The sequence below is a fragment of the Lepisma saccharinum genome, chromosome 16 (assembly GCF_977018435.1).
Source record: "Lepisma saccharinum chromosome 16, izLepSacc3.1, whole genome shotgun sequence".
Lineage (NCBI taxonomy): Eukaryota > Metazoa > Arthropoda > Insecta > Zygentoma > Lepismatidae > Lepisma > Lepisma saccharinum.
This window is the reverse complement of record NC_139244.1, coordinates 30,393,967-30,515,862: the sequence shown is the minus strand read 5'-3', so window position 1 is coordinate 30,515,862 and position 121,896 is coordinate 30,393,967. Positions and strand designations below refer to the sequence as shown.

The 121,896-nt window shown below is 37.3% G+C and overlaps 3 protein-coding genes across 4 annotated transcripts; 1 reads left to right on the top strand and 2 right to left on the bottom strand.

Annotated features, from left to right (window-relative positions):
- Positions 1-328: 328 nt before the first annotated feature.
- On the bottom strand, positions 329-1,645 carry LOC146000362 (putative methyltransferase-like protein 15 homolog). The gene has a single exon (XM_083137917.1). The coding sequence runs from the start codon at positions 1,643-1,645 to the stop codon at positions 539-541; it is 1,107 nt and encodes a 368-aa protein (XP_082994043.1). The 3' UTR covers positions 329-538.
- A 6-nt stretch (positions 1,646-1,651) lies between these two features.
- Positions 1,652-10,248, bottom strand: LOC146000361 (ubiquinol-cytochrome-c reductase complex assembly factor 2). Of its 2 annotated transcripts, none has more exons than XM_083137916.1 (2): positions 10,024-10,248; positions 1,652-1,925 (listed from the first exon to the last, which is right to left on the bottom strand). In XM_083137916.1, the coding sequence occupies exons 1-2, from the start codon at positions 10,092-10,094 to the stop codon at positions 1,652-1,654; spliced, it is 345 nt and encodes a 114-aa protein (XP_082994042.1). In that variant the 5' UTR covers positions 10,095-10,248. The 2 variants fall into 2 exon arrangements, with proteins under 2 accessions (XP_082994042.1, XP_082994041.1); XM_083137915.1 differs by having other exon boundaries at positions 1,788-1,925; positions 6,642-10,248.
- A 655-nt stretch (positions 10,249-10,903) lies between these two features.
- Positions 10,904-62,914, top strand: LOC146000360 (dihydrolipoyllysine-residue succinyltransferase component of 2-oxoglutarate dehydrogenase complex, mitochondrial-like). Its single transcript, XM_083137914.1, has 11 exons — positions 10,904-11,084; positions 14,593-14,626; positions 16,084-16,138; positions 24,337-24,407; positions 27,705-27,776; positions 29,891-29,946; positions 36,851-36,959; positions 41,628-42,015; positions 44,788-44,986; positions 53,991-54,242; positions 61,679-62,914. The coding sequence occupies exons 1-11, from the start codon at positions 10,995-10,997 to the stop codon at positions 61,811-61,813; spliced, it is 1,461 nt and encodes a 486-aa protein (XP_082994040.1). The 5' UTR covers positions 10,904-10,994; the 3' UTR covers positions 61,814-62,914.
- The last annotated feature ends 58,982 nt before the right edge of the window (positions 62,915-121,896 follow it).

The following is a 121,896-nucleotide window of genomic DNA, read 5'->3' as shown; positions in this document are numbered from 1 at the left end:
AGTCATATTTGTTAGTCCTTTAGTTTTTGTAAAAAAAATCAAAATACATGTTTTGTATAATTCACAGAATTTTGAAGAAGAAGAAATGTATGTGAAATGTAATTTGTATTTTTGTCACATACATGATCATAAAAAAGCAATTTAAACAGTCAAACATTCAATGTAATCTATTCTCTGATATTATTTACTGTTACTAACATCCTAATTTATGCAATAGAATAGGTTTCATCTCAATACTTCATTTGTGAAGCAGAATACAATTTGAGTCGGTATGTGAAAGTATGTCACATATGTGACTGTGGAATGAGTCCACAGCAAGTTATATTTTGCAAACATTTATTACATCATAAGAAAGAATTAACAGGAAAATGTAACGGTACAAACTATTCCTTCAGGATACATTCTCGTCAATACTAGAATAATGTAACAATACTGTTTGATCTATTAACAACTAATATGGACAGCAGCTTTTTTTGCGAGTAATATCGCTACACAAATGGAACAAAAGAACTACATCAAGTGTGAAAAATTTAACAACTTATGCTAATTTCAAGGCAGCTCGAAGCTTAGCAGATCTGCTTCTAGGATTCAAATTCACTTCCTCCTCTGACGGAGTTAGGACATGTTTATTAATGAGCTGCCACGTGTTGGCTGCAACACCTTCGATTGTCTCCTTATCAAGCCAAAAGGAGGGATCGCAGAACTTTTGAGGGAGTGGGTTGATAGCATTCTCTATAATATTACCACACAAATGTCTCTTCACTACACGGTCTTCTAATGAATGGAACGACAGCGTAACTAATCGCCCGCCTACCTTTATGTACCTACTTGCAAGCAACATGCCATAGTTAAGCTCATTGATTTCGTTATTTACAAAAATTCTGAGAGCCTGAAAGGTTTTTGTAGCAACGTGCGCGTGTCGCTGCAACTTGTCCTGTCTTTCCTCATCTTCACACACAGAGGCTACCAGATCTGCCAGTTCTCCTGTCGTCTTGATTCTCTTGAATAAGTATCTTGCTTCTATCACGGCTCGGGCTATCTTCTTTGCCTTCTTCTCCTCACCGTATATCTTCAAAATCTTTGCTAGGTCTTCTTCTGTAACTCGAGCCAAAATGTCAGCAGCGGTAGGTGTATTGGGTACCCTATCCTGGTCCATCCTCATGTCCAATGGTCCATCTTTGCTCACAGAGAAGCCTCTCTCACTGAAATCAAACTGCATGGACGAACAGCCTAAGTCGAAGAGAATTCCGTCCACGGATTTAGGCTGGACGTTAAATGGCTCGAGAAGATAAGGTAAGTTGCTGAACTTTCCTAGCAGTGGAATCACTTGGTTAGGATACTTGTCTGAAAGCTCTTTCGCCAAAGTGTGTGATGCAGGATCCCGATCGAGACAGAACACTGTAACTCCAGGAGCAGATTCGAGAATGCTGCTAGTGTGTCCTCCAGCACCGAAAGTCATGTCGATAAAAACTTGACCGGATTTTGGCTTCAGAAAATCAACTACTTCTTTTACCATAACAGGTTCGTGCCATTTACAGCTTGCATTACCAATCTGTGCAATGGAAGCATTAGTATTGCAGAACCTAGGTTTAATTACAAAACACAAAGTGGAACGTACTACTTTACAAAGATTAATGTGGAACATGATGCTTTACTTTAGCCTACCAGTAAGAAGGGCAATAAATCCTTGCTTGTTCTTGTTCATATACTTAAGAGATTCTGTTGAAACTATGCTATTGCACTGTTTTTCGCTGAGGCCGGTAGCTGTAGAGTTGGTTGCTCGTGGGTACAGGTTCCCATAATGGTTTTCAGACAAACGCTTCAAACTGGCATGGATCCTCTCACACTCAGCCTCGTCAACCTTTGTTGCCTCCCCTTTGGTAAAAGCTGCTGAAACTCTCTCACGGATGTGTTCACCAAGATCTCTGAAGCGAGACAAATTTTACATGTATTAAAAGTATTGACAATGATGGTCAGTCTATATATGTAGAGGCATGATTTTTCACATGTTAAAATGAGATGTTCTTGTGATCCCCAATTTGCATCTTGCTTGCTTTGTTATTTCTAAACTGCTATAAAACCTTAGTAATTTCATCAATAAAATACAATTTCAAGCACATGCTAATTCGAACTGCCGTACTGATGAGGTTCATATGCTTTTGCACCCTGACCAAAGCTATCATTGGGTCTAACGCTGTCATTTTATTTTATCAATAAAATAAAGACATCAGCAAATTATGCATGATGAAACATAAACACTGCTTGTCTCAAGTTGCTCACCAAGGGAATTATTTGATATTAGTAAAAAGAAAAAGCACTTTCCAAGAAAGAGTGCTTATTTTCCTACTGGGAACTAGCTCTTGCCAACAAGTTGGTTTAAAAAATGTTTGAAACCTACATTTCACTGCGAAAAACTCGTGCCTCTACTGCTTGGATTATAAATCACTAATGTATAATATTTTTCAAGAGTGACTCTATGTGAAAATTACATGATTTACATTTGGCTGCCCTGCTTGACATTGGTAGTCTGAATAACCTTGGCTTTCATATACACAGTGCCAGGTTTACTTGCCCTATAGAGAGCTACATTCTGCATGGCCGAATTCGTGAGGCAAACTATGGAAACAACAAGAATATTAATATGGAACAGTCTTAGGTCTTCTTGCAAGAAACTGGAGCTACTGACACATATACAAATACATCCACTGACCATTTCACATGCGTGCATTTCTCCCATGATTGCCTAATGACATAATTGTGGGTTTCCAATTACACTCGGAAGTTGACGAAAGTGATTTTTAATTTAGTTAAATACATATTAGGATCCTGTCAACACATTGTCTTTGAAAATGTGTCAATTCAATGAATTGTGCTAATATTTGAAATTTTGGAAAGAAAAAAAAATGCTGAGGAATTACCCTCAAGTATTTAGCAGAATATCTGTGTGAATTGTTTTGCTGATTGTCTAGATATTTGTAATGTACATATGAGGGAGACGAAAGTGACCAGCATTTCCTGCAGCCGAATGGTTTGGTCCACTGACCCTGACATTTGTCTGTAGTTGATACATAGTCGAGAGGTAAGTTACTGTAAAAAGTGGTGGTTTAACATAGTTGACTGTAAAAAGTGGTGGTTTAACATAGTTGACTGTAAAAAGTGGTGGTTTAACATAGTTGAGAGGTAGGTTACTGTAAAAAGTGGTGGTTTACCATAGTTGAGAGGTAGGTTACTGTAAAAAGTGGTGGTTTAACATAGTTGAGAGGTAGGTTACTGTAAAAAGTGGTGGTTTAACATAGTTGACTGTAAAAAGTGGTGGTTTAACATAGTTGAGAAGTAGGTTACTGTAAAAAGTGGTGGTTTAATCCTAAAAAGCAAGAGAGCCATCTGGCAGACATGTGGTGCAGATTTCTTGTCTCACCTCCCTCCACTTAACTCTTCTGCTCCATGCCCCGTCTACCTTTATTTGGGCCCAAGAGACTGACGGGGAAGTATCGGCGTCCTTTTCCAAGCATTCCTTCAGTGTGCTTTTAATGTGTTTTCTCTGGTGGATGAAACATTAGTCTCTACATACAACAAACCTTCCACGACGTCGCCGCCAGTTTTTGCTAACATCCTGAATGTGGAAATTTCAACTAATGCAGTTGCTCAACAACATCAAGGAAGGAAGATATGTGCATTCTACACCTCAAACAAGAAGAAGTCCAGATTCTTCTGCTGCCGTTGCTCCAAAACTATGTATGGTGAACACCAGTGAAAGTATTGTTTCGAGTGCACACAAGACTTTAAAAATTTAATTTTGCATTCCTGTATGCTATTCATGTCTTTCTAAGTAAATACTAACTTTTTTAGAAAATCAAATGCGTTTTGCAAAATTTATACTGTCTTCTAATTCTGATGAAATTAGTAGTCCAGCAGACGAATGGTTAGCTTTAACGTTTGGCACATGACACATTAGCTTTCTAAGGCTAACATTGATCTGCACTGCAATGAGCACTCCAGTAAATAAGTGTAGTATGATTAGATTTCTGAGACAGTCTTCAACATCCATCCTACAGCCTGGATCTTTCACTTTGTGATTTTTAAGTTTTCAGTGACTTAAAGAATCACCTGAAGAGTCACACGTGAAATAGTAATTTGTGGTGACTTATTTTTAAAATACTTTGACAAAAATAACCTTGACTCACCCTCACATGCAGTAAGCCTAATGTATATAACATTTATTATTGCTGAGAAACTTTAAATATTGCATTTAGAAAAACTTATTACAATTAACTAAAACATATATTGTTAAGAAAGTAGATATGGGGCTGACTGATTGATACTCTTATCACACTATTGGCTGGTATTGATATATTGGTAAAATTCTTGATAATATGACTGTTGCAGTATATATTTTTAAATACTCTATTGCTACCTTTATATTCTGAGTGGTCATCATGGGAGTAACGTTAGATATTTTTCTCTATGTCGATAGTTCAAAGCATCGATGTGGATTTGATTAAAATGCAGCAGATTGTGTGAGTGTGTGTGTAGGTCATGCAGGCTGTTCCTGCAACTAACACACTGAAGTTGAATGGTGTTCCATCGCTATTTCTGAATGAAAAACTCCCATTTTGATGGATTGAACATGCAGGCATTTCCAGAAATTGCTACCCTCATTCCTTGACTTCAACATATGCAATTGCTTTACGTGGGATCACATGAAATATACGATGCATGGTGAATTTGTGTACAGGATGAACGTCTCCGTTATGTAAATTGTCAAAGCTTGTTTTGTGTCCATTTTGTACACAGATAGGCTAATTGGAACTAGACCTACACTTTAAGGTGGGATTGAACCTCCATGTGCCTCCACCAGGTATAGAACCTGGGAGCCCTTGTTACAAGGTGACAGCATTATTACTATGCTAATACTGTCTGATGCAAAAGAAGATCATTGCTGTTTAAATTGTACTTGAGTGCACTAACATTTTGGCTATTTTATCAGAAGATATGATTAAATTTCAGGCTTTAAAAACAAGCACCAATATGAAAAACAGTCAGAAAAGATAGCAAAGAAAGACATTATTATTTTGATTGTGATTCAGTCACCAGGGTCTCATTAACATTTAATTGTTATGATGGTGTTTAAATAACTCACCAGCTATAACAAAAGGATATCAAGTGTAAGAGAATGAAGTTCCAAAATATAATATTGAAACATCAGAATAATAGTTTTTCTTGTATGTACGCATTGCTTGCATTGTAGAATTATTTTCTTGTAGTTTACGCTTATTATTAAATGTCTGAAGAAGGGAGCGTGTGTTCTCCTTATGTTTGTAAACTAAAAGAAAATAACATCAGAATATTCCACGAAAATTAAAATACACGTCACATAAAACACACATGATTCAAAAGCTGAGCAATGCTAATCACTTCAAGTACTGAAAACTGCAAGCTATATTCACACAGCATACTTTGCATTAATCCATGGGAACAATGGAAGAAAGAAAAAAAAATGTCAATTTTGTCTAGGAATATCTGGAAATGGAGAAATAAAGAAAAGGAGAGAACATTTTTTTTAGTGGCGTAAATCAGTGTCTTGTGATGGGAACCATGCATTACTGTTGTTCAACTACTTAGATGATCTGGAATACAGTATTTTTCATGGCCCTTGTGCATACATTACACTGAATATCTCCGTTCTCCCCATATTCATTTTGCATTTAAGACTACTTTTGAAAATTGTAAATAGTTCAAATCATCTGTAAACTTCCCCCATAACTTACACATTCAACACAGCACACAGGCAAGAGCTTCAAATATGATGTATAAGTATGCCAAATTTCTAAGTAAAAAGGCCATAAAAGTTCACATTTATGTATTATGAAATGCATGTCTATATTCACATAACAACAACAAATAAAAAATATTTAATTTTTGAAATCAATATGGTGTGAACACTATCCAAGGCTAATAACTTTCATCTGTACATTCATACAATATAAAAGAAGATGAATACGAAATATCAATTGCAAAGGATACACATAAATAAGGAACATTTTTTAGAAGGCTAGAACCCTTGGTTTGAATTCTGAGTAAGGAATGATTTTGCCAGGTCATGGTACATTGTCAGCTATAATAGCAGAAAAACATGAAATAACAACAGTAAAGTTAACGATTTTTTTAGTCTTTCTGTTAAATCCACTTTATACACAGATAAGCTAATCAGGACTGGGCCTAAAGTGAGATCCAAAACACTATGTACCTCCGCCAGGTATCAAACCCGGGACCCCTGATTACAAGGTGACAATGTCATTGAGGAGGTACCAAAAGTTAATCATGATGATGAGAATGGATGAACAATTGAAGAAATACATGCAGCAACAGAAATGACATTCATGCCTTACTCAGGATTAGAACCTGGGACAAAGCATTATTCAATGTCATTAATAATGTAAAAATTAACATAAATATGCGTACGTGCTAGCCTTAGGCCTATCTTTGGTAGATATTTCATCAGACTGCAAAGATACTATATAAAGGAAGCTTCAACAATAAACAGCCAGTTCCTAGACTACATCTAAATTAAGCTCAAATACAATTTTGTCCCTACTTATAAAAAGCAGTAAGCTATGAGAAGACAATAATAATATATTCACCTTTGTTTTTTAATACTTGATGATCATTGTGGAAAACATTTGTGATGTGGGGAACGAAAGTAAATAGTGGTATTTGTTTTAGTTTTTTGCTGTTCGGAGCCACAAGCGATAAGCTGATCACATAAAATAAACCTGCACAAGCAGCACTTTCATTTGGAACAAATTGAGACACACACAGCCTCAGTCTGGTCCCTGAGCACTAAACAAATATCGTGATAAGGCCACCATTGTTAATGCACAGTGAACATACAAGGTTTCTGAACAAGAAGACAATGTACCCTGACACATCTGCGAGAAGACACAACATTCACATCTCACAACAAACAAAAACAATCTCCAGTAGTCCCAAATTGAAACCCTCGAATCTTAGGTTTCTCTGCTCACAAGCAGGCCGTTCTGGGTGTTGTTTTCCGGCACAAATCTATGCAAGGCAGCCGTGAGGACAAGCAACGAACCCTGAAGCCCCGCTGGAAGATGGCGCTCCAACCACGTTTCCCGATACTGCTCGATATGCGATAACAACTTATTTGCTATATCCGTTCTGAAGGTTGGGGGGAGATTACATATCCCTAAGTTTATCACTGCCAAGCCCATGTTGCTACTTGGATTCTGTCCGACGGTTATAAGCGAGCGTCCTATTCTGCAGGCTGTCAACATCAAGTCCGCAGTCAACTGGACTTCATGAATGACCATTGTAGAAAAAGCACATTCCAATTTAGCACGATACAAGTTGTTCTGGCACTTTTTAATGTGCTTTGTGACTCTATTGAAGGTATCCACAGACAAACATTCCAAATTCACATTGTCTGGATCACTTATAAGTTTATACAAAGTTGATCCATCTTGAGGAGGCAATTCCGAAACGTCACTTCTATCTTGTTCTCGACCTGACCTTAAAACAAATGTCTCTGCATATCCCAATTCCACAATAACCTGCCCAATAATGTTCTCAGAGTCTAGAAAAACATGCATATTTAACAGTTCAGCCAGCGAAGTGTGCAAGTAATCCCAGTGCGTCGAAGGGTTCCACGAAAGGCCGACCCCAACAATAAATCCTGGCCAACTAAACGGCTGAGGTGTCATGTGATAAGAACCGGACCAATGAGCCACAACAATACCTAAGCTTCCTTGTTCTCCGACAGTTTGAACTGCTCGGTATATATTACATATAGATGCTTCGGGGCAACCTGCAAGGCTGTTCCAGCTAGCTGTTCCTGGAGAAAGGCACATAGTGTAACCCTGCTGATAGAAATCCTTGGTCCAGTCCAAAAAGTCGTAATCTGCCTGAAACCCATACTCCACAAGCACAACATTTGATGGCACTGCAGGCAACTGTTGGTTTTCTTGACGTAAACTATTGCAGCACATCATCACAGTGACATTAAGAGGTATTGACAGAATCTGCCACAGTTCTTGAAGCCTTCTCTGATTTTCCGTATCTCCACATTCATTATTCAACAACAGGAAACTTAACCGTGGACCAAGATGAATGTACTTCATGTTTGGAAAGGCAGCAAAGATTTCCTGAAAAATGTGCCACATTTTTGTAACATCTTCAAAGGACACGTTATCTTCAATATCAATTACAGGGACAAGGCTCAAAAAACGATCTTGACAGTAACGATCAATTGCAACTGTTTCACTTCTTGAGTAACATAGTTGCCAATCTGTGGTTGAAGCCAGTCTAGTATACATGTGCAAATGGCTAACTTTTAGGGATGACCATATGTCAATCATATGCAGTAAATATTCCATTGCTGGCACTCGCCCCCGTGGGGAAATATCCAGGAGAATCCCTCGGTGTTGCATAGCTGGTTTATCTTGAATTAAAAGTGGAACAAGGCAGTCTCCAGAATGAGCACTTAAACAAAGAAGTTGAGTAAATGTGCACAGAGCATAATGCAAAGCTTGCAAACTTGCTGCAGATATCCGCACCTTTGTCGAACTTACATGAATCTGATATGAGTCTTTGCTGTTAAAAATATTCTCATTAACCATACACTCCACTTGACTGTCTGTTGAGCATCCACCACTTGGTTGAACATCACCTACTTTCACATCAAAACCAAGTGAAAGTAATCTTGGACGACATATGTTCCATACATCAAGTATCCTATGAATGGAAACACTCCCTTGCATTACAGAAATGTGCAATTCTTTGTGTGGAATGAAACAAGGTCCATCTAATTCCACTATTTTACATGGTTGAGGCCACAACAAATGTAGGCTGCTATGAGTTACTAAGGGCCGTACTGGAGTCCTGATATGTGTTCGTACCAAATTCTCTATTACCTGATCCAACCGTGGACTCAAATCCAAAGATACCTGCGAAGAGAATATTGGTGTAGAACGAGGTATCTTTTTGCCCATAAAAGATTCATCTGCAATGCTAGCAAAAGATTCAACTGATGTACTGTGTATTTTATTTATATGCTTCAATGAATTATCTGCATTGTTGGACGAAAACGAAGTAAACTTTTCCACAAGAGCCTGTAATTCTGGCTTTTTCTCAGCTAAATCTAGAGGAGTTTTACCACCAAATTTACCATTCAATGCTTGAATAAGTGGATTAGCACTATTGTGAAGCAGTTCCTCAACTATTCCTAAGTCACCCCTAAAAACAGCATCGTGCAGTGGTGTTGCTCCACATGAGTTCATTGCACTTACATCAGCCCCTCTATCAATAAGGCATGAAACCATATCTCTGTCCGCATAACATGCAGCCCAGTGCAATGGAGTGTTCTTACTCTCTTCACTATCATATGAATTTATGTTGATACCTGCTGCAATAAGTTGACAAACACGCCCAACTTCGGAATTTGCAGTTGCTCTAAGTAATTCTTCTACATATATTTTCCTCATATGATCAGAGTTTATAACATCTATGGCATTCTCTCCACGGTCATTCTGTACACCAGGATCAGCACCGGAACTTAGTAATGTTCGAACAACATCTCCTTGATTTAATTTTGTTGCCAAATAAAGAAAAGTACCATTACTCATTAGAGGGCTATTTAGAACTTTGTCTCTAATGTCACGGGCTTCTTCTTCTGCTTCATATTTTCCACACGCCTCTAGCAAAGATCTAACTACGTCTGAACGGCCTTGCTCAATGGCAGTTTTTATATTTTCGCAGATTTCCTCAAACATTACTTCGGTGGATTCCTCTCTTATCCATGTAACGTTATCAACCACTACGAAACCAAAACAGAGAAACGAACCACTTCAACACTGTAACTGGCCACCAAGATCTCAAGACGAATAAAAATAATAAATTAATATGCATTAAGCTTTGTTCCAAAAATTTACTAACATATTAGTTAGTACTGCACAGCTTATGTTCCCTACAATCTAAAATGTTATCAGCAAGTGTCCAGCTAACCTTCCTTTCTTGGTCGTGTCAATTGGCCAGTTCTCCAGGAGACGCAAAAATTTCTTATAACTTCCTGGCATTATCACTAATAATTACAATTCCATCCTGCATCTACAATAAACACGAACGCTATTTTAGCCACAAATTAGTTAAGAATTTTAACACGTTCCTGGTAAAACTAATCTTTAACAACACGCTTATTGTGTTTCAATTGTTCTGGACGTGTCGGTTGAGAACAGAACGAGCAGTCCAACCAGATGGTTGGTTGCATGCATTAACCCCCCCCCCTAAACGAACTTTATCCTCGTTTGTGTGGGAAATAATTTTTTTGGGGGGGGAGCGAATTGGTACGGGACATTTTAAAATCCCGACGTTAAGGACGGGATAATCATTCATTTATTGTCTAGAAATTTTGGGGACAGCAAATATTCGACATTTCCCAACACTTTAAAAATCTAGTATTGAAAATGACAGTTTTTGTTCTAGAAGTGTAAAAAACAATTTCTTCAGGTAAACCAGTGTGTAAATTTCGACATTCTCATTATGTCTGGAAATTTTTAACATTACCCGTCCCGACCAAAAATAATTTCCGTCCTTTTCAATTGGTGTTAGCGTTAGGTGGTAGATCAATATTTGCTGAACCTCTCCCAATAATAAAGAGAAATACTATTTAATTTAATTTAATTTATGTATTTCGGGGGAGGGCTGTCCTGTGAATTTGTCTCGATTTATCGATATATAGTTATTTTTCTTTATTTCAACACGCAAGAATAGATGTCACAATTTCTATAAAATCATTGGTCCATTTTAAGTATTGAGTTACTTGGAGTATGTTTTCGTGCTTCTTTCCTAACGATACAACAACATCGGGACTTGCATGTATCGATTGGATCTTTGCGAGAGATGGGTCTTTTCCCTTCTACGATAGGGTCTGCATTGGGGAGGGTTAAAAGTCGGCAGCAAGTGTAAAGTGGTAATTGATGGCTGTCATGCTGTTTTCAAGTACGCGCGGATTGCCGCGAAGCTTGTTAAGGTTACCTCATAAAGCAACAGAAGTATTTTATTTGCAGGTAAGGCTTATCTCCAAATATAAATTAGCTTTGAAGATGCAATTGATCCATTGCGTAACTACTGTTCCTTGAAGTCGTATCGGAAGAGATTTTGCGATTGTTCATTAATATTTGCATTTAATATTAACATTTTGTAACATAGATCACTGTATTATTATTTCGTTCTAGAAATACAAGGAGAGATTGGTACCAGTTCGTTCCAATAGCTCTCATCACCACTTTACGGGATCCACTATATTTAGCGCAGGTTTGGTTGTGTGCCAACCGATATGATTTTCTTGTTGATTCTTGTGTGGTGTTGTATTGTCTTCTAAATAAAGTTAATCATGTGAAATTGTCAAACTTGAATTTTTGTCTCCTATTCTGGGCAATTTTCAGAATCATACGGAATGTCGCAAAGTGCAGAAAGTTTGCCGTCAGTAGTGTTTGTGCCGGGTTCTTGTTTCAGTGCATTGTGCACAATAACAAGGAAAAACAAATTGACCACTGTGTGCAAATCCCTTTTTTGGTAATCATTATTATTTCCACCTAAAGCCAGATTGGGAAATCAATAGAATGTTCATTGGTGCAGTCGATTTAGGAACATAATCTTCCCTAAAACAATTTAGACCTGCCTCTAGACTAGTATGGTAATGTAGGTTTTGACTGAAATAAAATGCAACAATATTTTTTAAAATTATTTAATTTTTTGTGTGTGTTCCCGTTGATATGGTAGTTGGTTTGGGTAAATTTCCCGTATCCGGAGAACGTCTGAAACTCGCTATTTATGTCACTTTCCATATTTCTACTAGCATGTTCTACATTGAGAAACATTGCTGAAGGTGGCGTTTTGTTTTTTCACGGAAATAATCTATATTTTCGACATATGAAGTAAGTTTTATTAGCTTCTTGGTACTAGTTTACTATCCTTCGGACACATTTATTTATTTTTACAGTAGAAACTACTTACCGTAATAAGTTCCTGTAGCATTGTCGAACATCGGGAAGATGTTTTGTGTGATTTCATGTTGTTCGTTGAAAATTAATTCTCCGACGGAGATAGCGTTTGGCGCGTACATCTTCCGACACCATCATGTTCGTACACCATCACCTTCATACACTGTCGTGACTATCATGACGGGTCGTGATTGTGTTTTGTTGGTATGTTTCGAACTGTCTGCGTTTGCGACGAGCGTTAGAACGGTGAAACGGGAGGTAGAAGAATAGTTAAGGTGTAATTTAACAATACAGGGAATTTATCCAATTTGTTTGAAATTTGGGATAGTTAATAATTTGGGCCTCGTAATCACGAATCTGCACTTAAAATTTGGCGCTCACGTATAAATTTGGCGTTTATTTGGGGGCAGGTGAATCCGGCCAATTTCTAACATGCCCTTAACAGGGACTCTATAGATATAGGCGGGGAGCAGAGCGGAGGCAGGGTTCACGAAAGCGGTTTGGGGCGATAGGTCGATTACCCCAGGGGCGGACCCTGGAACCGGCAGGAAATTTGGAAATTGAGGGTGTGGAAATAAGAACTTAATTGAGATTATTTTGCTATTTCCACGTGTGAGTGCCAAATTTTAACTGCAGATACGTGATTACGGGGCCAAAATTAGTGAGTATACCGAATTTCAAACAAAATGAAGAAATTCCCGGTATTGTAAAATCGCTCCTTAAAATTTGTTGTTGGGCATTTCTTGGGTTCCGAAGGTTGAAACACTGCATAACAATTGAAAATCAGGAAAAGAGAAGGCCGATGCATCATCTCGACGCGTCATTATTTACGACGGTATCCGCGCCATATTGTGTGTGAGGCAAGTGGAAAGGTAGGAGAAAGAAGTACTCGTAATGTGAAAAATTGCTATTAGTTTGATCAAAGCAACATCAATAAACCTTCAGGAATGTTCCGCGAAGCACATACGTAAGTAAGAAAGTAAAAAATTGACGAAACGAAAAAAATAGGTGTGTCCGAAGGATAGTAAATTTTTACCGTACAGTAAAATGTAATGCAATACTGTACATACACGATACCCATATTATGATGTGCCGGATGGGTGCTCTTTTTTTTGGCCTTTTGCCTGTCCAGATTAATCGAAGTCCAGCTTATCTGGGTCTGGTTTAATGAGGTTTTACTGTACCTGGCCAAGACTCCACCCTGTCTAGCAATTTCAGCAGGGAGACTTGCATTGATGGTGTCAATTACGAGTGCAAAAGAGAATGCAAATTGAATATACAGGGTTATTCAAAGTTAGTTACCTAAACATAGAGCTGATTAACTCCAAAAGTATTATTCAGTATTCATTCAAATGTGGTTCTAAATACACACCTTACCATGAAGTTTCATTTCTAGGCTGCCGGAGGTAAGCCACTCTGTTACAGGTAACTATGTGACCAATATACCAGTTAACGTGGAGTCTTACAGCAGTGCAGAGCGTGCACAGTGTTGTCTGTGGTTCCACAAAACATCGTCCGTAGTTAGTATTGAACGACTTTTCAGAAAAAATTTCACCTGAAGCAAATACTATCAAATTCTTGTAGATCGTTTTATCAATGCAGGCTGTGTTGTACACAGAAAGTAAGGCCAAGGGCACCCTAGGTAGCAGATCATGTTGTGGAACCCATGAGGGAGACTTACATGTGAAGTCCAAGAAGGTCTACATCGAGAGAAGCAATATTGAATATTTATAAGAAACTTGGGTAAGAATTTACAGTACCGGACTCCTCCCCGATTTTTGTAATATTTCGCATACTCACTAATTGAGTCCTAATCACGAATTTGAAGTTAAAAATTGGGGTCACGTGTAGAAATTGCAAAATAAGCAAAATTGAGTGAGGAAATTTTGCCGTTACAGTGCTACAAAACTAACATTTTTTATCGGTCCATGATCGCAATTGGCCCACAAACTATTCATGGATAGCCCCATTAACCATTCTCGGTTAGGTTAGGTTAGGCAAACAGTTAAAATTTGGGGTCGTAGAACCATGCACGGTTAGCCCCACAAACCATTCACGATAAGGTTAGGTTAGGGAAGCATAGTTAAAATTAGGGGTCATAGTAATATCACAAATATATAAATTTCGTTCTAAAATGTAAAATATTGCAATAACCATTGTTTTCGTGGAGAAATCCAGGCTTTCTGTTCCAATCGCGGACCACTCAATGTAGCTTATTTTGTAATTTCTACATGTGACCCCCAAATTTTAACTTCAAATTCGTGAAGTTAGTGAAGGAGGCCTCAATTAGTGAGTATGCGAATATTAAAAAACTCGGGAAGGGGTCCGGTATTGTAAATTCGCTCCGAAACGTGAGGTAATGTAGATTTTAATGGAGTAAATATATTATACAAATGGAGTTATTTAATTTGAGGTTTACGTAACAAATTATGAACAACCCTGTATTGTGGAAAATAGATATTTGATTCACAAAAATTTTGGGTAATGAAAAATTTCAAAATAGTAAGTTATAACTCTTGTTCCCATTTTTTTAAGGTTTTTGAATTTAACAACTTCTTTCCATTTTTTGTAGGTTCCTAACAGAACACAGATTCACAATCATCAAGGTGAGTATCTTAAATATTTATTAATAGACCAGGAATTTCTATCCTGAGAGTATAGGTTCTAATTTTCAGTAAGATTTTTAAACAATATCCCTGCATAAGGCAGCTCTGAGGTTAACCCAGCCTCTAATAAATGGGGGAGAGGTAAAGGTGGTTGCAGAATAGTACTTACCACAACACCTCCACAGTGACAGGTTGACACTCTCCTATGTGCCTTCATGGCAAGGTGCAGTTAGTGGGGATAGCCTTGCCGTTTCTACCTTGCATATGCAAATTTGCCGAACTTGTGCAACAAGAAAAATTATCATTTACTAAATCGGTACTACTAACATACCAGAAATTCATTGTTAACTAACAGTGAGCATTCTATGACATTTGAAGGTCCAAGGCTAATGGCAAGAATGTTTCTTTTTGAGTGTGTGTTCGTCAATTTGTGTAATCATCATTCATCATTGTTGTGATTGGCCTAAAGAAGAAGAAAAGAGTGTAAAATAAGAAAAATACAAATAATATTCCAAGAATGAAACCTATTGGAAATTTCAAGTTTCAGATACCTAGTTGATTTGACATGGAATAATTCTGCTGTATTTTACTCATAATAAGAACTCCAAAGTTAAGAAAAACAGATCAGATATCAAGTAGATCAGTTATTTGAGCCAATACCACCTTGAACCAGTACCGATGCCGATACTATTACCGATTCCCACCGTTACCAATACTTGGAAATTGCAATAATACAAAGTTGTTCTAAATATTGATCAATATTGGTGTGTAAATACTCTTCTCCAATTATATGCATCCATTTACCACAAAATTTGCTCTATAATATTCAAGAATTACATCACAATATTAAAATAGATGTTACGTTTTTTTAAAAAATGCATTTTTTCGTGTAAAATTTTTGCAAAGTAAAAAAAGTTTGAATTTTTCATAATTGCCAGGATAATTGTACTCCTTGAAGTGTCGCGCGGCATTTTTGTGGACCCCGTGAAGACCAATATTCCAGAAAAGTATCAGCTGGTATCAGGAGATGAATTCCAACCGATACTTTCCGATACCGATACATCGGTATTGGCTCAACCCTAGTTATTTGTCATTTATCCATGCACTTTTGTAGCCCTGGGAAGTGAAGGCAGTATGAACGAACATAATTTGAATAGGGCATTGAACAAATTAGCATTCACTGCAACAGTAACACTATGACGTTATTTCCCTTGTAGTCGCACATAAACACAATTTTTGATGTAACGTTGTGGGAGAACACATGCTCCCTTCAGCAGACATTTACTCTTGTTTGATTAATGTTCCAGTCATAATGATGCAAGCAATAAGTACATACAAGAAAACTATTTAGTTAATTTGATGTACTAGTTATTAATTTAAATAATTTACTTGTTTAGCATTTTTCATATCTATGCAATTTTTAGTTGTGGGAAAATTGAATTTATTTCTTGTTTCAGGCAGAAAACTTTGCACCTGGATTCAAAGATGTAGTAATGTTCCACTTACGAGACAGTGAGTTACTTATTCATATTTTTTTAAACCTTCATATGTTTTTGTTTGTCAGTGGTTACGTTTTAGCGGGTGGAAGTATTGTGGCAAGTAAAGGGTGTGGCATAAAAATGGGCTTTTTTATAACTCAACTAAACTAATAGTACGTTTTATATTTTACAAAATACAAACACGTCAACTACATTCTTAAACATTGCAATTTGTGAAATATGCACAGTCACGTTCATCTTTTGAAAATTTCATAGTATAGGTGACCATCATTTCGTAGTTGACATTCATTCAATCTGCTATAGAAATCGTCCATGGCACGTTCCAACATCTGAAACCTATCGGTTTCTGCTTCAATGCACTTTCCGTTGCTTCGAAGTTATTCACCCACATCCTGATTGCATTCGCCGATGGAATAGGATCATGTCTCCCAAGATGAAAATAACTTTGATATTCTCATCTCGCAGAGGCAACAGTGTCACCATTTTTATGAAATGCCCTCCCACGTACAGCACAATGAGCTCCACTCCAGTGATCCATGTCTGAAAATGGCATACATTGCTGATGCGAATGGCAATTTATAAGTGTTTCCAACACCATTACAGAGACTCTCCCAACTAAAACAAGAAGACCCATTTTTATGCCACATCCTGTAGTAGCCAATGTCTTGTGTTTTAAGTAGTTTCTGGATATCTCTCTCTCTCTTTCTCGCTCTCTCTTTTTGTGTGTCTGTTTGTCTTTGTATAAACTTCTTTTATGACTATGATAAATTCAGAGGATAAAAAGGTGTCAGTGGTCAGAAGTAGCGAGCTACTTGTAGCGTCGCTACTGTAGCTAGCTACAAAATTTGTAGCTGTAGCTGTAGCAACGCTACATTTCGAAAATTGTAGTTGTAGAGGTAGCGAAGCTACAAAATTCCTGTAGTTGTAGCGAAAATTTCGCTACAGCTACATTTCTTCTCAGCATATTGAGGTGAATTTTGAATGTGGCAACAGCGTCAGAAAAAATAGACAATAACCTTTAATTTTGCAGAAGGTTCATAAAGACAGTCTATTACATGGAAGTACAGATTATCTAGATTGTAGATTATAGATATCTGCGTAAGTTATTTAATTAGTATCTGAATAATTCAAATATCCAGATAACTATCTGACATATATGAATATATTCCTGCTAACAGCTACGTATTTGTAGCTGCATCACTATTTTGAGGAGAAACATGCCTCATTTGCTGCACCACTGGAAAAAGTGCCTCGTTTGTGTCACCCCCAGAACAAATCCTGTGGATATTACTGGAACACAAAAAGTATGACCCCCCTCAGACTGGTTTTGGCTACACTTAAAACTAGGTCAAGATGCTTATATAAGCTTATTGCCTACAGTGTGCCAGAATTCAATCTTAAAACTCAAACTACATGATGATATTATGTATCCCAAATCAATAGCTCTTAGAGCATTCTACGGCATGTACTTGATCCCTAATATTACACACCATAACAACACAATCACAGTTGGGGATCAAAAAATTGTCATCACTCCAGGGCAGTATAATATATCTACTTTAAATGCTCAGTTACCTACTGGTGTGTCTTAACTCAAAATTCTGTCACTCACAGAGTAGAGATTGTGTCTGCTACAGAGACAGTAGATCTGGGTACTATAGCAGAGCTATTAGGCTTCCAGAACAACACAAAACTTGAACCAGCCATCAAACACACTGCTGTTAATATACCTAAATTCTTGGCCATCGAAACACTGAATATTCATTGTAATGTGGCCGAGGGCATGATCACCAAATCAGATGGCATAGGCACTCACAAACAAACTGGCATCATCGCAACATTCAAACATAACTCTGAATTCATGGAGCCAATCATCTACACTCCATCACCAACATTATATTTTCCTGTGTGCCATAATAGAATCGACTACATTGAGTTGGTGGTCACTAACTAAAAATAATAATTAGTTGATTTTGCGGGAGCCACAACAACCGCCATCATAGATATTAATATATAAATAAAATACGTACTAAAAATGGAGCATATTGAAAGCTACGAGCTACAGTCGTTCCCTCCGAACCGTAGGACCTTTGCCAATTTAAATCAGCCCAACACTGAGATTGAGGTTGACCTTGACGTAGGGGATGGCTTTATACACCCCCACAGAGCAGACCTATATATCAAGTTTGATGTTGTCAAGCTCGATGGCACAGATTATTCTGTTAACTCAAATATAAGACTAGTAGACAATTTTGTACTGCATCTGTTTTCTCAAATCGAGATCCGAAAGCATGGTGTTGTCAGAAACAGAGTAGACTATCCTGGTATTACCTCTACAGCTTTGGCCACACTGAATTTATCCAAGACCGAGGCCTCGTACTACAAAATCGGTGGATTTGAGGCTGGCGATAAAATAATAACTAAGAGCCACACTGTACTGTTTCCGATGCGCCTGTTACCTGGATTCTTCTCAGATTACAAAGACATTATGTGGAAGGGTGGTTTAAGAATCACATTTCGAAGAGCCGCCAATAATAATAATGCTTTGATGAGGTACAGTTCATTAAACTCTACTGGGGCAGCTCTGCCTAATACCTTACCTGACGAAGGCAGATGTGTTATTCAAACTATGGAGCTAAGAATCCCGGTTGTTGAATACGAAGCCAGTTATGCTCTTAATACAAAGCAGATATACTAAAAAATCCACAGGTGCCTTTACAATTTTATACATATCAATGTGTCCAGAAGCCTGCCACTGGTAGCTATTACAAATTCGATGCTACGAATTCATTTTCTAGTACAATATGACATGCCAGATTTTGTGGTGGTGCTGTTTCAGACTGGTCGAGACAACAACCAGCAACAAAATTCAAGTAAGTTCGATAACTGCAATATCAAGAACATAATCTTAAAAATGGCAGAAACGAGGTGTTTCCTAGATAAAATTATAATTTAGACATGTCCAAGGATGATTTTCTTAAATTAAACGATACCTACACAGCATACAAAAGAGTCACTACTGGCAATACCGACATGTATTACTCACCCGATGAATTCAAAGCACAGAGCCCGATGTGGGTCATCAACACCTCAAAACACAAGCAGGTTGTAGTTAATGACAGGACAAATATTAAAATAATCTGTGAATTCCATGATACACCACCTGCCGACACCATATGCAGTGTTATTCTTATAGGTCAGAAATCATATGTTTATGATATAAGAAATGAAAGAGTCACAGAGCAATTCTAGAAAGCCTCTGCATAATGCATTGTCTTAGTACTAGATATACAAGTTGAGCCTGGTGCCCAATTAAAATATGCAGGTTAACATATTAATACTCTGAACTGACTGTCAAGTATTTAAGCACACTTTACAGAGTATTACACTAAAAGCAATAAGCTCATATGAGCATCTTGGCCTAGTTTTAAGTGTGGCCAAAACAATGTCGAGAGGGGCATATTTTTTACGATGCTATGGACAACAATCTGACAGATGCAGCTTTTTGTACGTGTAGCCAAATCAATCTGAGGGGGTCATACTTTTTACGGGAAAACCCCCGAGGGCTTTTTACTAAAGTCTTGGATTAGACAGAGTAGCACACTGTAGGCAATAAGCTTATATAAGCATCTTGACCTAGTTTTAAGTGGAGGGGGGTCATACTTTTTGTGTTCCAGTAATAGGACCAATCATACTCCTTGTTAGTGCAGTGGAAAAATCCATCACTCGATTTTGCACTGCAAGTTGTGTCTTACACAGCAATTAATAACATTTTGGTGTCTCTTACACCATGAATATGGTGCCAGCAATAAATGGCTCAGTATGGTAACAGCATTGATCATTGTCAGTATATAGGATCTCACTAGCAGGAAATTATTGTTACAAGAATGATAGAGTTTCTGGAATTACAATTCTGGAATTTTAAAATTACAATACGTTTAGAATGTCAGGTTTACATGACAGTTTCCTCAATACTTTTATCATATTGCAAAAAGTATGTACGAGTTATGGACTTTCCTAGAGAAACTACAATTTTCTTTAGTTAATACGTATACATAGTTTTCAAATTTCTCCTACTTTTGCGTCACTTTTCTGTAACTTTTGCTAATCATGACATCATCATCATCCCTTGTAGTTTCCTGCCTCTGGCTGGGTCAGCATACAAGTCAAGCCTCTCCATTTTTCCTGGTCTTCCACCACTCCTCACTTTCCACCGACATCTTGGTCTCCCTTGACCTTATTCTCACTCTTTGTGCATTCTAAGCTCTTACTGGTAGTCTTTCTGCATCCATCCTCTTCATGTGTCCGAACCATCTCATCTGTTCCTTATCTATTGTGTCCCGAAGCTTCACCACCCCAACTGTCTGTCGGATCTCCTCATTCCTTATTCTATCCCTTCTAGTCTTTCCCAATATACTCCTTAAAAAAATTATCTCCACTGCCTGCATCTTTCTTTTGTCTCTCTCTGTCATTGTCCAAGTCTGCTCCTTACGTAATTATTGGCACATAGTATGTGTTTCATAGGTACATCCCTGTTCCATATTAATCTTTGAACGCTTTGATATAGTCCACCACCCATTTGTCCTATTCTGTTTACTTCCTCATCTATTCTTCCACTTCTCTCAATCATGACAATGAGGATGAATGGTTTATTTAAATATTCTATTATCGCTTTCTGCCACTTTCGGCTAATTGTGAGAACGAGGAAGAATGATGAATGATGAGCAGTGCGGGGAATGGAGGAACAGGAGGATCACGTCCTCCCAACTTGGCGTCTTTCCTAGTTTTTGTTTGAGTCCATTTTATGCATAGATAAGCTGATCGAGACTGGATCCGAACCACTATGTGCCTCCGCTGGGAATCGAACCTGGGGCTCTTTGTAGTCAAAGGGCTTCAGGTACTTTTAATTCAAAATGCTGTCTTCATATCAGTCTATAAAAAATGAATTCTTTATTCTCAAGAAAAATATGTTGATGTGAACATAAATACATAATCCTACCAAATTTGATTTGTGTTTTGTAGTAATCATTAATTTGGGTAACACCCTAATTGCAATATTCATATATCAAATTTGAATTGATATGTTCCTTGCATAGGTATCGTATTTTCAAAAACTATAGTAAAAATAAGTAACTGAAGTAACACTGCTATCAAAATTACTGAATGACCGGAATCATGATAATAAATAACAGAATCTATTTTTTTTTTTTTTATGCAGAAGTAGCGCAAAAAGTAGCGAAATAACGAGTAGCGAACAGGAATAGCGTAGCGAGCTACTTTTTGGTAAATGTAGCTGTAGCTGTAGCGAAGCTACATTTTGGAAGAGTAGCTGTAGCTGTAGCGAAGCTACTTTTTAAATGTAGCTTTCTGATCACTGAAATGTGTCAATATACATTACAGTTTAGGTCCTAAGGAACTGACTGGCATTCATTGTGTTAAACAAGGTGTATTTTCCAGTCTCGTTAGACTATTCAAATGCGAACTCAGTGGTTGGCTTTTGATCTTGCCACTGAAGTACCCAGGTTTGATTTCCAACTGTGACAATGGTGTTATTTTCATCATTCATTGCCACAACTAGACAGGAAAGCAATGTAAAATAACACAATTCAAATGAAAAATATTCAAATTTTGGTAGGATAGTACAGTCATGGACACTTTTGGATTGTAACGATACCATTGACTTTCAATTGAATTGTTACAATCCAGGAGTGTCCATGACTGTACAACCATATACATGCTAATACACACACAAAGATAACTCATGTGTGCTGTACACAAACAGTGCTTTGCAACTTTAGCCTTCACCACTTTTAGCCAGTAGCTGAAACTGAATGAATAAGTTGTAAATTTCAAGTTATCTTATCTCCTCATTCGATCTAGGCATTGAGAAGACTGCAAGACCTTGAGATAAGAATTTTGTTTACAAGACATTTTCAACATACTACAGGATTACATTAGATTTGGCACACACAGGAAATGCACTATGTAAAAATTTCAGCGAAAAATGCAGGTTCGACCAGGACTCAAATCTGGATCTCTGGCGTACCGTTCCATTGCTATACTAACTGAGCAACCGAGCCAGCCTGATTTTTTTTTTTTTTGCTGATGCTGTTTAACCTGTGTGGAATCGTCTCTGTCAGTGCTACTGCAACAGAATCTATTGCTTATTTTTTCTTCAGCGTAGAGATGTATATTACATTAGTAATATTAGTAACAATAGTACGAGGGTTATTTTTTAAGTAAGGTCTGTTTTGCAATATAAACGAAGTGAGTAAATGTTTTTTTTTAAAAAAAACATGTATTTTCTGAATGTACATACACTTCTCTATTTTTCTACATAATTTCCGGTTTAAAAATTTATTGTAACGAACTAAGAGTTTTTGGATACCTTCCTCATAGAACTCGGCTGCCTGTGATGAAAGATAGATAGTTAGTTACTCACGGTCATTTTCACTTCTTCATCAGTGTCTAAACGTTTGCCACCCAGGAAGGTCTTCAGATGGCGGAAGAGGTGGTAGTCACTATGTGCAAGGTCTGGACTGTATGGCAGATGATCGAATACCTGCCAGCCAAAAGATTCGATCTGATGTTGAGTTTGAGCTGCAGCATGTGTCCTTGCATTGTCATGAATCAGTACGACACCGGTTGACAGCATTCCACACTTTTTGTTCTGGATTGCTCGACGAAGTTTTCTTAGGGTCTTAAAGTAGGAAGCTGAGTTAATTGTTGATCCTTGCAGCAAAAAGTCCAGTAACAAAACACCCTGCTTGTCCCAAAACAAAGTTGCCATGATCTTGCACTTTGAAATTGTCTGTTTTACTTTCACTTTGATGTGTTGCCCATCCGCCATACAGTCCATTTCATGGGTATCAAGCATTTAGACACTGATGAAGAAGTGAAAACGACCATGAGTAACTGGCTATCATCACAGGCGGCAGAGTTCTCTGAGGAGGGTATCCAAAACGTCGTTGTTAATCACGATAAAGTTTTAAACAACAAGGAAATTATGTACAAAAATAGAGAAGTGTATGTACATTCAGAAAATAAATGTTTTTTGAAAACATTTACTTACTTCGTTTTTATTGCAAAACGGACCTTACTTAAAAAATAACCCTCATACGTCTCATCGTTGGGAGGAACCAGGCAATGTTGACGTCTACAGTGTTTCGAAGGCAACAAATACTGTATTGGTAGCACTGACAGAGATTTTTCCATGCAGGTAAAACAGGGGCAGCGAAAAATCAGGCGAAGAGAGGCCAGCTCGGAAGCTCAGCATGTAGAGAATGGCATGATATGCCAGAGACCTGGGTTCGAGTCATGGTCAAACCTTAATTTTTCTCTGAAATTTCTATGTAATACTACAGGATGATTTTTATTATTTTTTTATTTTACAACATCCATTATTTATTAAATTAAATAAATCATGATTGATGAATTTTTCATGTGTCCAAGTTCATGAGTTGAACAGTAAAGTAAATAATTTCTATGGCAGTTGTAATCCATCTTAATAGCATAAAGTAAAGTCATATCCCTTAGATAATGGAAAATCTTTTCTAGTAGTGAGTGTCAATTGAAGAATTTAACACCCATGTCAGTCGCTGCACAGGGTGCATTTTTACTCTTGCACGTTGTAATATTAATTTGGGATATTGTCTGACAGGGGGAGGGAAGCAATTGATTTTAGAAAATGAAAAATCGATGGGAAGGGGGGTGGTATCAATTTGACTTGCAATTTTTCTGAACATCACATTAAGTCACAATCTTACATAACTGCCATTTTCAATCCTCATACCTGAACCTCATTAACCCTCTGTTAGACACGTGGGATATATATTGTGAGAAGTATACTGCACGTGAGTGCTCTTGTGCAGCTGAATGTTCTCTCTTTAGTGTAATATGATTTGATTTGTGTGTGTGTTTGGGTGACGAGTGTCATTTTACTAGTGGTGGTTGTTGTTATAATTGCATGCTGCAATCTTCTCTTTGTGTCATGACTTTCTTTCACTGCTATATTTGTTCCTGAAGGAAATGGTTTTAAGTAAGAAATGTTACTATTATGTATCCTTAGAAATAACTCATTGAGTCCGAGGTAAATAACTGATAAATTTGAGAAATAATTTGCCATATTGCATGGTCTCATTTCAACAAATTTATGCAAAACATTTTTAGACAATGTGCAAATTGTAAATTATTTTCCAAATTGATTTTCAGCTTGAATCTACAACAGAAGTCAAGGATCTTTGTTCTTTCTTCGAGGAATTTTCGGACATCGGTGATATTATGTGAGTACACATTCTGAAAACTTGTGTAAACTTCTGTGTAGCAAGTAAGTTACATTTTCATATTTTACTGTAAAACTTACAGTCAGAAGTGTTAGAATTTCTTAGACCTTGCTAGTTGTATGTATTGGGAGTACGAGTGTATGTATATATTATGGTGGTTCATGTGTGGACCCCAGAATTGTCATTTTAATAATTTTTGGAACGGCTGATTGGAGAGGCATCTGGCTATAATGCACTGTGGCTTTATTGCATGATTACAAATCACAACGGCACCTTTGATGTGGGAATAAAAGTGAAACACAGTCTATAATTAAGTCAAAGGGACTTACAACCACCTTCAGTTCACGTAAGGCTGCAGGCATTTTGAGGAAGACCCTACGATAGACCCAAATGAATGAATACATAACCTCAAGGAGGTATCAATGTGAGGAGACAAATTTTCTACACTTAGCTGATTGTGTGATATAGATTCACAAGCTTATCTTTAATTGGGGAAAATGGGTGTCAGAAATATTGACGTTGGGTCAAAAGGCATGTGAAAGCTACTCACATGGGATTATCGTGGACTGATGTCTGCATCAGATAATGATTTGTGACACACATTTGTCTATTGTCATACCCTCAGAGAGCAAACATTTTGGTATTTAGTGACTACACACGGATGGGGGAGGGGTGTAGAAGCCCAGAAAATCAATATCTCAATGTATTACAATCTTTTATACAAGATGTTTAATCCTACTAATGAAGTAAAATTAATTGTCACTATACGCTATGTAAATTAGATATTTGTAGGATTTCGGAGAGACCTTCTTCTCCCTGAACCCCCCCCCCCCCCCTGACTACGTACCTGTCAAAGACCCAGTATTCTGTAGGCAAGAACTCTGGATTGTCATACACATATTGACTCAGATTTTTCACAATGTCCAAATTGTTAGTTTTAATAATTCTTGATAGTGTACCGAGTGTGTCAACTAAATTAGAAAAGCTAGAATGTTGCCATTTAAAACTTCTGTGCTTGTTTTATCTGTTAAATCATTTTATGATTGGATCCACCATCATACAACCACCAGAGATAAGTACCAGTAACACCTAAGCAACTGGGAAAGTTCTTGACCATCATCCCTATAGTGTGGATCCGTCAACTTGTGGGTACTACAGTTTTTGAACGTTGAAAGCAGTTTTAGGCAGTGAGAAGTGCAGTTTCACACAATACATCATCTTCAACACTCCAAACCCACAAAATTCTATGCTCTCAGATATAGAATGATTGTGTCCATGTAGATCTGAATCTGTTTGGTTACCCGCAAGCATATCTTCATTTTCACAAGTAACCTTTAGTGGATGGGAGATTTTCAGGCAGGTGCTTTTCAGATGTGCATTAAGATTATTTTTTTTTAAGAAAAAAGGGGAAGGCTACTTATTGTAGAGAGTTGAAGTGAGAAGTGAAATTTTCAAACCCATTTCTTGTAGTTTTGCCACACAAATGAACCAATTTGTGTTCTATAAACTGCCAAACATTCAAAAATGTTAAGCATCAATTGCCAAATGGCATCTAGTTTTGAATCATGCTTCAGACTCTTCAATGTAGAGATTGCAGCTGGATTACCTGAGAGAAGAAAATTCAGTTTTGAGGCAATGATCATCCAGTTATCTATTAAGCCTTATTTTCCTGTTTGTTGTTGTTTTATAACTCTTCATTGTATAACTCTTGAAATAAATCATGGCCATGAACTGTTGTGTTGCATAATTTTTATCTGTCAGTTTTTTTTAATGGTCTGATAGTTAAGCAGTTAAGTTCAAAATTATGCAGATATCAACTTCACAATGATCAACTTCATTTGTTTTATACTCTAGCTAACATTTTTGTGTGTATATGGTGGTTAGCAAATTGTGTTGCTTGATTTCAATGGATGGAATAATACTTTAACTTCTTTCATTCATTTGATGGTTCACCGTCTTTATTACATTTAACCTCCATACTAAAGCAATTTAGAATAACCAAAATACACAGCAATAATTTGTAATCGTTTTCGAAATTAATTTTTGTTTGTGTATTTGTGTATTCAGGGTGTTCCAGAAGTCTTTGTCAGATTTCAACCATTTGATAACTGAAAATTGTTGAACATAGCTAGTGATTTTTTTGCATTATAATTGGTGACCCCAAAAATTGTATTATCTGTGATCGCTACTTCAATATGGGCTTCTTTAGTTGCTTGCAGGATATCTAGGTGGGGGTCAAATTCTCTCATTTTTCATGGAATGTATGTAGTGGCACACTGTACTACATCTGTGATCCTTCGATTCAGTTCTTCAATGTAAGACACTTGACGTGTGTATACTTCCTCCTTGATAAAACCTGCAAGAAAAATCCAATTGCATAGTGCCAGGAAGAGCGATGAGGAAGGGGGAGCTAGGGTGTTGGTTTATCATGACCAGTCCATGTATTTTTGAAATGCAGATTCAATAGTGAACACTGTAAAGTGAAATCGTCCAAGAAAGTAACGGTATCCAAATAACCAGGGCCCTCTTCAATTCTGCCCAAATCTAGAGTGAAGTTTAGTCTCTTTCGGAAATATAAACTACAGCTGAAGGTTATAAAGATAGAGCCAAAGCTTCTGATGCTTCACTTTGTGAACTGTTCTCAATACCCTGTCAATTTTCATGGACTTCACGGAAATGACACAAATTCGTTCGACATCTTCCTCATTTGTCTTCATTCTTCAGCTTCTATTCCTCCCAAGAATACTACTTGTCTCCATAAACTTGTACCAACCCTTAATGTTGGTCCCACCACTGTGAAGTTCCTTTGTTATTTGTATCTTAATACATGTTTTGCTTTGTATTGCACCTGTAAGCATACAACCACTACAGATATCTAGTGAAGTACACAGAAACTTGTCGAGTTAACAAAAGCAATGTTTAAATTGTTGTTTTAAATCCACTTCATACGCAGATAATCTAATCTGAACTTGACCTACGGTTTAAAGTGAGATCCGAACTACTGTGCCATGTGCCTCCACAGAGTATCGAACCTGGGACCGCTTGATTACAAGATGATGTTACCACTATGTCATCAGGGAGGCCTACAATTGCAATGTGAAATGCTGTCAGTTGGTATCCTCAGCTGTGAGTGATTGACTGAAATCTGTCAGGCTTCTGGAACATAATGTATGATCTATAAGTCAGCATTATGTTTGATACAATTGTTTTGAAGACCTTATAATATTATAAACCATTTTTGTTAGTGTGGCTCTGTTTTAGGAAAACATTTAATGTGTTTTTCTCTATACTTAACAGGCGAAGACAAGGTAGTTATGTGCCCTGCATTTCCAGAATCTGTAAATGAAGGTGACGTGAGGTGGGATAAAGGTAAGGTGAATTGAAATTATTATTTATTACAAAATGCTCAATGTAAAACATATCAATTTTGTAGCTTCCATGATCGCAGATCATGTTGAGTGGTTGACTCTAACCTCGCCACTGCAGGTTTCAAGTTTGAATCCTCGTTAGGGAATGGCGGTTCCTTCATCACCTTCACTATTCATCCTCATCATCTGTACTGTTGCCAGTATGGGCCCAGGCCCCATATTGCTTTATTGGCAAAATTGCCAAAAATTTAACGACATATATTTCTATAAATAATTCTGTGATTATTGTACAGTTCTGCTATTTTTTGTGAATATAAATGTATAATGAACGTAGTCTTGTTTTGTGCAGCAAATTCATGAATTTACAGTTGCTTTCCTGTGCAAATCCCATTACATTCCCGTGGTTACATGCAGAAATTCAGCAATGAACAATTTAGGTACATCATGAAACACTTGCCATTTGATATTGGTTTGGAAGAGTAGTGGTTATTGATGTCAGTTAATTTTATATTGATGCTTTATCAAGGTTTTGGCTAACTAACTCAATCTCTAGCCTTCTTAAACCCAAAGGTTCATGGTTGCAGCAACACAGGCCTTCCATCTGTCCCTATCTTGAGCAAGATCTATATACTCTTTTCCATCCCTACCGATTTCCTTTAGGTCCATCTCAACGTTGTCCCTCCATCTTCGTCTTGGCCTTCCTACAGGTCTCTTACCATCAGGTTTCCCAACAAGAATCCTGTGAACTCCTCTTTCCTCTCCCATTCGTGCCACATGACCTGCCCACCTAAGTCTTCTTGATTTAATTATTCTAATAATATCTGGACATGAATACAAATTATGTAGTTCTAAATTATGTAACCTTCTCCACTCACCTGTCTCCTCATCCCTTTTAGGTCCAAATATTTTCCTAAGGATCTTATTTTCAAATACTCTCAATTTATGTTCCTCTTTCAATGTAAGGGACCAAGTTTCACATCCATATAATACTACAGGCAAAATTACTGTTTTGTATATTTTAACTTTTAGTTTCTTAGATATTAAACGAGAAGACAAAAGTTTATGAAGAGAGAAGTAACATGCATTTCCTGAATTAACCCTACTTTTTATTTCCTCTTTAATATAATTTTCATTTGTTAATATTACTCCTAAGTATTTGAATTTGGAAACTGGTTCAAACGAGTTGTTATCAATAATTAGATTTTGATTATTACCTAACACTTGGTTTCGGCCTGTAAACATATATTTAGTTTTCTCTTTGTTAACTTCCAAACCTATCTCTTTAGCAGTTTTGAAAAATATTTTAGCATTATTCTTAATTGTATTCACATCATCCCCCAGTAAGTCTACATCATCTGCATATGATAACAACTGAGTCACACTATTTAATTTTAGTCCTTCTTTAGTTTCTTTTACCTTCCTAACAGCATATTCTAAGGCAAAATTAAAGAGCAATGGAGATAATGCATCTCCTTGTTTTAACCCATCATGAATTGTAAATTTGTCAGACACATTAATACCCACTCGAATTTTACTTTCTGTTTCATTGGTGCATACTTTTATCATACTAACAAGCTTCTTAGGTATTCCAAACTCTACTAATATATTATATAATTTATCTCTTTTGACCAAATCATATGCTTTTTTTGAAATCAATTAATAGCTGATGGACATTTTGATTATATTCCCACTTTTTCTCAAGTGTCTGTCTGATGTGAAAAATTTGATCTGTTACGTTTAAATCCACATTGATAATCACCTATAATTTCATTAGCATATGGTGTTAGTCTTGTTAAAAGAATGTTAGATAACTTTGGACTCAATCTTGCTCAATGACGTCACACTAATATGGTCCATTCCAGATCTCCTCATTTGGCACACCTCAGAGGAAACTATACCCCATGTTCGTAAATTTTAGAATAGTTCTTAATTTATATTCTTAAATTGTGCCGAAAACAGTCTCTGCACTAAGTTGTGAAAAGGGTAAGTGTCTTGGATTGGCCTGCAACTTGTTGTTGTCCTATTTTACCTTTAGCCATGCAGTTATAAATGAGCCTCAGTTTACATGCTTGCTCTCTTACTTTTGAATTTTATCTACGTTGCTTGTAATTTCAGGTGTGGGTGATGCTGTGGGAGTGGACGAAGTTGTAGCTGAGATAGAAACTGACAAGGTAAGAGTGATTTCCCTCTTCTAGTATTATTATTGATAGATAGGTCTAACTGCCAACTGTTACTCGTGTGAAATTTCGTATTTCCGCGTTGCACAATTTAATGGATATTTCCGATTAATTTTGAAGACACTCTTGTCTTCATTCACTAAGGGTATGGCATCTGGAGCAGAGATGGTACCGCATCAACTGTTAGTTAAGAATTACTTGCTATTGTAGTTCATTAAAAAAAGCCTTGTGCAGGAATTCTATGTTTGTGGAAATTATAACCTATGCTCTTAGAGTAATGCAGTGCGTCAATTTCGATCTGCAGCCGAGAGATTGGGAGAAATGTGGCGGGCGGCGCTGACGGAGCTGCCGACATTTGAGGCCTGTAATGCCCGCTTATTTTTGTGGACATCTTGCAAAACGAGCACTAACTTGTGTTATAACACGCAAAAGTTCTTCTGTAATTCTTCCAAGTTCCACCCTTATATACACAAATAAATACGCTTTAGAAATTATATTAAGAGCCACAGATAATACTCTGTAAAACATTTTAATCATAGTTTTGACCAGTAACGTTCTGCTTAAGTTTATATCCTTGAAAGAGTTTTGTGTCGATGGGGATCGTTTGGAGGTTTCGAATGTGCAACACTGTATCAAGATTACGCTGCAGACAAACCGTTAAAAGCTAATGGTGTTCGTGAGCTTCCTTGCAATCCGAAATCTCCTAGCTCAAGTTTTTTGTTCCTTCGCGACTACAGAGCTGTGAATATAGTGGCAGGCAGATGTAAACCAAGAGCGTGTTAATTTCGTACTGTGCGTAAGAGTGTTATTCTTGGTTACTTGCCGTTACTTGTTTGTGTTATTGCAGTGTGTATGTGTGTTGTGTCAGTCAGACAATTGGAATGCCAGCCGCAAGGTTCACATTAGAACAAAGAATTTTTATGTATGACACTTACGTGAAAACAGACTCGTGTCGAAACGTGTGTAGGCAATTTGTACAGAAATTCCCAGGCGTTTCACCTCCACATAGAGATACGGTTAGACATTTTGTCCTTAAATTATGAGAAACTGGATCGTTAAATTTTAAAACACCTAAGCAAAAACGACGGATTCTAACCGAAGCAAAACTCGATGAAATTGGTGCAGCGTTAGAACGTTCTCCAAACAAACCTCTATGCCGTGTTTCACAGGAGATGGGCGTGTCAAAATCATCAGCACATACAGCCACTAAGCTACTAAAATTAAAACCGTACAGAGTTTCTATAGTGCAAGAATTACGGCCCCCTGACAACGTAAGTAGAGTAAATTTCTGTAATTGGGTTTTGCAGAATATTGTAGATGGTATTGTTGATCCACAGTTAATAATTTTTTCGGATGTGGCATGGTTTCACTTGCGTGGTCATGTTTGTTCACAGAACAATAGATACTGGAGCACTGAAAATCCCCGAATAATACACGAAGTTCCGTTACACGATGCAAAAATTGGTGTGTGGTGTGCTGTAAGTGCCAAAAGAATAATAGGGCCTATATTTTTGAAGACACAATAAATTCAGAGAGGTACCGCACACAAATACTCGCGCCGTTTTTTCAGTTGTTATCAGATAATGAGAGACAATATGGGTATTTTCAACAAGATTCGGCCACAGCCCATACCGCCGCTGATTCTTTGGACGCTATAAGGGAGGTGTTTGATGACAGAATAATTTCAAGAGGTTTATGGCCTTCACGTTCGCCAGATCTTACCGTATGTGACTATTATTTGTGGGGAACCTTGAAAAATAGAGTCTACCGAAATAACCCTCATAGCATCGACGAACTAAAAGGCAATATAAGGGCAGAACTAGGAAGAATTACGGAAGAAGAACTTTTGCGTGTGAATCAAAATTTCATCAAAAGATGCCAGGAATGTGTGAATGTACAAGGGTCGTTCAAGGTTGACCGGGATTTTCGTACGTAAAAAATCGATGAATAGCCGGATCATGATGAAACGTGCGGGTGACGTAATGTATTCCTTCGCGAGTAACTAGCGCCCGGCTTGACGTATTTCGCGCATGCGCAGCAGTTGCAGCGAACATGGCGGCAAGCAGTGTGTCTGTGGCTGTGGAGCAGCGGTGTGTAATCAAATTTCTCGTGAAGGAGAAAGTGAAACCAGCTGAGATTTTCAGACGATTGCAAGCACAGTATGGTGAACAAACGATGTCGCGGACAAGAGTGTATGAATGGTTTGAGCAGTTTCGCGAAGGATGGGAGCTGGTGACAAATGAAGCGCATGGACACATTCGCCCGACTGCAGTCACACCAGTGAATATCACACGTGTTGAGCAAATGATTCTTGAGAACCGGGGAGTAACAGTGTGGGATATTGCTGCCGAGGTGAATATCAGTGTCGGGAGTATTGAGACAATCATTCACGACCACTTACGCTTCCGCAAAATCTGTGCAAGGTGGGTTCCCCGCCAGCTGACATTCGATCAGAAGTGGACACGCAGGACGGTCTGTGAACAGCTTCTGAATCGGTTTCGAGCAGAAGGTGATGAATTGTTACAATCCATCATCACGTGTGATGAAACATGGTTGCACAATTCAACCCCAGAGACCAAAAGACGCAGCATGGAATGGCGGCATAAAGGTTCCCCGCCACCCAAGAAAAGCAAAACGCAGCTGTCTGCTGGAAAGATCATGGCAAGTGTCTTCTGCGACATGAAGGGCATTATGCATGTGGATTTTCTGGACAAAGGGAGCACGATTAATGCCCAGTATTACTCCACATTGTTGAGTGGTGCTGTACGAAAGTCCATTCGCAAGAAAAGACCTGGGATGTTGTCTGGAAATGTCATTCTTCTCCATGACAATGCCCGCCCTCACACGGCCAATGTGACAATAACAACTCTGGCCGATATGCGCTGGGAAGTTCTGCCCCATCCCCCTACAGTCCAGATTTAGCCCCCAGTGATTATCATTTGTTTGCACCCCTTAAAGATCATCTGGGAGGGAAGAAATTCACGACAGACGAAGCACTGCGGAGTGATGTCCTCCAGTGGCTACGACAACAACCAAGTTCTTTCTACGCCAAAGGAATTCGGGAGCTGCCAGAACGATGGCAACGGTGCCTCGGCGCACACGGAGAATGCTTTGAAAAACTGACATAGTTTGGTGTTTCTTCTGCTACCTATTTCCTCTGCAGAAATAAAAGTCCCGGTCAACCTTGAACGACCCTTGTAGGTGGACATCACTTTGAACAACTCTTATAACACAGGTTAGTGCTAGTTTTGCAATATTTATATAAATGTCTGCATATGTCCATAAAAATATGCGGGCATTACAGGCCGCAAATGTCGGCACCTCCGTCAGAGCCGCCCGCCACGTTTCTCCCGATCTCTCGGCTGCAGATCGAAATGGACGCACGGTATAAGCAATATAGGAGAATTGGAAAGTACATACTCTTATTTAAACCCTGATATTGGTCCGTACTTTCACATTGTTATGATATTGTACAAAGTACAGAAAATTCTAATTCGTTCATGACATTTGAATATCCTGTGTTAATAAATGAAAAAATGCTAACTCCTTTAACCCTATAGACAATGTTAATATTATTAATCCGAGTTGTCTTAATGTAGACAAAGCAATAATTTTCCTTAAATCATATTCAAAATTAGCACCAACCCCAGCTATAAATATTGTTAACCACAATAGTAGTAGTAATACCCTGCCAAAAACAGTAAACATAACTATCTCCCCCAAAACGAATTGATAAGTAAACCCCAGCAGTAACCAAAGTAGAAGAATGAACTAATGCGGAAACCAGAGTTGGGGCCGCCATTGCTGCGGGCAGCCATGCAAAAAATGGAACAAAACTGTGCAGTAGTTCTGAATAGTTATAAATGGTAGATTGTATACCGTATTGGTCTTAGAGGATTTTCTTTAATATGTACACATTGGATCAGAATGTTAAAACTAAAATTACTAAAAATCATTTTGTAATATCATATTGGATAACAGTGAAAAAATGCAGTTTTGCATAATTTTGTGGATATTTGTATTTTACATGCAAGGGTGAGGTTAATTGTTAATTATCAGGCATATCGGTATGATTGTGGAAAATTTTACTGATCTCATATATCTATAAATAGCCTATAATTTAGTGCAACACTGTCATTTTGTAATGATCTTGAACATCAACATATAGTTTACTTACTCTATATTTTTTGCAAGGTAAATGGTTGAAATACTTTATTAAAGCAAACTCCTTTGCAGTCACAGAAGAATAATGAATCGGTTATGTTCTTCAGGGAACATTAACAATTTTACATCTGATCTACAGAATATTGGTTATCGGTATTGGTACTTTATCGGTATCACTACATATGCCATGTTGTGCCACCATAGTATTTTTTTTATTTTTCGTTGAGGTGATGAGGAGGAATAGTGATTAGATGAAGGTGATGAACACTCATGCTCAGGCTGGGACCTGAACCTTGAATCTTTTCTGTTGCACCAAGGTAATTAGACAATAAAGGTGAATCTCAGCAGTTTATATACCCTATGCACTGCCCTGATTCCTGAAAGTAACGACTATTATTGGTGAATAAAAATAAACCAATACTTTCCAACATTAATAGCAATAAACAAAATTCCAGTATCTATATCAGCTCACCTTCAGCTTTTGCTTAAATCTGAATCATAATTTGTATTTATAATAATACTAAAACAATTAATAAAAATTAGGGATAAGACAGATTAATCGGTACTCTATTGGTATTGACCAATATAGGCATATGGGTCTATCAGTTTATTGCTAAAAATTTCCTATTATTTTACCGATCCATCTATAAATGCCTGATAATTTAGTGAAAATTTTGTGGACAATCTCAGTGCCATAGTTTTTAAAAAAGCGAATGTCTAAATATGGAACTACTTCTGCATTGCAGTCACTTGAAAACATTCATTTTTTAAGGAGGCCAATAAACTATTCAGGTTCATGAAGGATCCTTTGGAATTTTATATCGGATCAGTAGAATATCGGTTATTGGTATCAGCAAATTTTATTTTGGTACTTAATCTGTATAGGCCAAAATTGCATATCGGCCCATGCCTAATAAAAATATAAAACCTCGTGGTGGTACAAAATTCATATTTTGTTCTTGATTATTTTTTTTTTTTTTTGTTCATTATTTTTTGGGGTTTGTCCTTCATAGCTACTTCAGATCCTGTAAATACTTTAAGGTGTATCAAATTTGTGGTAAGAGTACACTACCGACAAAAAGTTTAAGACCACCATGAAAAACGTCCAAAAAATCAGTATGGAGTGTTGTATGGAACCAACGGTTCCTCTCCAAGAAAGACGTTACGATGATACACATGGAAAATACAATGTAGTCTAGTTTGAACCTCACAAGGCACGAAACCAATTTTTTTTTCGGAATGTGTAGCATGTGGTTGACAAAATGAGAAGTGACAAAAACGTTGCTGAAGCTGGCAACATTGCAGCTGTGTGCGTGAAACCGGTCAGTACGGTAGCCAGTCTCATGCGCATGCTTATCAGTGGCTCAGGGTCAGGCGACATTGCGAGCCCATTATTGTGTGTAAGGTGTGCAAGGTAAGTGGAGCTGTGTGAAATGGCCCGTCATCGTGGGGAACAGGCGATTTCGGTTGAAAAGCGTGCTATGATATGTGCACTGAAAAATGAAGGTTATTCGGAACGCGAGATAGCAAGAAAACTGAATATTTCAAAGACTGGTGTTCATTGTGCATTGGACAGATACCGTAAAACAAACAGTCATGTTGATCGTGCACATAGTGGAAGAGCTCGTGTAACATCTGTGGCTGACGATAGATATATTACAGTAACTAGCAAACGGAACAGGCGCCTAACAGCACCAGTCATCGCTGCTTCCCTGAGTAACAGCAGAGTGACACCTGTGTATGTATCAACGGTGAAGAATAGGTTGCGTGAAGAAGGGCTGCATGGCAGAGCAGCTGCTAGAAAGCCATTGTTACGATGTGTGAACAAGACGAAACGATTGGCCTGGGCTAAAACGCACCAAGGTTGGACTGTGGATAACTGGAAATGGGTACTCTGTACCGACGAATCCAAATATGAATTATTTGGCAGCAATAGGCGAACCTTTGTGCATCGAAAGGTCAGCGAGAGAATGAAAGAAGAGTGTCTTGTTCCCACAGTGAAACAAGGGGGTGGAAGTGTAATGATGTGGGGATGTTTTGCCGGAAACCAGATGGGGGACCTTCATAAAATTCAGGGAACATCTATTGGTGCACCATGCCACCCACTCTGGTCGTCGTCTTGTTGGTAATGGGTTTATTTTTCAACAAGATAATGATCCCAAACATACATCCAAATTGTGCATGCGGTATTTGGAACGCAAGGCAACAGCAGGGGCAATAGTTCTCATGATGTGGCCACCACAGTCTGCTGATCTTTCACCAATTGAACTGCTATGGGACCAAATCGATAGGGACATCAGGAAGAAGTTACACAGCAACACTCAACAGGTATGGGAATTTATCAATGATGCCTGGCGTAACATTCAACCATCTTATCTGGACAAACTATTGCAGCGCATGTCACGTGTTTACGCTGCTGTCATTAAGGCCCATGCCAGACATATTGATGAAAGCAAAATATGAGGTGACATTAGTATGTATAGTGGATGTACCTATGGCATTCTTACATCTGTTACTTGTACATTAATTACGAAATACATTCATTTCTACTGATTTTTGGCACTTTTTCCTGGTGGTCTTAAACTTTTTGTCAGTAGTGTACATAAGAAATAATAGAAAATCTTGAAGTAAAAAGTGAATAATTCTTATAAAAATGCACATGAAAATATTGATCTTGCTTTCCTAGTTTCATTGCAACTTACCTATTATATGAGTATTTTTTGTTTTCATACAGACGGCAATACCTGTAATGTCTCCTGCCAATGGTATAATAGAAGAACGCTTTGTTGAAGATGGAGCAACTGTAAAGGCTGGGGATAAGCTCTTTAGGTTAAAGCTCACAGGTGATATTATCAGCATTATCAATGTTTTCTAATAAGAAGTATAGTTTATATCCATGACTTATTAATTAAAATATGGAGGTGAAGTTATGATGCTATAAGAAATAGTCCAGTGTAATGTGCCAAATAAAATTACCTGCTTAAAATTTTCAAAATCATGTAAACTACCTGAGGATTTAAGCATCTTTTCTTCTCACGTCATTGCATTTTCTTCAGTCATTTACAATGCGACAAGTCTCCTTGTTCATTCTATTTAAAATCTCAGGGTTGCTACTGTTAAGTTTGTGTTCTTTGTGCTCTTTGATATTTCGGAGTATGGAGTAAAGAATAAGACTAGAGTTTAGACACAAGCAAAAGTGTATAATTCACGAACAATGTAACATAATTTGTATAAAGAACTTACATTATGGGATAGATGCTAGATGTCTCATCACAAAGGATGGTATAGATTTTGCTACATACGTATTGGAAACTAGATAACGGAAAACTGACGTTAAACAACATACAATAATATGCAAGGTCTGACGCACACTGTTGCAGATCAGGCCCATCATAGATGCGCGTAGATGATCAGTCGGTACACAACAGATACGCGTCTGAAAAACCTGGAAAACTGGAAAATGTCAAGGAATTTGGCTTGTCAGTGAAATGTCAGGGAATTTTGCAATTGTCTGGAATTGACGTGCATTTTGGAGTCTGCAAGACAAAAGAGTTGCAAAATGAACAAGCGCTTCACTTCCACTTCTGGATTCGGTTATTTATCCAAAGTGTGGCTTACTCTAGAGTGTTCACTTTTAAATTGAAAAAATATATAACATCGGTGGCTCAGTCGGTAACGCGTCTGACTACCATGCTCAAGGTCCCGGGTTTGATTCCCAGCCGGTTCAAATCCGGGAACTTTTCTAACGTTGGAAGCGTCCCCGGAACCCACCCAGCATCGAATGACATGGGTACCTGGGGGGTAAAGGCAGTAAGGGGCATGATGCTGATCACATCATCCCCACTCATGACTGGATCAAGAAAGTGTGGGGCGTTACCCGTACACCCCAGGCCCATAGCCAGACAGGGCCGGGGGGGGGGGGGCTGAGCCCCTCTGGAACTGCCATCAGCCCCCTTGACATTAGGTAAAACTATTTTGTGCAATTAGTTTGCAGTGAAAAGTGAAAATGTAGATAGCAGATATTATTTTGCTCACAACTTTGGTGAAGTATAAATTCACAAAACATGAACAACAGCTATTACATTATTTATCTGTACCTTCGTTACCCCTGTTGCGACCTGACCTTCCTTTTAGACAAAAATCTGGGACTTTGATGGCATCATGTAAATTCCCTCCACATCTGCATCAAAGGTCAACAGATTTTGGGAACGAAGTGGAGTTTCATTGCTTCGGCCAGGGGTAGAATATACAGTAGGCAGTATGATTGAATATTTGTCAGTGGCATAGCGTTATAGTATGCCTATACGCCCGGCATTCCCTGATTTAAAATTTCAAAAATACGTAAATGCTGTAAATATAAAGTAAATCTTGACTAATTTCATATATATTTGACATTCATGGCATTATAATAGCTATTTTTTGCGATCCGCTTGCAACACTCCATTAACAACACTCGTTCCAGCATTTTTTTCAATGCCTTTCCTGGCCAGACGCCAGGCAGGTTCGGCGTAAAGGACTCTATATTCCTTGCTGCCTTTCTGGAGGGAAAGCTTGGATCTCTACAGCACGCGCGCAAATGCTCTCTCGTATGCCAGCGTACGGAGTGAGGGCTACGGTGATTGGTTCACGTGACCCTTCCTGCCTTCTGAAGCAGACGAATGCGGTAGAATTCCTACCCAGTTCTTCACGCTCGTGCCACATCGTGCTATGTGATGCTACAATACACAAGATTGACTGACGTAACTTTACCAAACTCAAATATACTATTTCTTAATGACCATTGCATTGTATGATTTATCGCACGAACAGCGATGTGCATTAAAAACTAAAAGATCAACACAGTTTTTGTGAAATAAGTTGGTGAAGTCCTCGTGGTAGAAGTTCAGCCTGTGCTTGCTCTACCACTTAACCTGCAAAACTATTCTTTTTTTATATTATTATTATTATTATTATTTCGTTAGTATCTAACTTCTTAATATTGTGTCAATGGAAATGTTTAGCATTCATCTGAAAACTCTTGACATCGAATGGTCTGTGGACAAAATTATTTTAAAATGTTTATCACCATTCCAAGATGCAATAAACAATGGTCTGAATTACTAATCGGCACTGTTACGTCAGTAGAGTGTACGATAGTTGGATCATCCACCCACCTCCGTGTCAGAGTGTTTTGCACAGCGTGCCAAGACGACAGAGGTCCCTGGTTCGAATCCCGGCGTTAGCACGGGTGTTCTTTATGAGTGTCCCTTCATCAACTTCATAAATATCATCACTCATATTCATATTCGCGGTTAACCAAAAGTGAAAGAGAAGCTAAGTAAAATAAACCAAATCAATCAGTAGTTGGATCATCCAAAACAATGATGTCTACTGTTGTTCAGAGGTGCTGTGATTCTGGTAGGTTTTCTAATGACTTGCGTCATACCGAAAAGTATAAAACACCAGAGTTCAAAACATTTGTGGCATAGTGAAGCATCTCATTTTCTATCTAAAACATGCATAGATGATGTTTTATTGAAAACCCAGCTGATTTCAGGCAAATAAACAATACCTGTGGCGACTAATTCCATAAGTAAATTATTAAGCAAAAAAGGGCCGACCCTTCCTTCGGACTTGGCGTTCCCACCCGAAATGACCATGCTACGCCACTGAATATTGTAATTTTTTTTTGTGTGTGATTATAAATATCTGTATCATCAACAGCAGTATGGATTGTGTAGTAAGGGATGATTTCAATAGCAGTCAATTAACACTTCAAGTGATGTTTTTGTATATTTCTAAACATTATGTAACTTATTGACCCCCCTCCCATACACACACATAATTTACCTTCATTTTACACTGTTAAACTTTTGAAAAATTGACTTTGTTTACAAAGCCCCCCCCTGATAACCTGTGAGCCCCCCTGGAGATCAAGTCTAGCTACGGGCCTGCTACACCCCCTATATGCCTTCATGGTGTGGTGCTAAGCACATAGGAGCACTTTACCTTTTTTTTATATAACATCAATATCAAACGGGATTGGTAGCTGAACATGTAGCTCTTGACTAATATGAATCTACCAAATGTTTCTGGTTTTGAGTTCTGGCCTGGGCTTGACTGTTCCCCTTTTGAGTCTTTCTTCATCAATTTCTGTTTATCGCTATTCATTTTGAGCATCATAATTAACCAAATTTGGCAGAAAAGCCATGCAAATTAAATTATCCAAACAATTTTTTATCTTTTTTCATTATTAGTTCATATTTCACGTTGCTTAATATGTTTGCTGAAAAAAAGATTAAGCCCAAGTGAAATGTTAACTTTTATGTAGCCACTAACCAGAAACATATTTGTCAGTTGTGAAATAATGGTTACTTAGCAGTACCTTCAGTTCCAACTTAGCCTACTTTGTACTCGAAATATGAAGGCAGATCAAATTGCTGCTAATATGTGTTCCCAACATAAAATTGAACTTGAGCGAGTGAATTTCACTTTTTTTCTAGCTGCACATTTCTGTACAACCAATGTGTTCTAGTAGAGAGATATTTTTGTTGTCTCTTTGGGAGTTGGAGCTCTCATGAATGGTTTGTCCTCTTGCCTTGTCATGGATTTGATTAGGGGGGGGAAGCTCCAAAAGTGTGGTGTTGGGCCAGCAACATGAGGGCATATTTACCTGTTACATAATATGGTGGTATCTGCACATACTAACAACAAAGTTCCATATTTAATTTTAGTTTCTTTCTGCTTTCTTCACTAAAGCATCTCCTTGTTTTTGACAATCGTGCATTTTAAATTTATCAAACATACTGTTACCTACAGGCTTGGTAAGGTGTACTCTTACCCAAACTCAACTAATATATCTTTTAACAGAATCATATGCTTTTGATGGACATTATCACATTTTTTAGAAGGAATAAAGAGAGAGATTAGATTTGACAAGACGACAGTGCCTGAAATCCATTATTGTTAGGTGTTTCCTTTTTCAGAATAGCACAACACTACACTGAATATGTCATCTGTGACAAAAATGTAGAAAGTAAGACATTCATTATTAAAATGTGTTTAAATATCAGAATTTTACTGTCCCCAGTATTGATTCTGATATCGCTGGCTGAATATTTTCGTGTTGTATATTCATCATCTGCACTGACTTTGTACGAGAGCTGATTCACTTTCGATGTATGTGGATTTGGAATACACTACAAGATTTGTGCAAACATTTTATTAATGTTGATAATTCACACCGTTCCCGTTGCTTTGGAAATTGACGCATTAATCTGTAAGGAACATGATAATGTCCTCAACTCCTCTGTTGGAAAGTGGAAATATGACAAAACAGTGTTCAGCCAGTGATATGACATTTTTGGTTGATATTTGTACATCATAAGTCAGACGTAGTGTATTAAAAACACCTCCCTCTGCACTTCTGCCATGTATGCTTTAATGGAAAGTGTGTATTTTTGTATATTCCTTGAAAACTATGATGTTGTAAGAGAACTTTTGATTTATTCCATTTTAATTTTAAATTTCAGGTGATGCACCACCACCAGCTGCTGCACCAAAGAAGGAAGCTGCCGCACCTCCTCCCCCTCCTCAAGTGGCTCCTGCAGCTCCTCAGCCAACTGCCGCTGCACCACCACCACCACCTTCCCCTCCATCAGCTCAAGCCCCACCCCCTCCCCCACCACCACCACCAGCTGGCCCTATGTCATCAATGCCTGTGGCTGCCATACGGCATGCACAAGCCATAGAAGCTGCCACCGTTAAGCTCCCCCCAGCGGACCCTACAAAGGAGATTTCTGGAACACGAACGGAGCAGCGGGTTAAGATGAGTCGTATGAGGCTGAGAATTGCTGAGCGTTTGAAGCAAGCCCAAAATACGAATGCAATGCTTACAACATTTAATGAGATAGACATGGCGTAAGTAGTGCTTGCTTTGCATTTAAAGTGTTGACAAGGATCTGCACGAAGTACGTACTTACTATTTTAAATATAGTAATGTTTACAGTGATTCAAAAGCTGTGCAGCTGATCCCCATGGCTGAGTGGTTATCACACCATGCATTGATGCCAGGGGTCCCAGGTTCAAATTCCTCTCTGGACAAGGGTGTTCATTGTTCAGTTTCTTCATCAATTTCATCATATCATCAGTCATCTCATCGTTCCAATTAGCCAACTGTAACAGAAAAGCGGATGTAAATAACAAAAATCCAACCAAAAGCTGTGTAACCATAACTTGGATCATTAGTAACATGAAATCCATGAAAGAGAACACTTTTTTTTCATTACAAAGCATTGTTCCTTGAAATTCTTTGCTATACTTTGCAAAACAGTATGAGTTGAAGTGTTTTTCCCTCAAACCAAACTATTGACAAAAAAGACTTACATAAAAATTAATGTTGTGGCATAATTCAAGCACAAAAATTATTGTTGTGGCATAATTCAAAGTTTATTAGTTGGCATGGGGGGGGTGCTGGTTGGGGTGAGGGGAGAATATTGATTATGCATGCAAAAAAATACATAGTAATTTGGCATAATGTAATCCTAAGTCTTGCTAGACTTACAGATATGGGGCTTATGGTGCTAACATTGCTGAATAGCCCTGAAGGCACAGAGAGGGATCGCTGTTAAAACAAATGTTGTTGTACACCACACAACCACTAGGGAGAGGAAGTGAATACCCTCCTCAGTCCAGTCATATCTTGAAGTCTGCAAAATTCCACGTGATACACTTCCTAGAAATTACCATAAACTATAGGCTAAAAGATTAAAAATCAGCAACTTACGTGTGTGAGTATGAGATTTTTCGTACTACGTTTCGGAGGTTACACTACCTCCTTCTTCAGGTTGAAACGATGTTATTCAGACACCTGACATGGTGCCTCGTCGTGAAAGTGAAGGTTAAGGATTTAGGTTAAAAAGTTGCATGAAGGACACTTTCTAAAAAAGAATATAAATTACACATCTAAAACCGCGCAATACTATAAAAAACAAAAGAACGTCCAAGGCTGAAGTCGGCGAACTGCCGACCAGTGCTCGGGGTAGGCGAATGCACGGTGTCAGCCCGTACCTGGGGAAAGAAAACTTCCCCTCCTCAATCCTTCCAAACTGGGGCTCGGGAGTCACCAATCCAAGGTGAAATCGACTTCCACCTCGGCGGCTTTCCTAACCTCAGGAGTAACACGGAAGCCCATCTCGTCCCTATTCACTGCGGCTTTATCCCATTTTTTAAAGAAATTAACCCAGCCGTCTTCTAAATTCCCATCGTCCCTATTAAGTTTGTTCCAATTTTTCGCGCATATATAGGCAGCTTCATATACGTTTCTGTCCAATTTATCGCTTTTTGCGATGTGTAATTTATATTCTTTTTTAAAAAGTGTCCTTCATGCAACTTTTTAACCTAAATCCTTAACCTTCACTTTCACGACGAGGCACCATGTCAGGTGTCTGAATAACATCGTTTCAACCTGAAGAAGGAGGTAGTGTAACCTCCGAAACGTAGTACGAAAAATCTCATACTCACACACGTAAGTTGCTGATTTTTAATCTTTTAGCCTATAGTTTATTAATTGTGAGTAATTCGCACATTATCAGTATGTAGAAATTACCAGCATGCAAAATGAACCATTTTCATTAATTTTACAACATTGTGGGAAGAAATTGTTTTTATAAATCAATTATTGTCTTATTTGAAGCTATGAATGTTTTAACCTTTGTTGGATAGCTAAGACAGCAGTAATCCCAGTGCTTCTATAATTTTATTGGGGGTATTATTATTAAAGCTTGGTGGATATGATATTATACCTTAAGGACAGCTGGGATTACACCTGTCCCAGCACAATGTGGTGCCTTTTAAGATGTTTCTTGAAAACAGATTATATTTCAGTCTGTTTTTTGTTCGTTAATATACATACAAAGGTATGAGATGTTAAAATTACACAATACAAATGTTGGAAGTTTCTCAAAAGCAAGTTTTGGTTCTGATTGGTTACTAATTTTAAGGTACAGGCTTTTTCAAATGCACAGGATCATTGAATGAAAATTATTCATTGTAGAGAGTTGAAGTTCTTTTATTTTGGATGGAATGTGTAGGGCTTTCACAGGAGGTACAGTGTTGACATTCCAATTTGATACTGGCACAATTGGAAGGAGGAAAAGAGTAATGTTCTCAAGAAATCCTCTTTTCAGGGAACCCCTGTGCCTCCAACATAAATATGAAGTGAAAAGAAATATTATGTACCTACAATCGTGCTAGGTATAGTTGAAAATGTGATCACGTAGTTTAATGTAAAAATAATGTAGTGTAAAAATAATGTAGTAGGCAATAGCAAAAACTAGCATTGGCATCTGCTCATAAGATTTATTCAAGCAATGGCCAAGTAACCTAATGCAGTTACTTCTTCCAGTAAACCGTTTTTGGCTGATATATAGAGATCTGAAATTGTATTTGTCCCTTCCCTATTTACATGCCTATGTTGATTTATACCCATGTCATTTCATTTGTCTGATCCCAAGTACTTTGGTATCTCGATACAGTATCAAGATTTTTGTATTTCTTGAAAGTGAATACATGCAGCTTATATCAATATATGTCTTGAGTTTCTTTATGTGCTCATGCATTGCCTTTAGGAATGATCAGTAATACTTCGTAGCTTGATTAAAGAGAATATCACACAGTTCTTTTCTTTTCTAGACCTCTCATGGAGTTCAGGAAATCTCAGTTGGAACCATTCCAAAAGAAGTTTGGCGTCAAACTAGGTTTCATGTCAGCATTTATGAAGGCATCTGCATATGCCCTTCAGGATCAGCCTGTTGTTAATGCAGTCATTGATGGCGGTGAAATTATATACAGGGATTACGTGGACATCTCTGTGGCAGTAGCAACACCAAAGGTAATTCATACATAAGAAATGTGTTGGCCACTACATGTAATATTGTAGTATAAGATAAGCATATCTGGTTTCCACATATTGAATTGGGACCATTCTTCATCATGTAGTCTAATCGCCAGGGTAGTTTTTTCACACCCGACATCACTGCAGCATGGTGATGTTTTTTTTTTTTTCCTAGAAGCGGAGTACTGTACAATACTCAAACTAGTTAACTAGAACTTTAAGTTGAGTTCAAAATGCACTAACATTCTGTACCTACAGGTTCATTATTGATTTTAACATAAAAATTAAAGAACAATTGTTGAAAATATTTTTGTTTTTCCTGTCTGCTTACTTTTAGAGTTTACATTTTCACATCACTATTAAATACTTTAAACAGAAACACAAGTTTAGATGCTTTCTCTGTGCCTAATCGATTGCGTAATTTTCAATGCACAGGTCCAAATGATGAAAAGATTCTTTCAACACTTGCTGAAGAAGCCTGTGCTGTAAACAACTGTTCAATAATGGGAAAAACTTTGTCATTAAATTTATCAATGTAATTCTTTTGACTTTTTCACCATTCGTAGGGTATAACCTGTGATGTGACTTTATTCTGAAAAAATAACTTGAAAATGTGAGCTTTTTGACTGAAACTTTACAATTAACGGAAGAACTGAACTTGATGGATACTTCGACTTTACAAAATCAAATGCTGCTTTCTTTTCTTCTTCAGTTAAATCAAGTGATGAATTCTTTTCTTTTGCATCCAGCATGTAAGCTAAAAAATGTGCTGGTGTTAGAGCCATATTATATCTTTTTTTGAATTTTAGTTTCATGTGTTTCTCATTTGTAATTCCAATTTCCACTTGAAGTTTCTTCCACACACGTACTGACTCAGAGATGGTGCAGTTGTTTTTCTGTACTTCATCAAGGGCAGTGACAATAGGCTTTAAGCGATTAAGCATGTCCTCTAGATTCCGCTTTAATACAAAATTGGAAACTTGTGTTTGCACTGCTTTATCAATAGTTTCACAATTTTCTTCACAAATTTTTAACAGCCTTTTAGATATGACTCCAAGCAATCTACCATGGTATTCCAGCGCACTTCACTTTGGAGAACAAGTTTTGGGGCACCAGATTTTCTGTAACATGCATTAGCAAAATGGTTGTTTCTGAAGTACTTTATTACATTTAGCACATGCTCTTTCACCTTTGGAAACTGAAAGTCATTTGCTAGCAGATTTAGTACATGTGCTGAGCAACCATAAGTGATGATATCCAAATCTTCGTAATTTGCAAGCAAATGATGCATTTTTGCAACGTTGGCAGCATTATCTGTAACAACAGAATGAACCTTGCACTTGAAAGTCTTCCTCACATTTTTTAATGCTGTTAAGAGCCACTTCTGCCAGATAATCGGCAGTGTGAGCATGAACAGATGTGTCAATTGTGTCCACTAAATAAACATCCCCTTCTTTGGTGGTAACTGTAAGGCATATTACTGGTTCATTGTTACATTTGACCAACCATCAAACCCAAGGCAACAACTTCGATTTTCCAGAATAAGGGAGCAAGTTTCCTTTTCTTCATAAATAGTTTCTAATAAAGACCCACTAATTTCTTTTCTGTTTGGAGGTGTGTAACCTGGGCGAAGTTGTTGCACAAGTCACACAAATTGAGGATGTTCAACACTACAAAAAGCAGTATTTGTTGGGAATATAAAACGAGCTACTTGCTACATATGAATCCAATGTTTCAATTTTTCTCATCTTGCCCTCAGTGTATTCTGATTTATTTGCAATCCTCTCATTAGAAGAAGATGCAATAGTGGCTGAAAAATGAGTGGATGTACTTCAAATACTATCTGAATAAAAAAATTGATGTCTGCATTACATAGGCCTATGATATACATTCACATTTTTTAAAAAAATGGTAAGCTACTTGGGCTACCCAAGTTGTTGTTTAATCTTTACAAAAGGTACAAGAACATTTTCAGCCGGACCCTGTGGCTGAGTGGTTAGCACATTGCACTGCGACACCAAGGGTCCCGAGTTCGAATCCTGCTCGGGCTTGGTCATTTGTGAATGTCCTTTCATCATTTCATCACTCATCCCCATATTCGCAAATTAGCCAAGAGGCACAAAACCAATAATAAATCAATCAATCAAGAACATTTTCATTTTATTAAGGGCGAGTCAAAGTAAATGTTTTGCACCCTGCTATGGGAGCAACTACATAATTATGTTAGAATCACTACTAGTAAACAGAAAAAGTACAAATTCAATGAGAAGGTTTGAAAAACAAATTACAATAAACTAACCTAACTGCTAAGTTGGAAAATGTACATATGTGTAGAGAACTTGGAAACTAAGTGGACATAATCTAAGGTGAGGTGCGGTAGCTCAGTCGGTAGAGTGTCTGACTGCCACGTGGGAGACCCGGGTTTGATTCCTGGGGTAGGTGATTTGCGGGTGGAATTTTTCGATCAATGTCCCAGCATAAGCGGTTCTGGGGCTCACTCAACCTCTCATCAGTGCTGATCACATCACCTCCACTATGGCCGAGATCAAGAAAGTGTGAGGCTCTACCTTCACACCCTTTATATACCTTCGTGACATGGTGCAAATGCACAGGGGAGAACTTTACCTTTTTTTTTAACATGTCAATCAAGTCCAACATAAGATCAAACACTAGATTCGTTTTGCAGCTCCCTGGGATACTAACCTAACATTTGCACCCCACAAGAGGGGCACAAATTGAATTGAGTCGTGAAGGCTAGGTTGGCTTAGATTGTTTAGCTTCTTGTAACTTGTAATCCTCAACATGAAATCTACACATTTCCTATTTTCTAACAGCGATACTAAGATAATGAGTTCCATCCATGATTTATTTGGTACCCCCTCCCCAATGCTTCTGGGTGCAAAACTGGATCCCCTCCCCTTTACTTACTTTGACACATCCTTAAGAAATTGTAAATGTTCATTGATAAAATGCTTGGGTAGCAGTTACACTAGACTTATCAAACAAAAGTATTCCCTAGACTGTATTTGTACTCAAACAGCCTTCACAAAATCCAATATTATGCAGGGACCACCACTTGTTGATTTAAAATGCTCCAGTTTCATCTAAGATAATCGCAGATGTAAATATTAAACTATCCAGTCCAGATTATTTTAATTAATTTGTGTGTAATTTAAATATAGAACTTTAATGTATTCCATTTTTAGTTTATAAATTATGCAAGAGATTACATTATTTTGCATATCTGAATACATTTATTGAGATTTGATTTGAGAAAAATTACTGGATTTTAATGGGTATTATGAACCAAGTTGAAAATCTTACCTAAACCTTTTCTTGAATCCTTTTTAACTTCATCAAATAAAAGCCAAACAATATCATGTTTTCTACCAGTCATTTTGAACTGTTAAGCTTAGAATACACAAAGTCCAAAGCTAACAGGTCCACACTCTGTCAGTAAACTTCATAAACTGCTTGCCATCATGAAATGGGGAATTTCCCTTTGAATGGGAATTCCCCATTAGAAAAGGGAATTTCCCAGGAAATGGTTCATTTCTCATTAGGTTAATTTAAATAGACAACTTTTGAAAACGTAATTAGTAGGGAAAAAACAAAATGTCAAAACACACATTGTAGTGTTAATTTTTCATGTTTTTGAAAGGTGCGCGAGATGCATTTTGCTACCATGTTTTGTCACGAAATAATGCGAAATGAACTGCAAAATGCAAATTAAACTCTTAAACATGAAATTTAGGGTTTATTTACCGACGCGACACCTTCTGAGGTCTGAATTATCCTGGGAGTTATGCAATTCACGGAAAATTGATTAATTCCACTGTTAATATTGGAGAAGCAAAAATGTGCTCCTTTACACAGAAATAAACTTAATACCCTGATAACTACATAAATGTGCTATTAGAAGTGAAATGTTAATTTTGTGTAATAAGTGTAGCTTTTAAATCAAATTTAAGATGATATTCACAATTTTAAAACCAAAATGTCTTATTATATACCACTTTTCATCCGATTTTTCACTGCTATAACACCGAAATTTTATTTTATTTACCTGTTTTGAACCCGAAATTGACTGTTTTTATACCGGAATTTTGCTTTTTTATTTACCAAAATTATGTGCCTCTAGTAATTAGGCTAATTTTCAGTTACATAAACATATAAACTTCTATCTGTTATTGAAAATACCTTTATTAAAAAATCCATGGTTTATTTAAAATCAACCATTTGGTTTAAACCAGCCAACCCTGGCACTCTATGAATCAAAATTTACCATTTTCAGGTGCTGATAAAATCGAAAGTAGATTTGTTAGAGGAGTAATTGGCCGTTACTGCTACGCTTTTCTTTGTACGTTGTGGCACATTTGAAAAATGCATGCCTGGAAAGCCCGGTCTTCAAAAGATTAAACCTATAAGAACGGCAGCATTGCAAAATGAAAATGTATGTATCCATTTTGCAGAGGGAGCTTTTCTCTTTCAGATTGTACTGATAGCCTGATGTTTTCTTTTTAAATTTACTGTGAAAAGTAGTGAATTTTGCCATGCACAGTAAAGATGCCAACTTTGAATAAATACTGTGAAGCTGCCTTATGCATTCAAAGTTCACAAATTCACCAGTATAGCACCAGTGACGTGCACTGAGGAGTAGCTAGTCTAGCAGAGATAGATCAATCAATCTCAAATCTATAATTTTTTTTTTTTTCATGTGCTTCTCGTCCCTCGGTGCATTCAGCAGGCAAAGCTGGCCTAGTTCGCTCTTCCTCCACCTCACAGTTCCAGGTAGAAACGAGTTTCCGAAGGATAAGGAAAGATTTCTGCCTCTACCTCCCTTACCCCCTTGCCCCCACCCCAATAGTTGAAAGCCCATGCTTTCAGGTCCTCCAGTCTTATTTCCTATAGGACAGATAGGGGATTGGATTCCCTTCGCTTCCTTTGTAAATCCTGTAAAGAACTAAGGGGAAATTTTTCTCCAGTACTTATATTCTCTGTATTTACACTACTTTTTACACGTTGTACAGTATGTATGTATAATATGGGATGTACTTTTATTATTTATGCAATTGAAACGTCTTAATGTGCAGACAAAAATTTTATGCTTTCTTTTTTTTTCAAATATGGAATATATAATGATTAAATATTTGCTCACGGTCTCTCTTGCTCTCGTTTTAGTAGTGTTTTATTTAAATATACTAATCTCTTGGCCTCCAAGAAAAAAAATGGATAAGCTAAACAATCATAAATACGGATGTAGGCTACTTATTTGGGCAACAGAATGCACGTTCTAATTCTTGATGTTGGTTTGGTTTATTTTACTTCGCTTTTCTGCCATATTTGGTTATCGCGAAAATGAGCATGAGTGATGATATGATGAAACTGATGAACGGACCTCACAAAGAACAATTCAGGCCGGAATTCGTGACAAGCGTGCATTCTTGTTCCTGTGTGTTGTACTCTGCCTGCAGTGAATAATGAAAAAATTAGAAATGAAAAATGTATCCCAGAACTCAAGAAATGCCAAATTTTTGAAAAAACGTTAATCATATATATAGATGGTATTTCAAAAATGTAATTGAAAATTACTACTCAGGGAAAATGCCGTTTCCTTTACCGATACCCGCGTATCCGAATGGTTAGCTCCTTCCTCTTATCTTTGCTGTCAGCCAACCTCCGTGGGCAAGTGGTTCCGGATCTGTACCCGATGGAGGCATATATACTGGTTCGGATCCCATATTAAACTATAGGTCTAGTCCCGATTACCCTTTCTGTGTATAAAGTGGACTTAAAACATCAAATCAACCAACCGTTGGCAAGTGGTTACCACAGCATGCTATGACACCAGGAGTTCCGGTTCGAACCCCTACCTGGACATGGGTGTTCTTTGTGTTTGTCCCTTCATTAATTTTGTCGTATCATCTTCGCGATTAACCAAATGTATCAATAAAGCAAATCAAATCAAATCATTCATTGATTGATTGTTTGATTTGGTTTATTTTACTTTGCTACCTTTGATTTTCGAAAGTGGGTGGAAGTTATGTGTACAATTTTTTGTAGTCATTCCTAACTTTGCCATTTTTTCCTGTCTTTGACTTTCTTCTTTTAGGAATACGGGACCCTAAAAGGGGGCATGGGGTGGATTATGACCCATTGGGCATGTCACTCATTGCTACCCCAAGTGTCGACGTCACCGCACATCACTTTATAGCACCAAGTATAAGTACAGCTCATGTTAAAAATATCAAGCCTGTCACGGCTTTTTTCTAGATGCTATTAACCCATAATTTCTGATCAAAATATGCTATGGTAAATCACAACAAAATTTTAACCACACTTTGAGCAAAGATTCCTGGTTGGCTCTTGTGTATAGAATGTCAATTTTTCCTTGTTAGAATCAAGATCAGCAGAATTTTTTTTGATATTACAACCAGCTAGCTATTAGCTCTCTAACTAATCTAGTCTGGACTTTATCAGCACCTGAAAATTGCATCTTTTTATTCATTTCATTGGTGAGATACACATTCCTTTATCCAAGTGGGGGCAACTCATCCCCATTTGGGTAAAGGTGTTGGTCTGTCTCACCAATCAGTGCAGTTAGGTATCTACAATTTTGGGAAATTTCTTTCAGCACCTTAATGCTGCTGCAGGTAAATTTTGAAAAAAATCTGAAACATGTCGGTGGGAACTTTTCTTTTAAATTTATACCACTTGCATGGAATCACCCCATAGGTTAATTCTTTGAGTTTCAAATTATTTTATAGGCATAGAAAGATTGCCTTAACAGACAGGCTTGGAAGAATCAGCAGTCTGAGAAAAGTCATGAATTTATCAGGAAGTTTTATATCATTTCAGAAAAAACTCAAAACGTAGAAGTTTTTCATATCCAACTTCACAGTAGAAGTTATTCTTTGTCTTACCTGACTTATTTTGAGCACCATACAATGCAGGGTGGCCCAAAAGTCAGTTTCCCCTAAGAAAAACTGTATATGTAATTCTAAGAATTAAATTAAAAGTGTTGTTAAGAGTTTCACCGGGCAAACTGTGTTAAGTATTAGTGTTAACTCTGTAGAGACTGCTGAATTCCGAGCATCTGGTGGTGGGAGTAGGAACTAACAGAAGCAAGTATGCAGAAGGATGTTCTTGTTTATATACTACGTAGTTGGCCTTTGTCTTGTGATTTTGCCATATGGGGTATAATTAAGTCCAAAGGCCATATTTTTTTTTCCATGTGGCTATTTCTTTGCTTTGTTTCTTTAACGTTTATTAAATTACATATTCTGTCTACAATGCCCATAAGTTAATGATATAATAATCAACACGTTGGACTTTATATTAGGAACAGATTTATTTGTACTCTATTGGTATTGGCTGTTAAAGACATATCAATGTATTAGTTTAGTACAAAATGCTGTAATTTTGTTGTTACTTTTGTGGATATAAATATGACATCTCATACTGTAACGTTATAAAGTAAATGTCTAAATACAGCAACTTTTTGTAAAGCAGGAACCTATTGTAATCACCTGGTTACGTACATTGACGTCTGGTAGGGGGGGAGGTGGTGCTCCCCCTCTGGAAAATGACTGTCCATCTTAAAATTATATACTATTTCACACATAATAACGTTTCAGGTAAAAAAGGTAAAGTGTTCCCCTGTGCATAGCACCACGCCATGAAGGCGTATAGGGGGTGTGGGGGTAACGCCCCATAATAACGTTTCAGCAACAGTAACTTATGTTAATTACTATAAATACTATTTCTCTTGTAGTCTACGGTTATTACAAGCATAAAAACAGTTTTTCGTTGTGACGTTTCAGGAGAACACGCTCAGTTCATCAGACATTTATTTTTAGTTTGATGAATATAAACTACAAGAGAAATAATATTAGAACGCAAGCAATACGTACATACAAGAAAAACTATTATTATAAATACGTTGAAGGATCATGATAATTTCAGACTGAAATAGTGTTTTTTGAGGGGGCATCACTATTATGGGAAAAAATATACCTACTTTGCCCCCCTGGAAAAAAATCTTGCTTGCCCCTCCCTCCCTGGGAAAAATCCTGTGGACGTCCATGGTTATGTACATTAATTGAAAAAGTTGTGAACCATGTTCTTCAAGGAACATTTACATTTTTTTTATCAGATTGGTAGAATGTATGTTATTGGTCATTTTATGTTTATACTTTTTTGTATTGGTAAAAGTCCCATGTTGATCCATTGCTGATATATATTTATTTCAATAAACTCCATAAATTATTTTATACTTAACACTGACAGTATACAGTAATGCTTTTATTGTAGATTAGGCACACACAGGAGATGTACTACGTAGAAATTTTCAGCGAAAGATGTAGGCTCGACCAGGACTCGAACCTGAGTCTCTGTCATACCATGCCATTGCTCTAACCACTGAGCCAGCCTGGTCTCGCCTGATTTTTTGTTATCACTGTTTTACCTGCATGGAATCGTGTCTGACAGTGCTACCGCAAAGGGACCTGTTGCCTTTGAAACACAGTAGACTTCGACGTCGCCTGGTTCCTCCCAGCGTAGTAATGCTCTTGTTCTAATTTTGAGTAATTACATGTATTGTTTGATATTAATTTAATTTGTTTTCATTATAATATTGAAACACTTTTTTTTTTTTAATAATGTGTCTTTGTTGCATTGTTTAAATCCTTACTACCTCCGAGCACTGTAATCTTAAGGTATGACCCACTGAGGCATGATTCACAAAACAACCCAAACAGTTTTCAAATTACACTTGTAAAACTTTCAATGCGTAAGTTTACAGGTACTAGATAGCAAACTTCACACTCGTTTTCATTATTTTTAGCAAGCATACATATGATCATGGCATTCATTAACTTTTATTATTGCTGTACTATGATTTTTTTGTGCTTTTGAATAAAATTGTAAATGATGATAGATGATTCATAAACACTAAGATTGATTTTGCAGTTCAGTTATTAATTTATTTTTCCGTATATAGGGCTTGGTTGTTCCAGTGGTTCGAAATGTGGAAGCCATGAACTATGCAGAGATTGAACTGGAAATAAATGCATTAGGAGAAAAGGCACGGAAGGGTCAGCTAGCCATAGAGGATATGGACGGTGGTACTTTCACTATTAGCAACGGAGGAGTATTTGGGTCCCTCTTGGGTACCCCAATCATTAACCCTCCTCAGTCAGCCATTCTGGGAATGCACGCCATTGTGGAGAAACCGGTTGCAATCAAGGGTCAGGTATGTATGAATGAATATAAACAAATGAAAAGTTTTGGGTGGGTTGACGCACATGGTATTTTGCACCCTTCAAAATGTATGAGGAAAAATCCTCTTATCTACAACCCTTGCTTGAAAGTTTAAAAAGGGGTGAAAAAAAGCCCCTTTAGACGTTAAAAGTGCAAGGCAGTAAAGGAACCTCCACAGGACGAACCCAACACATTCAAAACATAGGGATACACTAAAAAAATTCTCAGAAACAGTGTAAGAGGCCCACTCTTCTGATTTTTTAAAACACTTCCGTCATCTTCCATCTTCCAGATGATAAATGTTTGGGAAAATAAAAAGCGTCTGAAGAAAGTAAAATCGACATCTCGAATATACTAAACATTTAAAATAAGATAACAACACCAAGTTCATTGTAAGATATAACAACAGTTACAGTTGTCGACATTCATTTTAAGTAAGTCTTGGCGCATGAAAATTTTCCTGATTGTGATTACTTGTCATGTCATGATAAAAAAAACCTTGAATGAAACAGGCAGACACCTAACAAATTATACAGGGTGATTTTTTTAAAACTCATGGTTTTCTTTGTTGTGTAAAATTTGTAAATGAAGTATTATTTCCATGCGGTTTGTGGCAAATGAATAAGGAAGGATGGGAGATTTATTGGAGTATGTTTACTGGTTTATATGCATCCTGGGTAATATCGCCTACGCCTCAACAAAAACAGCAAATATTCACCAGTGTACCCTACAATAACATTGAAGTATTGGATTTTTGCTAAACTGAATTAATGAAAATTAGTTGTTTTTTTTTTTTTTTTTGTATTCACTCAAACATAAATAAAACATAAAAATTATGGCACAGACATATGACATAACATCTCACCTTTAAAGAAGGTGCTGAAAGTGTCGACCTCCTTCCTGTAAACAAAGTCGAACACGCCGTTCCATGTTAAGGGCTGTCTGACATAGTGTTTCTGCGCTAATGTTCGCAATTTCAGTGATAATGTTCTGCTTCAACATTTCCAGGGATGTAGGGTTGTTTGTGCATACACGTCCCTTTAGGAAGCCCCACAGAAAGAAGTCAAGTGAAGTTAAGTCTGGAGACCTCGGGAGGCCACAATCCCTTTGAAATAACCCTATTCGCAAAGAAACTTTCAATCAGTGCCATACTGTCATGCGATGTATGGCATGTAGCACCATCCTGTTGAAAATAACCCTGTGTGAGTTCAATGCCGTCCAAACTTTCAACAAATTCCATGAATATTACCCTGTACCGCTCTGTGTTCACTGATTCATTGAAGAAGATTGGACCCACTATATGTGATGCTGAGACAGCACACCATACCCCAACTTTCTGTGAGTGCAACGGAATTTCAATTATACTATGTGGATTTTCAGCTGCCCATATCCGTGTATTCTGAGAATTAACATACCCAGAGAGATGAAACCAGGCTTCATCAGTAAACCACATTATTTTCAGAATATCAGGATTACGCACAATAAACATTAACAGGGTTGCTACGCGACTGGAAAACCTGGAAAACAGGGAAAAGTCAGGGAATTTGGTTGGTCAGGGAAAAGTCAGGGAATAGTCAGGGAATTTTGCATATTTTCTGGAATTTACGCGCATTTTGGAGTTAAAGGAGAACCAGTTACAAAAGGAACGAACGGTTTATTTCCACTTCCGAATTCGGTTCTTGTGATTCCAGTCCCCCCAAAAGATTCAGTTCAGAAACTTGTTCCTCTCGTCATTATGACTTCTAGTCTGTTACGTACAAAATTATGGTTCCTTCGGATTTCAATTCTATATTTATTCACTCTCGGATCTAGGTTCTTGGATCCGTTCATTTTGCGACTTGTTCTTGTGAATCTGTTCAAGACCGGAATTTGGAGAGGCATGAGATTTTTCCTTAGAGAACAAGCTACTCAAGACGAAACCTACGCACCAGCCATCCTCAGAATTTCTTGCGGAAAAAATGTTGCTTTAGCTTTGTGTGTGGTGAGGAAATTTTCTTTCTTCAAGAACACACCCTTTCGGAACCCGTTCTCTTTTGATACGTGAAGCTGAGCAGGTTGGTGTTCGGACAGTTCATTGGTTTTGGATCTGCAATAAAGCTTGAAGAGCAGAATTTCACGTAACTGGCTGTGGTTGACGTCACACTGGACGGGTGCAGATGCCGAGTAAAAACAAAGGGACTCGCTACTTTGTTCCCCCCATGAACCCGTTCTGTGAATTTGAGTCCTTCGTTTGCGACCCGTTCAGAAGCAACCTGATCAACTAGTTCATTTGCCCGTTGTCGTAGTTTTTACATTGCAGAGATGTCTTACAACCGAGAAATTAGTGATTTTATGCAGTATCAGTGACGTCATTATTCGAATATGCACGTGTTTTGTGCATGTAGAACGAATTTATTTTTTACAAACTGGTGTGAAATAGAGGAATTAAACGTACGCTGGTCACATACCGTTGTTAGGTTAGGAATGTTGGTTTCATGCCGATAGTAATTTTACGTATTGTTTGCATGTAGAATGAGATTATGCTGAAAAGTGGTGAAAATGAGCCCAAGTTCCTTTTGTTTTATTACGATTTCATCATGCTACAAATGCAACTTTTACATGGTTCGATTTCAATTTATGTCTGTTAACACATACTGCAGAGTTTTAGCGATTACTTAAGATTTTGTGAATTTATGCTTTTGTGGTTAGGTTAGGAAGGTCAGGTTTGGTTGTCTTAGAATTAAAATTAAGACCCTGAATGCACTCTACTAAGGTTCCGATTTATTTCTACATTCATTCCCACTAGTTTATGATACTTACTGTAGCTTGTCAACTGGAGAATACCTTGTCTGTGGGAAGCGTGTATGATTTCGTAAGGTCATTTTGAAGTTTTTGTTTCGGCATAAATAACTTTTTTCGAATCCAAATAGTGCTAATGATTTTAAGGAAGGTTCAAATTTCGTGTTACAATAATTGCCAAAATTCTATGATAATTAGTCTTCCTGCTAGGAAAATTTGAAAAAAAATCATAAAACATTCGGAACTGTTACCTTTTAAAAGACAGATTTCGATGTTTTCCGTAATATAAAATTGGTTCCAGCATGTGGAAAACTCAAATAAAGGAGATATTTTGATTCCAAAGTATGGCCCGCATATATATTTTTTTTAGGTGTATGGTTGGTCACCAGCCCCATTCAAGTTCTGAATTTCCGTAATATGTAGCCTACTATTTTCAATAAATTAAAAAATATAATCATTAAAAATATTGCATATTTTCTAAAGGTACATGACCTTGTTTTCTGATGTTTCTCATTTGTATTGATATAGGCTAATTGAGGTTGTATACAGGTTACATTGTAAGGCTTTGATATACGAGGGTCACTATTTATATTTTGAGCCTAACAATGAAAAAACAGGAATTTGGCATTGAAAACTGCTTTATTGTTTTTCGAAGTATTCTCCTTTATGGTCAATACACTTTTGCATTTGTTCGAACCATTTGTCAAAGCTGTTTTTCAAATCTTCTTGAGACACCTCCATAATATGGTTTTTGAACGCATCAACTGTGTCTTCCGCCGACGAAAATCGTTGTCCACGCAATTTATTCTTGACATTCGGGAACAAGAAGAAGTCATTGTGTGCCAAATCAGGACTGTACGGCTGATGACCCATCAATTCGATTTTTTGACTGTTCATAAAGTCGGTTGTTAGACGAGATGTGTGATAGTTGGCATTGTCTTGATGAAGAATGATCCGACGGTGTTTGTTTGTTTTCCGTATTTGACCGAAGACTTCTGGCAAACAAATTGTTGTGTACCATTCAGAGTTGACCGTTCTACGTTCCTCTAAAGGCACAGTTGCCACATGACCAGTTTTCCCGAAAAAACAGGCAACGATTTGTTTCGATGTGCTTCGAGCGCGAACAACTTTTGTTGGATTGGGTTCATCTTGAAACACCCATACAGTCGACTGCTGTTTATGTTCCGGCTCATATGCATATATCTATGATTCGTCACCTGTTACGTACAATCTTATATGCGTCTTTTGAAGCACCACGATTGTATTTATTGAGCATTTGTTTGCACCAATTGACGCGAGCGTCAAATTTTGTGGGATCCAACGAGAACATACCTTTCTCACAGCTAAATGATCATGTAATATTTTATATATGCTGGTGGAACTAATGCCTATGGTTGCCTCAATCTCGCAGTATGTCACATGACAATCTTGCAGTATTAGGTTTTGCACAGCATCAATGTTTTCTTGAACAACAACTGATTTTGGATGACCTTCGCGAATCTCGTCGGTGCACGAATGGCGGCCACGATTAAATTCGTTATACCAGCGTTTCACAGTAGCAAAGGATGGGGCTTCATCGCCAAATGTGGAAGTAAGTTGATCGATGCACTCTTGTCTTGATAATCCACGTCGAAAATCGTAAAAAATCATCGCACGAAAATGTTCACGAGTTAATTCCATTTTATTGTTGTCGCGCAATCTCCAAGGCAACATAAACAACACAAATGAAGCTATTGACAAAACATTTGAAGTATGGTATGGTCAATAATGCCAGACGATTCAGTGCAAACGTCAAATCACGCCTAACTTCAATCAGTGTTGCCAAGGCTCAAAATATAATGTAGCGTGACGTCGGGTAAGGTACGGGATCGAGTCACGCTGGGACGTAGCTCAGATAAATACGATAGGTCTTAAGTTTGACTTGGCTAACCACCTCTACCCTTGAGGGAGCTGATGAAGGATTGTTGGGAGCCTGTGGTGTTGAACGCTACTCACCCCTTGCTGTAGGTCTGGCCCTCGGCTTCTGCCATCGGCGACAGTGACAGGTGCCCGCTGGAGAGATCGAAGATGACGATAAGAGACAGCAGACAATTCGGCGACTTGTTTTATGGCTGGCAGATTCTTCGGCTGGCTTAATCTGGACTGCTTATGGACTTCTCGCTTGTTGCCGCCTCGTGGTGTCGCGATCTCTCAGCAGGCCGTCGTCCTCTTCTCGTCGATCAGTTTGGTGGTGATATTGGAGCGAAGTGAGAGATCGATTTACCATCGCCAGGGGTTTTATACGTTGGATTTGAGTCATAACTTGGTGGACTTTGCACCTCCACTGTGCACCTGGGGTATCCCTGGATGCAGATGGAAATTTACAGTGGAGGTGCACTCACCGCTGGCGAGGGCCGCTGCCTTGCTGACTGTGCAGAGCCAAATGGAAAATTCTTGTTGCTCGACTCTGCATCCAGTGGAATGTGGGGTGAATGAGCGTTCAACTTGCGAGCTTCAGAGCGATGTTTGAGGCAAATTAATGTTTCTACCTTTATGCTCCCAATTCCTTCATCAATAAATAGTGACCCTCGTATGCAACATTTTTTATTGATTTTTTTACACCACCTTAATTGTAATGACTTAGTGAAAATGGGGAAGTACAATAGTTATTTATTTTTTCATTGAATAGCATTATATTAATCACTTTGTAAATTTTCAGCTAATAACTGTGTATATTCATATTCATAATAATTAACGTGCCTGCATATTTAATTGAAAAACATGAGGTTCAAAAGCAAAAATCATGACAACAAACATGTCTGGAAAAATTTCATTTCTGGTCTGGAAAACCTGGAAAAGTCAGGGAATTTCATAATCAAAAAATCGTAGCTACCCTGATTAAAAACCAATTACAGTAATCTACATGTTTAACTTTATCTGGATCCTTCAATTCTTGAACAGCTGTAATTTTGTACGCCCTTAGTTTCGCAGTTTTCGCTGCCTTCTGACATGTTGAATAGCTATAGCCGGTTTCTTGTGACAAACGACGGAGAGATTTCTTGGGCGACCTCAAGAGTCGAGCACTGACATCTTCCACAACACCTTCCGATGCTTCCCTGTCTCACTCAGAAGCTATCCTGCTTCTTCCAATAACCACTAGCGACAATATTGTGTTCCTGTCTGGGGCAGAATGTGAGGCAAATTTGTTTCTAAATGCCCTTTGCGTAGCAACAACAGAATCAGTTTTCCAAAAACTTTTCACGATAAACACGTTCCTACAAGGAGTACACCATTCTTACTGTGAGTCCTGATCACAATAAAGCAACTTTTCAGCACAACAATTACGCAAAAGCACACAACTTTCCAGCACAACAATATAACAGCTCAGTTTCCTGGTTATTGTTGACAATGACAACGGTGCTATCTACAGGAGGAAACTTAAACCTCCGCACTGCATCCAAACCCCCAGACCATATAGATGCGAAAGGTACACTGGTGAATATTTGCTGTTTTTGTTGAGGCGTGGGCAATATTACCTGGCATGCATATAAACCGGTAAACATACTCCAATAAATCTCCCATCCTTCCTTATTCATTTGCCACAAACCGCATGGAAATAATACTTCATTTACAAATTTTACGCAACAAAGAAAACCAGGAGTTTTAAAAAAATCACCCTGGTATTACATTTCTGCATTTTACAGTTGCCTGGATCATACACTCAATCTTCATGGTTCCAGTAAGGAAATAAGGTGTAGAAATTTCCCCGATTTTACATGTTCTCACATTTTAAGTTTTGTCGTCATGGTCCCCTGAAAAATGTAAAATTGAAGGTTCACTTAATTTCTTCAAATTTTTAAAACGTCTGTTTTATTCGTTGTCAGTTTGAAAAGGATGTTGCTGATGGGTAAGCCATTTGTAATTGTTTTAACGTACATGCAACATTAATCTAAGTGTGTGGGAATAGAATGAGGAAAAGAGACAGGAGGGCAGACAAACAAAAATAGTAAAGTAGGAGAGAGTAAACACTTAACCACACACAGAAAAGAAAGCTTGATATTTGATACTGCAGTACCAAAGCCATCTTTCTTTTCTCTATAGTGAGCATGCGGTCAGGCTGTGAAATATCAACCTTTCTTTTCTTTGTGTGGTAAATGTTTACTCTCTCCTACCTTATTTATTTTATTGTGATGTATTTTCGAAAATTTGAAGAAATAAATCTGTTGGGCATGTGTGTGTTTTTTAATATTTTTTTATATTGTTTTGAAAGATGTGTAAAATAGAATTAAACTTACTTAAATTATGTTGTTGCAATATATTGCACATAAAAGGTTTATTTCTTGTTCTTAACAAATTTAGAATCAATCTTATAGATGGAATTTATTTCAGTTTGTTTCTACTTGTGAAACTGGTGACATATTAAAATTTGTGGATTTGTGCTTTCTACCTTCTTTAATGTAGTTATCATAATGAACTTCGAAACCAAGAATGCTGGGTTGAATTTCTATCTAAATCATCAATGCTTAGATTCTAATTATTAATTATGACAACAAAAGTAAACTTGTATATTGATGTTCTCCCAGTATGATTATAACTTGAACTGAAGTCAGTTAAGTTGTATAGTACAAATATAGTCTAGAACATTAAATTATTTGCATCTCTTTTCTACAGGTTGTTATTAGACCAATGATGTATGTAGCTTTGACATACGATCATCGCCTTATTGATGGACGTGAGGGTGTATTATTTTTACGAAAAATCAAAGCTGCAGTCGAAGACCCAAGAATAATAGTTTTGGGCATATAGGTAATTAATTGTGCAATTTGTTAATTTGCGTAGAGAGAAGCCAAATTTCCTTATCACTTCCATGTGAGGCTACTGAGTCTTCTTTCGCCACAGAGCCTAAGATGTCTGTAAATGTGGGAGGATTGTTGTGCACTTTGTGATGCATTGTTAAGAATCTGTACATGTGTAATTACAGTATGCGAACAGCAATTGCTGAGCATGAAATGAATTTTTACACTGCTATGTAGTGTTTTGTGTATTGTTATTAGTGTGACTGCTGTAATAGATGGGTGTGCGGTGCCTTCTTACGCATACAACTGGAGGGATTTTGCAAAGTTGAAAAAAGAACGTTCTTTTGAGGAAAGCAGATCTTCAGCTCTTTCTAAACGATGAGCATGGAAAGATCTTTCAGGGTGTAAGGCAAAAGGCACAAGAATGGGGGAATAATATACAAGGAAATAAAGATTTTTTTTTTTTTAATGCTGGAACTTGTACAAAATGCCAAAATGATGATCCTGGATGCTTTGTGGGGAGGTGGGCCAAAGAGATGATGCTGTACCTTGTGTGAAATATTCTATTTTGATGTAATAAATTTATGAATTGACTTATTTCTTTTATGTTTCAAAAATTTGATTCATTATGAAATCATCAACTTTTCACTTGTACCATCAGTATCCTGAACATAAAAAAATTATGAAAGAATTTACTTTGCTGTAATCAAAGTACTTTTAAATGTTATCACAAATATATATATCCAGTGATGTGAATGCTGTAAATAACTGTATGGAAATGGGCCTGTGTTCATCCATATCACATGTACTTGGTGTCTATTCTTCATGTACACCATAAACACTACATAACAGGAGACTCAAGAGCAGCTGAATATGATCAGTGGGGATATGCTTGGGAAAAAAATTGTAATGCTTCTTCTCTGCACATCTCATTTTTACAGTGCCACAATGTTGTGTTTAAGATATACATTTGTATTGTCCTTGGATTTTACATGTTCTGAAAATTGTGTATAAATACACAGTATTTTGTAAAAGTTTTCCCAGTATTTCATGATATTAACATTAATAGAATGTAAAACGAAACCGGAAGTAAAGGAAAGTGGTAACTTGAGTACTTATTTTTCTTTGCTTTATGAAATTGCATTTTCATCACCCTTTAAATGGATGTGTTCAATTCTTGTAATAAATTTAGATTTATACAATCCCTTGTATGTATATAATGGCCATTCAGTTTTCTGAAAAATCCAAAAAAGATTTATGATAATCACATTTATAAACATTTTTTCTATGAATTTTGCAGACATATGTTCATTAGAACTAGTACTAATTACTGAACACTAGTATCAGTAAGTGCCTTTAAGTAAAACTTAGTTTTTATTAGTAAAAGTTAGTTTCATCAGATTATATTTGTGAATTGTTGCTCTTAGAAAAAAAGCTATGCACAACCCAACCAACATAACCCAATAAAAGCAACCAAACCTATTAGAGAAAAAAAAATGAACATGTCTCAGCAACGTTCCCTGAAAGTAATGAGCAATGATTTTTCAAAAATCAGAATCCATCAATACACGCAAACGAAGTAAATATCGCAAAATACAGACTTTACTGTACATGATGTGCAATGTGTGCAAAGAAATTGAGACTTTGTTGAAAAGTAAAGAAAAGTCTGTAAATTGTGATGTAGTCTGTTTTTCTTTAATGAAACCAAAACTCTGTTCATCAAAAATTCTTGCTCATTACTGTCAGTATGCCCCTCATATTACAGTCTTAACAAGAAATTAAATAAAGATTGAATTAAGTTTATTGTGTTGCAGTTGGACTTTATTGACACTGACAAAGAGCTTGAAATTAGAGACCTATCGATATGAAAGTTTAATTAACATAGCAAGATTCCGAATGTAGTGAATATGCCAATTTTATGTTCCTAAATTTTACATTTTCCAGCATTATATATTCGATCTTACTGGTCCCAATAAAGCTACATGTTGTAAAATGCTCCTGTATTTTAAGTTCTTTCATCCTGGTTCCCTGAAAAACATAAAATTAAGGCTCCATTATATTGATAACCAATAATGCATTGAACCTACAGAAAACTACTGATTAACAGCACATTTCCTTTGTATCAGCTCGTAGTTACACTTCTTCGAATGTTTCAATATATTTTCTTGAATTTCTTCAAAATGTGATGATCAGAGCAGCTGTTGCAGTGGTCATACTTTCCTGAAGATGACTTAGGTCATGGATTTTCACAACACACGTCTCAAATTTCAAAATTCCCACGTGGTAAATCCATGGGGTTGAGGTCAGATAACCAATGTCACCTGTAATCAGAAAACATGCCACTATTGATTTCAAACTTTACGCTCACCCTGTATAAAAAAATAGCATCTAACAATAATGAATTTTACCTTAGTAGAAAATAACTAATATTTGTTTGTACAAGTAACGACAAATGCTGTTTATTTAGTATGGGACAGATCTAATGATAAATATCTGTATCTTAACATATAACCAGTGCTCAAAATTTTCCTAAAACATACCCCTCAGCTGTCTTATTGTGCCCATGTTAAATCATCAGAGCATTTCCTCAGGTAACCCCCAAGGTTTGACCAAACATCCCCAGCTAACATTTTCCACTTCTAACGCTGCATTGAACCACATCAATTTATCAACAAAATCTCCAGTAATTTTACCACACCAATCTTTCTAAAAAAGCAGCCTGTAATTTGGTGCAAATTCTGTCATATTATTAATGTTTTAACGTATATAAATGCGTAATTGTTTTATCTTTATCGAAACAAATTTCGAAATTAGTATGCTTATATTAAAAGGCAAGAACCATTACACTTTCTTCTTACACACATTAATTAAGGAGGTAAATGAACCAATCACAATCTTAATTGAATGTTTGTGATTTAATATTCACTAAATTTTATATTGTTATTACTAAGAATTTCCTACTGGTTCTCGTAAATAAAATAGTTGTTATATGTTATAGTAATGCATTCTGTTGCAAATACTTGGTGATTTATAAAATAAGTACTTATGTTGGCTTCTATGTGTCAGATTTTCAAAGTGATTCATGCTGTAACAGCATTAATAAACCTTAGGCAGTGTGGCACTTATTTATTTTTGGCATGGGGACTTCGCTACATTTGAAACCAAATGCTGACGTGTGTAAATTAGATTCTGTTTAAGTATATTCAAATTGTATCTCTTGACAAAAATGATTGCTTGTAGCATCAAAATGTTTAAAAAGACAATATTTATTGAGTAGATCAAATTTCTCAAAATTACGGATGTGATAAGATGAACAATTGCAAAGAATTTAAATTTTCATAGTTCCTGTATATTTCACATTACATACTTTTGTACATTGTCAACAATACCTATAACATATTACACTGTGCAATCAAGGGAACCATGGCAAAAAAAGAAAAAGAAAAAAAGTGCAAAATCCAAAAAATTATAACATATTGCCTTATTGCGACTATGAAGGTCAAATGGATAATTGCATAACTTTGCAATCGTTGCACCGTGTTTTTTCAGTCCAAAATTTGGTCATAAACTTTCAGCAAGGAAAATGTTGCATGAACGTGTCAAATAACGAAACCAACAATAGCAGTGCAGAATCTTTAGATACAGAAGATTAAATTTTGTAAGTCTGTATTTGCAACACTGTAGTTAATTTTCTCGTATGTAATAATTCGACTGTAAGGCACATTCAGACTGGAAAAATGTTTGCTAAACTGTCACGAAGAAATGATGTGTGTCAATTTGGACTAATCAAATCCATGCATCCTAATCTTGCATCAAAGACAGTTTAGTAGTAAATGATTTTTAAGTATGGCACAATTAAAAAAAAAAAAAAAAAAGCTGCAACAATTATGTGGCGAAATGCAGTATTTTTTTCAGAATGGAACTGTATCAAAAAACTGGTGCGACTTCTACAAGCTGGTCTCAGTTTAAAATAATCCATGTACATGGACCAAAACATAGCAGAATAGGCATGCACAACTGAATGCCCAACCCAAGCCCCAAATTTTTTCACTTTTGTTATGTACAATCAATTGTAGGAATATTTGAGGACATCATAACTAAAGCATCACTGATGTATTTGGCCCGTTACATTTGTCTGATTTTTTTATTATTATTATTTTTTATCATGCTCTTCTACATCTTGAGTTGATCATGGCAATGAGGATGCACACACATTCATTTCCTTAATCAGGTTTCGAACTTGGTAGCTTATTATACTGACCACAGGGGCTGGCACTGTATTCATGAAAAAGAGTGTATAAGATAAATGTTTAATACACATTTCATGTAATGAAAATGTCCAATAAATAAAAAAGACATGATGCAGCATGTGGGTAAAAATCTTGTTTTTACTGTCAAGTTTTCCTTTATGTTTAAAAACAAAACCACAAGAAGAAACTTACGAAGCAAGAGAAGATGATGCCAAGATACGTTCCTGAACAGCCATTGAAGACATGGTGATACCAAACAGCTGAATGCCAGGTTATAGTTACACTGAATTCACCTTTGGAAATACTCGGTAAGGTTTGTTTTGATCCTTACAGTTGGTATCGCATACAATTGTTATTGTTATCTTCAGTTTACATAGATTAGTGGGAAAATAATTTCCAGTTGCCACCTTTATAAAGTTTCTTGATCATGACACCCTTTTAATTATACGCAAGAGCCACGGTAGCGCAGTCGTTAGGGCGTCTGACTACCATTCGAGAGACCTGGGATTTTTTTTTTCACCTGTCCAAGCGGCTCCGGCACCCACCCAGCATCGTATAAAGTGGGTACCTTGAGGAAACTCCAGGGGGTAAAGGTGGCCAAGGGTGCGGTGATAGGTTACATAAAATTACGAACATCACCAACAAACTCATTTCACGATTCCGAGAAATATACACACCAGGGGAAAAAAATTGTCGACGAAAGTATGATACCATGGTGTGCCAGCAGGGACTATCTATACATGGAACATTATTCTTTATGTTGGAAATATAAACATGTCCGGTAATATGTCAGTTCCTGAAACTGTTGTGTTACAGCTTGTAAGAGATCTTCTCGGAGAAGGCTAGCGCCTTTACACAGATAATTATTACTCCAGCGTTCCTCTTGCTTACCTTACCATTGACAATAATACCCATCTGATCGGTACAATTAGGTCTAACCGTAAATATTTGCCAGCAGATGTTGTTCAAGATAAATTGAGGAAAGGTGATATTGTAGGAAAGGAAACTCAGGAAGGTGTGACTATTCTGAAGTGGAAAGATAAGAGAGATGTGTTAGTCATATCTACAGCTCACTCTGCTGAAGAGGTAACTGTAACAAAGACGTGGTTCAGAAATTAGAAAGCCTACCACAATTGTTGATTACAATACTGGCAAGTCCTTCATTGACGTAAGTGATCAGTTGGCTTCATATGGGAATGCTCTGCGAAATACTACAAAATGGTACAAGAAAGTTATTATTGAATTTATATGGGGAACGGCTCTCGTGAATGCCTACATTCTCTACAGTGACTGCATCCAGTCCAGTAACATGCACATAAATGAATTCAGGGAACGTGTAATCCTAAGTATTCTTTCTGAACAATTACCTCCTGGACAGCAACTCACTTTACCTGTGCAACAAGGCAGAAAAACTCCAACTCATCACTTGATAGACAAAGTAGGGGATAATGGAGGAAAGAAGCAAAGATGCCGTGTACATTGCTGCAAAATCTATGGCAGAAGTGGAAATTCTGACTCGACAGGGAGGAAGTTTGCCAGGTGGGTGAAGACAGTATGTGACAAATGTCCCAAAAATCCTTTTATGTGCCGGGAATGTTTCAACAAAAATCATTGAACTTCCATGGTCTTCGGTACAAAATATGTCATCCTTTTATATCTATACAGGCTGCTTCAAAATGATGTGAACGATTTCAACTCCTTATATATTTTTTTTATTTTTCGTCCAAATTGCTTTAAATTTTACATGTAATTCCTAAAACTGTCCAAGTTTTTTTGATAAAATTTTGAACACAGTATCTCACAAATGTTCTATGTGAGCCCCCTTTGTTACCCTGCATACATCAATTCGGTAATCCAATTCCACCCAGACCCGTTTCAACATGTCTGCATCAACAGTTTGCACTGCAGCAGTAATGCGCTCGTTCGGTTCATTGACATCTGCGGGTAGAGGAGGTTTGTACACGATGTCTTTTAGATGTCCCCACAGAAAAACATCACAGGGGGTTAAATTCGGGGATCTTGGTGGCCAACGTAGTAACTGTTTATCATTTTGAGTAGATCGCCCAATCCAGCGGTCTGACAGTCTGTTATTAAGGTAATTTGTAGTAAGCATGTGTAGGAATGTTTGTCCAGTCACAGTTTCTTCGTGAAAGATGTACGGACCGTACACTTTGGTAGATGAAATGGCGCAAAACATAATAGTCTTCGGTGAATCATGCACAACTTCAACGATTTGACGAGGATTCTCAGTCCCCCATTTTGCTTGTTCACTCTTCCTGTCACATGGAACGTAGCCTCATCACTGAAACAAAGTTTGTCAATAAAATAATTATCACCACTGCATAACTCTAGAAATGACTCATTTTTGCGGGACGTGTGATCATTAGGTGTTAAATGTTGTAACAACTGCACTCGATAGGGATACATCTTTAAACGCCTACGCACTACGAGCCAAACAGTTGCTCGAGGCATTGTTAGCTCTTGGCCCACTCTACAAAGAAAGACTTTTGGGGGCTGCGTTGAAAACTATCGATATCTTCCTCAGACGTGGACAGTCTACCGGACGATTTTCCTTTGCAAATGTATCCCGTTGTCTTGAATTTATCATACCACTTACGTATGGAGTTCTTGAATGGTGGTTCTTTATGAAATTTCGTAAGAAACTCATGCTGAACACTAACAACAGAGTGACAAACATGAAATTGTAGGATGCAAAAAGCTTTCTCTGCACCACAGACAGCCATCTTGAAACTTATCACCCTGCCACCTAGTGGAGAAATTTGGAACTACTACGGCCATTGCAAACAAAACTCGAGGATATGGTTGAAAGTATTTACATAGAACTTTAATTGTTGATAAAGTTTTATCGCTCCTGGAACGGTTTCTTATCGTTCAAATCATTTTGAAGCACGCTGTATATCTTCAAGGAACATAAGTTTACAAAAAAAAATATATTATAACTAATAGTTTTGTAAGAATTATGATGTACTAGCAATGTATTCCATAATGTGTAATCGTTTGCTGTGAATTCCAACCAGAAAAAAATTGTATTTACACATTTACCCTTCTTTTTTAGTTGTCAATACATTTGTACCAGTGAAAAGAATACGTAAGCGTAAATAAAGTTTTGAAGATTTTTTTTACTCTTGTAAGACATTACATAAATTAAAATTATTACTGCCCCATCTTAGCTGTACGCCACGGCTATTTAACAGTCATATAGTTTTGCTTGAACTGTGTATGTGTTTCCATACACACGGCCAAGAATCTGGTTCTTGTTTGTGTATGGAGTAGCATACACATGGCCCAGAAGCAAGAAGCCATGTGTATGGCATATCATACACATGGCAGTCAATGTGTTAATTACAAAACTGGGTGTGTTCAATAGCAAGCTATTATTTTACCTATCAAAGTGGTAATTTTAACCTATCATCATCATCATCCTTTGCTGTTTCCTGCCTTTAGCTGTCGGCATACCTAACAAAATACCATAATTCTCTTTTGTTTATTTTTCATCGAATTTTGATGCTGCAGTGAATTTACATTGTTTTACATAAAATAATATTTTCACTTCATGATTTGATTATGTAATTGGACGAATAGTGCATAATAACTATTTTTGATTGTAATATTTGAACACAGTAAGTTTTTATGTAGTTATGTAGTGCTTTGGAATATGATTTCAATAATTTGGATATTTTTAAGCATGTCAAAACAATCCGTGAAATCATAAAAAATCAGATTTGTTACTTAATAGAAACATCAGAGTCCTATAAACCATACACAAACCATATTCTTATTTGGTATGGGATCTCGGGGTCAATGCATTAGAACCAGCTCTGCTTTGGGGGTTCCTACCAGGAATCGAGCATGGGATTGCTCACACCAAAGGCAAAAGTGCTAACCACTTGGTTATGAGAGACCCTCAGTGTGTATCATGAAAATTTTGGTCTAGATATTTTGTTTTTAGTTTTGGTCAGGAAGTTTCTTTTATTTATTCAGATCATATAATTATTGATAACATGCTTGTTCCCATATATTTGAGGGGCCCTATCGCCTTAGTGTTAAGTCACTTAATTTCGATCAGTATATGTCATGGCTGCAATGGGAAAGGAAACTTCATGTTTAGATACTTTACGAAACCCAAGTCATATGAATTATATGTTTATGCTCATAAAAATAATAACAAATGGCAGAATGTCATGAAATTACAGATATCTATTAGATATATTGCATAAATAAAATTATCAATATTTTTATCAATAAACCGATAATATGCTTATATTGCCTAATGCCGATAAAAGTGATGTGAATGGAAGTAACTACTAACCCCTAAACTCTTTTTCAGGTCACATGAAAATGCTTTCTCATGTCGTAGAAACTGTTGGATCCATAAAGAAGTATAAATGATAACATATGGGTGCCGGACATTGGTGCTACTTTTTCACAAAAAAGGGGGTGGGGTTGATTGGGAGGGACAAAAGGGCTTAACTTGTGTGATTTGGTGAAAACAGGATTGATTTCCAATTCTGAGAAGTAGAAAATTTGACAGAGGAATCTAGCAACATCAGAATGTAAATCATTATTCAATTACATCCTTTACTAGTCTACTATCTTCATCTATACTCGATGCCTTCCCATCCATCACACCACACCATCTAGGCTGATAGTGTACTGCCTAAATCCTCATGCCACAATATCATTTGATATTTCTGCAAACAAGATCCTTTCAGTCTTTGGTGTTGCGAGCACCCACCTCTCTCCACTTGGGAATTTCCTACACCTTTCATTGCGCTGTCTTTACCTGCACTTTCAAAGACAGAAACACCCATACCAGCAACACTTTTTAGAGCTTCGATCCCAGTATTCCGACTATATAGATGGGTCTAAATTGGTTGAATCAGTTGGCTGTGCCTTTGTTGTCAACTCTCAAAGTTACATTTACTCTTCGCATCCTGCTTGTTCCATCTACATGGCTGAACTCTATGCATTCCTAAAGGCACTGGACTTGATGAACTCCAGTTTAGGATTTTTAGGTGCTTATAATAAATTAAAAGGTACAATTATTAATTAATAACAATTTTATGGAATAACTAGTTTCAGATGGCAATTTGTATACAAAAGAGGCACTATTTTCAGTTCAATGAATTCTGTTCTTAGATTATGAAAAGATACAATTTGCCCATACAAAATATTTATCATATTTGAAACACTGTTGTTCAATGTTCTCCATTGTGAATTTTCTCCAGTCGTCCGTGAGTAGGCTCTAATATATGAAGAAAGTTCTCTCTACACAGCAGGAAGTAATTGATGATTCCCAAAGCAAATTCTTCCCTCCCCGATGGCATAGTAGCAATGTCGTCACCTTGTAATCAGGAAGCATCAATGGGGTCCTGGGTTCAATACCCGGTGGAGGCACATAGTTGTTCAGGTCCTACTTTAAACTGTACAGTAGATCCAGACCTGATTAGCCTATCTGTGCATAAAGTGGACTAAAAGAAAGTTAAAACCGAAGGGAAGGTTTGCAGTGGTCTTCTTTGATGAACAGTCACTATACTAAGGCAGTTGTAGACGGCACAAACCGTCTCCTTTCACCTAATGGACTGTTGTGTTAAAGGGGAAATAGACGATGTGATTGGTCACTTTCCGGTTGCCTTTCCTACTTGTGACAGCAGGCGCTCGAAACAGTCATTCAGATCAGATTAGCTTATTCTTGGAATCTTCTCCCACTCTTACACTGTTGGAGGCCGGGAATAACACGGGCCGTGCTTTAACAACTAATGATTTTGTGTATAGGATTCCGTCCCAGAACAGCCTTCATTTTTGTGTGGTATGCCATACGGTCGCCTTAATCGTCTGGAAAGTGCAGCGTTCAATAACGGATTCGTTCAAGGTTCAAATGTCTCAAACCTTTGTGATGGAAATTAAGGGTCGTTCTTAATAAAAGTTACTTTTAATCTTACGCGAAAGGTGTGAAAGCGTTTTCAGATACAAACAGGCCTTTTAGGAATTTATAGTTCATTTAGGCGCTTTAGGTCCTATAGAAGTTCAGTAGAAGGGTGCTGTGTACATTAATTGCAAAGATCTCTAAATAGCAAACGTCTAGGAGGCAGCAAAAAGAAAAGGGTATGGAACTAGAAATACTTTGGAATGGATAAGTGAAGTGGTTCAGTTGGCGTAGATATTGTATATGCTCCTATTAATTCGCGTCACGCGGAATAAACATTCGTTCTAAAAATAACTATGTATGTAGCTGAAATATTTCTTCAAATAACTTATTGTTGTTTCAACAGTAATGTAAAAAATATGATTTGCTAAAGAATTAGAAATGTTAATATTTTATGTACTACATTGTTACAAGTAAATGTCTTGAGTACAGTGTGATCCATGAGTATTACCGTGCAAATTGTCCATGACTATTTTCGTTAATATTTCTCTTACATCCTAAGCCAAGCGTCAGGTTAACCTTGCAGCAGGTTTTATGTATCAATCCGCGCGAGAACTGAGCTCAGAATCTTCCGTGCCAGTCTTTCCTCAACCGCCGAGCTGCTTACATCGGAGACACTGAGAAAATCTACAGTATTGCCAACCGCACAACACATCAAAACCCGCATGCATGTCAAGTGGATTGTATTTTTGCTTCTCTTTGTCTCCTGAAACATAACATTTTAAAAGTACTTTCTGCGCATATATTATTTAATAAATGTGTCATTAATATAAGAGCGAAACAACTTCTAAACATGAGAGCATGTGTGTATATTTCGAGCACGCAAAAATAAAAATAAACAAAGATAAAAGTAAACAACGATAGGCCCCTCTTGAATTTAATGACAAATTATTGTTTTTGGTTTAGAAAGAAATAGATTTATGAAAAACTTGGTTGCTTCGTTCGCAATACATCCGTTACTGTAAGACACACGCACTTCAAGTTGTACCACCAAAAAAGCATGATTTGTTATTGGTGATATATACAATCAGGTGCATTGTCTGTCGCTATTACTCTGGTTTCAATTTATGAATCACTTCACTAAACCAGGAATCAAATCTTGGTCTGTCTATTTGTTGCTGATAATCACCCTTCCCTTTCTTTGCGCTGAAAAGTAAATATGCGCCTTCAACAAAGCTTTCATTGCCGCCAGTGGGTGAAACAATAAGCCTCCCCCTTCCCCTCATCGTCGGTTTCTTCAGCCCTGGCGGTGGTTTTGCATGGTGGTATCCTTCCATGGTTTATTCCCCCTTCCCCCACTCACCGAGTTGAAGGACGTCTCGTCCAAATAATAAACATGTTTCTTCTCACTGCGATATATTTTAATACCGCGGAGATTCTTTTGTCGTCAAACAACAAACAATCGTTTCCTCTTGCTAAACTCAAACCGCAAATCATTCAACACCCGTGATACAATTCGTGTGCACATTGACGGCAAATCACCTCACGCCCTGTTTTACTTTGATCTTGTTGCCGCAAGGAGGATTATGCATTTAAAACAACTTGCTTGACTTTGAAGAACATTTCCTTTCGGATGAAGCCCAAAATAACATTCGGGTAAAACCGCGCGCTGAACAGGAGATTCAGCCATTCTCGCCGCTCTACAATAAACATAGGGTTAAAATAGTGGGATGTGCAACACTGGTATCAGCGATTTCACGCGCTCTGCAACGCATTCAGTCTCGCTCGACTCGCTCTAAAGTTTCAATGTCTCTTCAACGCAATACAGATTCGAGTTGGCGAATCTGCGGTTCTAAGTTCGTCTGCACAGTGATTGCAACCAATTAAGTCCATACCTGCTAATCAATGTATTATTTTGTCTGTATATTACAAATTAAATAACTGTTTTCTTGCAAGTATGCAGTTGTGTCGGAATAGAACCCGTCTCAGTGGAACTATATTCTTGCGCGCACGTTTGGATCTACATATGCTAAAACCTGCTGCAAGGTTGACCTGACGCTTAGCTTATGTGTTTTTAAGCAATGGATTTTTATGTATGCTGGTGAAGAAGTTGTCAACAGCTTGTTTTGAGTTTTCTTTTAATTCTTGAAGCTCTTATTGGGTCAAATAAAGTACACGAACATGGTGATGGACAATTTGCAAGGTAATACTCATGGATCCCACTGTACAAGAGCCATAAAAGTCATATACAATACAGTTATTTTTAAAATAACTGTAATTGTTAGATAATTATTTTGTGTAACTAACTGTAATAAGAGTTTTGGTACACTAATACTTACGAATTACGATACGTAGTCGTAGCCCGAAAAATATGATCCAGATCCATGTCTTGATATGAATACGCGATGCAGATTCAAGTCTGGACGCAACTTAAGCCTGCATCACACGGAACTGGATTTCCAGTAGGTATGCCCTAGTTGGCGCTGGACTGACTACCCATTTGCTAGTTTTCGCCTCACACGATACTTATCAGCGTACTTGTCGATATACTTTTGTTCCCATACGAGAAAGTTGTAATGGCGGCCGCGTGAGATGTAAACAATGTATCACTTCACATTTTTAAAAGCCGATAACTATTTAACCGAGAGGAAAAACGTTTCGTATAAAACGTTATTAGGTACAAAACAATGGCGCTGCTTAAATATATACTTTGCAACTTTTACTGTACACGTATGGAAGAATATTTTAGTTTCAAGTGTAAACACCGTGCACTCAGCATAGATGATGTAGCTCAACGCGCCTTTCATGCTGTATACGTTATACATTGCTGACGTAACACTCGGAAACCACAGACAAATGCGCTCCTTTGCACATTCACAGATTATCTTCACATGGCGAAACTTTGCTCTGATTGGCTGTTCCACAGAACCCAGTCTAGGAAAGCAAGTAGCAATTAGAACATGTCCTATTCCTCCAAAGCAGTCAGCCAGGCGGCCATGATTGCTACCTAGAAAGTTAGTTCAGCGCCAACTAGGGCATTCCTACTAGAAATCCAGTTCCGTGTGATAGGGGCTTTAATCTATTCACCTAAGGCCGCGCTGAGCCTTTGGCCAACGCCAGCCAACCCGTTTCCGAAAATTTCTCTTCTTACATAAAATCTCTAATCTCTATGACATTCCAAATTCTGAAAAATTGCATCTGCTTAGAATTCCTTCTAGAGGAAGAATTTTCAGTGTTTCTCAATAGCCGGGCCGCGGAAGGTTCTCCTGAAGTATGCGACTTGCAGCCCGAACTGGCAATCACCTGGAAAGGTGGCCTTTCTGTCGGGGTTCAACAGCAACAAGGAAGAAATCCTCTAGTGCTGGTGAAAATTCAAATCTGCTGAGAGGGGGACTGTCACCCGTGCAGCCTCGAAATTTGAATTTCAACCGTGGGGTCCTTCTCGAGTTAGGGTCGGAAGGGTGAAGCGACTTGCAGCCCGAGATGGCAACCAACTGGAATGATGCACTTTCGTTCGGGTTTCTAGCTCGACTGCGATAACATGAAATGCTTCCGTGACAGTGGCGGCAAGTGTTCAAGCGACCTAACCGGGAAGCGCTTTTTTATATTTGTCAACAAGACTAGACATAATCGATCTAATACTCTCTATGATTATGCTATAATGCATTTGTAAATATTAAATTTCAAGGGTACATATTAATTAACGTGTAAAGTCAAAACAATTAGACATCTATTTGCGAGTAAAATTATTGGGATCGGAGAATAGACTTTAAAAAAACGAATTTACAGGGCGCGGACTCACGAAGGTTGTTAAACCACTGTTCTAGAGCATTCACGTGAATCTTCGTGTAGTTTGCTTTCCCTGTTGTCTAGACATTCGATATAGTTTCGTTACATAATCCTATTTTCCGTCACATATATCTAGAGAATAGCGAAAGCAAGCTACACGAAAATTCACGTGAATGTTCTATAGAGGGAATGCTAAACAAATGTAATAGTTAAGAATTTAGAATTTCGTAGCGATTTTTCGTAAAGGGAACTTTTCGAAAACAGCTTGGTTGGTGTCTGCCAGAGGTCCAGCATACACGATTACGTTTAGATCGAGAAATTTTGTTTCTGTGCGTTAAAGGTTCGAGCAGTTGCTGAATAGTTGTGCGATGAGTGTTATCTTCGAATCCTAGAAGATGAGAGCGACTTTTGCTGTGGAAAGCCAAGAAATCTTTCTAGAATTCACCCCACCAATATCGCAAAATATATTAATCATTCTTCAAGGAATTTATGATGTTTGAAATAAAACGTAAAGCTGCAACTGCAGGAAAGCAACCACAAATTGCCTCTTGTAACCAAAAGCAGTGTTTATATGAAAAGCATTGTTGCATATGCTTTCATATCTATATACTTTTTGGCTACATAGCAGAGTGAAATATATCGTTACGAATTCGACGATACGATATTTTTAATACCATGATATGTATGCTACTTCACTTTGAATTTTGTGTAGAACTTTGACTTTTCTGTGTCAACATTTCATGTACTATATCATAAAATACACAATTTGTCCTCAATAGGATATCATATGCAGTTTTACAGGGTAGGTGGTGTAAAATTATTTTAATAAACATACATGCACCAACAGAAGATAAAGATGATAATACTAAAGATGATTTTTATACAGAATTAGAACAGGTCTTTGATAAATTTTCTCAGTATGATATGAAAATTCTGTTAGGTGACTGTAATGCACAGATTGGCAAAGAAGAGACATTTAAACCCACGATTGGTAAAGAAAGTCTTCATGAATTAAGTAATGATAATGGTATAAGATTGATTACTTTTGCAACCTCAAAGAATTTAATTGTGAAAAGTACCACTTTTAAACATAAAGATATCCATAAATATGTCTGGTCTTCTCCAGATGGTAAAACTCATAATCAAATAGATCATATTCTCATTGATAAGAGAAGGCATGCTAGTATAATTGACGTTCGTACACATAGAGGTGCTGACTGTGCCAGTGACCATTATTTAGTAATTGCTAAATTAAGAGAAAGACTCTCAGTGATAAATCATAAGCAACAAAATCTTAAAGTTCTAAAATTTAATACAGGAAAATTTGCTGATGAAAGAATTAAGAAAGATTACCAAATTAAACTGTCAAATAGATTTGATGTTTTGCAGGATTTAAATGATGATGAAAATATAAATGAAACAGACGTAAATAAGAATTGGGAGCACATACGTAATGCAATAGAATCAGCAGCTAAAGAAAGTATAGGATACCATAAACCAAGAAAAAGTAAGCCATGGTTTGATAATGAATGTCATAATCTAATAGAAATAAGAAATCAGGCTAGACTTAGGTGGTTAAATAACTCTGATGATACGAATCTAAGCAATTATAATAGAATAAAGTGAGAAGTTAACCGCACGTTTAGAAGTAAAAAAAGAGATTACTTGAAAAGCAAAATTAACGAAATTGAAACAAACAGCAAAAACAAAAATATCAGAGATTTATATAAAGGTGTAAATGAATTTAGAAAGGGGTGGCAACCTAAAGTAAACTTGATAAAAGATAAAGACGGTGATTTTCTAGCCGACCCAAGGGATATTCTAAATAGGTGGAAGAACTATCTTAATGACCTTTTAAATGTTCATGTAGGAGATAAATCAGAAGTAAATGAAGTGCACACAGCAGAACCTTTAGTTCCAGAACCTAACTTGACTGAAGTTAAAGATGCTATAAAAAGGCTAAAGAGTAACAAAGCACCTGGCATTGATTTAATACCAGCTGAGTTAATTAAATATGGTGGAAATTCGTTAATATGTCAAATTCATAAATTAATTTGTTTAATATGGAATAAAGAAGAAATCCCTCAACAGTGGAAAGAATCCATAATTGTTCCTGTGTTTAAAAAAGGTGATAAAATGAACTGCAATAATTACCGTGGAATTTCTCTACTCTCAACAACATATAAAATATTATCTAACATTCTTTTAACAAGACTAACCCCATATGCTAATGAAATTATAGGTGATTATCAATGTGGATTTAAACGTAACAGATCAACTACAGATCAAATTTTTCACATGAGACAGACACTTGAAAAAAAGTGGGAATATAATCAAAATGTCCATCAGCTATTCATTGATTTCAAAAAAGCGTATGATTCGATCAAGAGAGATAAATTATATAATATATTAGTAGAGTTTGGAATACCTAAGAAGCTTGTTAGTATGATAAAAGTATGCACCAGTGAAACAGAAAGTAAAATTCGTGTGGGTATTAATATGTCTGACAAATTTACAATTCATGATGGGTTAAAACAAGGAGATGCATTATCTCCATTGCTCTTTAATTTTGCCTTAGAATATGCTGTTAGGAAGGTAAAAGAAACTAACGAAAGACTAAAATTAAATGGTGTGACTCAGTTGTTAGCATATGCAGATGATGTAGACTTATTAGGGGATATAAATACAATTAAGAATAATGCTAAAATATTTTTCAAAACTGCTAAAGAGATAGGTTTGGAAGTTAACAAAGAGAAAACTAAATATATGGTTACAGGCCGAAACTAAGTGTTAGGTAATAATCAAAATCTAATTATTGATAACAACTCGTTTGAACCAGTTTCCAAATTCAAATACTTAGGAGTAATATTATCAAATGAAAATTATATTAAAGAGGAAATAAAAAGTAGGCTTAATTCAGGAAATGCATGTTACTTCTCTCTTCATAAACTTTTGTCTTCTCGTTTAATATCTAAGAAACTAAAAGTTAAAATATACAAAACAGTAATTTTGCCTGTAGTATTATATGTGTGTGAAACTTGGTCCCTTACATTGAAAGAGGAACACAAATTGAGAGTATTTGAAAATAAAATCCTTAGGAAAATATTTGGACCTAAAAGGGATGAGACAGGTGAGTGGAGAAGGTTACATAATTTAGAACTACATAATTTGTATTCATGTCCAGATATTATTAGAATAATTAAATCAAGAAGACTTAGGTGGGCAGGTCATGTGGCACGAATGGGAGAGGAAAGAGGAGTTCACAGGATTCTTGTTGGGAAACCTGATGGTAAGAGACCTATAGGAAAGCCAAGACGAAGATGGAGGGATAACGTTGAGATGGACCTAAAGGAAATTGGTAGGGATGGAAAAGAGTACATAGATCTTGCTCAAGATAGGGACAGATGGAAGGCCTGTGTTGCTGCAGCCATGAACCTTCGGGTTTAAGAAGGCTAGAGAGTTAGTTAGTTAGTTAGTCCTCAACTTGGCTTGAAATACTTACATAGTTTACGTAGCTCTAGGGAATCATTCTGTACACGTAAAAACACACCAGTAATAACCAGTGGCGTAGCGTTATAGTACGCCCATACGCCCGGCGTTCCCTGATTTAAAATTTCAAAAATACGTAAATGCTGCAATTATAAAGTAAATCTTGACTAATTTCATATATGTTTGACCTTCATGGCATTATAATAGCTATTTTTCGCCATCCGCTTGCAACGCTCCACTAACATCACTCGTTCCAGCATTTCTTTCAACGCCTTTCTTGCTTGGTCGCCGGGCAGGTTCGGCGTAAAGAACTCTATATTCTTTGCTGTCTTTCTGGAGGGAAAGCTTGGACAGGCTTGTATCTCTACAGCACGCGCGCAAGTGCTCTCTCGTACGCCAGCGTATGGAGCAGAGGGCTACGTGATTGGTTCACGTGACCCTTCCTGACTTCTGAAGCAGACGACAACGGTAGAATTCCTACCAGGTTCTTCGCGCTCGTGCCACTCGTGCTATATGATGCTACAATACGCAATATTGACTAACGTAACTTTACCAAACTCAAATATACCATTTCTTAATGACCATTGCATTGTATAATTTATCGCACGAACAGCGATGTGTATTAAAAACTAAAAGATCAACATAGTTTTTGTCAAATAAGTTTGTGAAGTCCTCGTGGTAGAAGTTCAGCCTGTGCCTGCTCTACTACTTAAGCCGCAAAACTATTTATTATTATTATTTTTTTTCGTTAGTATCTAACTGTTTAATATTGTGTCAATGGAAATGTTTAGCATTCATTTGAAAACTCTTAACATCGAATGGTCTGTGGACAAAATTTTGTTAAAACGTAACACAAGATCCAAGATGCAATAAACAATGGTCTGAATTACTAATCGGCACTGTTACGTCAGTAGAGTGTACGATAGTTGGATCATCCACCCACCTTCGTATCAGAGTGTTTTGCACAGCGCGCCAAGACGACAGAGGTCCCTGGTTCGAATCTTGTCTTGAGTACTTGTGTTCTTTATGAGTGTCCCTTCATCAACTTCATAAATATCATCACTCATATTCATATTCGCGATTAACCAAAAGTGGTAGAAAAGCGAAGTAAAATAAACCAAATCAACCAGTAGTTGGATCGCCCACAACAATGACGTCTACTGTTGTTCAGAGGCGCTTGTGATTCAAGTAGGTTTTCTAATGACTTGCGTCATACCGAAAAGTATAAAACACCAGAGTTCAAAACATTTGTGGCATAGTGAGGCATCTAATTTTCTAGCTAAAACGTGCATAGATGATGTTTTATTGAAAACCCAGCTGACTTCAGGCAAATAAACAATACCTGTGGCGACTAATTCCATAAGTAAATTATTAAGCAAAAAAGGGCCGACCCTTCCATGGGACTTGGCGTTCCCACCCGAAATGCCCATGCTACGCCACTGGTAATAACAGTGATAATAATAATAAGTCTTAGTATTAATTCTACTCCTATATCCACGTCTTACAACAGCACTCGTTTGAAGCAACAAAAACGTCTGTTGCTTGATATTTTTAGTCTCCCTTTCACGGTGTTTGCAACCCCATCGCTATGAACAATTTACGTGCTACTGACAAGTCTAGCATTGAAATCCCTTCATCAGGGATTGGCACAAACCCTAAAATCGAGAATCATAATACATTTTTCTACTCTATCATGTTCATTTCCTATCAATTATTTTCACTTAGAATACAAATCCCATATTGCGGTCAGTCCCAGTTAAGCATGATCAATGTTATTAAACTATCTCGATAGGTTGTTGGTACAATTATTGTCCGTGTCTGTAAAGAACGGGGTGCGACGCCAGCGCCCTGCAGCGTTAATTTTGTCAGTTGGCGCGAATACTTGTACAAGTGATTGTGGCGGCTATAAAAATGTGTCTCTATTTACACGATAATTTGATGACTTAACAAGCAAGTTAGACTCTAATAATATTCTCTCCGTGTGTATAGCCTACATTAAGTTTGTGATACAGTATGTAACATTCTTATTCGTACACACGGATTTTCAAAGAAAATGCTTTAATATCTGAAAGGAAATACACTCTTTTGAAATTGTTTCTTTACAATTCAATAACTAATATCATTAGGAACATAAAATCTTACCCAAATTCTGTATAACCAATGACAATAATAAATTAAATGAAACTGAAAGAGAAACATGCCATTTTTTGTACAACTTTTCTATTCCTACACTTAATAATATAAAAGAAAAAAGTATATTCAGAGCAAATTGAGTGACAGTTCTAATACTTTGATGCGTATTCTTTGGCTTTAATTACTGCTTGGCACCTGTTCTTCATAGAATTAACCAGTTTCCGACATGTTTCAGAGCTTATTTTATTCCACTCGGCTTGCACAACAGTTTTCAACTCTTGTTTGGACTTGACGCTTGCTTTATGGACTCGCCTCTTCAAAATTACCCATAAATGCTCAATGGGATTTAAGTCTGGACTTTGAGCTGGTGTTTGTAGTAGTTTGGGGCACATTCCATATTAGCCAATTCATGTTAACTCGCGCCTTATGCTTACTGTCATTGTCTTGTTGGAATCTGTAGATAGGCAGCATGTCCATTTTTGGGGCACTTTGCTTTACATTGTTCTTCAATATTTCCAAATAGACAATAAACTGGATGGTACCAACCCTTTGGACGACATACAGCCCCAAATCATTAATGACCCACCACCGTGTTTAACTGTTGAAACTGTGTTAATGTGATTATTGTCTTTATTTGATTTTCTCCAGACCCTATTTATCCCATCTGACCCGTATATATTATTCTTGGACCCGTATATATTAATCTTGGACTCGTCTGACCATATGACACTATCCCAAAATTGCTGGTCCTTGTGGATGTGCTCTTTCGCGAATGAAAGTCTATTCCTGCGATTCACTTTATTTACATACGGCCTCTTTCGTTGTATTCTGCCATGATATCCATGCTTCCACAAGGCACGTCGGACAGTTTGATCGGACATCATCTTGCCAGCAACATTTTCTACTAACGGTCGTAACTGAGGAACACTTAGTCGGAGGTTTTCTCGCACTCTTTTTAAAATAAAGCGTTCATCACGTTTATTGAACCGTCTCTCTTTTGGTTTTCTCGGCGCATTCTGTGTTGAACCTTCCTCTCTAAATTTGTTTACTATGTATTGAACTGTGGAATGTGATTTATTGACTGTTTTTCCAATTTTTCTTAACGAATAACCTCTAAGAGCCAAATTTATAATAACATCCTTCAGATCGGAACTAAGTTCCTTCACTTTGCCCATTTCAAACACGCTGATAAATAGACGATAGGCCTACAACAATACCTATGCCAGCATTCCGAAGAAATTAACAGCATGAATGTCCAATTGATGTTCAGTTTTGTTGCTTACTACAGATAATCGTGCAATATTTTCACTTCGTTAATCGTTACACCATCACACCTGCAGCAAAGTGAATAATTGTGGGTTATTTGTAAACATGGTAGTCGTAGAAAAGATTTACGTCCTTACAATCGTGCCTATACACTGGTGTAGAGCGATAAGTGATCGTGCTTCATTACGTTATATCTGTTCAGCTTAGGTTTGTTGTGTAGTCTTAGAATTTATCTTTTTTTTTTTTTTTTTTTTTTGCTTTCTTGTGTGTGTGTGAGTACACGATTATAGCACTATAGCAGGCCTACTTTTTACTGCAAAACACTAATGGCAGTGAAGTGAGAAACTAAGCCTCACCAGATTACGTTAAAAGACCTTTTCAGTGTGCAATGTGCATGAACACTCATGATTCACACATAACAATACATAGACATAGGCTATCCAGAATGCATGTAAACATGCGAAACTAGTGTTCAGACTCTTTATGGCTATGTGCTCTGTGAAAGGAAAAAGTATCGCATCCAAGTATACATTTTTCGACACCAATTCGCAGATCTCAAGATGATTGGCTGCATTGCGTTGTATAGCATTTCGTCCTGCCGTTTCGCTTTGCGCAGGGAAACAAGTTCCAGCTTGTTCTACGCCATACGTTCACAATGACCCAATTCAATATTCCACGTAGGTGTCTTTTTTTCTTTTTGTTGGAAAACTCCGAACTCATGCAGTGTGTTTTCTAGCTGTTATTTCGAGGTAATCACGCCTTTTAAGAGGGAACATGAAGTAAAACAACTATGCTAAATGCAACTTAATACTTCCTAAGAGGGAGGGTATCAAGGCAGCCTTGTAAAAATTGAGAACGTCAACTAGTCCCTTCGAGACTTGTCAAGACGAGACCAAACACAGACCTTTGTAAAATCGAGACGAAACAGAGACTTGGGTACGATATTTGAAAAAAAAAATCCTGTACAAGCTTATCTTACAATGCTACTTCTTCAAACATATCCAGAGGTGCCCACGGAGGGTATAGCCTAATGATGCGGACCACGCCATCAAAGTCTTTGGGGCGGGTTTCCTGAAAATATTAATAATAACATATTTTTCTAAAATATATGTACAAAAGTTTACACCTTGGCACGATGCTGCAATAGGTACGATAAGGCGGTGGAGGGGAGAATCCGAATATATACGAGCATGGGCGTCGCCAGAATTTTTTGCAGGGGGAGTCAGGCAAATTATAAAATTTGAATAGTAGAAAATTAATAAGTATTAGGGAACCACGGTTATAAATGTTATTATACAATAATAAATGTTATAAACTAAAAAAAATAATTTATTCGAGATAATAATTAATATTATTATTATATAAATGGGGAGGCTCGATCCACCAAACGAGTGAACACCAAGACAACTATTTTCCACTATTTCTTTCGCATTTTATGCAGTTAGTATCTGAAATGCATTTTGATATTAACTTTTGGGCGTCTCGTTCATGAAAATGCTTTAAATGCTAGGGGATCATGTTTTCATAAAGTTTGTTGTGTGACCTCTCACCACTGATGTGCGTCTACGCGTAAACAACGATAATCTACATTCTACACGTAGACTATTTTATACACGTAGATCACGTAATCTATGTAAACAACATGGCGAAAGGTGATAACTTAGCAAAGGGCGCCGTGAAAGAAAATTATACTGCGAATCAGTTGCAGATGTGTGAGGGGAACTTTTCATGCTCTTCCTTCCAAATTCGAACAATTTCTCACGTAGGAAGAAACCTAATATAGGAAATATTCTAGTGTTTTATGGGAGAAAGACCACGCTTGCCTCACAACTGCCATCTGTTGTTATTTTTTGAATACTATATATCTTCTTCCATAGTTGATGATAGAAGAGAAGAGAAATTTTGTTGTAAATACGATTCTTTTCATGTCGTTAGGAACCAATATAGTTGAAAATGTCACTTTCCTTTCATGAAACCCTTGAAAATGCACTTTAGATTGTCTACGTAGTTTGTGTAAACTACAACCCAATGTAATCTACGCGTAGCTTACGTGTAGACAACGCATGTAGACGTAAACTTACTTATAGTCTACGGCACATCACTGCCTCTCACCTACAACTGTAATTCTTAGAGTTTTGAATACTGTAGAACCAATTGTTCTTTGTATGAAATGGTAGAATATAACCTTGTTCGTGTATTTTTCATTCAATGTTTTCCATCCAATGCATTTTAACTTTGATTATTCTCTTCGAATACTAACTAAATGAACTTTATTTCTGTTCGTAACATAACAAACTTTCGACTTTCTTGTATCTTTAAATAAACAATGTCAATTTCCAGTGGGGGGGGGGGGGGGGTCCACCGACCCATTCGACTCCACCTCCCGACGCCCATGTATATGAGTATACGCTGGTCAAGTCGTCTGCTGGTCCCGCGCATGGGTGCGGCCATATTGGCAATAAACAACCGGTTGCTACGGTCGTTGCTAAGGTCGGTAACATGGCGTTGGCTATAGAGCGTTGCTGAGGTTTTGGAAAGATGAGCCGAAAACAATGAAGGAGGTAGGGTTAGCATGTAAGGAGAACCACTTTAGTAGTTTCAGATACACAAGATAAGAAGGCGTCGTCAAAGTAAGGGTGAAAGCAAGCATGAAGGAAAGAATAAGATGTTAAGGAAAGCGATACTTAGATGTCGCACGTGTTGTGACTAGCACTTCTTCGAAAATTTTGCAATAGCTTTGTGTATGTGCGAAGAGATGTTTATTATCTTTCTTTCAGTGGCGGCAATTAGGGGGGCGAGGGGACAATTCCCCCACTTTTTCGCCCACTTTTGCCCCCGCACTGTTTAATCTTATCTAAAAAGAGAAATATACTGTCTTTGCCTCCAGTTTTGACACCTTGCCCCCCCCCCCCCCCCGGGTTTGGAACTCAATCGCTGCCACTGCTTTCTTTATATTTACGTGAACCAGATATTAAATATTTTACATAACCAATGTAGCCTCTATTCCTTTGTTACGAGCCTATTACGAGGACAAAAGGGTTTAACACAATATGTGCAGTTTCCTCTGTCCATCATTATCTTGTTATTATTGCAACTTATCACTTTTCATGTTCTTTTATGCAAAAATATTAGAATGAGAACAATTTGTTGTAATTAATAATGGGCTGCCAAGCTGAAAACACCTTCAGGTCGGTCAGTAGGCTCCAGGCGCCAGGAATGTATCCAGTAGCGTAACTAACATGCTCTGCGCCCCCCCCCCCCCCGCGCAACTCGTCTAAAAATATACAAATATATTTCTTTTCTAAAATATTAATTCACGCCCACATTTATATTAGGTTTATAAAAATATGAAAATGCATACATGTCATTTGAATCAATGTAAAAACTGATACGAAAGGTTAAGACAACAGAGAAACTGTAAAAAAATTATATATATGATAATTATATATGAAAACAGACTGTTATTACAAAAATTACGATATTGTCAAATGATCATTAGCAGTCCTCTGCATTTTTTCATGAAAGCAAATTCTTGTTTGCTAGTTTTTGAGCTCGGTCGCTCTCACTCCTGACATTGTGCTTCTCAAGTAATTTTTGATGAATTTTAGCTTGGAAAATCATTTCGCCGAGGAAGATTTTTTAAACTTCTCTTTTCCGTTTGGTAAAAATTGTAAGTAGGGTGAAAATTTGCGTTGCCAGTGTGTTATCTTGCCTGTCGTCTACCCTTCGGCTATGTAAACCATTCAGCTAATGAAGTTTTGTTTTCTAATCTGGTAATCCACTTTCTACTTGTGATTAACATTTTCTGTTTGCAGTTAGGGGCATAAAATATAATATGTTCGGTTGAAAATATATTTTAACGCCGAAAGTGAACTATCGGTCTTTCTTAGTTTATCATTCTTACTGCGCCCGAAGCTGGTGCGCCCCCTAACCGCGCACCGCGGGGGTGTAATTTACGCCTCTGCATTTATCAGATGTTCAATCTTTCGTTCAATAGTCCTTAATGCACACAGCGATATGCATAACTCGAAAAAGGGGTGAATTTCCAAGAAGCGGGAAGATAAGCTTCTAGGGGAGAGATTTCTTTCGTATTATCTCAATTCCTCATAATCTATAATTGGGAGTAAAATATTTTCGGTTAGAAATCGCTTATTTACGAGTTACGATTATTCAGAATTTCTGGAAATTCAAGAACATAATATATTTTGGAAAGTGCCATTCATTTAAGATGTAAATGCGAACCTAATTTCCTGAAATAACAGACGTGATACACCTTGGGTTTACACATTTACTTTGGATGCAATAATAATAATTATAATACGGTGGAGGCACATAGTGGTTCGGATTACAATTTAAACTGTAGGTCCAGTCCCGATTAGCCTTACTGTGCATAAACTGGACTTAAAACACCAAATCAACCAATCAATAATAATAATAATGTACCATTTTATCTTCATATGCATTTATTATTGTTGTTGATATTAGTAGTAGCAGTACTCGTCCCTGCTGTGGTTGTTGTTCCAGCTATTGACTGAAATCACTTTAGACACTCCCAATTAAAATATGTCAATGGCCTGCCTACCCCTACAAGAATTTCTTTCGACGTCTATGACTATGTAATACACATATGTATTCTTCCGATCGAGAAAATGCATTGTAGTATTTGAATACCCATTATTGCAAAGGCTCGAAATATGCCTAATGTGCACAATGATTGTAATCATACGCATAGCAATAAGACTTATCTGACCACAGACAAAAAATCATGCGATTTACGTTCATTTACCCGTCAACAAGCCTGTGTAGCAGAAACCGAAGAAATCGTAAGTTGCCGGTCACTTTCATGGAAAGTGCCTGCTTTTGTTCTTCCATTTTTTCTTTCACTTGTCACCTGTAAGGAACCTGTATTTTATGTACGTATTCTTCTGGATCTAATCTTTACAATGGTGTAAGATACATATTACCATTTTCGTTGAAAAACCTTGTCAGTAAGAACAAAAGGTATCCCTTGCGGTCCGTTTTCAACACTAACTGCATGGGGAAAGTACGGACACCGCGTTGTATATTGCCAGGTATACTGTTGCTATGGCAACAGCGCCGGAAGTGACGTTCACTAGACCAGCGTATATCCTTAGTCAGTGGCGGCGATTGAAGGATGAAGCTGTCCCTCCACTTTTTGCCACTTTTGCACCCCCCCACTATGCTAAACCTGTTCTATCAATGCAAAGTAAACTGTCCTTGTCTCTCCTCCCTCCCCTCAGTTTTGGCATCTTGCCCCCTAGTTTTGGAACCAAATCGCGGCCACTGTCCTCAGTAATTCATTTACATTAGTTGGTTCAAAGTCACTTTTACTACTAGGTGCACCATATGTAATACGTTAGGTGAAGAAAAGGAAGAATTTAGGGGTGGGAGGCAGATCAAGTATAGTGATAACTATAAACCTTTCAGTAATAGGAGCAGTATACACGCTGTCTTAATTAAATACTTAATGGGGATTATGAATGATCGGTGGTGGAGGGGGTTGCACTCCTGTGTATCCATATCTGCAAATACCTGAATCATTCATGAAGTTTCAATTTAAGACAAACGTGATTTGCATCTAACGTTATAGTAGATATAAAAGAGATTAGCCCTCACTGTCGCATTAATGACATAGAACAGATGTTAAATAATCAAATACAAACTTTAGGCATATACTTCGGGTGACTGAAAATCTTGTCGGATTGCACACATTTGCTCCACCTGTGGGTGTCACGATCCACCCTTTAGTCCTAATTTTATTAAAAAAAATAAAGCATTGTAATTATTCTGTTTGATTTTCCTGCTCATAATGGAATTCAACATACTTTTTCAGCGGCACCCTCGCTTACCCTAAAAACTTCCTTGATTTATAAAAAAATCTTTCAAAACAGAAAACATGTGCAGAAAAGTCTTTGGTTCAAATCCTGAATAAAGCGCAAATATTCGTTCATCAATGCCCCCTTCGTCATTTTCGTACGTTCGTTAGTAATTTTTGGTCGCGATTAAATGTCGAAAACCAGAAAAGTGATGTGAAATAGCAAAAGTAAGCACGTCCAGAAAACATAAGTTTTGTGCAATTTTCACAGTGATGTTTATTTTGTCCCTTGTATACTTTTTCATTGTGACATAATTTGACGACAAAGTACAATGCCCCAATGCTCCCCTTCCCCACACACACATGTTAGGTGCAAATTTCCGATTCTTACGTTCACTAAAATGATTAGTTCTTGTACTTGCGGACATAAAAAAGTTAGTAGGTACATTTGAGATTGAGTTTTTTAAGTCCATTTTACGCACAGATAGGCTAATCGGAACTGGGATCCGAACACTCTGCGCTTCCACCGGTCATCGAATCTGGGACCTCTTGATTATAAGGCGAAACGTTAGCTCTACGCCACCTGGGAGGCCTACTATCTACATTTCAAGATGCTACAAAAGCGAAAAAGAGAGTTTGTTTGTTATGTGCGTATTTACTGAAAAAAAGAGAAAATATTTCCAGTAATTTGTTCGTACACAAACGACATGCTTTCTTGTTTCAAAAATAATAAAAATGTAAGCCATGTGACTGTATCGTGCTATCGTACATAGATATGATTTGTAAACTTTGCGGTGTGAATATTGTTAATTACTCCCCCCGAGTTCCTCGGACGAAGTGAAAGGGAATCGAGGGAAATATTAATCAATCCCCTTTCAGTCCTTGTGGATGACTGACTGCCTTGGACTGACTGGACTATCTGAAACCATAATTTCTTAGCCTTCGCAGTGACCGGCTCGTATGGAGACAAGGGGGTGGGGAAATAGAACTTTCGTTTCCCCCTCTGCCTCACACAGCGGGTACACTCTGTGCTCTGCCTGAAACCGGTCGAGCGCTGGAGAACTCTTCCTTCCAGACTGCCTGGTCACAGCTAAGGATGAGTTGCTTTGAGTTGCTGTTTTAAGTTCACTTTATGCACAGTAAGGCTAATCGGGATTGGACCTACAGTTTAAAGTGGAATCCGAACCACTTGTGCCACCGGGTATCGAACCCGGGACCCCTTGATTACAAGGCAATGACGCTACCACTGCGCCATGGGGGAGGCCCTCACAGCTAAGTATGAGAATTGCATGGAAGAGTGTCGCATATGAACTGCGGCTTCACAAGACGATAAATACTGCGATTTGTAAATAATAAGAGGTGCGAGATCGAGTGATGCATCACTGCTCGACTCGATACTCATTGCACGTCAGTATATCGGAAAATATACACCGTGACACCGTGGCGGAGTGGCAAGCACATCGCGCTACGACGCCAGGGGTCCCGGGTTCGAATCCTGGCCTGGGCATGGATGTCCATCTTCGCAAATTAGCTAAGACCTGTCAATACTTTTTCCTCCGAAATAGTAAATAAAGTAGGTCAAATGTATTACATAGGCATCGCCGGCCCACTACCCAGGGCCGGATTAAGGAGGTGCTATTGATGCTGCAGCATTAGGCCCATTCCTGAAATAGGCCCAGATGAAAACAGACTAGAATTTTCTGAAAGCTGAACAGTTTTCTTTTGCTATATTAACCTGAAAATCAATCTTAGAATGAAATTTGGAGACCCAATTTCGGACGCCTAGAAACAGCGTTACTTATTATACAGTTACTATTATTCTTTACGCTGTGACGTAACTATAACGTCGTTGTGTTTATTGTTCGCCGAAGTTTTCAGCATCAGGCCCAATTTCGTCTTAATCCGGCCCTGCCACTACCAACATCTAAATGTTATCAATATGTACTTATAATCGTAGATTCTATGTCTAAATTTGTTCGTTTAGAGCCACTAAGAAAACTTTCATCTAAAGTAATTGTGAAACATTTATATAATGTATTGTTAGATACGGAGATTTGTATGAAACCATTGCTAATGCAGTTCCGCGCTTTGCAATATCACGCTCCGAAGAAACGACTGAAGAAACAACAATGAGTGACTGACAACAATGAGTGGCTTACTAACCAACTGTCCATGTCCTTATGTACCAACAAACATTAAGAAAGGGAAGTTTTTCTCTGCGTAATGTAGCGTAGTGTAGGTGCACAGTTACCTTTTGCTCACCCGGTAGTTTCTGATAACACTTCCTATTTTGTTTCCCAATATTTCACCTCCCTTTTGTTCAATTTAGACACCAAACTTGTTCTTCTTATAATCCACAAAGTAACTTGGCTGAAATGTATATCAAAACCTTAAAAGGAGGTTTTTAGACTAGAACTTTTTTAAGTTAGTTTTTAGTTTTAGGTTAGAACTTTTTTTTCTAAGCAACAAAATCATTGGATTGACGGATTAGAAGAAATTCAATATTCAATTAATTGTTGTTCATACTACAATTCAGCAATTGATAACAGTCCAGCTTTGCTATTTACGGGCAGAAATTTCTATGATCCACTAGAAATAAAATGGCAATTGACTTTAAATGAAGATTCCCTTTTAAGAACAATTAAAAGAGGAATGGGAAAAGCAATAGACAGTTTGCACAACAATAACCAGTTTGCAATCTTGTCTCATTGCGTGATCAGAATAGTTCCAAGTGCATTGAATCCAAATTAATGCTTTTGGTGGCACTAACAAAATATGTTACGGCAACGCAAAATCGGATATCTGATTTTCAGAACTTCCAAATACGGCATTCGCTTGGTCTCTCTCAAGCTCGAGCTAACTTCCGTGGTGAGTGCCTCTTCATCAATTTCATCCTCATCGTCGAGATTAGCCAAAAGTTGCAGAAAAGCGACGCTAAAGAACAAAAGTTAAATAAAATCTCTTAGGCCCGAGGGTAAAATAAGGAAGTTTCTTTGCAAGAGCTCTCAACTATCAACGCCTTTTTAAAATTCCTGTGAACCATCGCAGGATAAGTCAATGAGTGGATTCCAACCGAGGCATTCACTTCTGGTAGTTTATATTTTCACAAGGTGTTTCGAATCCAACTTTAAACTGTATCAGGTCCAGTTCCGATTAGCCTGCCTGTGCATAAAGTGGACTTAAAACTGAAACAAACTTTATCCTCCAACTTTGTTCTACAAGTGAGACTATTCAAAAATATTTTTATGTTCAGGCTGTTTTATTGTCCTGTGGCGGCTATGAATGATACCTGGGAGCAGTGATTTCATAGATTTTTCCTCCTAGCAATAGTGTTGCCCACGAGACGAGACTTTGGCCTGTCTCGTCTCGTGGAGTCTCGTGGAAATGCTGTCTCGTCTCGAAAATATTCGTTTGTCTTATGACACATGGTCAATCTCGTCTCGTCTCGAATTTTTAAAAGCCTGTCCCGTCTCGTCCCGTGGGCAACACTACCTAGCAAGGGATTTATTCTAGATATTTAAAATTATTTATGGTACTCCTAACAACATGGTCTCGTGAATAGCACGTCGAAACTAGGGATACAAAGCTCGAATTCCGGACTGATATTTATTTTCCTTTGTCATGGTGAAGTTAGCATCATGCCGTATTCTGTTTAAAGAAACTGAATATTCATTGCTATTTTAAACATACTGTATTATGCTTATAAAGTAGGTTCTATTCTTGATTACATGCGGAGAAAATGTATGTAATTAATTTCACCATAATATTAACGCATTTCTTGAGTACATTAATACAGGCAACTAGAATAATTTAACAAATAACTTGGACACTTCTTTAAAAACTGATTTATTACATACTTAATCAATTACAACATAAAATATAATACCTTTTCTAAAGCGTAGATTATTGTAATTATTCATTGTATTGATAGTGAACAAATATTCCTTTGCTGACTCATAGTTTCTGTTTCAGCAAAGGTTTATTTGTACACGTAACCTTTTGCAGTAAATGCAATATGTTGCGTTGAGAGAATTCTGCGGATTAACATATTTTAATATATGCTTCCATGGAAACGAGTAACAAAGAAGCAATAACGGAGCATTTTCAGTATTATCCATGGTTACCGAAATTGCAATTTATCAAGGATCGCTACAAAATGTGCAAAATAAAGCGCTAAGAATAATAATCTGGTGCCGATCGATTCGTTTTCAGCACGCAAATTCGCGAAAAACTGGACCAAGAAACGTTCCACGACTATGCAATGCGAAGAGGATAAAGTTTTGGTCGAAACAGCCACATTATATTAACCCAACCTCCAGCAACATCGGTGAACGGGACCCTAGAAAGCGGATTTATAAAATGCCGAGACTAGATTTAATTAATTTTTAAATAACAAATGCACAAAGCAGCAAGTCGCATAAGATAATACGAGACTGGAGCCGGCTTAATGGGACGCAAGTCACGCAGCTTCTTCGGAATTAGGATGGGTGTCCGTCGCAATATCAGGTTCCATATACAACACTAAATTGAGTAAACCACTTAGGACAAGGGCATAAGAAATACAAGAGCTACACTATCTACCAAAAAGTAATTGGGCACATATGATGGTGGTTAATTTAGTATCTAATTTGAATCATTTAGTATCATTTAGTGGGACCACTGGTGGTTGTTCGTGGCACAATGAACTCACAGGCATACTGTACAATACTAGACAATGAAATGCTCCCAACATTGTGGCGTTTTTACGGAATGGACCCCTGCTACTTCCAGGATGACAATGTTAGGTGGCATGTTTCGGAGGCTACTATGCAGTGGTATGCCGACAACAATGTTCACCGATTGGTCTGGCTTGCACAGAGTCCTCATCTCAATCCCATAGAACACCTTTGGGAGGCTTTGGACTGGCGGGTGAGGTCTCGGGAGATGCGGCCAAATTCCATTGTCCAACTGAGTGAGATCTTGCAAGAGGAATGGCGACACATTCCAATGGATGTCCTCCACAAACTAGTCGAGAGCATGCCTGATAGAGTGGCTGCTGTTATAGCAGCAAGAGGTGTCTCCACGAGGTTCTAACAGGGTTCGAAACACCAGACAAACATTTTGTACACGTGCCCAATTACTTTTTGGTAGATAGTGTACTTAGCCTAGTTCTAGTACAATATAACTCCTACAATGTAATGCAATGTTAAATGCCCTGTCCTGTCCTACATTCATGGGCAATGAAATCAGGGAAACAAAAGACCGCCCCATAATCTGGTAGGGTTTGTCGTGTTGTTGTTATTATTATATTTGTTATTGTTATATATTTGATTATTGATATCAGTAAATAACAGGTTTAAAATAAAAGAATGCATTGTTGGTGTGCATTAATATCATGATACATGGAAGAGAGGATTTATGGAGATTTTTTAAAACTTTAGAACGCAATGTTTTTCAAACGTTGGCGCCCCTGGCTGTTTTCTAGAGCAACATACACGAGATATTTCGTATATTTAGGACTTTCCACACTAAGAATGTCAACTGGGGTACTTTTAGGGGAGTTTGCATTTACAACTCTGTTTCTTTCTCGAGTTCTTCAGTACTTTTATTTGAAAATGTTAATTTTGTCAAAAATTTCGGAGGGGCTGTAGCCCCATCACCCCTCTTCTGCGAACGCCAGTGGGTTGGGTCACCCCGTAAGGGGTTCAAAATAACAATAACAATCACTGTTTCTTCCTTTCCTTCTGAATGTGCCGGCCCCCGTGGCGGAGTGGTTAGCACATCGCGGTCCCGGGTTCGAATCCCGGCCAGGACATGGATGTTTGTGAGTGTCGATTCATCAATTTCATCATGTCATCACTCATCACTCGCAAATTAGCCAAAAATGGCACAAAAAGCGAAGTAAAATGAAGCAAAACAATCAATCAATCAAACAAACTTTCTGAATGTGTCAATTTTTATATCTACTTTGTAACAATTCTTAATTTTACTCATTAGAAGTAAAAGTTTAGTTGCTAAGTAGCAAGGTTAACACTGTTAATTCATACATCTTCTAATTTCGATGCACGCATCGTCTGTGTTTTTAAAACCAAGTTGAAAGTTATTTTCTACGTACTGAATTAGTTTTTAACTACAACTAGGCCTATTACTCACTTTGAACTTGATCAGTTCATGCACGTTATCTTGAAATCCTTGGTGTTCCTTTCTCTCTTTATCTACTTCTTTCCTATGTCACTTTCAGTGCACTTCTTATTTTTTTCTTATTTCTTCATTATACCACTTTCTTTCTGTTGTGAGACTCACCATTCAAAGTTCTAATCCACTCCTATTATTGCTTTAGTGGTTCTGTCTGGCAGCGCCGGGGGATGGTGCCTGCACACCCGTTGTGTTGGGGTCAGCTTTCTCTTTCGCTCCCCCAAGTCATTTTTTTTTTTGCTGTTTTTAGGTCAATTGTTTAAGGTTTTGGAGCATTTTTTGGTAATTTATTGGTCAACAAAATCCAAACCCTAATCATACACAAAATGTATATTTGTATTCTCGTAATTTTCTACATTGCCAAAAATTAATTATCGTATTAGTAAATTATCGGCATTTACTCCAGTTATGGGCCCGCTTTATGAGCAGATTGGCTAATCGGGAATGGACCTACAGTATAAAGTGGGATCCGACTCACTAGGAACCTCCGCCGGGTATCAAACCAGGGACCGCTTGATTACAAGTCGATGACGTTACCGCTACGCTATTTTGGAGGCCGTTTATTATTGTTATTATAATTATTATATCGCTTGATGAGTGAATACCCAGCAAAATTGTTTTTCATTAGTTTTTTCTACGATTCATACATTTAGTGTTCTAGATTTCATAGCTGTTCTATTTTGTTACTTTTACACACAAAAGATAGGGGGAAATTTTAGTCACATTTATGTTGTGTGACCTCTCGCATGAAAATCTAATTTTTGGAATTTACTAATGTTCAAAAACATTAATTTCTTGGGGTAGAATATGAAAACATAACCTGGATCCTGCATTTTACGCTAAATGCATTCGGTTAAACGCTGATTTTTGTTATTTCGTTGGAATACTAACTCTTTGTGTTATTAACAGTAAATGTAACACGCTTTCAACTTTTCGTAAAATGAAACGAACGACGGCAATTTCCGGAGGTGGTCTACGGACCGGTTCTACCTCCCCTCCCTATTCTATGAGAATGAAGTGGACTTACAATAAATTTGAATGGTCTTTTATGATCTTAAAAGTAACCTGAACATTTGAGGCTAGGGTGATGCTTCTATTCTTTAACATGAGAACAATGGGACAGGGGTGCTTCGATTTATTTTTCCTAACTGCGGAGAGAGATGCCATCACCGCACCCCTCCACTTACAGCACTGACTACGAGTACACATATTGCATTTGCAACTTACATAAAGCTTTTAAAATCGTATTTTGTTTGCAGTTGTTTTATGTTTTATTAACATTTTATTTTCTATTGACACTAACATTATTACCTACCCTTAACTACATATGGGGGAATCCCTTCATCAACAATGACAGGCTGGGTCTCGAACATTAAAAAGGAGAGTGTCTCGATTGAAACTGTGCGTTGATTGATTGATTTGCTTTAATTTACATCGATTTTTGTGCAATTTTTGGCAAATTTGCGAACATGTGGATGATTGATGAAATTGATGAATGGACACTCACAAACATTCGTGCCCAGGCCGGGATTCGAACCCGGGACCCCTGGCGTCGTAGCGCGATGTGCTAACCACTCCGCTACGGGGGCCGGCTGAGACGATAAAAATATTTGCCCATACAGCACACACCTCTAACACAGATCCATGTGATATTCACACAATTTCTAGTTGGCATATATGGATATCCATTATTCAATTCTTGATTTTGTTGGACCTCCCCGATGGCGCAGTGGTAGCGTCGTCGCCTTGTAATCAAGGGGTCCCGGATTCGATACCCGGTGGAGGTTCATAGTGGTTCGGATCCCACTTTAAGCTGTAGGTCCAGTCCCGATTAGCCTTACTGTGCATAAAGTTTACTTAAAACACCAAATCAATCAATCAATCAATTTTTGATTCTGTTGGATATCCAGTTTTAGAAAAGGAAATCTAAGGCTTGTCCAACTTGGAAGGACAAAAAAATCTCCAGACCAGCCATAAAAGGTGAGGCTCTATAGAAACACCCAACACGCACAAGAAGAAAACACAGAGCAACACAACCCCATAGATTAGCCTGACTGCAGTCGCCGGAGCCTCGTTAGGCTGCAGCAATGCATTTTTCAAGGTGTAACTTGAAACATGAAAAGGCCACCTCTTACATCCTCATTAAAATTTGCAGTAAACAACGTCAACTAACGATGTGCTTTAAAACGGTTGCCGTTGTTATGTAGATTCGCGAAAGACAGGTGAATATATGTGACAGGGCAAGGTAACCGATGTGTGCGAGAGGAAATAAAACCGTCGAGGTACGTGTATCATCTCATTCCAGCGCTGACATTACCATTTATATTATTCATTGTGTTTATGGTGATACAGCCAATGCGATGCCACCGTGCTGAATTTTAATTCGTGTTACACTTCCTCCCCCCTACGTTTTTTGTTAAAAAAAGCACAGAATGATTATTTGAAGAGGTCTCCGATTGGTTGTTGTTAAATGAGGTGAATCGGCTCTCCGCTTTGTTAATTGCTTCCCATGTGACAGGCCTGTGTGACCACGGGAAATACAATGGAGGTCCGGCGATATTATGGAATGACTGACTGACTGCATTAATGTGTGGACGTTAGCGATCGATTACAGAGAGCGGTCACAAAACAGATCACACATTCACATACATGGTCAGTGCGTGGAATTCTCCTCTGTTGCGAAGTTGCTATTTGCAAACCAATCATCGGTGGCCAGAGGGCGTCCTTCCCGAAGCGAGTCAATCTGCTCTCTGCCGGGTCCGTGCCGTGCTCAAGTAAGTTAACCACGCTCTTGTGTCTCTTTTTTTCAGCGCCAAAACGCCATCTGCTGTTGGGCTCTTTATCGCTGTGCCTTGTGTTTTTAACGACTAAACCACTGTTTCTTTTCGCCTTAATCTGCACCATTTGATTCTCTCAATGTTATTGCTTACAGCACACAAAAAAGAGAAAGTACAGGGTGTTCCAAAACAACGTGACATTTTTCTTCTTTGATATCAAGGCTGTATTTCACGGTAGAACTGGCATCCTTTCGTTATCAGTTGCCCACCATTTGCCCATGTTTGTGTACAATATCACATTCGTGATAGACATAGTGACTTGGATGAACTGAATAAGTAATGCTGATTACAGTGCGAGTTGCGTCACCAGTGAATTCCATTCAGATCGGTTAAGGGGTGGATGGAATATTTTCTGGTGGTCATTCCTGCTAAGACCTCTCCTTTCCTATCTATAACCGTCAAATTCTGCCTCTGTTTATATCTTTCTTCCCTAATTTCAATCATCATTCTCCTACTTCTTATTCCCTTCTTCTCTCTCTGCTTCTCTATGTCTTTCCTCTCTCCATGTTTCTGTCCTTTTTTCTTTGTTCTTTCTTTCTTTCCTTCCTTCTTCTATTTCTCATTTTATTCCTGTTATCTATTCCTTTTATTATTTCTTTCCATTTTGTTTTTTACTCTTTTTCTCCACATCTTCTTATCGCCTTTGTATTCTTTATTTAAATCTCTCATTGTATCTCTACTACAAACTATTTCCATGGGGGTAGAGCCCATCCTCGCCCATTCGATAGCGACACCTCTGTAACTAGACATTTTTTTAAACAATTCCTACCAATAAGCTTCGATTTGAATTTGAATTTATGTTGTAAGTCACCTTTATACACATAAAGTCTAATCAGAACTGGACCTACAGTTTAATTGGAATCCGAACCACTATGTGCCTCCACCACGTATCGAACCCGGGACCCCTTGGTCACAAGAAGACGACATTACCTCCTCGGGGAGGGCACACTATGATTTAAAAACGTACTTTTCCAGATACACGTTTCATATTGCTGCTATCTCACCATTTCAGGAAAGATGGCACGAATTATCCTAGGATCGAATTATCCTAGGATCGAATCCAGAACCACAGTTTTCGCATTATTCTCCTCTAACCACTACAGCTTAGGGCTCGGCTCTGCATTTCTAAATTTGTAGTGCTGACTAACTTTTGTTTTCTGAAAACTGTTACATTTAACTCACGTGGAGACAAAATTCGTCCCCTTTTCAGTGACACAGGTGACATTTCTATGGATTAACTGCGTCCAGTGATCGTTTTAGGGCAATAGAAAGCATTTCAAAAGAATAATAGCAATGTTATTTAAAAAGAAAACATTTCCATTTTGGACAGTAATTGACAGGGTTGGGAAAACGCTAAAACCGAAAATGCCAAGGTTCGCTGCGACGTTGAAAAGAAGACAGTGAGGAGTGAGCTAAGCCTGCGTATTGTGAGCTCTTCATAATTCCACCAATTTATTAAGCTCAGGTGTAAAACATGGTAAGTGACATTTTGATCATTTCTGAGTTCATTAAGAAAGAAGGTTATTAGAAGATATGCTGTAGATAAATTGTTTTCGTGTTGTGTTTACCAATTTCACAAGGCTTCACTGAGTCCAGATGATATGACATGGCAATTTCACTCGAAAATTGAAGAATGACACATTTTTCTTTGTAACTCAAGAATTACCAAAATGTCACTTACCATGTTTTACATCCGAGCCCTTCATTTATCCTTCAAACTTGTTGTATATTGTATTACTGCAACCTCAAGCTACATGGATAATTATTTTCTTGGTTTTGTTGTTGTCGTCTCACTTTTACATTTTTTTTATTTTCTCTCCCTCTCTCTCTCTCTCTTTCTTTTACTAATTTAAACTTGACGTCGAGTAACAGTGCGATTACAAACATCTACATAGAGATTCCATCCCAAGATCCATGCCTTCACACGGCGGGGTATGTTAACTCTAATTTGCACGAAGGCTATTGGGCGTTTGACGCTTTAAATTAATACAGTGGGCCCTTTTTGATTCGATCTTGGATAATTCGAATTGTTCAGTAACTCGATTTTTCTTGTCCCCTCAGAATTCGAATAAAAAAGAGACCAGTGTATTTGAATTGCGTTCTCTGTTGCGTCCCCCCCTTTCCTCAGACGCTTCTCTAGCACGACCGCGTCTTTTCTGGGTTCGAGTCCCGACCTGAGCATGGTTGTTTCTCTGTGAGTCTCCCTTCATCTGTTTCATCTAATCATCAGTCGTCGTCGCTATTAGCCAAAATCAGCAGAAAAGCGATACAAGGGGAAAAAAAACAGTACAAAATATTCTCCTTCCACCTTTCTTCTGTGGCCTTAAAAAAGTTTCATTTGAAGGTTGGTAAATCCTCAAGTAACAAATCTTACGATCGAGCCTAGGTTTTCTTTCTTGTATAACGAAAGCTTTTTTTTTTAATCGATAGAAGGTAATCGCTCTTACTCCTTATATCCCTTAGATATCCGCAACCTAGGAGTAAAATGGATTGACCTTTCGAAGTTTCAGAGTACGTAGAAACTGATGAAGGATCTTCAGCCATGGGCGTACCGAAGAGGGCATTATGGGGGTCATACTCCCCCCTTCTCCCTTGATCCATCATGTTATACAGAATTTTTTTTTCCACAATTCGAAAGTTTCTCATCCTTATTTCATTTTCATATAACAGGAATCACTGTTTGGAACGTCAAAGCAACATTTTTCAATCGTTGCACCCTTTTGAAGGACTTTCAATTCATCCCGTACCAAAGTTGTTGCTTGACAATAAGAACCACATCAGTATTTTTTTTTACTTTTAATATTCTTCATTTGGTTCAACCCCCCTCCCCCCTTGAAAATTCCCGGGTGCGCCTGTGTCTTCGGCAGATGCCTTTTAAGATGGATGTCATGGACGGTGTAGAGTAGGATGCGTAGGCATTACCAAGCAAATTGTCTGTCACCAAGTTTATTCTCTTTGCTTTACATAACGAGAGCTTCAAGAACCGAAACAAAAAGTAAGAGAAGCAGGTCACAGTAAATAACCGATTTAAAATAGTAAGAATGCATTCTTGGTGTACATTAATACATGGAAGGGAGGCTTGATGGAGATTTTGTAAAACTTTAGAACGCAATGTTTTTCAAAAGTTGGCGCCCCTGGCTCCACATACCACTCTCAAATTTGTCGTGTTTTGGAGGGAATTTTACGTTAATATTATTAAAACCCTCAAAATTATTACGATTATTATTATTATTATTATCTCGTATTTACAAAACTTTGCATGTAGCCAAAAACTCAATATGCTGACCCAGGCAGAAATTTATTTTATTTTAAAACATAAACTAAACGTTACGTTTCAAACTTCTAGCAAGGTCTTCTTCAGACTCGGTACCAAGTACAAATGAAATAAGGTACAAAACACAAAGATATATATTTACACAGAAATCACTCCCCTCCAGACTCCAGATTTTTGTGTATATATATATATATATCTTCCTGTTTTGTACCTTATTTCATTTGTATTTGCTACAGTGTCTGAAGAAGACCTTGTTAGAAGGTGTTATCTTTGCATGTAGATCACAATTAGTTACATCTTTCTAGCTATTGTACTTGTATACAGTATATAACTTATAATTTTATACACCTGTGTGTTACATAAGATTAGTATTAATATATAAATACAGACACATCAGCTAGCTATACTTGTGAAGAAATAAAATTGCGTTGATGCTTGCGCAGAGACTTATGAGACTATTCTGCTTATTTGTACTTTTGTTTAGATTCTTGAAGAATCAATGTGAGATTGAAGTATCATTCTTCAATTTCATATTATGGAAAATAGAGTGAATGCAGTGGCATGTAGAAGATTGATTATTCAGAATTTTCCATCTGGAGAGGCGTGAGGTCCCTAGGTAGGGAGTGTAAAGGTAAAATTAGGGATAAGATGGCAATAAATTAAACTTTTGCGAAAAATTGTAGGGGAGTGGGACGTTGCGGAAGTTTGGGGCTGTTGGAGTGTGTGTAGGGGGGTTGTGGCATTTTTTTTGTCGCCAATGATCTCTGCATCATAGGAAGCGGGCTACAACCCCTAAACTCCACTACCATCACTGAGGAAATGAGAATGAGGATTGATGATTTGATTGAATTTATTTCTGCCGTCTGCTGTACTTAGGCTTTTCAGTCAAATCTTCTACACACAAAAGAATGGTTCCCTTTATCACGTTACTTTGATAGTGAGTAGATATTGTTTGAAGCCAGGTCTGGAGTACAAGGCGCGTGTTCAAGTTATGGGCACTTTGGTAGAAAGATGACAAAAAAGTGTGATTTCTCACGTACAAACTATGGCATTTAAAGTGACATAATGAAGATTTGTCGAGAATGAAATATTGTAGTACGAAGATACCATTTCAGAGTTGCTACGCATCTGAAAAAAAAATGTCAGCAAATTTGGCTTGTCAGGTAATTTTGCAGACTATCTGGAATTTACGCGCATTTTGGAGTAAACAAGAGAACAAATTGCTAAATGAACAAGTGGTTCATTTCCACTTCCAGATTCGGTTCTTGTGATTCCAGTCCCAAAAAAGATTCAGTTCAGAAACTTGTTCCTCTCGTTCTTATGATTCTCAGTGTGGAACAAAATTATGCTTCCTTCGAATTTCGGTTCTACATTCGTTCACTCTCCGATCTTACGACCAAATCGTTTGGAATCTCTGAGGCAAGTTAGTTATGTCTAATGGCTGGAGCGACTTGTTCTTTTCAATAACAGGAAATACAATAGCTGTGATAGGAAGTTCCGTTAATTTTACGATTAATTCTTTTGATCTTGGTGAAGCAGAAAGAGGAGGTTACGAGTTCCGGACAGTTTAATAGTTTTGAATATGAAATAATTGTATAGTAGGCTTATACTCTTTGAACAGTAGGAGGGGAAGTTCAGCGTTAAGTGTAACAATCACACAAAATGTAAGATTTTAGACATGCGATTGGATTAAAATATTCATAATGAACTGATTTTATATGTGGTGCCTGCTAACGTATGAAAAGAGAATTTTAGTATGATGACATAGACTGAATGCATGAAAAGTATTAACGAGAATGTGTTTGTTACGTGTGTGACGCTTTCAAAATGTAGCAAACTTTGACTTCGTTTTTCTGTGAATTTTTGTTGGTGAAATATGCAAATTATATGCATTCACAAACAAATAAATCTTAATGTAATTAAAAGCAATAATAATTTCAAAATTGATTCCTGAAATTATTTACATGGATCTACCACTTAGGAATATTAGTTTTATGCCGGTAGTTATTTTACGCTATTCTTCGAATTTTCACGTTTTTGTGCGTGTGTAATGAAATTTGCTTTGAAAGAAATGTTCCGGGATGATAGGAATTGGACATACGCTGGTGACACTTCGGAGCTAAATATTTTTATTTTTATTCATTTTTCATTGAATAATATGGTATTAATCATTTATAACATATTTAAGCTTATAACTGTGTATATTCATAATAATTCATGGACCTGTATACGTAATTAAAAAAAACACACAAGGTTTCAAAGCAAAATCCATGATGATAAACATGTCTGAAAAAATTTCATTTTTTTATGGAAACCTGGAAATATCAGGGAATTTCATAACCAGAAAATTATAGCAACCCTGCATTTATTATATTACAGGTTTTATTTCATAACGTAGCTTCGGGTACAACAATCATCCCTTTGTCCTAGTATGATTGTTTTGCGACTTTTTTTGTCCTACCAAACTTTTTCCATTTCTTTCTTATTAATCTCGATATTTCCAAAACAAAGCTGTAAAAAAAATACAAATTTGCAATTATCCATGCTGCTAAATATCTATTTCTTTCCTTAATGTGACCTTAATAAGTGTGGTTTGCTTTGTAAACCTTACAAGAGAATGCTGTTTCATGTGCTAATTGCTAATTTTTACATAAACAAAACGTCGGGTATATTTCCTCGAGTTTACAATGGAAATCTGCATTTACGCATTGACAATGGAGACAATGTAAGCCACGAGGGTGGGCTTTACAACGTGAATTACAGAGGTGAAATAGAATTAGCATTTACAATTGCAAACATTGTTTTGATAAATATCAAACACACTGTATCAAATATTATCCTGATTGATGGGAAAATATACTGAAGCCAATATAATCTACGCGTAAATTGCGTGTGGACAGCACAAGCACTCTGCGGCACATCACTGTCTGGCGGTCTGGTCATCCATCTAGTTCTGACAGTTGCCATCTGCTATTTTTGCCCTCAGATGTTGTTTTATTTATTTATTTATTACTATTTTTACCTCAAGCGCTTCAGTTAATGCCATGTTGATATTTTAGACATTGGACTGTTGATGGTTTCCTCCTCTCATATTACACTAACCAACTCCCCTCCTCTCCCCGGAAGGGTTGAATCGATGAATTTGGAACTTTCCGAAAATAAACTCCCAGCTACGATTATAGTGATTATGATTTAATTCACAGAAGGCACGGTTAATAATAATTATACGAGATCAATGAAATTGTCAGTTATTCTGGCTTCGCTACAGTGTACATTTTAAGCTATATTTAGAAATGTTTCTTAAAAATACGCTGTGAAAAAAAATGAAATTTTACTGCATCTGGGATGCTCTCCTAGACATACAATTGAGTAGACCTGATGTTGTAGAAATTGCGTGTTTTTCTGAAAAGTGAAAAGCTACTATATTACAATTGAATATATATTTTCACAATAATCAAATTCGGGTAAAATTGCCATCATGATATCGGATAATAGTATTTATCCCAATTGCGGAAATGGGTTACCAATGTTTATTTACCTGTCATTGACTGTCTGAATAACCCAGGCATCCATTGTCCAGGTTTCTTGGTTTGACCTTGTACATACCAAAACAAATAACAAAGCAGCGATGTTGCTACGTACTGATGTTCATTTCCAATAGTGAATCCGTAAGAGGTGTTTTCCCTACTTGTCAGCATATTCACACCCAATTTCACTGTGAAATGCCAAGCAAAATTTCTTCTAGACCCCTTTAGAAATATTTCTTGTATGTTTTTAATAACCATGCATCTAATTAACCAATCTTGCATTCCAAATTTCAACCTCTTTGTTTCTTCTTATCTGCTAGGCTATGTGGTCGCGGTGACTTTGTACAAATCAGCCGCGAAGATAACATTAGTAAAATTGTCCATCGCTACTTTCGCTATTTCTTCTGATTCTTCGTGTGATGAAGCAGAACTTGTCTTCTGCTTATTCAAGTTTTTTGTTACTGTTGTTCAACCCCATGTTGTGGAAAATACAAAGGCGATAGACAATTTGCCTAAAGTTATGTGTTCTGTTGGCTCACCATACAATGGAGGCGTCTACAGTAGAATTAGTCTAGGTTGATTGATCGATCGATTTGTTTTAATTTACTTCGCATAGAATTTGTCTAGATATTTCCAGAAAATAAACGATTTCGGTGAATTAATCAACACATTTGGTTGAGCTTTTCGGTAATATAAGGCAACATGCAAGGGCCCCCCTTAAGAAATTTGATAATTTTTGACCACATTATGTGGTAATTCTGAACAAATGGACACAATTTGGTCAGAATTACTTAAAATATTGCTGCTGTTGAACAATAATTGGTTTGCTGCCTATTTAAAGTAATATTACAAACAAAATTTTCTCTTCTGTGATAAAGTGTGATATTGCTCTTATTTGGCTCTGGACATTATCATCGGGGTTTTGACGCAAAGTACGAATTAAATTAAGGTGGGTTCACTATACTTCTGCCACAAATGTAAATTTTCATTTTGGCCCCCTCCTCCCTTCGAGCAATATAATAGCTATATTTGTCACACAATATACAGTATTTCCTAAATGTAAACCTGTTTACGAAGCGAGTAACTAATCTTGCTTTCGAACGTCATAAGTACAATTACTAACATTGCTTGGAATTATTATAAAACTGTCAGTACTTATATAGGCCTCGACAAAATTTTAGTCAGTCCAGTCCCCACCATGTACAAGCGTAAAATTTCTAAGTTCCAGAGAGCTTCTTGCTGAGGTTATATATTAATATAACATTTTTCGCAGTCATTCTGACTCCTGTGGATAACTTTGTTCTTCGCCATTTTCGACATTATGGACTGCTACATTTTTGGGCTGAGCCGATACCGCACGACACTTTCGCTGAGGCTAATTATTCTGGAAATCATGCAAAATTCAAGGTTTCTTTATTCTTTTGTGTGAAAAATTTGTGACAATATAGCTAACATGTAATTTAATATTCTGATGTAACTCTCGAATATGTTAAAGAAAAAATCTTGGTAAATTGATATAATAAGAGTGGAATACTTGCACACTAATATTTAATTAATAATAATTAATCAATATTTTGAACAACTTCTATGTATTACAATTTTCAATTGTCGGTATCGGTTTAAAGTGGTATCGGCTCAACGCTACTATATTTAGTATGATACTTTGAATCACCAAATACGTGCTGGTATCATGTTACGTCGAATATGTTTTCGGGGTCAAGGAATTCGAAAATTATGTAATTTTTATCATCAGAGTACTTACGTTTTCGTTTTTCAAGATTGAATTCAAATGGCCGCAGAAGATTTAAATGTCTTTAAAAATTAAGCGCCTAATTAAAAAACGTCATTAATGCTAGAAACTCGTGCAGGATGTAAAGTTTTGGTCATAGTACGTATATGCTTAGTGCTGTGGACCTAAGAAATTTATTTTAGATTTCATAGGTGTATTGGTAAAATAAAATAACAGAAATGGCGGCTGCTGTAACTGTTTTATTTTCTAAACAACGCTATTTGCGTTATGTACAATGAATTTATATAGTTTTACATGAGTCTTATATAATAACTGTAATAATAATACCATTAGATTTTTAAAGAGCTGAGCACAGCAAAGCGCAAAACCAAATTAAACTAAGCCATGTGAAAAATACAGATGTTACATATAAGATATGCATCAAGACTTAATAATATAGCAAAGACAACATATTTACATTTTAATCTCTCCAACAAGATATGCTACTAGACTTCTAACACTGTATAAAGACGTTAGAACTGATGTGTTTCTCATGTTCCATTCGATTTTTTATTTATATTACTTTAGAAATTCACTATTTATTTACCAAGATAATACCTTCTGCAGAAAATCATTTATTTCAGACTTCTTTCTTTCTTGCAATCTGGGCTATCCAACTGCTTTAACCACTCGGATATTGATATTCATATTATTAGTACTATTATTGCATTTCATACATAACAACCTAAGAAAGGGTTTCTGCAGAGATTTAGCTTTACCAAGATGGTTCTTGACTGCGAGGATCACAATTCGCTAGGATATAGTAAAAAATAGACCAAATGAAATGTACTGTCATTTCCAAATAATTCCAGGAAATATATAGCTAAGCCCTGCGACAGGTTAAGTTTGCAGCAGATTTTATGTATTAGTCTGCTCGAGAACGGCACTCAGCATCTCTCGTGCCAGTCTTGCCTCAACTGCCAAGCTCTTCATATCCCAGACTGTGAGAAAATTGGCAGTCTTACAGCTCAAGTACATTCTGTGTGCACATTTTGTTCTATATATGCGAAAAGTTGCTGAAAACTTAACCTGTCGCGGGGCTTATATATAGCTATATAACCTAACATTTGATTGTAAATTTCTGAAATATATCCGTTAAAATGTAGAACAGTCAGTAAATATTTCCAAGTGCTTACAGTTTGAACAATAGTAAAATTATTGCATTTATGTAATAAATTTTAAAGAATAAAAAAACAATAATAATTACAATAATACTATTTCTATTAGGCGCACCACTTTAAGTTGTTAACGCAAAGGAAAATACTCATCATATAGTTTTGTTTATTATCAATATCAGCAAACTATTGCCCAAAGAAACATATTCTGATAATATTCAACAGGTTCTGGTATTGTTTGAGGACAAAGTCGGATTAGTAAATTGCAGTTATACATTTTTCACTCACGCAAATTTACAGTAAAATTGATATCAATTTTCTACGTGGAGCTTTCTTTGTATAATAAAATGATGATGATATTTAAGGGTTAGTGTTTAGCGAACAGTTTTTTAAAATTAATTATAGTATAAGATGAGCAAGACCGCAAAACGTCCTGCAGTGTTTGGAAATATTTTCAAAATATAATTTTATACTTCATTCCAGCGATATCTCCACATTTTACCAACACCACATCCCTTATTTGTTTTTTAAATTTTTACTTTTTCAACTCTAGTAAGGTGAATTTGTCCATAATCTCAGCGTAACTGTTTGAATTATTGCATTATGTTGTATATGCTATTTGCGTTTATTAAAAACATAGGGTTGACATATTTTGAATGATGATTTGTATCATTGAAAAAAAACACTAACTGTATTGAATTAAAATTCTTTGTGTGAATAATACAATTATTTAACTAAACGAATATTCACAAAATTTGGTAGAAATATTTACTGATTAAATGTTTCCCAGTTGTTAATAGTACTACTAATCATAGTTATAATAAATAATTTAGTGGGATGCTTAAAGTATACATACAACTATGAAGACAATGACATATTGGCAGATATTTTTAACTTGTCGGTAATGACAAGTTACAACAAACCAGTTATACAAATTGTTCCTCTCGAAACAACGGGCCTATCTCAAAATTTTGAGGCAAGTGATCTGGGTAATTCTCTTGGTAGCGTCTATAAATTGGCGAAATTGAGTTTCTCAAACCTTGACAATTATATAGATGATATGTCCATCAATGTTGTCATAAATCAGGAACTGAAGACATACAGAAAAGACATGCGTCTCCGAACAAAGTAATAATATATTTATTTGTTTCACTTACCTAGTACTACAAATTACCTATTCTGGTTTTGAAATAAGAGAACGTCAGTCTTTCAGAGATTGAGTAGTCTATAGCTTCAGGAACAGATCTAAGCATACACATTTTCTTCAAGGGAAATACAAAGAAAATTATTACTGTGCATAATATGGATAATTCCATGAAAGTTGAAGCCAAAATGTCAAATTCTCAGATGTATTTGTCACTTATACAGCTCACTTAATGACTTCTGACTGACCACATAATATCTGTATAAAACTACCTGATATGTATTTGTGTAAATGTCTCTCAACTGTTGTAATGTCAGCATAAAAATTACATCCGTAACATAAAAATGTTGCATCCAAAACATTTTAATTGCACAATAATTAGGAAATAAGAGCAACTGATTATTTTTACCATCAATTTATTAAAGGCTGATCTTATATCATTGTTTACGTACATGAAGTTTACTTGTTTGCTTATTACTTATTTGCTTCAGAAAAGTGAAGGCATGTTTTTCCACTTTTCTGAAATTCGTACGTCCGTAACAATAATTTTTTCAGCGATATACAGAGAATAATTACAACCATTAATACTAACTTCCTAAGTAAAATCAAAGTTTTCATATGTTAGTTTAAAGAATACACAAGGTCGAATCAACTGTTACTTCCGTAACTATGGAATTGTTCAAATGAATTAATTTTTGCTGCGAGGTAAATTTTGTGTATTATATATTTTTTTAAATATTCTCAGGATTATTTTAGTATCTATATTGATTTGATTGAGTTGGTGTTTTAAGTCCACTTTATGCACAGTAAGGCTAATTGGTACTGGACCTACAGTTTAAGGTGGGATCCGAACCACTATGTGCCTCCACCGGGAATCGAACCCGGGACCCCTTGATTACAAGGCGACGACGCTTCCACTGCACCATCGGGGAGGCCCTGTATCTATATTGAGCTTGTTGTCCTGTATTGAACCCAATTTTTATTTGTTTGGAACACACATGTACAGATGGGGTTATTATATGAGCGTACAGTTAATATACTTGTTGCACATACAGCAAATGTTAGGTTGAGATAACCTAAGTAGTTTAGTTCTGACGTTTGTTTATCTTTATTTATTTCCCCATCACAAAATTCTAGTTAAAAATTAGTAAATATTTTGCGAAAACATGGCGAGACGAAATCTTTTATGAAATAAAACCCTATATGAAATTTTAAAATAAAAATTGCAGACGGTGGTCACTGTGTATACATTTTGTGGACGTGAATATTTTGACGTCATTTATTCAAATTTATTAACCTTTTACTTCAGACAATTCATTTTCGACAAACATATTTACAACTTGAAAAGAATAATACAGAGCTGCAGAACAGTCATCTGTACCGTATTTGGTCACCATTAGCCCTATCAATGTTTTGTTATTTCAAAGAGCAGTTGGAAATATATTATAAAATAAATTAAGGATAGCTTAAATTCAAGAATTGTGTGCCATTTTTCTCTTCATTAGAAGAGCTGAGAGAATTAACACATTATGTGACTAGTCGATTTTTAATTAAAATCTTTTGGCAGTATTACGTGATATATGGACAAATTCAACATGTTCCTTGTAGTGACTGTCTCATTTTGTTAGTTACGCATTATCACATTAATTTATCCCATCATTGTCGAAGGAAATCTAAAATACTGGTGTACATAATACTAATTCATACTGGAATGAATAAAAAGAGTTCAAAGTGGGAAAGGGAGCGATTGTTTTATGTTCTCATGCCTGTATATCCAGAAAATATGCAATTAGTAAAAAAAATGTATATAGTTGAATTGTTCACTCCGTGCATTTTGGCAGATACGGTGGACCGTAAGTAGCGGCATTACGGTGAAAAACGAAACTATTTCTCGCACATAGCATGGTCTGTTGTGAAATCGTCGCAGGTCTAGCTATCAGGCAATACATTTGTTTTCCTAAGCCCAATTAGCCATGTAAGTTTCACTTGTACCTAGGTACAAATGCAATGGACTCACGTACGGCTAATATCATCGCTTCTCTGTTTATTCCCAAAATGCAGAGCTGCAAAGTGCGACAGCCAGCAGTAAAATTGTTGCTGTTTTTATTACAATATAGCCTGGAGATTTCGAGGGCAAATGTTACCAATGCCCAGTTTCCACAGCAGCGTGGCGGTTGGCCGGAGGAACAACTCCATTTTCTCTCTCTCCCTCTCTCTCTCTCTGCTTCGTTCTCTTTAGCAAAAATTTGAGCAACGGAATCCTGTTCACGCCTGTGTGGATACCTCCAGCCACAGAGCATAACAACCTGGAATTTTTCCCAGCAATTTGCAGGCTAGAACCAAGGCAGCGTACGTACTTCTTCTGCACGATGCATAGAATTGTAAATCAGGAATACCAGTTTTTCCAGATCTGCCAACATCTTCTCATAAGCAGGCTCCAAGCAAAATCTCACTGGAGCTTTTGTAAAGCTGTCTCACAACAATGACCCGATCTCTAGTTTTCAACCTTTCTTCTTTCTAAAGAGAGCTGGAGATTAGCTTAAGATTTACGGTTTTCCTACCAAGCACTCTTTCTTTGGCTACATGCAGTGTGGCCAGTTCCAGAGGTATACAAGTCGCACCGATGAAAGGACTTTTATTCCTTTCCATGCAAGTAAAATCATCCGAACAAAATTTGAAAGCAACGGACATTTTCTAAGTGCTTCTTGGTGAGAAATTAGACTTCTACACTAGGAATTTTAAGACAATAAATTAAGGACGGTTGTATCCGTCTGCTTCAAACATGAACTTTATTAAGTGAATAAGTGTACAGTGGGATCCATGAGTATTACCGTGCAAATTGTCCATCACCATGTTCGTGTACTTTATTTGACCCAATATGAGATTCAAGAATTAAAGAAACCTCGAGACAAGCTGTTGACAACTTCTTCACCAGCATACATAATAATCCATCGCTTAAAACATAGGATGTAAGAGAAAAATTAATGAAAACAGTCATGGACAATTTGCACAGTAATACTCATGGATCCCACTGTACAGAAATATAGTTTCAGAATTGCATATATCGTAGACACACGTATTAGATTTGATAATATCAGATAAGGTATTCTCTATCGCTATTATTGAGCTGATGTTTTAGTTTATTGTATTTTGGTTATTTTATGTCTCTTTTCTACCTCTCCGGTTAATCACAACGATGGAGGATGAATGATGAACTGACGAAGTGAATGATTGAACCAAACACAATAATACACACACGTGCCACCCTCCGTGGCGGAGTGGTTAGCACAGCACGTTAGGGCGCCAGGGTTCCCGAGTTCGAATCCCAGTCCGGGCATGGGTGTTCTTTGTGAGTGTCCCTTCATTACTTTCATATCTCTCATCTTCACAGTTAGCCAAAAATAGCAAACAGGTGATGCAAAGCAAACCAAATCAATCAATCAATCAACATACACATCTTATCCAGGGTTCGAACCTCGGAACCCTGGCTTCGCTGTTTTAGTTTGGATTCGCTTAAAGTGTTTGTAGTAAACTACTGAAATGCAGAGAGAACAACTCCCCCTCCACCGGCGTACGCAGGATTCCTTTTCGGGAGGGGCTGGAATTGTGAAGGTAGATAGTTCGTAGCTGTTTTCTAGGGGCGGAATACACAATAAGATATTTCGTATATTTAGAACTTTCCACTCTCAAAAATGGAAGTCGGGGGCTTTTTCATGGGATGTTTGCATTTACTACTCTGATTTTTACCACATTTTTTTCACTATTTTTATTTGAAAAAGTTAATTTTCTCAAAATTTCCCTCTGCGTACGTCAGTGCCCCCTTCCCCAAACTTACCTGATACTACTTGCTTTTAGTATCTCCACTGTACACAACAACCATACGAGATTAGAACAATGAATACATTTAAATTAAATTGCCCTTGTTTACGTGCGCAGGGTGCGTCTATCTGAATTCTGATCTGAATTGCGCGTGCACGTTGCATGTTTCTGTGCGAGAACGAGAGAATGCTAAGTATAAATAAAATTATAAGTGTATCATTATATCACCGTTATAATTGAACATACTATATCCCTAAGCTAAACGCTTTGAGTAAATTATTTAGCACAGAGAAAGTAAATAACAACAATGAATAACGCTTATTTTCTACTTTTTTGTAATGTAAACTGAGAAATCATACTAAAAATTTGAGACCGCTTCCATTTGGATATACAAAATTTCTGATAATTCAGAATATATTGTTATTATTCTTTTTTGATATTATTGATTGTTTTGGAGTTAATTCGAAAACAGAAGAGTCAATGTCTCGGCTTGACACTATTCATTAAACATGGAAATAATTAGTGAGTACTGTACTGTACTGTACTCTATGCATTAAAAGTTACAGTGAATATGAACGATAACCAATAAAATAATGTTATTAATAAATTACAGCATATGCTATTACGTGTACGTACAATGTTATATTACGTTGAATCATTTGTGTAAGCTATTAAATATTGCTTACAGAGAGTGGAATTTCTTGTACTCGTATTTTTAAAAATAATACTGCAAATTGTTTCGATTGATTGCTTGATTTAGTTTATTTTACTTCTCGTTTTGTGCCTCTTGGCTAATTTGCGAAGATGGGGATGAGTGATGAAATGATGAAATTGATGAATGGACATTCACAAACAACCAAGCCCGAGCGGGATTCGAACCCGAGACTCTTGGCGTCGCAGCGCGATTTGCTAACCACTCGGCCACAGGGTCCGGCGCAAATTGTTTCGAAAAAATGAGTTTTTAATGTGCACATACATTGTAGGCTATACTGTTGTAGTATGCTGCTTGTGTAACTTAAATATTTTTTGCCTGTGATACCATATTTCTGGCATTTTGAAGTTTTAAAACTTCACAATCACATATGTTAATATTTGCATCCTCTGATCTGAACACAGATGTTTTACAGTTGATTCACGGCTATGGAAATTTCTACATGCATGCTCATGTGTACATAGGCGCCGACTCCATGGGGCTTGGGGGCGCCCCAATGTTAACGAGTATATAATTATTATTTACTATTAAACATATATTAATCAGACATAATGAATTTAGCCAACGACTTGTTAAAGACTTTTTGGGAATCCCCTAAAGGAATGCAAATATTTAGGAATATTAGTGATGTGAATGAGAAGGCTGGCCATACTGGACTGCGACCACTTTGCCCTCGTCGGTGGAGGTTGAGAGCCTCCAGTATGCAACAGATCTTAAGGAACTACGACAACCTTCTCAATTTTTTTGAGAAATTTTCTGAAGAAGATCTACTGACGCAGCGTCAAAATGTGCTGCATACCTGGAGACAATGCTTCACTTCAAGACATTTTTCTTTTCCTCCCTCTTCTGCCATGTGATGGGTCCAATAGAAGAGGTAAACTGTAAGATTCAGTCTCCACGCATTGGTGCTACAGAAGTGGTCAAAAGTAAAATACTTGACTGACATCTTTCAAGAAAAGCGAATGGGTTTTGAGCAGTTCTGGCAGAAATGCGCAGAGGGCAAACCCAGCCTCGTTGATGAGCCAGAATTGCCCCGGCAACGTCACATCCCTAAGAGACATGAAAATCCTGATGCTGCCAAACCTCACAAGTTCTACATTCCAAAATAGTATTATAAATCGATATGCACTGACGTGTGTAACATAGCAAAATCATGTGTTAAACAAGGACATGAATCTACAGGACTACAAAAAGGAACAGCCGTAGAGAAAGAATGCATCTCAGCTGTGAACAGTTGCACAACAAACTTTCAGCAAACGCGAGAATTCTTTCGCCAAGATTTGGATGCCGATAGGCTCTCCTTACACATGTCCATGCTTGGTGATACCGCCAAACAGAATAAAGTGGTTCTAACTACCATGCGTGACATAAGGAAGTTTCTCTTGGAAGAGAGCAACCTCCAGGAGCTTCTGCCTGAAGTTGCCAAATTCATGATGCTCCTCCGCACTGTGCCAGTGACGACAGCCACAGCCGAAAGGATATTCAGTGCTATTCGCCGACTAAAGACATATTAGAGATATACATACAATGGGGCAGAAGAGTCTAAGCAGCTTAACGGTACTCCACACTGAGACCGCTCGTTAATGAGTTCATAAAAAAATAACACAGTGCGTAGAGCAACTTTTGCTTTATTTTTAAATCATGTTCATATGTTTTTGTTGTGTATGTCACTTTATATCTTAGTGTAAGTGTACATGGTATTTTTTTTTATTATTGCAAAATTAAATTAAAGAACTAAAATATTGTAGCAAGATCAAAAAGGTAAAACTATTTTCCTGCGATTTGTGTTAGCATTTATGTAAATAATTTTAAAAAACTGTTAAATATTCGTTATTTTATGGGTACGTCAACACTAAGGTTATTTGCACCCATCACATGTCTGTTGCGGACATTAAAACACACCCATGCCCTCACCAGGACTCGAACCCGAGACCTCCGGATCAAAGCGAGTTGAGACGACCACCCAACACGCTCGGCTACAGAGGTTGGCCATTCAATAAAAATGTTAATTATCTAAAAAAAAAAACAAATGAGCAGACACAATAGACATAAAGAGACTTGGAAACATTTTCTAAACGTTTTTAATGTTACCTTTCATTTGCATGAGGAATATAATAGCTGCTTAAAAACTGCTATACGAAGACTTAATTTTTATTTTTATAAAAGGGAGGGAGTGGGTCAGTCATTAATTTATTTCAGTGATCAGAGCTCCCCCCCCCAATAATTTTGATAAGTCGGCGCCCCTGCATGTGTATAAGGTTGAAGGCAATCGCAATGACAGCAGATCAGCAGTCGGTGTTACATTTCAACTTTCTGAATTGTACCTCTTTATTAAAATAATTTGTCAAAGGGTGCAGAGATTTTCACTATTGCCCAGAATCATGAAGACAATTCGAAATCGACTCGAATTATGAGGAATTGTTGCACTTCAGGCTAGAGAACCAAGAACTGCCAGCAAGTTGAGAGTCGATTCGTTGACCACGCCTCAGCCAATGAGAAGCCGTCTGGCCGTCGAAGAGCTGTCGGGCCACGGAGTTTAATGCATGTGGTCTTGGGCATCGTAATTAGGCTTGCCAAACCTCCCGGATTGCCCTGGAGTATTCTGGAATTATATAATTCTCCAGGCTCCCGTAAAACCTGGTTCGTGGAATCGAAAGTATTTGGGAATTTCATAATAATGAATATAAAAATATGTGAACGTGCAATGACTTAAATGAACAAGAAAGACATGTTGTACATCTAAAAATCTTCTGTTCATCGCGAAGCTTGGCTTACCATACACGGTCAGATAAACAATTAGATTCTGATGAATTTATTTTGTGATCGTGTCAGTTGTTTTTCAATAAAGTACTGTATTATTATTATTGCTTGAAGGTCACTTGACCTTCCTGGAATAAGGAATTATTGCTATTTTTCTTCCATTCTGTTTTTCTTTGTATATTCCTTCTTTCTTCTTTCTTCAGTCGTACTTTCTCTTAACACTTTCCTCTCTTCTTCATTATTTCTTTTCCTTTATTTTCCTTTCCGTTTCCTGTCCCAGTTTTCTTTATTCTCTCTCTCTTTCTTATTGTTTCACTTTTATATTTCTCTTCCTTTCTCTCTCTTCATTGTTCGTTTTCTTTCCCTTTCTTGCTCACTTCACTTCTTTATTTCCCTTCCCCTTTCTTTTTCTCTCATTATCTGTATCTCGCTTCTTTTATTTCTTTTCTCTGGCCTTTTTCCCCTCTTGATTCTTTTCACCTTTCTTTCTCCCTTCTACCGGTCTCGGTTCATTTCTCTTTCACGCAATTCATTCTTTTCTCTCTATATATATTTCTGTATCTATCCTCATTTCTTCTTTTTCCTTTTCCCTTTCTATTATTTTTTTTTTGATGCAGGGTGGCTACCTGTCAAGAATGTCAAGAAAGTCAAGAAAAAGTCAAGGAATCATCAGGTTGGTCAAGAAAGCCAAGAAAAGGTCAAGATATTATGCTTATGGTCAAGAATGTTTGCTATTCTTTTTACAGTTTAGTGAATTTACATTGTTATATGCTTGTACTGGGATTTGATAAAATTGTAGGGAGATCTAAAATTGTTTATAGTTGTGGTTAAGATTTGTTAACTTTGTTTCTTAAGAATTTCATTCTTGTATGCGTGAAGTTCATAATTTCCAGAAAAACGAAAGAAAGGACAAGAAAAGTCAAGAATTTTGGAATTGTTATTTTAGTAGACACCCTTTGATGTCATTTCTCCTCCCCTTAAAACTTTTCCTTGTGAACGTGACGTCAATGTATCCACTCTCTATTTTGAACGCCATTGGGAGGTTTTCTACAAGGGTCCGTACTTACGAGCATGGAGCATCAGAAGCCTGTAATTTGCCTTCTCTGTCTATCCAGAACTGCAAATGAAAGAAATTATGATTTAAATATAACTTTGCTGTAAGAAACCAATACAGTGACTAATAATAATAATAATGAATTGAGGCGTTGCTGATATTAAGGGCGAACTCGAAAAGGTCGATTTTTTTTTTTTTTTTGTGTCACATACATTGAAGACCGAAGGAACTCGTGAAACGTCTTACAGGAGCCTTGCCTCTCCTCCAATACTCTGAATATTGCTTTAGAATAGGACAGTGCACTAGCATTAGAGTAGGAGAGACATTTGGAAAATTGCGGTTCCCGAAACTTGTATTTTGCGAGTTCGCCCCTAATATTTGCAAGGCCTCCAATGTGAATATGAATGCGAACTGTTTGATAGTTATTCCCATTGCTTTTTGAGATACATTATAGCAATGCATTTCACAATCTTAGTCCAAATAAATCTTATAACCAGTGCCGTAACTGAAACGGTAAGGTACCTAGGTGCGTGTAATGATTTTGCCTCCCCTCATACCATTAACCCAGCCATAGTATTTTCTGTACTATGAGGAGAGCGTTACACATATAGTATAACGATAGAAACGAGTGTTCTTTCTGAGTTTTTTTTTAAAAAATGACGCTGGATGGGTGCCTCCAGACATAAGCGAGGGGGGGAGAGGGTCTGCTCTTAAGACACTGCTTATGGCGCAACATAATGAACAAAGTGAAATATTTCATTTTTGACTGCAGTCAGCCTAAGTAATCTGAATGTAGTCTATTCAAACTTCGCTTAATTGCGTCGTTTCGAAACCAATTTAGAATCTCTCAAGCTAGATAATTTTCTCGTCTATAGTCACTAAAGTTCATGGAGCCTCCCCGCTGGCGTAGTGGTAACGCCGTTGCTCTGCAATAAAGGGATCCTGTGTTCGATCCCCGTGGAGGCACATGGCACAGTGGTTCGAATCCCACTTTAAACTGTAAGTCTAGTCCCGATTAGCCTTTCTGTGCATAGAGTGGACTTAAAGACAACAAATGAATGAAACAAACCAAACCAAATTTAATTAACTGTTTTGATCAATCGTAGTTCACCCTTATTGGTTGAGTGCATGTGAACGTAGATTATTCATAATTATTGCATTTTCAGTCCATCGATATTCACCTAAATTGTACTTGAATAAGATATAATACTAATATATCCATCCAAGAAGGAAAATATATTTATTCATTTGTTTAGTAGCTTTACTTTCGGTTTCTGCTGAATTTGAAATTAGATTTCCAAAGCTCTTGTTTCTGACCATCTGGCATGTCTCTTCATGTGTATATTAGTGAATGTCTTCCTCGCAGGCTAAACACATTTTTAAATACATTGGATTTATTAGTTTAGGAGAGCGATATGGTAAGTTCAAGAGACTGACATATTTTTTTTGTGGTGCCTACAGTACGAGGGTCACTATTTATATTTTGAGCCTAACAATGAAAAAACAGGAATTTGGCATTGAAAACTGCTTTATTGTTTTTCGAAGTATTCTCCTTTATGGTCAATACACTTTTGCATTCGTTCGAACCATTTGTCAAAGCAGTTTTTCCAATCTTCTTGAGACACCTCCATAATATGGTTTTTGAACGCATCAACGGCGTCTTCCGCCGACGAAAATCGTTGTCCACGCAATTTATTCTTGACATTCGGGAACAAGAAGAAGTCATTGGGTGCCAAATCAGGACTGTACGGCGGATGACCCATCAATTCGATTTTTTGACTGTTCATAAAGTTGGTTGTTAGACGAGATGTGTGACAGCTGGCATTGTCTTGATGAAGAATGATCCGACGGCGTTTGTTTGTTTTCCGTATTTGACCGAAGACCTCTAGCAAACAAATTGTTGTGTACCATTCAGAGTTGACCGTTCTACGTTCCTCTAAAGACACAGTTGCCACATGACCAGTTTTCCCGAAAAAACAGGCGACCATTTGTTTCGATGTGCTTCGAGCGCGAACAACTTTTGTTGGATTGGGTTCATCTTGAAACACCCATACAGTCGACTGCTGTTTACGTTCCGGCTCATATGCATATATATCGATGATTCGTCACCTGTTACAATCTTATATACGTCTTTTGAAGCACCACGATTGTATTTATTGAGCATTTGTTTGCACCAATTGACGCGAGCGTCTTTTTGAGTTTTTGTCAAATTGTGTGGGATCCAACGAGAACATACCTTTCTCACAGCTAAATGATCATGTAATATTTTATATATGCTGGTGGAACTAATGCATATGGTTGCCTCAATCTCACAGTATGTCACATGACGATCTTGCAGTATTAGGTTTTGCACAGCATCAATGTTTTCTTGAACAACAACTGATTTTGGACGACCTTCGCGAATCTCGTAGGTGAGCGAATGGCGGCCACGATTAAATTCGTTATACCAGCGTTTCACAGTGGCAAAGGATGGGGCTTCATCGCCAAATGTTGATCGATGCACTCTTGTCTTGATAATCCACGTCGAAAATCGTAAAATATCATCGCACGAAAATGTTCACGAGTTAATTCCATTTTATTGTTGTCGCGCAATCTCCAAGGCAACATAAACAACACAAATGAAGCTATTGACAAACATTTGAAGTACGTTATGGTCAATAATGCCAGACGATTCCGTGCAAACGTCAAATCGCGCCTAACTTCAATCAGTGTTGCCAAGGCTCAAAATATAAATAGTGACCCTCGTATGTTCCTCAAAAGTGAGATTTTGATCAAAGGTAATTCGCGAATCTTTGTGAAAGGATACTATTTTAAGGTATTGCCAGAAATGGAGTAAGATGACTTTAGTAGGTTCCTTTTGGAAGAGGCGGTGAGAGAAGTGTACTTTTTCCGGGTTTAGTGGGGGTCGAACACTTGGAAGAAAATGTGATGTGTTTCTGAGGAATATGAGTGCCATTTGAAATTGTATTTTCTCTGATGATTTTACAGTCATCTGCGAAAAGAAGTTACTAGAAGGAAATGTAAAATGGTCGGCAAGGCCATCGACATATAAAAGAGATAAGAGAGGTCGTAGAATACTACCTTGTCGAAATTCAGAGAGAAGTGAATATGAAAGTTCGATAGCACAGGGTTTGCCATAAATATTGAACCTGTTGGATAGTTTGAGAATCAGTAGATAATAACTAATCTTATCGAAAGCTTTGGCTAGATCAAATAATATTACATTTCATTGTGAATTGTTGGAAATATTTTTCAAATGTGAAAAGGCCTAGAACCGCAAAACAGGAGATACCATAAAGAAAACCATGTTGATTTGAGCTTATGTACAGAGAAACAAATTTGTAGAACACTCTACCGCTCCAGAAAATATTGCCTCTGCTACCTTTATACACACATTATCACTGCTATTTAGAATCTTTAGCTAATTTGTATAAACTATTAAAAGGGTAATTAATTTGTTGCCTCTGTAAAATGTACATGTTTTTCACAAATTATGGACAGGGAGAAAGTTTTTACATTTGTCTGTAAGAAGACACAAAGTTTTTGTTGACACTCTTGTGAATAGGTGTAATGTTAGCATGTTTCCAGCTGTGAGGAAAAAAAACACCTCCCAAGAAGCATCTGCTCAGAAAAATGCAGAGGGCATAGGCTAAAGATTCTGCTCTTTACCTTAGGAATGTGGCACCGTGGACTGGGAGAGTTAGCAATTAGCGATTCAAATTACAACTGTGCTGGCACTATGGTCACTTGAACTGGGATACAGCGTTATATTTGTTTATTTTTTTACTGTACAATATGTTGGATGTTAAAGGGATTTGTTCCGAATACAGGAAACTTTGAAATTTCGGAATGTTTTCGCGTGTTGCGAATCCAATTGAACTTGGGGAAGTGCAAGAGGTTGAGAACATAATCCATACAGTGCTTACTTAAAGACTGTGAGCAGAAATAGAGAAAATTCAGTCGCAATAAGTGCATATGAATTTGCGTTGTAAAATTCATATTGTTGTTCGTAACTCGTGTTATAATTATAAATATTCGAGATGACACACGTATTAGTTAGTTAGGTTTTAATTTTGAGTCCACTTTATGCACGGAAAGGCTAATCGGGACTGGACCTATCGTTGCCGTTCTTACTTATGTAAGCAGGTGAGATTTTTTTGCTGATGCTGGTTACATGTGTCGTATTGTAGACCTATAAACTAAGGCTATTGTGTAAAATTACTTTAGAAATAATTTTCGGCTTGGCTTGGGTGCATTTTGTGGAGTTTTATGTGTTGCAGAGCTTGAAGCATTGCCTTGAAAACAGATCACCTCAGGCGATGAATTAGTCTTGAATTTTTGTCTTGCAATATCCTGTGCGGTCTATATGAATAAGAAAATGTGACGAAGGATGCTTTGGGTGGTTTTCGTTGGTTTTAAGCCTCTCTAGATAAAACCATTTGCTCATATTCAATGTAATTTTCCTGTGGTTTTTTTTCCACATGACGAAACAAGTATTCCCAGAAAGTGTATTTCCAAAATCTCCCGTCAATTGTCATACCAGATAGATGGATTTGCGAATAAGATCATGATTTTGTAGGGTGACCTAACTGCTAAATTCGTTACCTGAAAAAGAAAATAAAACTAGTTACAGTAATTCATTTCAGAAAGTTACTACATTTTTGATTAAAAAAAGTAAACATTACTTTCAAAGACATACACACAATTTATGTATTTTCTGTATGTGTCTACAGAAGAATGCTGGAGAACTTTCCCTGCAAGACAAAACATCCCAGACACATCAAAGCCAAAATATGATACTTTTCATGCATGACATATTCTTAGCAGTGACGGCATCAGAATGGACAAGGACAACCTGTACTAATTCCTTCCGCCTTCAAGCAAAGATGAAAAATTGTTTGAATAAATGCTCTTTAATCACAAATGTGCATTTTATTTGGCTATTAAGTGGCATATCAAATGAGAAAATACTCCCATTTTTCTGCCTCCACACACATTGTCACTCAAAAATGAAAGTAATATGTTGCCTCTTGAAATTCCTGTATATCAATAGAATGTGAGATAGATTGGTTTACAAATCAATTCTCCAACCAATTAAATTGTTTGTGCAACTGCTTGCTAACGGAAGATGGCACTACAAGCATCAGAAGCCTAAATTATGCATTTACATTATTATCGTAACCTACAACGTAAATATTCTGAAGAAAATATTGCGACTATAATATTTATTTAAAATAA

Excerpts from the sequence above, each read along its gene's own strand:
- LOC146000361 (XM_083137915.1), bottom strand. The coding sequence starts at position 9,791 with ATGTTTGAGGAAATCTGCGAAAATATAAAAACTGCCATTGAGCAAGGC.
- LOC146000362 (XM_083137917.1), bottom strand. The coding sequence starts at position 1,645 with ATGTTCCACATTAATCTTTGTAAAGTAGTACGTTCCACTTTGTGTTTT.
- LOC146000360 (XM_083137914.1), top strand. The coding sequence starts at position 10,995 with ATGGCTGTCATGCTGTTTTCAAGTACGCGCGGATTGCCGCGAAGCTTG. Across the intron at positions 24,408-27,704 it reads TCGGACATCGGTGATATTAT|GCGAAGACAAGGTAGTTATG; the intron begins GTGAGTACACAT and ends TATACTTAACAG. Across the intron at positions 54,243-61,678 it reads CGGTTGCAATCAAGGGTCAG|GTTGTTATTAGACCAATGAT; the intron begins GTATGTATGAAT and ends TCTTTTCTACAG.